At 38.5% G+C, this 122,318-nt stretch overlaps 1 protein-coding gene and 2 pseudogenes across 1 annotated transcript; all 3 read left to right on the plus strand.

Moving 5' to 3' along the window:
* The window catches only part of LOC122754717, a 40,266-nt pseudogene extending 10,120 nt beyond the window's left edge, over positions 1 to 30,146 (plus strand).
* A 26,305-nt stretch (positions 30,147 to 56,451) lies between these two features.
* Positions 56,452 to 103,703, plus strand: LOC122725938 (SLAM family member 9-like). Its single transcript, XM_043963301.1, has 8 exons — positions 56,452 to 56,550; positions 82,131 to 82,466; positions 86,499 to 86,774; positions 87,484 to 87,591; positions 88,101 to 88,139; positions 88,567 to 88,619; positions 93,064 to 93,141; positions 102,826 to 103,703. Exons 1-8 carry the CDS (start codon positions 56,502 to 56,504, stop codon positions 102,874 to 102,876), a joined length of 990 nt encoding a protein of 329 aa, XP_043819236.1. The 5' UTR covers positions 56,452 to 56,501; the 3' UTR covers positions 102,877 to 103,703.
* An 11,688-nt stretch (positions 103,704 to 115,391) lies between these two features.
* Positions 115,392 to 121,510, plus strand: LOC122754718 (annotated as a pseudogene).
* The last annotated feature ends 808 nt before the right edge of the window (positions 121,511 to 122,318 follow it).

Genomic DNA, 122,318 nt, shown 5'->3' on the forward strand with positions numbered 1-122,318 from the left:
TGGATAAAGTGCCAGGCCTGGAGTCAGGTAGACATCTTCCTGAGTTCAAATCTGGCCTCAGACACTTGCTAGCTGTGTGACCCTGAGCAAGTCACTTTACCCTGTTTGCCTCAGTTTCCTCATCTGTAAAATAAGCTGGAGAACAAAATGGTGAGCCTCTCCAGTGTCTGCCAAGAAAATCCCAAATAGGGTCACAAAGAGTTGGATATGACTGAAAATGACTAAACATACACACAATCAAAATTATCCATTTTACATTTGGTTGATATACACTTTTTAAAAACTATAAATAATAAGCTTTCATTTCCATATAAAATTAAAATAAAATGGGTGTCAGGCAAAGAAGTCTCTTCTAGCTCTAAATATCTGAATATAGGAGAGTTGGGCTCTATTTAACTCCATATCAGCTCAGTCTCAATTTGGGTAAGAATTCATAGGTTCATATACCTAGAACTGGAAACAAGCTTAGAGATCACCTACTCCAACTGCTTTCATTTTGCAGCCAAATCTGCCAAAGTGGATAGAGCACTGGGCCTGGAGTCAGGAAGACCTGAGTTCAAATTGCTAGTAACTAGTTGGGTCACCTTGGGCAAACCACTCTGTTCTCATTTTCCTCAACTTAAAAATGAAAATTACATTGGGACCTGCCCCAACAGGGTTGTTGTGAGGATCAAATGAGATGATATTTGTAAAAGTGTTTATTACAGTGCCTAGTACATACTAGGTACTATCTAAGTATTTATTCTTTTCCCTTCCCCTTCCCTTCAGTGACTAGCTCAAGTTCTCCCAGGTGGTTAGTGTCATAGGCAGGATCTGAGCCTCTGTACTTTGTGTGACTCCAAATTTAGCAGTGCAAGGTCAGAACTCTTCCCACCTCAGGAGTGTGAATAAGCCTTGATCTATGACCTCTGGCAAATTGAGTTCCATTTCTGGGGGCCTCGGTTTCCTCTTTGTATCTAGGCCAGGGATTTTTAATATTTTTGTGTGCCATGGACCTCTTTGGCAGTCTTGTGGCATCTATGGACCCCTTCTCAGAATAATGCTTAATGCATAAAATAAAATACAAAGAATTACAAAGGAATACAAATAGATGGATAAAGATGTTAATTTTTTGCCCTCTAAATTCGGACATATTTAAATTTATCCCCGGTCCTCTGGTCTGTGAACTCCATGTTAAGAATTCCTGATCTACATCCCAAAAAAGAAAAAAAGACCTATTTGTAAAAAATATTTATAGCAGCCTTTTTTGTGGTGGTTAAGAATTGGAAATCAAAAGAATGCCCATCAATGGGGTTATGGCTAAACAAGCTAGGGTATATGATGGTGCTGCAATATTATTGTGCTATAAGAAATGATGAGCAATATTGTTCAGTGAAGAATTGTAAATAACTTAACTATTCTCAACAATGCAATGATCCAAGAAATGATATTGATTGAACACAGACTGAATGAAGCATGCTATTCTTCACTTTCATTCTTTCCTTTTTTTCTTTTATTTGACTTACACAAAATTACTAATATGATCATGTTTAACATAATTGCACATGTATAACCAATATCCGATTGCTTACCACCTGGGAGCAGGGGGAGGATGAAGGGAAGGATGGAATTTTGAACTCAAAATTTTAAATAAATGTGTTTATTTTTTTTTAATTTTAAAGAAAGAGGAAAATGTCCTATATGTACAAAAACATTTATAATAACTTTTTGTGATAGCAGAGAACTGGAAACTAAGAGAATGTCTATTATTTAAGGAATGTTACATATGTGGGGGAGATGTGTAATATAGCATGCACTTTCAGACTAAGCCATCATATTATTAATTTTACTCACATGATTTGTTCTCACAAAGTGGAATGTCATCAAGTATTTGTAATATAAAAATAAAACACATCAATAAAACTAAACAAACAAAAAGAATTCCTGATATAGATTCTGAGACTGTTACATAAGCAAGGCCTCCCTCATGGCACTATTTGAATTATCATTTTACCCCTGAGCTTAGAATAAAATAAGGCCATTTAAAGAGAATAAATACAGGTGTAGGTGATTAGATTAGCCCCTTCTCCTGTCCCTGGATCTCTTCCCTTCCACTTGCTCTAGTAAAAGTAGAGCTAGAGAAAAGGGTTGGGGTAAAAGGAAGGGAGAGAGATAGTAAGATATGAGTTGGCAATAGACCATATGAGGTAAGGTTGTCAATTGAGTGGATGAAAAGACAGAGCCCTCATTAATCCTGTATGCTCTGGTGTTTGGGGATTTCTTATAATGGGGTCATAGTATTTAGAACTAAAAAAGACCTTAAGAGGCCATTAAATCTAACACCGTCATTTTACAGAGGAAGAAATTGAGACCTAGTAAGAGATATAATGACATCCTTAAGATGATACAACTGGTCAGTCAGTCAACAAAAATTATTGGTTAAGCTTCTACTATGTTCCAGGCACAGTGTATCCCCAGGCACTGGGGATACAAAGAAAGGAAAAAAAACAAACTGTCTTTTACCTTTCTTTGTATCCTCAGTATTTAGCACAGTTCCTGGTACATAGTAGATACATAATAAATATTTATAGACTGACATATTGACCCATTCCACATATATAATCTGTTGCCAAACCTTGTCATTTATGCCTACATGGCATCACTCACATACATTCCCTTGTGTTCACTCATACAACCACCACCCTGATGGAGGTCCTTATTACCTTGTTAGTCTTCCTGCCTTAAGTGTCTCCCCACTTCAGCCCATCATTGAGTTCCTATGAAAATGATCTTCCTCATGCTAATCTAATCATGCCATGGTTCTATTCAATAAACTCCAGTGGCTTCTTATTACTTCCATGATAAAATATAAAGTTTAGAATTTAAAGCCCCTCATTCCCTCCCAGTCTTCTGACACTTTACTTTCCTCCAGATGCTCTATGTTCCAACACTGGCCCAAGTGATGTTCCTCACATATGATTCTCAGGCATGATTTCTCAGGCTCTGGTCATTTTCACTGGCTCTCCCCCAAACCTGGAATCCACTCTCTCCTCCCCCTCTATCTCTTACTTTCCAGGACATTCATCAAGATAGCTTAAATCCTACCTTCTATGAAAGACCCTTCTTGGTCCCCCCTCAATTGCTAGTGCCTTCTTTCTAAGATTTCTCTCCTTACATTTGGTATGTACAAAGTTGTTGCCGTATTTTCACATTCACATACAAATTAGACTGTGAACTCCTCAAGAGCAGGAACTGTATCTTGCCCTTCTTTGTAACCCAGGGCTTAGCACAGTGCCTGGCACTAGTAAGTATTTAATAATTTCTTTTGACTGACTGACAGAGGGTGGAGGGTGTAAGGACTTCTTCCTCCCTATAAACTTTAAATCTCTCCACCCCTAAAAATGCAGTTCTCAGAGGAAGTGCAAACTAGATGTCACTTTCTGTTCATGTTACAACTTCAAAAAAGCAGCTTGACTGAGAGGTTCAGACTGGGTCTTGGGCTGAGGCTCAGAATCATGACATATCTGCAATGGCTCTTAGTCATCCTCCATTTACAAATAGGTAAGTGTCAATTGGGATATTTTCAGAGACTGAGTTCTCCACTTGGAATAGGAAAGCTCCCCACCAATGGCTTTGTAGAGAGGCACTTGACCTGCCCTGATCACTGGAGTGGTTCAGTGTCAAGGAGCTATGGCCCTTCCTTGGTGTTGTCTCCTCCTCTCTGCCTTGGATATAAGAGAGAATCGCTGAGGTGGAATCAAGTTATGTTTTTTTAATTGTGCCTGTCTTCCAAAGACACTGCAATATGGAGAAGAAGGGGAAGCTGTCATTCTATGAGAAACAGCTGCTTTTGGTGAATGATTCTGCTTGTCTCTGACCAACGTATGCTAGTTAAGCACTGAGATCTAGCTCCAGGAACAAAGTTGTCAGCAAAGACCTCCATAAAGTTCATTGTTAATCGTTCATTGTTCATTGTTCAAAGTTGATTGCAAATGTAGCAGATTTCTTACTTTAGCAGCTTGTGATTTCCTTGGTGTGCCTTTGACTTCAACCAAGATAGAGGAAAACCTCTCCTTTCAGTTTTGTCTTTGTATTCCCAGTGCCTAACACAGTACCTGGCACACAAAAGGCACTTCATGGAAACTTCTTAACTGATAAAACTTAGGAGCTTCTTCAGAAGTTGTGGAGCCCCCAAAATTAATCATTTTGTATCCAACCTAATGCCAAGTTCTTCCAAGCTTCTCTAGGCTGGTTCTTGAAGGACAGAAGCTCATTCTGTCACCAAGCCATTTCAGATCTCTACCTCCAGCCATTAAGGCAATACCAGGAGCTTTGGGAATATAGGATAACTAAATGGCACAGTAGGTAGTGGTCAAAGGACCTAGAGTGAAGACCTGAGTTCAAATTCAGCCTTGGCCACTTACTAGCTATGTAATCCTGGACAAGTCACATAACCCCTGACTTAGTTTCCTCAACTGTAAAATGGGGACAATAATAGCACCTACCTCCCAGTGCTGTTGTGAGAATCAACTGAGATAATATTTGTAAAACACTTTGTGAAATGTAAGGTGCAATATAAATGATAGTTTTGTTTTGTTTTTTAAAAAGGTATGAAAAGGGGTTACCAGGTGACCTGGGATAGCTCCCTCACTTTATTTTTTAGCTAATTATCACCTGTTTGGTTTTTTTATTTTGTCTGGTATACCAAAGTTAAATAAGTGACTGATATTCAGCCACCCACCCACGGCTATTCCTGTCATAAAAAGTTTGGTCTAGTGGCTGATTTTTGTTGTTCAGTTGTTCAGTGATGTCTGACCCTTTGTAACTCCATGGACCATACTGTCCATGGAGTTTTCTTGGCAAAGATACTGGAGTGGTTTGCCATTTCTTCCTCCAGAGGTTAAATGATTTGCTCAGAGTCATGCCACAGTTAGTGTCTGAGTCAGGATTTGAACACAGGTCCTCCTAACTCTAGATGTAGCCCTCTGTCCACTGAACCATCTAGCAGCTTGGATAGCTGCTGTTAATCAATATATAAACATTTATTTTGTTCCTACTGTGTTCCAGGATGTCTGAGAGGCACTGGGGATACAAACACAAAAAAGACAACACTTGCTCTCAGGGAGCTTATTAGAGGAAGACAAGATATCCACCAATAAATAAATACATGGCAGCTAGGTTACACAGTGGATAGACGGCTGAACCTGGAGTCTATATAAATGGAAGCTATTATATCCTCCAAAATACAGGGACTGAACAGAGGAGGGGACATTATCAATTGGGGGAACCAGGAGATATCTCATGGAAGAAAGGGTTGGCACTGGAGCCAAGCTTTGAAAAGAGCTAAGAGTTCCAAGAATCAGGAATAAAATGCCTGAAATGTCCATCAGGGACAGACCACGTGATGTCATAGAAATGGGAGACTGAATGTCTTTTTGGGGGAACAACAAGCAGGCCAATTTAGCTAGAATACAGAATGTGTTCATATCTATGTTTTAGGAATATCAATTTGGAAGCCCTATAGAAGATAGATTGGAAAGGGAACAAGACTGGCTGGAGGAAGACCAGATGAAAGGTTAGGTTATTGCAATAGTCTAGACAAAGGACAATGAGGGCTGTGACTAGGGTGGTGGTGGTGTGAGTAGAAAGAAGGGGAAGAATATAAGATATATTGAGGTGGGGGAACTGACTTGGCACCTGACTGGATATGTGGTGGTGAGGGAGAGTAAAGAAGCCAGGATCAAACAAGCAAGAAGTAATTATTAAGTAATCAATGCTTAAAATTTAAATACTTAACATTAAATTAAGCAGTGGCAGGCACTGAGTAAACAAAAGATAACCTGTACGTTGCAACTTGAGCAACTGGAAGAACAATGGTGTCTTCAACAGAAAAAGGGAAATTATAAAGTGGGAGGAGTGGTCAAAGGAAGGATTGTGAGTTCTGTTAGGGATATCTTGAAGTCTAGACGCACAGGAGACATCAAGCAGGCAGTTGGAGGTCCTCAGCTGGAGCCCAGGAGAGGTATGAAAACTGTAGATGTAGATATGGGAGTCATTTGAACAAAGAAAGTCATTGAGTATGTTGGAGCTACAGATATTGTCAGGAGAAGGAAAACTCCCAGTACAGAACCCTGAGGTTTACCTACTCATAGGGATTGGGATACTAATAGAGAGCATGCAGAGGAGATGGAGAAGAATTGATCACTAACAGAGCAGAAGCGTGAAAACCCAGGTACAAATTGTAGAAGAAAGTAGTGACCAACAGTATCAAATGCCAAAAGGAAATCAAAAAAGTCAAAGACTGAGAAAAGTTCAGTGAATTTAGCAAAAAGGGGTCATTGGAGACCTTAGAGAGAGCATTTCCATTGAGTAATGGGGATTAGAAGATAAAATACAGGGGTTGAGAAGTTGATGGAAGATGAGAAAATGGAGCAACAGAATATATTAGGGATTCTTAGTCTGTGAATTAATTTTTTAAAACATTTTGACAAATGAATTTCAAGATAATTGGTTCTATATATTTTATTTTATGCATTTAAAACATTTTTCTGGAAAGAAATATTACAGGCTCCACCAGGCTTCCTTAGGAGTCCATCACATACAAACACACATACACACACACACACACACACATACACATGGTATAGATAGGGTTTTTTTAGAAGTTTGACTATGAAAGGGGTAAGAATAGCTTAAGGAGATATTTGAGTGGAGTTTAAGGATGAGGAATTCTGAGCATGTTTGAAAGCATTAGGGAAGGAACCAGTGAAGAGAGAGGTTGAAAATTAATGAGCAAGAGGGGAGGATAAAGAGAACAATCTGCTAGAGGAGATGGTAGGTGATAAAATCTAGGGCACAAGTAAAGAGGTTGGCATCAAAAAGAGCTAAGACTGAAACAAAGAAGAGAATAGGATGGGGAATGTTGAGGTGATCTGAAATACATATTTTAAAACAAACATAATCCTACTTTTTTCAGTGAAATTTAAGGTGGTGTCCTCTGCTGAGAGGGGTTAGGGCAGATGGTGATTTAGATGGTTTGAAAAGAGAAGATTTGGAACAACCAATATGGGGACAGTGAATCAGAAAAGAGTAATTAGTAAGAGGGGCTGATCAGAGGAACAAGCTTCCAGAGGAGATTGGGGGTGGGGAGGGGGAAATCAAAGAACCGTTGTATAATTTTCTCAAGCAGAGGAACATGCAGCAACATGTAAGCAAGAATAGTTAAGGTCAGATGTAAAAATAATCTGAGGCTGGGGGAATGAAAAACACGAGTAGCAATAAGACAAATGTTCAAGGGATTCAAGAATTAAAAACAAGGTAAATTTGAACTGCTACACTTCTGCTACAACCTCAGAGAAGAAGTCGTCTACCTCCTCCCATCCAATCATAGAATATACCAGCTGTGGCTGTCTGGGAAACAGAATCAGTGCCAGGCTATTTAGGAGTCACACCAATTTCAACATCGAATGAAGATAACTCTGGGTTTTTTAACAGCTGTGCTAGCTAAGCATAAGCTCTGGATGGTCCTATTAATCTAGAATGACTTCAAGGACAGACTTGGGAGACTATATATTGTAACGATTGGAATGACGCCACCTGCTGGAGACCTACTGTAGAAGAGTTCCACCCATGAAGCGAAGGTTTTTGAGGGCAAAACCAGGAGTCTTTTCTTTGGCGTCAGGAAGTGACCTGGCGAGTGGGAGGAGGAAGGAAGAGACTGGCGCTCGCTCTCAGGCTCTTTCCTTTGGACTCTGGTGGAGAGTGGAGCTAGAAATGTGCTCTCCCTTTAATAGATAGGAATCTAAGCTTTTCTCTCTCTTTACCAAATTCTTATTCTCCTTAATAAATGCTTAAAAGCCTAACTCTTGCTAAAGATTATAATTTATTGGCGACCACTCATTGGATATTTTAGACAGACTAGCTAGAATTTTAGCCCTAAACAGATGGCTGACCACGAAGAGGAAAGCTAAACCTCAGTCTTCTGATCTTCTGGTTGGGTAAGAAATTTCCCCTAACCTCTCCCTTTAACTAAGTACTGGCGTACTGGCTGTGTTTTCCCCTTAAATTTTTTCAAATGGACCTTTTAAACTCCCTAATTACCCTATTTTTTATTTTAGTCTGTTTAACCAGACAAATGGGAGATAAGATCATGTTAATGCTTTGTTTTTGTGGATTTTCTATTTTTCTTTTTATTTTTGTTAAAAGAGCCAGCAACTTACTCACACAAGGAACTATCTCTCCCTCTCCCAACCATGCTTTTTCAGAGAAACCTGAAGAGATTCCTGCAGCTTTTCCCAGTTCTAACACTAATTGTTGCTCTAATTTTGCATGCCTGGAGGCAATGACCCACCCTCTAGAAGCTTTTAATCCCCTAGCGCCTGGAGGCAAAGTAGGGGAAGAGGAATCCAGGCCTGAGTTCAAAATCTAATTGCTCTGGTCCCTCCCCTCCTCTCCAAACCCCACCCTCTACTCCTCCCATGGCCAAGCCCATTGCTTCCCCTGCCTGGGAAGTCCAGAGATCTGATGCGCATGCTCAACTTTCTCTAACTACATTTGCAGCTTCAGGCTCAGCCCTTCCCCAGCCTGGCTGTGCTTCTGAGACATCCTTAGAAAACCCTTTAAATTCCAGATATGCTCGTTTTGTTCATAATTTTGCTAACCTGCTTTTGTCTTTAATTAGTAATCTTATGAAGCATTTGTATGGTGACAAGACTGACAGACAATATAGAGGGGTTAAAGAAGAAAAACTTAAGCCGAATAAGAATGACAATCATCAACATAGTTCAAGGCTCCGCTTCTTTTGCCATGGAAGGGTACATATTTTACAGAAATGCAGAAGTAAGCAGCAAGGTACTGATATGAGTACTGGGGATTTTAGATATCGGAATCAAAAGTGTTCTGAATTCACTCAGAGTAATAGTATCAGTTCAGAGGTTACATAGGATTTCTATGCTATCATAGACTAGCTAGAATTTTAGCCCTCAACAATATCTATTGCCCAAGTACCAACCTAAATTCAAAATCATGATTAAGATGGCCACGGAATAACATTTTTTTTGGCCAAAACAATTCATAAATGGATATGGGGAGCAAGGGTGAGAGAGAGTAAAGAAGTCGGAGTCAATCAGCTGAGAAGTATTTATTAAGTGCTTACTTTGTGGAGGCTCTATGTAAAGAAAGGATGGTTTGTAGGTTGCATCCTATGTCTATAGAGTGTATGTAACAAGAGTACTGGTTTGTCACCAGGAAAACCCTGCCTCAGACACCCAGGTTTGTGCCCATGACAAAGTCACTTAATCTCTCTTTTTTTTTTTAATTAATAAAGTATTTTATTTTTTTCCATTACATGTAAAGATAGTTCTCAACCTTTGTTTATACAAGCTTTACAATTTCAGATTTTTCTCCCTCCCTCCCCTCCCTCCCCCCTCCCTTAGACAGCAGGTAATCTGATATAGGTTATATATATATATATATATATACACATAATAATATTAATCCTATTTCTGCATTAGTCATGTTATAAGAGAAAAAGAATCAGAGCAATGATGGAAAACCTCAAAATAGAAAAAAAAACAACAGCATCAAAGACAAAAGAAATAGTATGGTTCATTTAGCATCTATACTCCACAGTTCTTTTTTTTTTTCTCCTGGATTTGGAGATCCTCTTCCATCACGAGTTCCCTGGAACTCTTCTGTGCCATTGCATTGGTGAGAAGAATATAGTTCATCACAGTAGATCAACACTCAATGTTGATGTTACTGTGTACAATGTTCTTCTAGTTCTGCTTATCTCACTCATCATCAGCCCACGCAAGACCCTCCAGGTTTCTCTGAACTCCTCCTGCTCATCATTTCAAAAAACTCAGTTTCCTCATCTATAGAATAGGGATGATAATGGTACCTACATCCCAGGGCTATTTTAAGGATAAAATGATATAGTTAAAACTTTGCAAACCTTAAAATGCTATGCTATATAAATGTTAGCTATTATTACTAGTAGTCCTAAAACCTTGGGCAAGTCACTTAATCTCTTTGGGATCAGTTTTTTTACTCTATTAAATGAGAGTCATGGTAATAATAGTCTGACTATCTAATTGATAGGGTTACTGTAAAGAAAATGCTTTGTAAACTTTAAAATGCTATATAAATGTGAATATACTCTGAGGTCCCTTTGCACAGTTTGGCATATAGTAAGCACTTCATAAATGCTAGTTTCTTTCCTTTCTTCTTCTAAATCTATGATCCTATTATATCTGTCAAGTTATACCAGGTTCATGATTTGTGTTAGTGGAGATCATGCCCACATTGGGGAAATTACAATAACTCACACATATACAGATTTTGTCCATTATCTCATTTGGTAATCTGAGCACATAAACTTTTGCCATGTCATCAAGAATGTAACCAGTAGCCACCAGCTTTGACCCCTCTCCTTCTGATGAGTCCAAAGGCTTCTTAAAGTTTGTCCAGTCTCAAGGTAATTTGTGTGACCTAGTGCTGAGACTGAGGGGAGGACCACCAGTAATAGATTGGTGAGGGTGCTACTGGATCACACTGAGCAGCTTTGATAGGTGGTACCACAATGTACAAGAGCAAACCCAGACCTCAAGTATCAGGTGGATTGTGTAAGTCTAGATTTGCTTCTCCACATTGTCACTGTGCCTCCCAAAGCTCTTTAGTGTAGTCCAGGAACTCCCCTAGAATGCTGTTGTTGCTACTCTACAAAGTATCTAATTCTGTCTTAGAAGCACTATACACCACATTCAGTTTACTTCCCCCCTCGAAAACCACCCCCACACCCCTCCCCCCAACTACTTCTGCTTACGGTACTATCTCAAGGCACTGTAAACACTCCTTTGGAATGAGGCTGCTGTAGCAACATGCCTGAGGACTAATCAACACATTTATTGTTCTATAATGACTCATGCAGGTTGTGAACAGTTTTTTGCAATTACACATAACGCTGCCATGAAAATCTTTGAACAAAAAGGGGTTATCAATCTCTCCACCAATCTGGAATCACTTTCCACAGGCAGCATGGAACTCGGGGATATTCCTTTCCCACTCAGCTTTGTTGAGAATCAGATTTCAATAACTTTTGCCAATTTGATAGATGTGAGGTCTCCCTAAAAATATTTCTAATTTATATTTCTTTGATCATTAGTGAGATTGAGCCTTTTTTATAAGATTATTAACAATGTGTTTCCTTTTATAAATTGTTTATTTTCTTTGGTCATTTAGCCATTGTATGCTGGGAGTTAGCACTCTGATTTCTTAATAATACTAATATATTTTAGATGTTATTATCTTACATGCTTTCCTACAAATATAGTTTCACAATTTAATTTTTGTCATTTATAATGGGGGTTTTGCACAGAAAATTTTTATTTTAACATAGCCAAGCAAATCTCTCTTTGTTTTGTTTTTTAGTGAAGCAATTGGGGTTAAGTGACTTGCCCAGGGTCACACAGCTAGTAAGTGTTAAGTGTCTGAGGCCGGATTTGAACTCAGGTACTCCTGACTCCAGGGCCGGTGCTCTATCCACTGTGCCACCTAGCTGCCCCACAAATCTCTTTTTTTTTGGTTTTGGTTTTGGTTTTGTTTTTGTTTTGTTTTGTTTTTGCAAGGCAATGAGGGTTAAGTGACTTGCCCAGAGTCACACAGCTAGTAAGTGTCAAGTGTCTGAGGTTGGATTTGAACTCAGGTACTCCTGAATCCAGGGCCGGTGCTTTATCCACTGTGCCACCTAGCCGCCCCCACAAATCTCTCTTGACATTAATAATCTTTCTATTTATTGAATTGAAAAAATCTCTGAGATAAACATTTATTCTACTATCTTCCATCTTTTTTATGATTAAATCTATCATCCCTCCAGAATTACATGAAGTACATTGTGTAAGTATAAGAATGAGTCTAGGGGGGGCAGCTAGGTGGTGCAGTAGATGGAGCAACAGCCCTGGATTCAGGAGGACCTGAGTTCAAATCCGGCCTCAAATATTTGACACTTGCTAGCTCTGTGACCCTGGGCAAGTCACTTAACCCTCATTGCCCTGCAAAAAACAAAACAAAACAACAAGAATGAGTCTAAACGCTTTTCCCACCAAATTGCTAATCAATTTCCCCAAGCAGATTTTTTAAATAATGAATCCTCAATCCAGTTTATTGTTTGTATAAATTTATCTTTTTAAATGATTTTGATTTATTTCAGTAAATATTTCTCAATTACATGAAAAAACCCACTCATTTTAAAAAAAAATTTTCAGTTCCAAACTCTTTCCCTCTCTCCTGTCCCTCCCCTCCCCCCTTCAGAAGGCAAGCAATTTGATATCAATTATACATGGCAAGTTATGCAAAATTTTCCCATATTACTCATATGGCAAAGGAAAACAAACAAAATAAAACAGTAAAAACAAAGAGTGAAAAAAGTATGCTTCACTATGCATTCAGAGTTCATCAGTTCTCTTTCTGGAGCTGGATAGCATTTTTCATCCTGGATCCTTTTGGAATTTTCTTGGATCATATTAACTAAATTTTTCACAGGTGATCATCTTTACAACATTGCTTTTCTGGTTCTACTCACTTCACATTGCATCAGTTTATCTAAGTCTTCCAATGATTTTCTGAAACCATCTTATTCTCATTTCTTACAGCATAATAGTATTCCATCATAATCACATACCACAATTTGTTCAGCCCGATTGATGGGCATTCCCTCAATATCCAATTCTTTGACATGACCAAAAAAAAAAAGCTGCTATAAATAATTTTGTATAAATAGATCCTTTCCTCTTGTCTTTGATTTATTTGGTATACAGATCTAGTAGTGATATTGCTAGGTCAAAAGGTATGCATGGTTTTTATACCTCTTTGTGTGTAGTTTCAAATTGTTCTCCAGAATGGTTAAACTAGTTCACAACTCCACCAGCAGTGAATTAGTGTCTGAATTTTTCCACATCCCCTTCAGCATTTATCATTTTTCTTTCAAGTTAAGTTACCCAATCTGATAGGTGTGGGTGGTATTTCAGTTGCTTTAAATAACATGTCTCTAATCAGTAGTGATTTGAAGCATTTTTTCATATGACTTTTGAATTTCATGCAATCAAAATTATCCCTTTTACTTCCAGTAATTCTCTTTATCCCTTGTTTCTTCATAAACTTTTTACATATCCATAGACCTAACAGGTACATTTTTTCCATGTTTTCCTAATTTATTTATATCACCCTTTATGTCTAAATCATTGATCCATTTTGACCTCATCTTGGTATATAATGTGAATGTTGGTCTAAGCCTAGTTTCTGTCAAACTGCTTTCCAGTTTTCCCAGGAATTTTTATCAAATGTTGAATCTTTACCCCAAAAGCTTGGATCTTTGGATTTGTCAAACAGATTACTGTGGTCATTTACTACTGTGTATTGTATGCCTAATCTATTCCACTGATCCACCACTCTATTTCTTAACCAGTTTGATTGTTTGGAGGATTATCACTATGTAATATAGTTGAATTCAGGGACTACTAGGCCACTTTTCTTTACCTTTATTGATTTACTTGATATTCTTGCCCTTTTCTCCTTCCAGATGTATTTTATTATTATTTTTCTAGCTCTATAAACTAATTCTTTGGTAATTCAATTAGTGTACTGAATAAGAAAATTAACTTAGGTATAAGTGTCATTTTTTTTTTTGCGGGGCAATGGGGGTTAAGTGACTTGCCCAGGGTCACACAGCTAGTAAGTATCAAGTATCTGAGGCCGGATTTGAACTCAGGTACTCCTGAATCCAGGGCCGGTGCTTTATCCACTGCACCACCTAGCCGCCCCCAGTAAGTGTCATTTTTAATATATTGGCTTGATCTACCCCCTGAACAATTAATATTTTTACAATGGTTTAGAACTGTCTTTGTGTGGAAAGTGTTTTGTAATTGTGTTCATATAGTTCTTGGTTTTGTCTTGGCAGGTAGACTCCAAAGTATTTTATATTATCTACAGTTACCTTAAATGGAATGCCTCTTTCTATCTCTTGCTGATGGGTATTCTTAGTAGTATATAGAAATGTTAATGATTTATGTGGATTTATTTTATATCCTGTAACTTTATTGAAGTTGTTAATTTTTTCAACTAATTTTGACATGTTTCTCTAGGGTTTTTTAAGTGTAAGATCATATAATAGTTTTTTCATTGCCCATTTTTTCCCTTAAATTTCTTCTTTTTTATCTTATTGCTATAGCTAACAATTGTAGTACAACAATGAATAATAGTCATGATAATGGGTATCCTTATTTCACTCCTCATCTTATTGGGAAGGCTTCAAATTTATTCCTGTTACAGATAAGGCTTGCTCTTGGACTAAAATAGATATTACTTATCATTTCAAGAAAGGCTCCATTGATTTCTGTTCTCGCATGTATTTTTAATAAGAATGTGTGTTATATTGTGCCAAGATCTTTTTCTGCATCTATTGAGATAATTGTGTGATATTTGTGGGTTTTGTTATTGATATGGTCAGTTGTACTGATAGTTTTTCTTTTTTTTTTTTTTTGTGGGGCAATGGGGGTTAAGTGACTTGCCCAGGATCACACAGCTAGTAAGTATCAAATGTCTAAGGCCGGATTTGAACCCAGGTATTCCTGAATCCAGGGCTGGTGCTCTATCCACTGCACCACCTAGCTGCCCCCCTGATAGTTTTTCTAATAGTGAATCAGCCCTGCATTCCTGATATAAATTCCACCTAGTAATTGTGTCTAATCTTTGTGATATATTTCCATAATCTTCTTGCTAGTATTTTATTTAAAATTTTTGCCTTGATATTAATTAAGGAAATTGGTTTATAGTTTTCTTTCTCTGCTTTTGCTCTCCCTGGCTTAGGTATCAAAACTACATTTGTTTTACAAAAGGAATTTGGTAGGACTCCTTTTTTTGCCTCCCCCTTTTTTTGCAGGGCAATGAGGGTTCATTTACCTATTTCTTTTTTTAAAAAATGATTATAAGGGCAAATGTGGTAAGGTTTTACATAATATACATATTTATGTATAACCTATATCTGATTGCTTGCTGCCTCAGGGAGGAGAGAGGGGAGGAAGGGAAGGAGGGATAAAAAATTGGAACCCAAAACTATAAATAAAAATTTTTATTACATTAAAAGAAATGGCAAGCACAGTGACTTCAGAAAGGTCTGAAAAGATATGTATGAAATCATGTATAGTAAATTGAGCAGAATCAAGAGAACATTGTGTACAGAGACAACAAAATTGTTTGATGAAAAACTGTGAATAACTTGACTATTCTCAATACAATGATCCAAGACAGCCCCAGAGGACTATTGATGAAACAGACTATACACCTCTAAAGAAAGAACTGATGTTGATTGAACACAGACTGAAGCATGCTATTTTTCACTTTCTTTCATTTTTTTCTTTTAATCAAGTTTTCTTGTACAAAATTATAAATTTGGTAATGTTTTACATAATCATACATGTTTAACCCATATCTGATTGCTTGACACCTCAGGGAGGGGAAACAGGAAGGAGGAGAGGAGGGATAAAAATTGGAACCCAAAACTATAAGTAAAAATGTTTATTAGATTTTTTTAAAATAGTTTATATAGTATAGCATTGGGATTAATTGTGTTTTAAATGTTTGATAGAATTTACTTGTAAATCCATCTGGTCCTGGGAATTTTTTTCTTAGGGAACTCTGATGGCTTCAAGTATTACATTTCTTCTTCTGTTAATCTTGGCAATTTATATTTTTGTAAATATCCATCCATTTCACTCAGATTGTCAGTCTTACTAGTATATAATTAACCAAAATAACTTCTAATAATTGCTTTAATTTCATCTTCATTGATACTTTTCATTTCTGATACTAGTAATGTGGGTTTTTTAATCAAATTAACCAATGGGTTCTCTATTTTGGTGTTGTTTTTTATCATTAAAATTGCTTCTAGTTTTATTTATTAGTTCAAGGGTTTTCTTACTTTCAATTTTATGCCCTAATACATTGTTAAACATGAAGGTACCATGTATAGCTGAGAAAAAGATGTACTCCTATTTGTTCCCATTCAGTTTTCTCCAGACATCTCTCATAACTAAATTTTCAACAATTTTATTCATTTCCTTGACTTCTTTCTTATTTATTTTATAGTTAGATTTATTTATCTCTGAAAGGAGAAAATTAAGATCCCTTGGTAATATAAATTTACTGTCTATTTCTTTCTATAATTCATTTAACTTTTCTTTTAAAATTTTGGATTCTATGCCATTTGGTGTACATATGTTTAGCATTGCTATTACTTCAAAGGTGCCTTTTCAGCAAGATGCAGTTTACCTGCTTATTCCTTTTAATTAGGTTCATTTTTGCTTTTGTTTTGTCTGAGATCATGATTGTTACCCCTACCTTTTTTAACCTCAGTTGAAGCATAATAGATTCTGCTCTAGCCCCTTATTTTAACTCTGTATGTGTGTCTCTACTCCAAGTGTGTTTCTTGTAAACTACAGATTGTGGGATTCTGGTTTCTAATCTATTCTGCTATCTGCTTCTGTTTTATGTGTAAGTTCATCTCATTCACATTCATAGTTATGATAACTAATTGTGCATTTCCTTATATCTTATTTTCTTCTGTTTATCCTTCTCTCTTTCTTTTTATCCTGTCCCTCCTCTAAATTCTGTTTTACTTCTGACCACTGCCTTCTGTTATCTACCCTTCTGTCATCACCTTTCTTTCTTACTTCCCTGTTTGGTAAGATAGATTTCTATAACCAGTTTAGTATGTAGATATACTTTACTTTTTTGAACCAATTTAAATTAAGTGCAGTTCCAATGTTTCCTAACACCCCCACACCATTTCCCCCTCCACTGTAAAAGCTCTTCCTTGAATACCTCTTCTATGTGAGATAATTTTCTCCATTCTTCCTTTCCCTTACCCCTTTTCCCAGGGCACATTGTTTTTTTACCTATCCATATTTATTTTTATATCATCCTGACAATTCTCTTCTGTAGTCTCTCTATATATAGAATTACTCTAACTGCCACAATAATGATAAAATTCTTAAAAGATAGATGTATTGGGGAGCAGCTAGGTGGCGCAGTGGATAGAGCACCGGCCCTGGATTCAGGAGGACCCGAGTTCAAATCCAGCCTCAGACACTTGACACTTAACAGCTGTGTGACCCTCAGCAAGTCACTTAATCCCAATTGCCTCACTAAAAAAAAATAATAAATAAATAAAAATTTAAAAAGAACCAAAACTCTGCACCCCAAACCTATTTCTGACCATCACTTCCATAAGCTAAAGTGTTTAGAGAGGAATGGAAAGGGGGATGGGAGAGGGCAAAGGAGACTGCCACTGCAGTTTCTCTACTGTGTCTATCTGCAGGAGAAGCAGTCTCTGTAGAGAACAAAGTGCCATCATCGTTGATAGGGACTGTGGGGAAGTCATGCATTCTCCCCTTGAACATCTCACCAAACAGGAATATTCGAAATATTGTCTGGCTTTCTCGCCACCCTCTTGCCACTATCAATGTAACAGAACAAAAAACCAATGTCATAATAACTGATACCAAGTACTATAATTGACTGGAAGTCCTCAAGCCAGACTACTCCTTGCAAATCAACAATTTGACAATGGAAGATGAATATTTCTACAGAGCACAAATAAACATAAAGAGTTCTTCTGAAACCTTAATTCAAGAATACTTCCTATATGTTTATGGTAAGTCACAAGCTTAACTATGTATGAAAAATGTTTTTGCTGGATTCGTAATTTCATTGGTATAGGGAGGATTAACTTGACCTCAGTAGCTAGGTTCCCAAATGGTCTGCATCCTTGTGGAGGGCAAAAGAAACCTCCCTTTGTGGTGTCCCAAGGTTTCTTTCCTCCCCATTCCATTTCCTCCTCTTAATAGTTTCTGACTCCTCCCCACCCTTTCCAGCTAAAGTCACTTTCCATGCTACTAGCTCTGACCATGGTTTTCAGTGCCACCCCAGATGCCCAGTTTCCTAGTGAAGGCTTTCCCTAGTCTCCAAGTCTAGTCTCTATAGGAGTCTCCACTTTCACTTCAAACTATCCTAGCCTCAACCTTCTCCTTTATCCTTCTACCTTTTTTTTCTATAGTTACTCTAGTCATACCTCTAGGTCCCTCTGCCATACCACTCCTTGGTAAGACATGAATTCCTAAATCTACTTTTATAGTCATTCATAGAGCCTCCACAGGTAGCAACTTTCACCAAAGGAATCAATAAGAATACTTATGCAAGGAAGTCTTTATTCCAAGGAGCTAAGTTATTTGTCCTCAATTTCATGTCTTTTCCCCCACACAGAGGAACTGAGCAAACCCCGAATCACGGTAAACTTGACAGAGTCTGAAAATGGTACCTGTAATTTCATCCTGCAGTGCTCCATAGGAAAGGAAGAAAAAATGTGACTTATGATTGGATATCCCTGAAAGATGAAGAGGAAGTCACCCCCCATCAGGGACCCATCTTGACAGTGTCCTGGAGACCTGGGGAAAGTGAGCCAAAATATATCTGCAGAGTCACAAATCCTGTCAGCAATCAAAGCGCCCAGCCAAACCCTTTTGCAGGGCTCTGTACAGGGCTTCCTGTCTCTCCAGGAGTTTCACAAGAAGCCCTGAACAGCTCCAGGAAACAGACTGACCTCCTTCCCAATTCTGTCCTCCAAAAAAGTGCCTTTCATAGCATTATAGGATCTAGAGACAGAAGGGACCATCCCGTTCAAACTCAAACCCCCTCCTCACACACACACACAGATACTTCTTTCTACAAATGAGCAAACCAAAACCCAGGAAGGTTCAATGATTTGCCTGTGGTCATACATGGAAATGGAAGATTAGGCTTTGAATTCAAGTGTCCTGACTCTAAATCTAATTTCTTTCTCCTGCCCCATACTGCTTACCAGAGCTCCCTGGGCACAGAACCCAACAGAACTTCTTTTAAGAGAGACCAAGAATGTCCCAGGGTCCCGAGCTTCTCCCTTCAGAGCTTTCAAAGCCTATTGCCTTTTCTACCCCAATATCCCTCCATCATCCTCCACAACCCCACATCTTTTCAGCACACAGAACTCAAAGACAAGGATCTCAGGAGAGCCAACTTCTCCCAGCTCTGACCAGGGACCACCAGATTACCCTCCCTAAGATGTGGTTCCTACTCATCCCATTGTATCCTGACCAAGTCATCAGGATGGCCAGATTTAGAGAGGAAATTCCAGAAGCAGCTCAGCAGGGACTCTGGCTCAGTCTCCCCATTACCACTCATGTTATCTTTTCCTTTCCAAATCCTCAAGGACCATCATCTGTAAATTATGTTATGCTGGTCATTGGAATTTTATTTCCAGTTGTGCTGTGTGTAGCCATCATGTTTGGAATTATTTTTTGGATCAAAAATAGACAAGGTGAGATTTCCTTGAAAGATGAGTTTCTGTAACTTGTATTACTAATTGATTTTCCCTACTACTCCAGGATTGTAGTGATATGTATCCTGGCTATACATTCATCTTCTCATTATCCCCAAACCTCTTTGCTTTGGTGAAGCCCATCACTCTGATTTGGGGGCCAATATTGGGACCTCTATCCCCAGCTATCACCTGAGTGGATCACAGAGTCAATCCATAAATTGACTAATCTATTCAAATGGTTTCTGGAACATACAATGACCTTGTGTGGGAGATATCCTATTGAAAATCAAAGGCCTACCACCTGGAACCATTCTTCTTTCTTTCACTTGGAAAGACTCTTCATTACACATGGGACTTGACTGTCCAGCACAATCTGTCCCACCTTTCCACCCTTGAATTCCTTCCTACCCTTTCCAGGAGATATTGGAATGGGGAGGGGAATAGGGCCAAGGGTTAATGACTTCTCTCTTCATCATCTTCTTCAATCTCTGGGTTTATCTTTTCAACTTTCATGCAATTCTCAACAAACCATGTTCAGCAACGGGGTAAGTTTCCATATTCTGAGCTACCAGGATTGGCACTGTTGGGATTGTTACATGGTGGAAAAGGGGAATGAAAGAGACAGAAAGAGGCACTCTGTGGTTAGGGGGACATGAGATCATGGTAGCAAGAGCCCTATTAGACAGTGCTACTGATGGTAGGGAACAGTATTTTGCTGTCAAGAAGAGCTAGTTTTAAGTCCTTCCTCTTTCACTTATTAGTTGTGTTACTATGGGCAAGCAATTTAATTTCTCAGTGTCTTCATACAACTCAGGATATAAAATACAGTCCAGGTGCTGATCTGCATTGGTAGAGAGAGATTCCACCCTCAGAGTTCCATCCAATTCTGGATCTCTCCCCAGAAAAATGGGTCTCTCTTCAATCATACTCCCAAATGGGAGTAGATTTATTCTCTCCACTCTGCTGATGATGAAACTTAAGGCCTTAAGACAAGTTCCTTCCAACTCTGACGTCCTCTGACATCACAGTAGTTTGAATTTGTCCCTGAAATGTCATTAGCTGGCCAATGATCATTGATGGCATAGCCAGCCCATAACAGGGATGCCAGGGATGCTTCTAGAGCCCTGACCCCTCCAATGATTCAACACAGGAGGAAGGTCCAGGATAGCAGTACTCTATGAACAGATTATCCTTGCATTTCTGGAGTAGAAGAGAATGCATAGTACCAATCCTTGGACTGCTATTAGTGACTCCATTCCTACCTCACAAGTAAACTGAAGGACATAGCTCTTCCAGGATCAAAGCATACCACAGAAGGACTCACAATGCATTTCAGAGCCTCAAACAGAGGAAGAAAGCTGTCGAAAATTGGAATGGGCTGCCTCAAGAGGTGATGATTTTGCCATCATTCAAAATCTTCAAGTATAGGCTGAGGACCATTTGTTGGAGATACTAGAGGACTTTTTTATTCGTGTACAAGTAGGACTGAATGATCTATAGTGTAATAGATAGGGAGGGACCTGGATCTGGCATCAGGGAGATCTGGGTACAAATCATACCTCAGACACTTACTAGCTGTTTGACCTTGGGAAAGTCAGCCTCTTTGTGACTTAGTTATCTCATCTGTAAAATGAGGGGGTTGACCTTGATAGCCCCTAAGGTCCCTTCCAGCTCAAAATCTATGATCTTGTGACCTCTATAGTTCCTTCCAACTCTGAGATTCAATGAATACAACAGCTCTTGGAAATACAAGGGGAACAATAAGGGATGGAAATCTACAGGTAATATTCTGCCTCTAATTGGAATATAGTCAATACGCATAGACCCTGCCTCCTAATGCTTAGAACAGAACCAAAAGAGATCTTCCCGGAGCCCATTCACCATGAACCACCACCTATCCAGTTCCCCTCTCCCAGAGGGCAAAGAGTATATCTATCTAACTCTTTGCCCTAAGCCACATATGGAGAGTTACTTGAGGAATGTTTGGAAATAATTTTGACAAAGCTCACAGGCTGATCCTGAGTCAGTTATATAATATTGTGGAAATTATTCTGGGTCATATCAAGAGAAATACATCATACAAGAACCACGAGGCCCTATTTCACTGTATTCAGAACTAGTTATTCTCAGCTCAGGATCCCATGTCTATGTCTTGCCTTCACAATCAAAAAGGAATAAGAACTTAGGAAAAAATATATCTGGATTTCAGCAAGCCTTTTGACATAGTGTCTCACAAAATCCTTCAATATAAATGGAGAAGGGGCATATAGGTGGTACAGTAGACAAAGCATAAGCCCTAGATTCAGAAGGACTTGAGTTCAAATCCAGCCTCAGACACTTGACACTTACTAGCTGTGTGGCCCTATATATATATAAATGGAGAAATATAGACTGGGTGATAGAACACTAATGTGGGTTTGTACCTAATTAAGTGATGGTACCCTAAGATATCAACAGATAGAAATTAAATGAGGGGGGGAAGCTAGGTGGCACAGTGGATAGAGCACCAGCCCTGGATTCAGGAGGATCTGAGTTCAAATCTGGCCTTAGACACTTAACAATTACTAGCTGTGTGACTCTGGGCAAGTCACTTAACCCCAATTGCCTCACTAAAAAAAAAAAGAAAGAAAGAAATTAAATGAGGGAAGGTCCCAGTGGTATGTGTCAAGATTCTGTCCTCGGCCATGTTGCTTTCAATACTTTTATCAATAATTTGGGTGAACTCATAGATGGCACACTTATCAAACTTTTGTCGTTAATGTTTAGTTGTTTTGGTTGTATCTGATTCTTCTTGATCTTATTTGGGGTTTTCTTGGAAAAGACACTGGAGTGATTTGCCATTTCCTTCTCCAACTCATTTTACATATGAGGAAACTAAGGCAAATAGGGTTAAAAGACTTACGGGGTGGAGGGGAGGACTGGAGCCAAGTTGGCGGAGGAAAGGCACTAAATGCATAGGGCTGTTGATACAATCACCCCAAAAACAGTAATAAAAGAATCCCTGGAGCATAAAAACACACAAAAATACAGGCTGAGATTATTCTCCAGTTATAGATAGATTTCAGGGGGCCATGCTGGAAGTCTAACCCCACAATTGCACTAACAGACACACCAGACACACCGCCTGAGGAATTTACCCCAGAGCATCCAAATCAGCATCTTCTGGAACTGAGCATGTGGTTGGGTGAGAGAGCTGAACAGCTGGCAGGGGGGTAAAGTGCAGGGGTACCAGCAGGATGGGGGTGGGGAGGAATTCAGCTGTCCCACCCCAGCAGGGAACCAGGAAGAAATCCTGAGCAGTGGGAGGCCCAGGTCGGGGAGGGGCACAGGATCATCAAAGCTAAGAAACACACCACAGAAAGCTTTGCTGGTTGGTTGTTTAGTAAGTAGGCTTGAGATTATCTCTGGACCAAAGAACAGGCCAAGTGAGAGTAAAACCTGCCCTCCCTCAAACCAAAACACCTGGGACCCTCTGAAGCTGGGAACAGGAGTGGAGCTGAGAAGCAGCACACCCCCCCCCCACCCAGTGGACAGTTTAAAATCAAGTAAAAGATGAGCAAGCAAAGAAAGTTCAGAACAATAGAAAGCTTTTTCAGGAACAAGGAAGATCAAGGTGCAGCCTAAAATGAGGAAACCAACCACAGGGCCCCTGCATCCAAAGCTTTCAAGAAAAATATGAACTGGTCTCAGGCTATGGAAGCTCTCAAAAGGGACTTTGAAGAGAAAGTAGGAGAGATAGAAGGAAGATGTAGAGAGAGGGAGGAAAGAATGGAAAGATAAATGATAGTAATGCAGGAAAGTCATGAGAAAAAAAGTCAACAGTTTGAAAAGTCAAATGGAAAAGATTAAAAAAACTGTCTGATGAAAATAATTGCCTAAGAATTAGGATTGAACAAATGGAAGCTAGCGACCTTATGAGAAACCAAGACACAGTAAAGCAAATCCAATTGAATGAAAAAATAGAGGGCAATGTGAAATATCTCTTTGGAAAAACAGCTGACCTGGAAAATAGATCCAGGCGAGATAATTTGAAAATCATTGGACTACTTGGAAACCATGACCAAAACAAGAGCTTAGATACCATCCCCCAAGAGATAGTGAGGGAAAAGTTCCCTGATATTCTAGAAGCAGAAGCTAAAATAGAAATTGAAAGAATCCACCTATCACTTCCTGAAAGAGATCCCAAAAGGAAAATCTCCAGGAATATTATAGCCAAATTCCAGAGCTCCCAGGTCAAGGAGAAAATATTGCAAGCAGCTAGAAAAAAGGAATTCAAATACTGTGGGGCTCCAATAAGGATAAAGCAAGATCCAGCAGCTTCTACATTAAAGGATCAGAGGGCATGGAATATTATATTGTAGAGGGCAAAGGAACCAGGACTGCAGCCAAAAATCACGTACCCAGCAAAACTGATTATAATCTTTCAGAGGAAAAAAATGGGATTTCAATGAAAAGAAGACTTTCAGGCATTTGTGATGAAAAGACCTGAACTGAATAGAAAATTTGAATATCAAATACAAGACCCTAGAGAATCATAAAAAGGTAAACAGGAAAAAGAAATCACGAGGGACATTAAAAGGTTAAACTGTTTACAGTCATACATGAGAAAATAATAATTCCAACTCATAAGAACTTTTTCAGCAAGGAATACACAGAAGACACAGGTCTGAAATGAATATGAAGGGATGATATTTGTAAAGCATTTATTTTTTTGTGTATCCTTGTTCTTTGTGGAGCAAACAAGGTGGGTTGTCTGGTGCTGGATTTGGGCTCTGGGCCTCCTGGGCCCGGGGCTGGTGCTTTGTCCACTGTGCCACCTAGCTAACCCATGATGAGACATCTTTAAAATAGAGGTGAGGGGTAAGAGGAATAGACTGGGGGAGGGGGGAGGGGAGAGGTGGAATGGGGAGAGGTAGTTCACATGAAGGAAACAATAAAAAAGCCTATGGAGCAGAGGGGAAGAGGGGGAGCAAGTGAACCTCATTATCATCAGAATTGGCTCAAAGAGGGAATAACATACATACTCAAGCAGGTATAGTAATATATTTTTGCCCTGAGGAAAAGTGGGAGGAGAAGGAGATGGGGGTTGGGGAGAAGAGGGGAAGGAGGGAAGAGAAGTTTGGGGGAGGGAGCTGTAAAAAGCAAAACACTTTAGAGGAAGGTGAAGATATTTGGCATAGCATCACATGTATGACATATATTGAATTGCTTGATTTCATAGGGAGAGTTGAGGAGGGAGGGAGGAAGAAAAAAAATTTAGAAAACAGAATTAGCTCAAAGGCCATAATTTCATCAGAGTGGGCTCAAGGAGGGAATAACACACGCACCCAATAGGGAAGAGTAATCTATTTAACCCTACAGGAAAGTAGGAAGGGAAGAGGATAAGGAGGGAAGGGTGAATGAAGGGAGGGTAGAGTGGGGAGGGGGCAGTCAGTAGCAAAACACTTTTGAGGAAGATTAGGGCAAAATAAGATAGACAATAGAATAAATATCATTAGAAGGGAATGGGATGGAGGGAAATAGTGATGATGATTGACTACAATGTCAAAACATATGGTACCTACTCTGCTGGGCTATTGTGAAGAAAATTCTCTATCAAGTTCAAGGTACTATATAAAAATTATGATGAACAGGATGCGATCAGAAAAATCTGGAAAGACCTACATGAACTGAAGCAGAGAGAAAATGTACTGTATACAAAATAACAGCATTAGTGTAAGATGATCTGCTCTGAAGCACATGATTATTTTCAGCAAGGCAATGATCAAATATAACTCTGAAGAACTTAGGAAAATTGCAGTACATCTACAGAGAAAGAACTGATAGCATCTGAAAACAGACTGAAACATTTTTTTTTGACAATACTTAATCTGAAGTTTTGCTTTTATCTGTTTTCTCTCACAACCTAAATAATGTAGAATTGTTTGCCATGACTACTCATGTATAATTTATGATGAATTGTTTGAGTTCTTAGGGTGAGGGGAGGAGGGGAGGGAAAGAAGAGAAGTTGGAACACAAAGTTCTTTTTAAAAAATTGATGTCAACATTTGTTTTTACACGTAATTTGGAAAATAAAAGTAAAAAAAAAAGACTAAGCCACGGTCACACATCTAGTAAGTGTCTAAGACCAGATTTGAACTCAGGAAGATGAGTCTTCCTGACTCCAGGGACGATATTTTATCCACTGCACTACCTAACTGCCCTTTATCAAACTTACAGATGGCATAATTCATGTATATAGTACTTGAAAAGCACTTTCTTCACAATAAATAGATCTTTGAGATAAGTAGTACAAGTATCCTTATCATCTGTTTCACTTATAGAGAAACTGAGGCATAGAGAAATTAAGTGGTTTGCCTAGAATCATACTAAAGTAAATGTCAGAGCCAGGACTTGAATTCAACTTTCTCTTGACTCTAGACCCAGTGTTCTTTGGGCAGGAAGTCTTCAGGGCTGTATAAGACACTTGGTTGGTGGGGTCAGGAAGTCTCTATTTTGCTGATCCTGCCTTTTGTGTCAACAGAGGCTGCCACTGAGGGGACCACAGTATATGAACAAGTCAATCATCCATATAGGGTAAGTTCTTTCAGCCATCCAATTGACACCTCTTGCTATTCAGTCATTTCAGTTGTGTGCAACTCTCTCCAGTAAAGATATAAGGGTGGTTTGCCATTTCCTTCTCCAGTCCATCTTACAGATGAGGAATCTGAAGCAAACAGGGTTAAGTGATTGTCTGGGGTCACAGAGCTAGTAAGTGTCTAAGTCCAAATTTGAACTCAGGTCCTCCTAACTAAAAGGCTGTTGTTCTTTCTACTGATCCACTAAGCTGCCCCACCTATTATAAAAACCATATTACTAATCCAGCCAGGGAAACAAAGTAGGGAGAAAATTATACAAGGGCTCCTATATCATGTGCATTAGACCACAAAGTCACGGGAGACCATTGCAGTCTACCCTGACCCCTCCTCAGACTTCCCATAGAGTTTCAGATTTGTACCACACTGTTTTACACATAATCATATGCTTCTTTCTGGGATTTTCCTGACTGATGCATAAGCACAAGTCTCTCCTCCCAAGTACATCAAGGGCAGAGAAGTCTATACCCTGCCACTTACTAGATATGTTGACTGGGGGCAAGTCATTTAAACTCTTTAGAGAGATGTTGGACTCTGGGGTCCCTCCAGGGCCTCTAGATTGATGATCCTAAGATTCTGTGCTCTCCAGCTTTGAAATTCTATGAATCTATGGTTCTTTTAACTCCCACAATAGCTGGCACAATGATAAGTATATATAACCCATGCTTATTGACTCCATCTATTCAAATCAACATTGTTGTTGATATTTAGCTGTATCCAATTCTCCATGACCCCATTTGGGGTTTTCTGGGCAAAGAAACTGGAGTGGTTTGCCATTTCCTGTTCCAATTCATTTTTTTTTTTTTTTAGTGAGGCAATGGGGGTTAAGTGACTTGCCCAGGGTCACACAGCTAGTAAGTGTTAAGTGTCTGAGGCCGGATTTGAACTCAGGTACTCCTGACTCCAGGGCCAGTGCTCTATCCACTGCACCACCTAGCTGCCCCTTCCAATTCATTTTAGAGATAAGGAAACTGAGGCAATCAGGGTTAAGTGACTTGCCCAGAGTCACACAGCTAGTAACTGGCTGAGGACAGATTTGAACTCAGGTCCTCCTTGTTCCAGGGTCAGCTCTCTATCCATTGCACATATTACACGCCTAGCATGAGACTTCTTTATTATTGGAGGTTTTCAAGTGTATACTTTATGTTCATTTATTGGAAATGCTTGGGGGGGGGTAATCAAGGTTGGATTTTTAAAACCATCAAACACATGCCCAGAAAATGTTCATCCATCCTACTCTTGAGGAATCCAATGATACAAATTTGCCTCTTGAGGCAACTTGGTCTAGGTACTGAACTAGCCTAGGAATACAAAGACAATAAAAACAAGTTCCAAGGAGATTACCATATACTCCAAATAAAATTGAATGGAGTGTGTAAGTTAACAATTCAGAGGCAGTCTGTTCAGTCAGTTCAATCAGTCCAAATGATTGAAAGGTTTTATGTAGGTAAGATAGGGGAACTCAGAACCAATATGAAGAAGAGAAGGAGAAATTATATTCCTGATGCTAACAGCCTACAGCCCCTGATGCAAGCAGATAGCCCTGGCCTTGCATCATGTATGCCCTACCTCCATTTAGTAAGTACCTGCAGGTGACAGTACCCAAATATTTTTGTAACCTTTCAAAGCCAGCTTCCAATAATTTCCTGGAAGAGGTAGGAACTGTCCAAGCTTCTCTTCCTCTACCCCACTTTTTAAAAGTCTGTCATTTTTTCTTTCTATGGAGTCAATGTCTCAACTAGAAATTCTGGGTCTCCAAGTTCCTTTTTTTAAACTGTGAAAAACAGCTTTCCCCTGCTTGTGAAGAGAAAAGAAACCACCAATATGGACTATTTCACATTTTCCCCAAGAAAACAGAAATGCTTGAGGATCATAGAATTACAGGTTGAGGGCTAGAAGGAACTTTGGGGGGCCAACCAGTCTGACTCCTTCAATTTACAGATGAGGAAATTAAGGAATTGATACCCAGCCACACAGACAGTAAATGCCAACCAGAAGGTTTAGAGGGTTTAGTTTAGTAGGGATTATATGTAAATGGAGTATTCTGGGGCCTCAGGACTTTGATTATTTTCTTGTTACCAGCAACATATGTGTACTCTTGTAGACAGACAGTAGCTACAACCCTTTTACTGTGACTTCCAGACACGTATATTTTAGGATATGATCACCCTGCACCAGAAGTTCCTTCCAGAACCTATCAGGGACCAGGTATCTGGAATTCCAAGGACTTTTCTGGAAGTGAAAAGCAGATATTTCTTCCATCTAAAAAGACCTGAGGTCCCCTGTGAAGTGCTTGTAGTATACATTTAATAAATGTCTGATGAATGGATGAATGAATGCAATCTGCCTAAGTAGAATCAACTCCTGGAATCATTTAAAAAATAGACTTGTGCTATTATATTTTTATTTTACATCACCTAGATTGTCCCCTGAATACTTTTCTCCCCTCTAAGAGACATGCCCCATAACAAAGAATTTATTTTAAACAAAAAGAGAAGAAAAATCTTCAGCAAGACCACTCAGTACATCGAAAAAAAAATTGACATGCAATATTCCACACCCATAAATAATCCTCTCTCTCTCTCTCTCTCTCTCTCTCTCTCTCTCTCTCTCTCTCTCTCTCTCTCACACACACACACACACACACACACACACACACACACACACACACACACACACACCCTTCTGCATATAAAGTGAAGGATGGAAGGAAGTGTTTCTCAAGTCTCTTCTTTGGAGCCCCCCCTTGTTCTTTAAAATTTGGCAACATTCATTTTCTATTGTTTTGTGGTTCAACAAGGATTTATTAAGCAATCACTGCCAGGGCAGCTAGATGTCACAGTGGATAGAGTGCTGGGCTTGGAGTCAGGAAGACTCCTCTTCATGAGTTCAAATCTGACTATGTGACCCTGGGCAAGTCACTTAACCATGTTTGCCTCAATTTCCTCATCTGTAAAAATATGCTGGAGAAGAAAATGGCCAAGAAAACCCCAAGTGGGATCCTTAAGAGTCAGACACAACTGAACAACAATATGTGGCAGGGATTGTATCAAGTTCTGGGGATTACAAAGAAAAGCAAAACCATCCCTCAGGGAGCTTATAGTCTAATGAAAGGAACAACATATAAATAAACAGACATATACAAACCACATATAGAGTAGTTGGAAGGTATTCTTAGAGGGGAGAATATGGTGACTTAGGAAGAGCTACCCTTCCATATAGACCCTTTAGGCATTCTATCACTTAGCTGTCATATTTCTTCCCAGCTGAGGAGATTAAATGATGTTCATCAAGGAGATATGATTTCTTCAGTTTTCCATGTTCTACACTCAGTGATTCCTGTGGTACATATTCCATCACTTATTCACCCATTCACAATACACCAATTATTCATTAAGGGTCTACTAGGTACAGAAACTGGAGAAAGTAAAATCCATTCCAAACCAACAATATTAAGGACCTACTATGCCCAAGGAACCAGCATAACAAAGACCAAATGGAAAAATAGCCCTTGCCTTCAGGGACCTTATATATTACAGAGAGAATATACCAAGTAAATAAAGGATTGTTATATACACATCTTCACTTGAGGAGGTGGATGAAAACCCTAACAAGTGGCATCCTGGATCAGAGAAGATGAGGAAGTAGGGGGCTTAAGAAATCTAATGTACTTTCCACTACACCCTTGCTGCCTCTCTTCCTCCCAGAACATGATCCTTGTTCTCTGCTATTCATCCCTTTACTGAGCCATCATGGCCTGTTTATTGGAGACATTTCATTTCCTTCTCCATTCCTGATCCACCAAGGGCTTACAATATTTAAAAGTCAAAAAATTCTGGGTTCCATTAGGTCACATAAACTAGGGTCTGGAACATGACACCTCCCACTGACTCAAACTATCCCTTACTTTCATCATACTACCCACCCTAGAGTCTTTAATCTATATGTAAATACCACTGTCATCTTATCCCTTATGTCCTAAACAAACATATCTTTTGCAGAAAAAGATTGAACGTCCTAATATTCCAGACCAAAAGGAATCTGTCACAATTTACTCTACCATCCAGTCATCTAAAGATGTATACGCTAGATTGTCTCATCAGAGTTCTGCTACTTTCATATAATTTGTATGAGGGTCAGGTAAAGAAACTTTACAAGCCATGACAGGGAGCTAACCATTGGTTAACAGCATTCCTCTATCAGTCAGATGAGTTATGAATACAAATAATGGAGAAAAAGTAGAAGAGACTCAATCCACATTGCAGCTGACCTAGAAGATAGAGTGGGGTTTCTAACCTGTCATTGTCCTTAAGGGAGAACTCATTTTATGCTTTGAGAAACCAAGGAATGGTAATGGAGGTGGGATTGAGATAACTTCTTATTTTGCACTCAAATGGAAACTGTTTTAAAGATGAAGTCATGCTTATCAAGAGAGAGAAGATACAGGGCTCCTCTTAATTTGCATCTATAGTTCCTTGCGACTATTCATCCTTGATTTTTTTTTTGTGAGGCAATTGGGGTTAAGTGACTTGTCCAGGGTCACACAGCTAGTAAGTGTTAAGTGTCTGAGGCTGGATTTGAACTCAGGTACTCCTGAATCCAGGGCAGATGCTCTATCCACTGAGCCACCTAGCTGCCCCTCATCCTTGATTTTTGAAAACAAAGGTCTTTGAAGGAAAGCACTGGGTACATGTGGGGAAGAAAGTCAAGTTGAGCTTTGCAGTTATATACTCCTATTTCCATTTGTCTTCTTATAATTTCATTGGTCCGTGCCTGACCTGGGGTCTCTTGCACAAATTGTATAATCATAAGCAAATTAATTAATCTATCTGAGCCTTAATTTCCTCACATGAAAAAAGATACAATAATACCTACTTCATAAAATAAAGATTAAGCACTATATAAATGTCAGTTGTTCCTGTATAGTTTTAGTATCATTATTGCTCATTATTCTTGTTACTGTTATCATGTATCTCATTCCCAGAAGGCCTTTCTCTATCATAATCCCCAAAAGGGTTTAGGCTTCTAGTAGTATATGCATTTTAGTAGAGGACACTCAGAATACTAATATGTCTAATAATGAAATGTCAGGCCCATGAAAGGTGTTAAAAGAGAGATTTTGGAGCAGAGGTATCCCTCAAATCAGGCCACCATAGGCAGTTACCTACTAATTATATTCAGACCTATCCCTTCTTACAACAATAGTTTACACTTATATAGTACTTTGGAATTACAAAATTACTACTACAAGGCTTCATCAGCGCATGAAGGTGACCCTTGGTTCTTCATGGCTATGCCACTGGAACAGGTTGTACCCAGAGGATCATAGACTGCTCAGGAGACTCATATTTATTTACCATGAATATCTTCTTCAAGAGAGAAGGTGGGCAGAGCCAAGGTGTAGAGGAAAGTCAGTGAGCTCTCGAACTCACTACATGATCGCTCCAAAAATCCTTCAAATAATGCCATAGGACAATTTCTGGAGCAGCAAAATTCACAGAAGAATGTGCTGAGATCATTTTCCAACCAAGGACGACTTGGAAGGTCAGAAGGATGGAGTTGCTGTGCTGATACAGGAGTGGAGCCCAACCCCACAGTCATGCTGACACAGATCCATTCCCAGGAAGGCCTTGCTAGAGAAAGAGACCCCTAGAGCCTCTTAATCAGCTGCCATTCCAGTGTCATCTGGAACTAAGCTCACAGTCTGGTGAGAGCACTGAGTCTTTGGCAGGGGGAAGATTACAGGGGTCTCTGCTGGTGCTGAGGCAGAACTTGGGTTTTTCACCCCTGTGGGGAACCAGGAGGTAGGCTTGAGTAGCAGTGGCCAAGGTGGGGGAAGGGCACATGCTAGTTGGAGCTGACAACCACAGCATGCAAAGCTGGTTGATCAGCAAGTTGACCGGGGGTTATCTATGCTGATTAACTTACTTAAAGTTTATTCAATTGAAACCATACCTGCCTGGCTCTCAGAGACTGTGGACTCTGACTTCAACACAGGACCACCCTCACATCCTATGAACCAATGAACTTGGGTGATGGTAGCCAATTAGCTTGAAGCAGTATTGAAGGACTACCTCTCTTTGGGACACAGAGGAAGCTTCCTCTCTCAGTTCGGGTCTCGAATAGGCTTGGTGGCAGAGGACTTGAGAAAAGAAGCAGGCCAAGCTGAACTCTTATTTCTCCTCTAGGGTAGATAGGTTTCTTAACTTTCTGAACTCCACATGTTCTCTCTTTACTAATATTTGGTATGCTTTAATAAATGCTTAATGCCCCAAAACTGGTGCCAAATCTTCTAATTTATAAGTAAATGCTAGCTAGTTTTCCCTACACTTGGGACAGGAATAAAGTGACCACACATTAAATTTTAAATGTCACACTTGAGAGACTGGGAGATCTTTTTCTGATGCCATTGGCTTGAGTTCCCATTCCAGTTGTGTTCCCCCCAACACTGTTCAGTGACTAGTGTGGGCACTCCCCAGTTCCATTGAATCAAATAACATTAATTATCTTCTATAGAGAATAATTTTCTTCAAGACAGAGGCAAGAACAGAAGTCCAAAAATTCTTCCCAAATACCTCCAGGGAAACACATTCCCCTGTACCACCTTGGTCTCTGAGGTGAGTAGGCTCAGACAGTGCAGTTTTGCATTGTTTTGATGCCACCAAGTACACATTATCATCACTGCTGGCCTGTTGTTGGAGAAAGTTCTCATTGAGCAAGATGGTGTTTGAGATTTTTTCCAACACTAATTCTGTCATGCTAAGAACTAGTTAATTTGGAATCAGAGTACACTCATTTGCAGAAAAATTATGAAAAGAGTGATGGAAGCTTAAAAACAGCATCAATTCATAAAATAATGAAGAGTAGTAATGAAAAAATGAAACACATAGAACTTTTGGCATTGGATCCATTTAGTCAGATCATCCCAAGACAACGTAAAGATAAAACTTCAACTAAAGACAACAAAAATTTGAAAAATGGAATGTATCTGTGAGAATTTCTATGTCAAACTATTCTCATCATCAATAATGGCATATGAATAATATTAGGTCACAGAAAACCACATATCCTCCTTAAATGAGATCCATAAGGAATCAAAAGAGTTTGATCCTTTAATCCACATAGCTAAAAGCAAATGAATGAAGGATGCCTATTGTTCAGGCTATCATATGCAGTTTAATTGACCTGTTTAGTTAGTTTACAAGTGCATATATATATGTATACACATATGTGAACAAACTAAACAGGTCAATTAAACTTCATATATGCATTATATATACATATATATTCTATATGCATGTGTGTGCATATATGTATATATGTCTATGTTGGTATATGTATGTGTGGGGAAAGACACAGAGAGATAGAAAGAAAGAAAGGAAGGAAGGAAGGAAGAGAAATACAGGGCAGCTAGGTGGAGCAGTGGATAAAGCACCAGTCCTGGAGTCAGGAGGACCTGAGTTCAAATCTGGCTTATACACTTGACACTTACTAGCTGTGTGTCCCTGGGCAAGTCACTTAACCCCAATTGCCTCACAAAAAAACAAAAAAGAGAGAGTGAGAGAGAAATACCCAGAATTGAATAGGAGAAAGAAAGCAAGAGGAATTGAATTTGGGAAATTGGGCAAAGTTTTGAACAAGTTGTTTTCTGATGAAAAAACCTATCTTTGTAAGATCAGTATTCTTATGGTGATGTTGGATGACTATTAATCAAGTGTAAGGGAGTTGTCTTTGAAACCCACTAACCTAATCATAAAAAAGGGACCAATCACAAGTTTTAAATTAACTGTAAAATCAAGAGAGAGAGAGAGAGCTATTTGTACAAAAATATCTATAGCAGCTCTTTTTGTGGTGGCTAAGAAATGGAAATGAAAGGAATGCCCATCAATTGGTGAATAACTAAAGAAATTATGATATAGGATTGTATTGGGATATTATTGTTGTAGGCATTAAAATTAGCTTTAGGTTCCCCATGCGGAGCTGCCCCTCCCCCTCTGTTTCAGCTGGGGGATGGGGGAGGGGGACCTTCTGAGCTGGGCTAAGCTGCACAGACAAAAAACCCCAGGCCCTGGGTGTGGCATGACTTGGGCTGTGCACACAGCAGGGAGGGGCACGGGAGGCATGAGGGACACCAGAGTTTGCTCCGCCTAGCCCCCAGCTCCCAGTGAGCACTGCATGGGGCTTGGCAGAGGCCCTGGGAGAGAGGAACTTAATAAAAAGAGACACAGGAAGACAAAAAGGGGGTTGACAAAGTGAAGGGGGCTTTTGAGTTAGAAGAGGGAGGACGCTAGAAGAAGGTCAGTCGGTACAGAGATGCTAGGAGGACTAATGAGAGGATGCCAGAGAGACGGTATGGAAAGAGAAAGGGGCTTTTAGTTAGAAGGAAGAGGACTAAGGAAACGGTACAGAGAGAGCAAGGACGTGACAGAGACGCTAAGGGGGCTTTTCAGTTAGAAAGAGGGAGACGTTATGGAGAAAGAAGATGCAGAAAGAGCCAGACTGGGGAAGGAGACATGGCTCAGGATGTAAGCACAGACAGCAGACGGGCTGCCACACCCACAGACAAGAAAGCGCAAGGGGCAGGAGATAAAGTTAAAAGAGAAAGTGGAGAGTTCATTGGCTGAGGTTTCAGGTTGTATATCTTGCTTTCCTGTATTCTTATTTCTGAATTGTTTCATATAAATAAACCCTGCTTTGATTATTTAATTAAAAGAGGCATTTGCTTATCAATTTGAGAGAAGCAGTGTGGGAATTTTTAAACAGCCCATATTATATTAAAAGCAGTCAGATAGCCAGCCAAAAGTCCACAGATTGGGCCCAGTTAGTTAAAATTATTTTTACATTTGAATGGCGACCACGAAGGGACTTTTGAGCCAGATATAATTTTTTCAGCTAGCTATAATTTTTCATATAGCTGCTGGTTATAATTTTTCAGATTAGCAGGATATAGTTATAAATATTTTTTAACTTCATTGTGCTATAAGAAATGACTAGCAGGATGATCTCAGAAAGGCCTGGAAAGACTTATATGAACTGACATACAGTGAAGTGAGCAAATCTGGGAGAATGTTGTGCACAGTGACAGCAATATTGTTCAATGAAGAATTGTAAATAACTTAACTATCCTCAACAATGCAATGATCTAAGACAATCCCAAAGGATTAATGATAAAGAATACTATGCACCTCTAAAGGAAGAACTGATATTGATTGAACACAGACTGAATGAAGCATGTTATTCTTCACTTTCTTTCATCTTTTTTCTTTTATTTGACTTATACACAATTACTAATATAATAATGTTTAACATAATTGCACATGTATAATCTATATCTGATTGCTTACCATCTGGGGGAGGAGGAGGATGCAGGGAAGGATAGAATATGGAGCTCAAAACTTTAAATAAACATGTTTATTTTTTTTTAATTTTTAAAAAGAGGAAAATGTCCTATATGTACAAAACCTTTTTGTGATGGCAGAGAACTAGAAACTAGGAGAATGTCTATTAATTAAGGAATGTTACATATATGGGGGAGATGTGTAATATAGCATGCACTTTCAGACTAAGCCATCATATTAATTTTATTCACATGATTTGTTCTCACAAAGTGGAATGTCATCAAGTATTTGTAATATAAAAATAAAACACATCAATAAAACTAAACAAACAAAAAGAATTCCTGATATAGATCCTGAGACTATTATATAAGCAAGGCCTCCCTCATGGCACTATTTGAATTATCATTTTACCCCTGAGCTTAGAATAAAATAAGGCCATTTAAAGAGAATAAATACAGGTGTAGGTGATTAGATTAGCCCCTACTCCTGTCCCTGGGTCTCTTCCCTTCCACTTGCTCTAGTAAAAGTAGAGCTAGAAAAAAGGGTTGGGGTAAGAGGAAGGGAGAGAAATAGTAAGATATGAGTTGGCAATAGACCATATGAGGTAAGGTTGTCAACAGAGTGGATGAAAAGACAGAGCCATGATTGATCCTGTATGTTCTGGTGTTTGGGGATTTCCTATAATGGGATCAGAGTATTTAGAACTAAAAAAGACTTTAAGAAGTCATTAAATCTAACACCCTCATTTTACAGAGAAAAAACGGATACCTAGTAAGAGATATAATGACATGCTTAAGATGATGCAACTGGTCAGTCAGTCAACAAAAATCATCTGTTAACCTTCTAGAGCACAGTGCTAAGCACTAGGGTTACAAAGAAAGGCAAAAAATCTCAACTAAACAAACAAACCTAAGTCCTCTCATGGAGCTCACTGTCTAATGGGAGAGACAAAATGGAAACAAGTATGTACAAACAAGATACATGTAGAATAAATGGAGTAGTCTCAGAGGAGATGCACTAAGATGAAGGAAAACTGGGAAAGGCTTCTTAAAGAATGCAGGACTTTGTTGTTGCTGTTGCTTGTCCTTCCTTTTTGAATAGGACCGATGACATCACAAGAATAATGTCTTAACTTGCTCATGAATTGGATTTAAGTGAGGCAGAATAGCACAAAGTCATCAGCCTCACTCTCTTCTCCAGTGTCCTCAAAGTCCAAAGACAAGACAAAAGTCAGGATGACTGGAAATAGACTGGAATGCAGTAGTTGACCTTGGCATCTTCAATGTCTGAGCAAGGACCAAGCTCCAAATGCTCCACAACTCCTACTTCTGCTTCCCTCATAGCCTTTGGAATGAATCATTTTCATTTTCATCCTCTCATTGGATGGGGGCAGGGGGCGGGGGGGGGGGGAGGAGTCTTCACATGCTTAACTTACCAGCTGGTTTGAGGCCTGTATGTTACCCTCAACCTGATCTGGCCCATCTGCCAGATGGTTTTACCATGGTGTGACCACTATGCACACTACAGCTGCAGGTGTGGCTTTAACTGAAACTCGAAAGAAGCCAAGGGAGCCAAGAAACAGGTTTGAGAAGAGATAGTGTTCCAAGCATGGGGGACAACCAGGGAAAGTCCTCAGTCTGGAGATGGAGTCTCATGTTCAAGGAAAAGCAAGGAGGTTAGTGTCGGGGACTGCAAAGTACATAGAGGGAAGAAAAGTATATTAGGAATGGAAAGGTAGGAAGGGGTCAGGTTATAGAGCTTTTTTTTTTCTTGATTTTCTTTTGGGGGGGGTGAGGCAATTGGGGTTAAGTGACTTGCCCAGGGTCACACAGCTAGTAAGTGTTAAGTGTCTGAGTCTGGATTTGAACTCAGGTCCTCCTGACTCCAGGACCAGTGCTCTATCCACTGCGCCACCTAGCTGCCCCTGGTTATAGAGCTTTAAAAGCCACACAGAGGATTTTATATTTGATTTGGGGGCAATCAGGAGCAATTGGAGTTTATCAAATGAAGGGTGGGAGGTGGGAATTGATGGAGTAAGCCCTGCACTTTGGGGAAATCAATTTGACAGCCAAGTGGAGGATAAATTGCAGTTAGAAGATACTTGAAGTAGGTATATAAAACAGCAGGCTGTTGAGAGATATGAAGTAATAAGCCTACACCAGGATGGTGACAGCAAGCATTTGTTAAGTGCTTACTATGTAAGGCACAGGCACTGTGTTAAGTACTTAGAATATGAATACAAACAAAAGGAAAAACAGTCCCTGTCCCCAGTGATCTTGCATTCCGATGGGGAAGACAACACATAAAAGGAAGCAGAAAGGTGGGAGGGGAAGGTATATTGAAGAAACCCAGAATGCAGCCTGATGAGAAATGAAGAAGAAATGATAGGCCTGGGTGCTTTCTTTAAATGGAATCCACTCCAAGGGAGAAGCTACAAGGGCTTCTGGGTTATGGATTCCAGGGCTGAAGTGATCTTCCAAGATAAAGAGGTTTCTGGGGCATGATAGAGAAGTTCAGAGTGCATTCCAGTAAGAAATGGAGAGAAGACAGAGGGAGGTACATATGGGAGATACTGTGCAGGTACAAATGATAGGATTTGATAATTGACTAGATATGGGGGGGGAGCGAGGGAGGTTTCTTCAAGCTCTCTACTTATGATCCAGAGTTACTAAGATTGGTAATTATAATAAATTCCATTCATCCTGTGATCTCAGAATTTTCTCTTATTCATCTTTTAGTCCAAGTCTGAGATAGAAAATGGAATTCCCTCTCTATCTTCCCCAATTTCCTTCTTTAGTGCCAGGTTTTGAGACAGGGAGTACATACCCCTACTACTCATTTGTTTCTCCCAAGCTTCAGATATAATTAGTCAGGATTTTTCTCTTCCCTGACAGAGCTGGTAAGAAGTCAGGAGATCTGAAAGATGTTTGGTAGTGATTATCTCTATATAGACAGTGTCTGGTGTTGTTTCTCTTTCACTTTATTGAATGTACAATAAATAGTGTAATCACAGCATGCTGTTACTGAACCAATGGACACAGTAGGAAAGTGAACTGAAGGAATAGAACAACTATGGGACAAAAGCTCTGAACTAGATACAGAAATCAGATTGGTCACTGGATAAACATTTATTAAGGACCTATTACGGGCTAGGTACTGTGCTAAACTCTGGGGATACAAAGAAAGGCAAAAGACAGTCTCTATTCTCCAGGAGCTCACACTCTAATCTAATATTTTAATACTTTGGGTGATATTTCATTTCATCCCCTGGATTAAACTGGACTCAGACTTCAAGGGAAGAGTTTATCAAAGCTGCTTTAACATTGTTATCACCAAGTGAACTTGGCAGGAGAGTGTAACTTAGGTATTTTCAGGCAGAGCACCTTCTGATAGCCAACAGGGATATTCTACACTCTTAGGAAAGGGCTCTTCACAGGTCCATGGGTACCAAACTAACTTACAAAGCTTGCCAAGATAGCCCAGTGGCTCTAGTAGAATACCATCTGGTAAAATGACATTGATCCCTGGAAGATTTCTAGAATAGGTGACTAAAGAGATGGTTGGCAAACTTTTAAAAGGGGAAGCGGTGATTACGAAGAACTAATGTGGCTTTTTCAAGAACAAGTTATGCTAATCTCATTTCCTTTTCTTACAGTTACAAACTAGTAGATCTGGAGGCTGAGGCTGGTATAGACATAGTCTATCTACATCTAGAGTTTACCTACAAAAACATTTGGTAAAGTATTTTATACTCTTTATATGAAAAGGATGGAAAGACAGGGACTAGATGAAATTATAACTAGAGGATTCAGAAATGATTGAATGGCCAGACCTAAAGCATGGTCATTAAAGCTTGTCAATGTCAACTAAGCAAGAATTCTTCAGTGAGTTACTCCAAGGATATGACCTTGGATCCTACACTGTTTAACATTTTTTAAATTGACTTGGATAAAGATATAGATAGTAGGCTCATCAAATTTGCAGATAGTGCAAGTTTGGAAGGGATGGCTAAATACATTGAAAAAAAGCATAAAGATCCAAAGGGATCTTGACAGATCTTTAAGATCTTTGGTCTGAATATTCATAAGATTAAATTCAATGGGGATAAATGTAAAATCCTTGATTTGAGTACAAAATATCAACTTTACAAATTCGAAATGAGGTAGGCATGATGAGAAAGCAGTTCATCTGAAAAAGATCTGTGGGACTTAAAGGTCTGCAAGATCAAAATGAATTGTATTACCAACAAAGTCCAACAGCAACAGATAGAAAGAGAAATTCTATTTAAAATAACTATGAATAATATAAGATACTTGAAAGTGTACCTGCCAAGACACATCCAGGAACTATATGACCAGAACTATAAAACACTTTTCACACAAATAAAGTAGATATAAACAACTGGAAAAATGTTAATAGCTGATGGGTAGGCCAAGTCAACATAATAAAAAATTACAATCTTACCTAAATTAATTTATTTATTTAGTACTATATCAATCAAACTATCAAAAAAATTTTATAGAGCTAGAAAAAATAATAACAAAATTCATCTGGAAGAACAAAAGCTCAAGGATATCAAGGGATTCAATGGAAAAACTATGAAAGAAGATGGTCTAGCAGTACCAGATCTCAAACTGTATAATAAAGCAGTAATAATCAAAAAAATCTTGTACAGGCTAAGAAATAGGTGGATATGGGGAATAGAATAGGTACAAATTATACTATAGTAAATGACTATAGTAATCTAGTATATGATAAACCCAAAGATCAAAGCTTTTGGAACAAAAACTCATTATTTGACAAAAACTGCTGGAGAAACTGGAAAACAGCATGGTAGAAACTATGTATAGACCAACATCTCACACTGTATACTAAAATAAAGTCAAAGTGGGTACATAATTTATACATAATGGGTAATATCATAAGCAAATTAAGAGATTCCTGGACAGAGGAAGAATTTAGGACCAAAGAAGATATAGAAAGCAATACAAAATGTAAAATAGATAATTTTGATTATATAAAATTAAAATATAAATTAAAATTTAAAAAGTTTTGTAGCAACAAAACTAAGGTAACCAAGGTTATGACGGAATTTTTTGGAACAAGTATCTCTGATAAAGGCTTCATTTTTCAAATATATAGAGAATTAAGTCAAATTTATTTTAAAAAATACAATTCATTCACCAACTGATAAATGGTCAAAGGATATGAACAGTCAGTTTTCAGACAAAGAAATCAAAGCTATCTATAATCATATGAAAAAATACTCTAGAGCACTACTGATCAGAGAAATGCAAATTAAAACAACTCTGAGCTATCATCTCACACATATCAGAGTGGCAAATATAACAAAAAAAGGAAAATATTGGATTTTATGGGGAAGTAGGACAACTGGAATGCTAATCCACTGTTGGTGGAGTTGTGAACTGATCCAACCATTCTGCAGAGTAATTTAGAACTATACCCAAAGGGCTATCAAACTGTGCATACCCTTTGACCCAGCAATACCACTGCTAAGTTTATATCCCAAAGACATTCCCAAAAAGAGAAAACTACCTATTTGTACAAAATATTTATAGCAGCAGCTCTTTTTGTACTGGCTAAGAATTGGAAATCAAAGGGACGCCCATCAATAGGGGAATGGCTAAACAAACTCTGACATATGATAGTGATGAAATATCATTGTGCTATAAGAAATGACAAGCAAAAAAGAAAGAAAGAAAGAAATGACAAGCAGGATGATTTCAGAAAGGCCTGGAAAGACTTGTGTGATGTATAGTGAAGTGAATAGAACCGAGAGAACATTGTACAAAGAGACAGCAATATTGTTTGATAAAGAACAGTGAATGACTTAACTATTCTCAGCAATACAATGATCCAAAGCAATCCCAAAGAACTAATAAGCATACTATCCACCTCCAAAGAAAGAACTTATATTGATAGAACATAAATTGAAGCATGCTATTTTTCACTTTCATTTTTTTCTTTTATTCAAATTTTGTTATATAAAATGACTAATATGATAATGTTTTACATAATTACACATGTATAACCTATATCTGATTGCTTCCTAACTCAGGAAGGGGAGAGGGAAGGGAGAGAAGTAGGGATAAAATTTGGAGCTCATGATCCAACCATTCTGGAGAGCAATTTGGAATTATGCCCAAAGGGCGATAAAGCTGTGCATACCCTTTGACCCAGCAATCCCACTTTTAGGTCTTTTGCCCAAAGAAATCATGGAAGGGGGAAAGGGACCCACATGTACAAAAATATTTATAGCTGCTCTTACGTGGTAGCAAGGAATTGGAAGTTGAGGGGGTGCCCATCAATTGGGGAATGGCTGGACAAGTTGTGGTATATGAATACAATGGAATACTATTGTGCTGTAAGAAATGATGAGCAGGAAGAGTTCAGAGAAACCTGGAGGGTCTTACGTGAGCTGATGATGAGTGAGATGAGCAGAACCAGAAGAACATTGTACACAGTATCATCAACATTGAGTGTTGACCTACTGTGATGGACTATATTCTTCTCACCAATGCAATGGTACAGAAGAGTTCCAAGTAACTCATGATAGAAGAGGATCTCCAAATCCAAGAAAAAAAAAGAAAGAAAGAACTGTGGAGTATAGATGCTGATTGAACCATATTATTTCTTTTGTTTTGGGTGCTGTTGGTTTTTTTTCTTTCTATTTTGAGGTTTTGCATCACTGCTCTGATTCTTTCTCTTGTAACAGGATTAATGCAGAAATAGGATTAATGTTATTATGTGTATATATATATATATATATATGTGTGTGTATATATATATCTATATGTATATGTATAGAGATATATAGATATAACCTATATCAGATTACCTGCTGTCTAGGGGAGGGGGGAGGGAGGGGTGGGAGGGAGAAAAATCTGAAATTGTAAAGCATGTATAAACAAAAGTTGAGAACTATCTTTACATGTAATGGAAAAAATAAAATACCTCATACATTAAAAAAAAAATTTGGAGCTCAAAACTTTAAATTAAAATGTTTATTCTTTTTTTAAAAAAGATCAGTATGCAGGGGCAGCTAGGTGGCGCAGTAGATAGAGCACCGGCCCTGGAGTCAGGAGTACCTGAGTTCAAATCCGGCCTCAGACACTTAACACTTACTAGCTGTGTGACCCTGGGCAAGTCACTTAACCCCAAGTGCCTCACTAAAAAAAAAAAAAGATCAGTATGAATCAGTAAGGTAATGTAGCAGCCCAAAAAGTTAATGCAATTATGGATTGTGTCAAGAAGCAGATTATGCAAGGATAGGGAGGTGACAGTGCAATTGAACTTTGTCTTTGATAGACACAATATAGAATATTGTATTCATTTCTGGGCACCATGATTTAAGGACATTGATAAACTGGAGAGTGTTGCAAGGAGGGCAACCAAGATGGATAAAATATATTGAATTCTTGTCATATAAGGATCGGTTGAATGGACTGGGTATGTTTAGACTGGAAAAGAAAATACTCAAGGGGAACATGGAAGGGGTAGACATATATTTAAAAGGTTGTCACATGAACTTGCTCTGTTTGGTCCCAGAGAATGGAATCGGGGGAATGGGTTGCTAGGAAGAAAATTTAGATTTAATGATGGGAAAAAACTATGAACAATGAAAGATGTCCAAATGTGAACTAGACTGCCTTAATTAACAATAACAACAACTAGCTTTTATATAGCACCTACAATGTGCCTGGTATTGTGCTAAGTGCTTTACAACTATTATCTCATTTGATCCTCACAATAACCTTTAGAGATAGGTGCTATTATTATTCCTTTTTACAGTTGAGGAAACTGGGGCAAACAGGGGTTAAGTGACTTGTTCAGGGTTGCACTGTTGGTAAGTTTCAGAAGTAGGATTTGAACCCATCTCTTCCGGATTCCAGGCTTAGTATTCTATTCACTATGCCACCTAGCTGCTTCTTTGGGTCTCCTTTTCCTTGTCTGCAAAAGGAAGATAAGGATACTTATATTGTGTACTTTACAGGATTATTGTATTTGTGTTACTATTTTATTATCCTCACTTGCTGAAGGAAAGGTGTTGTTATTGTGTTTAAAATTATTGGTGTGAGGCAGGGCAACTAGGTGGCATAGTGGATACAACACAGGCCCTGGACTCAGGAGAACCTGAGTTCAAATCTAGCCTCAGACATTTGACACTTACTAGCTGTGTGACCCTGGGCAAGTCACCTAACCTTTATTGCTTCCAAAAGAAAGGTAAGGTGAGACTGCACATGTATAACATATTTAATTGCTTGAATTCTTAAGGGTGGGGTGTGGAGGGAGGGAGGAAGAGAATTTGGAACACAAAGTTTTAAAAATCAATGTGAGAGAGGCAGCTAGGTGGTGCAGTGGATAGAGTACTGGCCCTGGAGTCAAGAGTACCTGAGTTCAAATCCAGCCTCAGACACTTAACACTTACTAGCTGTGTGATCCTGGGCAAGTCACTTAACCCCAATTGCCTCACTTTTTTTTTTTAATCGATGTGAGAATTTCTTTATACATGTAACTTGGGGAAAATTCTAAATTAATTAATTTTTTGTGTGTGAGGCAATTGGGGTTAAATGACTTGCCCAGGGTCACACAGCTAGTAATTGTCAAGTGTCTGAGGCCAGATTTGAACTCAGGTCCTCCTGAATCCAGGACTGGTGCTTTATCCACTGTGCCACCTAGCTGCCCCTAATTGATTAATTATTAAAAGAAAGATAAGATGAAACAACTGATCCTAAAATCTACATTAAAACAACAGCATATTTATTTACTAACACTTACATTACCAATTTGAGGTCAGGTACAATGTGGTTTCAGCTTAGAATAAAGAATAGTAGATTTTGTTTGTTATGAATCTTCTCTTAAGACTGTTCTTAACCAGACTAGATTTTTCTCACCCCTTTGCTCATGTTGTCCCTCTACTCCTACTTCACAGCATTGTTGTAAGGATCAAATAAGATATTACTTGTGAATTGCTTAGCCCAGTACTTTGCACATAGCAGGCACTTAATTCCAGTGCCTTCCTTCTGATAATTATCTCCTATTTATCCTGTGTATAGCTTTACTTGTTTGCGTATCGTCTCCCCCATTCGATTGTAAGCTCCTTGAGGGCAGGTATGGTCTTTTGCCTCTTTTTGTATCCCTAGCACTTAGCACAGGGCCTGGCACATAGTAGGTGCTTAATAAAAGTTCACTGGCTGAATGATTGGTATATATAAAATGGATACAAGATGATTTATAGAGGAAGGCCCCAGCAACTGGAGCAATCAGGAAAGGCCTCAAGTAGGAGGTAGCATTTGAAGTGAGCAAAAAATAGAGATTCTGGGAGACAAAGGTAAGAATGAAGTACATTCCAGGCATGGTGGATAGTCAGGAAAAAAATTCAGAGAAAAAGGATGCAGGATCCTGTATGAGGAAAAGTAAAAAAGGTTAATTTGACTGGACCACAATGTGTGGCGAGGGGAAGAGAAATAAAGCTAGAAAGGAAGGTTGTGGCCAGTTTGTAAAGGGATTTTTTGGTTTGGTTTGGTATGGTTTTCTTCCGGGGCAGTGAGGGTTAAGTGACTTGTCCAGGGTCACACAGCTAGTAAGTGTCAAGTGTCTGAGGCCAGATTTGAATTCAGGTACTCCTGAATCCAGGGCTGGTACTTTATCCATAGCGCCACCTAGCTGCCCCCCTGTAAAGGGTTTTAAATACGAAACAGAGCGGCTCATATTTGATCTTGGAGATAACAGTCACTGGAGTTTATAGGGTAGGGGAGTGAAAGTGAAATGTATGTTTCTGACTCCAAAGCCAGTGTTGCTTTCCACAACACTGCCAAGATATTTTGGGTGTCAAACTTCTCTAAATTAACCCCACCATAGAAATCAAAACCACCTACAAGTACAGCAGCAATTCAAGACAAACAAAATACCAGCCAGAATTCAAGTCAAATGAAAACATTCATGTCAAACACAGCATAAAACCCCTTTGAAGCTAGACTCCTTCACCCATCCTTAAAATAATCCTTTAGCTTTTATTTAAAAATGCCTTTTGTGAAGCTGTCTCTGGGTTATACAAGAAGACGGTAAAACACCAGGTAATTCCATTTGCCTCAATAATCTGCGCTGTGGGTATTGAACTCTTGGACTATAATGTTGTAACGTTTCTGAGCCTGCACACCGGATCAGGAAGCCTTGTATGATTGGACCAGGGTGTAGTGGAAAGAACCACCACCCACCACCCTCCACTGGAGTTAGCAAATATGAGTATTGTAGGGGAACAGGGCTTTCCTAGGTTGCCTAGATCACCTAATGCGAAGGCTTCCTTAGTACCCTACCAAACTACATGGGTCGGGGTAACCGCCTTTGTTTGATTGTAAAATGGGAACAGGCTGAATCTTTAAAACTGTACAGATTGGGGAAGCTAGGTGGTGCAGTGGATAAAGCATAGGCCCTGGATTCAGGAGGGCCTGAGTTCAAATCTGTCCTCAGATACCTGACGCTAGCTTTGTGACCCTGGGTAAGTCATTTAACCCTCATTGCCCCACAAAAACAAAACAACAACAACAAAAAAAAAAACTGTACAGACTGAAAGTCTCTTTCCTGCTGCTGCATCCAGAGGATGAAGATCACAGTTTGCCTACAGCACAGATGCCATGAACTAAACCAGTGAAAGTGTAAGGTCTTCCTTCTCTTCTTTAACCCTAGCTCAGAGAAATAGTCATGGGGCCTGGGAGAAGAGAGTGATTGCTTTATTCTATGGTTTGGGGGTGGTTGGGGAGGTCTTGTCCTCAGTTTTATGCTCTGTACTCTACCATCTTGTCTCTGCCTCCCAAAGAAGACATAAACAGAAGAAAATTAGATGGAGGGAAATACACAGTGTGAGATTTAAAATTGGATACAAGAGCATAAAACTCCCCTTTAACCTTTCCCTTATTTATCTCCCATACTAGTAAGTGGAAGAAGCCTCTGATCTCTAGTTAGAGCTTTATTGTTTGGAAATTACAAGGTGATGTTGATTAGAGAGATAGGAAAGTAAAAATACAAACAAATAGTCTTAAATCTAAGCTTAGTCTATATTCCGTATAGAACTCACCAAAAACCTGTATATAACTCACCAAAAACCCGTATAAAACTCACCAAAAACCCAAGGCCACCTCTGAGTCTGAGAGCCGCATCAAGCACGTGCTGTTATGGAGAACCGGGCCAAGTCGAACCTCAGTCAGCGTCTGTGTGTGCAGTGCAACCATCAGAGGAGGAGAGTGGAAAAAAGACCTCATTTCTGTTCTCTCCTTGCCTTTTAAGCTCGCACCCCAGAAGTGGAGTGCCTAACAGAAGGACCTGGCAGTTCCTCACGGTCTCCTCCCCAAAAGGGTGGTCCTTTCAGTTATTGCTAACCGACAGTTAAAAACTTTCACTTTTTTACCACAACAGTTAGTAATTATAACTATGAATGTGAATGGGATGAGCTGACCCATAAAACAGAAGGGATAGCAGAATGGATGAGAAACTAGAATCTGACAATATGTTGTATCCAAGACACACACTTGAAACAGAAAAACACACACAGAGTTAAAATAAAGGCCTGGAGGAGAATCTAATATGCTTCAGCTAAACTAAAAAAAGGCAAGGATAGCAATTACTAATTCAGAAAAAGCAAAAGCAAAAATAGACCTAATTAAAAGAGTTAATCAAAGAAACTACATTTTGCTAAAAATGTACCATAGATAATGAAGTGATATAAAAACTTACAGCAAGTTTCTCTGATAAAGGCTTCATTTTTCAAATATATAGGGAACGGTATCAAATTTATAAAAATAAGATCCATTCCCCAGTTGATAATTGGTCAAAGGATATAAACGGGCAGTTTTCAGAAGAAATCAAAGCTATCCATAGTCAATGAAAAGATGCTTTAAATCACTATTGATTAGAAAAATGAAAATTGAAATATCTCTGAGATACCACCTCATATGTATATGAAATGACAAATGCTAGAGGGGATGAGGGAAAAGTAGTCCATTAATGAACTATAGGTGGAGTAATAAACTGGTTCAACCATTCTAGAGAGGAATCTAGAATTAAACCTAAAGGGCTATGAAGAAGCCCTAGACTAAATATCATTACCTGAAATGGTGAGTTCTGAACCACAAACAGTTCACATAAAGAATGAGAGAGTAGGGCAGCTAGGTGGTGCAGTGGATAGAGCATTGGCCCTGGATTCAGGAGGACCTGAGTTCAAATCCGGCCTCAGACACTTAACACTTACTAGCTGTGTGACCCTGGGCAAGTCACTTAACCCCAACTGCCTCACAAAAAAAAAAAAAAAAAACCAACACCAAGAATGAGAGAGCACTCAGGGAGATAGCAAAGAACCCAACATTTGAAACTGGACTGAGTATCTACATCTTTAATATTATAATCTCTTTAAAATTCATTCTCTTAAAATCAAGGATGTGACTATTCCCTACTTCCCCTTTTTCATTTGTCATAAACTCAATATGGAATAGTTACTTCCTCTCAAAATTTCCATCATTTCTGCTTTAGCTACATTATTTATTAGAATCAGGGGCAGATTAGCATGTCACTTCCTCCATACTTTGAGGAATTATATTATTTTTTTTCTTTTAGCAACAAAACTTTATTTTATTTTTTCCAGTTACATGTAAGGGTAGTTTTCAACATTCATTTTCATAAGATTTAGAGTTCCAAATTTTTCTCCCTCTCTCCCTCCCTCCCTTTCCTCCCCCTCCACAACATTACAACCAGGTTATATATGTACAATCCACAAGTGTTCTTTTTATCAGTTCTTTCTGTGGGGGTGCATAGTAAGCTTCCTCATTAGTTCCTTGGGATTGTCTTGGATCATTGCATTGCTGAGAGTAGTTAAGTCATTCACAATTGCTCATTGAACAATACTGCTGTCACTATGCTGTGATGAAATAATGAGATTTAGCAGATACTCAAAGACCCACCTGGAGATTAATCTAGACTGATTGAAACAAGTGAGAGTGATTAACTGCTGATTAGCCTACTTCAAGTTAATTGGATTGTAATCACACCTGGCTATCCCTTAAGAAAGTATTGTTCTCAGAAGCTAGACTGTGAACTCAACTTGAGAACACCTTCAAAACCAATGGATTTGGATGACGCCAACCAATCAGCTTGAAGCAGTGTGTAAGGACTGCCTCTGTTTCAGACCTATAAAAAGCTTCCACAATCAGCTTGGGAGAGAGTTCCTGATTAAAGCAGGCTCCTGGAGCAGGACTTCAGGAAGAACCCAACCACGCTGGAACTCTAGGCTAGGTAGGACTTTTTTTTTTTCTTCTGAACTCCTTATGAATACCTCTATGCTTTAATAAATATTTAATGCCCAAAGACTGGTGCTGAAGCTTCTAATTTAAGGCAACCACAATTTAGATTTTAAACATCACAATGCACAATGTCCTCCCAACTCTACTCACTTCACTATACATCAATGTTCATTAGTCTTTCCAGGTTTTTCTGGGATCATCCTGTTTGTCATTTCCTATAGCACAAGACCATTCCACCACAATCATATAGCACGGTTTCTTCCATCATTCTTCAATTTATGGACATTCCCTTGATTCTCAATTCTTAGCCTCCAAAAAGAGTTGCTATAAATATTTTTTGTACAATTTCCCCCCTTTTCTCTTTTTCATGATTATTATTAACTGTTTCCCTTCCATCCTATTCCCTTCCCCATGATATTTATTCTATTATCCATCTTCTTTCATCCTATCACTCTTCAAAAGGGATTTGCTTCTGTCTATCCCCTCCCCCGCTCTGCCCTTCCTTCTTTTGCCCTTCTCTCTTTATCCCCTTCCCCTCCTATTTTCCTGCAGGGTTAGAGAGATTACTCCACCCAATTGAGTGTGTACATTGAGGAATTGTATTATTTTTTAAACCGGTAATAATTTTTTTCAACTGTCTTGGTTTTTATAAATAATGAGTTCCTATAGATTATAATAATAACTAAAGTATCCCATCACAATCATATCATGCTCATTTGGAACTATACCGAAAGGGTTATGGGAATGTGCATACCCTTTGACCCAGTAACACCACTACTAGGTCTGTATCCCAAAGAGATCATAAAAAAGGGAAAAGGACCCACATGTACAAAAGTATTTATAGATCCTCTCTTTGTGGCAGCAAAGAATTGGAAATCAAGGGAATGCCCATCAATTGGGAAATGACTGAACGAGTTATGGGTATATGAATGTAATGGAATGCTATTGTGCTGTAAGAAATGATGAGCAGGCAGATTTCAGAAAAACCTGGAAAGACTTAAGCAGACTGATGCTGAGTGAAGTGAGCAGAACCAGGAGAATATTGTACACAGTAACAGAAACATTTTGTGATGAACTTCTCAGCAATAGAGTGATCCAAGACAACTCCAAAGGACTCATGATGGAAAATGTTCTCCATATCCAGAAAAAAAGAACTGTGGATTCTCAATGCAGATTAAACCATACTGTTTCTTCTTTTGTTTTGTTTTGTTTTTGAGGTTTTTCCTTTTTGTTCTAATTCTTCTTTCACAACATGTCTAATGCAGAAATATGTTTAATGTGATTGTATATATAAAACCTATATCAGGTTGCTTTCTGTCTTTGAGGGGGGGAGGGAAAGGAGGGAGGGAGAAAAATTTGGAACTAAAAATCTTACAAAAACAAAAATACAAACAAAACACAATTATATCATGCTCCAGTGCCAAGTTTGTGATTTGTTTCCTAAATCCAATACCCATTTACTCATTCTTTCCAGGGTAAAACTGCATAGTATTACCACAACATACATTTTATTTTTTCTTCTTAGCTTTTAAAGCTAAAGAGCTCCTACAGATATCCAGATCCTCCTGAAAGGGCTGGTGTTTTATCCACTGTGCCACCTAGCTGCTCCCCCATGTCTTTCCATTTTTTTACAAGTCAACCAGCTCATCATTTCCTACATCACAGCATATTCCAACCCAATTACATGCTATCTGAGTGATTATCCATGAAAGAGTTTTCCTGATTTTCTGTATTCCTTCTATTCTTGGCTACATAGGTTATGTTTATATGAGAATATTTTAATTTAAAATAATCAAAATTGTCTATTTACACTTCAACAATGCTCTCACTTTATAATATAGTTTAAGGTCTGATACTGCTGAATCTACTTCCTTTACATCTTTTTTTTCCCATTTTTTGAAGTTTCTGACCTTTTCTTCTTCCAGATGAACTATTTTTTTTTTTTGCGAGGCAATGAGGGTTAAGTGACTTGCCCAGAGTCACACAGCTAGTAAGTGTCAAGTGTCTGGGGCCAGATTTGAACTCAGGTCCTCCTGAATCCAGGGCCAAGGCTCTATCCACTGCACCAACTAGCTGCCCCCCAGATGAACTATTACTATTTTTTCTAACTCAGTAAAATAATTTTTAGTAATTTAATTGAGATGATATTGAATCAGTAGATTTTTTAAGTGAAATTGTCATTTTAAAAATTATATGGGCTTTACCTACCCATAGACAATCAATATTATTTCAATTATTTGGATCTGAGTTTATTTTATAAAAAGTGTTTTATGTTTATGTTCAAATAGTTCCTTTGTTTTAGCAAGTATATGCTCTGGTACTTTATACTATCTAGTTATTTTAAATGGTCTAAAACAATATTGAATAGTATTGCTGACACAATATAGTTTCTCTATTTTTCTCTTTTAACTAAATCTATTTTAACTTTAACTTGATTACTGTCCCTGCTTTTTTACATAATAAATTCTACTCCTATCCTTTATTTTATCTTTATGTGTATCTCTCATTTTTATAATGTTTTCTTAAGACAACAAATTTTTAAATTCAAATTTTTAATCTGTCCATTTCTGGTTTATGGGTAAATTCATCTCATTCAGATTCTGAGCAATAATTACTTGTTATGTATCTTCCTCCTTTCTATTTTTCCTTACTAACCTCCTTACCCTATCTACCTTATCCCTCCTCACTCCTCTGCTTTACTTCTACCCAATTCCTTGCCCTCCTGTTCCTTACTGCACCCCTCTAAGAGTCCCTCCCTTACCCTCTCCCCTTCTAACCCATTCCCAATGAGACTAAGTTTCCATCACTACCTGCCCCCCACTAGCTTCTTCTGCTTCAATTTTATGCCTCATGTCTATGAAATAATAGCTCCTTTTTATTCCTTTCTACAGTTTTTTAGAATCACCCAAACATATTCAACTCAGCCCAAGCTTTTCTTTCAAACTACCCAAATAATATTTGCAGTCATAAGAGTATTGCTAATATTTTCACATATAAGAAGTAAATACTTTGTCCTTATTGAGTCTCTTATAATTTGTCTTTAATATTTACCTTATATTTCTCCTGGATGTTATATTTTTAATTTCCCCTTAAGTTCAGGAGCAGGGGGGGGGGGGAGGGTGTCGCAAAAACCTGAAAGTTTTTCAATTCACTAAATGTCTATTTTTGTTTGTTTAAGATTATACCTAACTTTGTTCAGTAAGTTACCCTTGGTTGTAACCCCAGTTCTTTTGTTCAACACAGTATAGTATCCCAAGACCTACGGTCTTTCAATGTAATAGCTACTAGGTCTTGTGTAATCCTTATTGTAACCCAATGATATTTAAATTGTTGGGTTTTTTTCTTGTTGCTTCCTTAAGTTCTTTGTTCTCTATTTCAAGTTGGTTGACTTTCCTTTCATAATTTTCTTGATTTTCTTGGATTGCTCTTATTTTTTTCTAATTTTTCCTTGATCTCTCTTTTTGTGCTTGGGACCATTTGACATTTCTCATTGAAAAAGGAGTTGCCTTGTTATCTCCATTATCTTCCTCTGAATATGAACCCAGATTTTCTCTATCTGGATGCTACTTTTCAAATGAGTAAACTAGATCACCTGATTCCAGGACAAGTTAACTTTCATGGCAATTCCTAAAATTTCCTTCTGACAGATTTTGAATCCCTCTCATTTTGACTCCTTTTGTAAAATTTACACACTAAAACAAGTTATCTCAAAGGAGAGCATTGGTGTAACCAGTATAAGTAGAACTGGAATTAACAGGATGTTGATTCTATTTTTTAAAATTTAAATTTTTGTTGTCTTTGTCCTGAAGTAAAAGAAATCCAAATGCTAGAAGACAAGTTGTAACAAGTTTGAATCCCTCTGTATCCCTGAAATCACATCATTGCTAGCAGCCTGCTCTCAGAAACCATTCCACTTGGGGGAAGCTAGGTGGCACAGTGGATAAAGCACCGGCCCTGGATTCAGGAGTACCTGAGTTCAAATCTGTCCTCAGACACTTGACACTTGCTAGCTGTGGGACCCTGGGCAAGTCACTTAACCCCCATTGCCTCGCAAAAAAAAAAAAAAAAAGAAAGAAAGACAAGAAAAAGAAACCATTCCACTTGCTTTTTTCTATCATTCCAAGCAAGTCCTTCAGTTCCCAGGTAAAGGACTGCCTTGCATCCAAAGCAGTGAGCCATAGGAAATATTTGTAGTAGAAGAAGCATTGTGCTTGGCTTCAGAAAAGATCTAGATTTGAACCCTGCCTCTGACACTTACTATGTAAAGATCATGTCATGGCAAGTCACTCAACCTCAGGGAGCCTTATTCTATTCACTTGTAAAAATGGAAATAGTAGCATCTACATCATAAAGTTGTTGTAAGAATCAAATAAGATAATTATGTTATGTTCTTTGTAAGCTTTAAAGCACTATCTAAAGGTCAACTAACTTTAGCTCCCCACCCTGCCTAGAGTTAGTCTCTCAAGTAGAGATTCTTCTCTATCTACAATTGTTCCAGTGTTACCCTTCCGTGCTAAACTTTCTTTCTTTCTTTTAGGCAGTTAGGGTTAAGTGACTTGTCAAGGGTCACACAACTAGCAAATGCTTGAATCTGGATTTGAACTCATATCCTCCCAACTCCAAAGCTTGCATTCTATCTACTGCACCACCTAGCTGCCCCTAAGCTAAACTTCTTGAGAAATATGTCTACACTGACTTCTACCATTTCTCCTCTCACTAAATTTTAAAGCCTCTGGAATCTGGTTGCTGTCCTCATCACTTAACTGACACAGCTCCCTCCAAGGTTAGCAATAATCTCTTAAACGTGAAATTTAATAGTATTTTCTCAATACTTGTCCTTCTTGACATTTCTGCAGCTTTTAGTCCTGTTGATCATCTTCTTCTCCTAGATACTCTCTCCTTTATAGGTTTTTGTGACATTGTTCTTTCCTATTTTTCCTCCTCCCTCTCTGACCACTCATTCTCTGTCTCCTTTCCTTCCCTGAGATCAGCCCCCTAATTTGTAAGTGTTCCCCCAAGGCTCTTTCCTGGATCTTCTTTTCTTCTATATTAATCTCACTTGTTGATCTTATCAGTTTCTAGGGCTTCAATAATCATCTGAATGGAAATTATTCCCAGATCTATGTATCTAGCCCTAACCTCTCTTTTGACCTCCAGTCTTGCTTCACCAACTGTTTTTTGACCTTCTTCTATACTATCTTACTTGGTAATCTCATGAAGTAGTATGGGATGAATTATTATCTCTCTGCAGATGATTCTCAAAATTACTTATCTAGTGCTGACCTCAAGTTTCATATCTCCAACTGCCATTAAACATGTTAAAAAGGATGTCCCACAGACATCTTAAAATCAACATGTCTAAAGCTAAACCAGACTTTCTCTCCAAAATCTTCCTTCTTCCTAACTTCTCTATTACTGTTGAGGGCCCCACTATCTTCCCAGTTAGCAAAGCTCAAAATCTAGGTATCATCCTCAACTCCTTATTCTTATCTCCATATCCAATGTTATCAAGTCTGTTAATTTAACCTTCATAGCATCTCTTGAATATGTCCCCTTCTCTCCTCTGACACTACCACCACCCTGGTGTAGGCCTCCATTACCTCATGCTTGGATTATTTTTATGTAAGCAGTATTTTATTTTTTCCAATTATATGTAAAGATAGTTTTCAATATTCATTCTTATAAGATTTTTGAGTTCCAGATTTTTCTCCCCTCCTCTCCCCACCTCTCCAAGATGACAAGCAATCTGATAAAGGTCATACATGTGCAATTGTTAAACATATTTCCACATTAGTCATGTTTTCTGGTTTATGTTTTTCAAAAGGAAAAAAAACATTAAAAAACCAAAGTGAAAATAGTATGCTTAGACATGCATTCAGCCTCCATCAGTTCATTCTCTGGATATGAATAATATTTTCCATCTTGAGTTTTCTGGAATTGTCTTGGATTCACACTTGTACTATAGCATGCGGGTTTCTCTGTATGGCACAAGTTTCTTCTCCCCAGTCCAATCCATCCTCCACTAAGTGTCAAAGTAATCTTCCTGAAGAGTAGATCTGACTCTCTCTCTCTCTCTCTCTCTCTCTCTCTCTCTCTCTCTCTCTCTCTCTCTCTCTCTCTCTCTCTCTCTCTCTCACACACACACACATACACACACACACACACACATTCTCTCTCCATGTGTCTTTCTCTCTGTCTCTGTCTGTCTGTCTGTCTCTGTCTGTCTGTCTCTGTCTCTCTCCATCTCTGTCTCTGTCTCTCTGTCTCTCTCTGTCTCTGTCTATCTCGCTCTGTCTCTGTCTCTCTCTGTCTCTCTTCATCTCTGTCTCTCTGTCTCTCTGTCTCTGTCTCTCTCTGTCTCTCTGTCTCTGTCTCTCTCCCTCCCTCCTTCCCTCTTTCCCTCCCTTCTTCCTTCTCCCTAGTGGTTCCCTATCACCTCTAGGATCAAATAAAAAGTGCTCTGTTTGACATTCAAAGTCCTCCATCACCTGTCTCCCCACACCCCTATCTTCCCAGTGTTCTCCTTTACACTCCCCCCACTCCAATCCAATGGTTCTTCAAACAAGATACCCTGTGTCTTGTTTCCCGGCATTTTACCTGGAAGTCCCCTCTACCTGGAAAGCTCTCCATCCTCATCTATGCCTCATGGCTTTCCTGGATTCCTTTAAGTCCCAGCTAAAGTACTACCTTCTACAAGAAGCCTTTCACGAACCCTTTCAATTTTAGTACTTTCCCTCTATTGATTATCTCCTATTTATCCTGACAATAACTTGTTTGTAACTTAGTTGTTATCTCCATAATACCATCTATATATAGTACCCCCCATTAGACTGAGAGCTCCTTGGGAGCAAATGCTGTCTTTTAACTTTCTTTGCCTCCTCAGTATTTAGCACAGATCCTGGTACATAGTGGATATATAATAAATGTTTATAGACTGACATACTGAGCCATTCCACATATCTAATCTGTTGCCAAGCCTTGTCATTTACACCTACATGACATCACTCACATACATCCCCTTGTGTTCACTCATACAACCATCACCCTGATGGAGGTCCTTATTACCTAATGCCTAGACTATGGAAATAGGTTTCTGGTTGGTCTTCCTGCCTCGAATCTCTCCCCACTTCAGCCCATCATTGAGTTCCTATGAAAGTGATCTTCCTCATGCTAATCTAATCATGCCATGGTTCTATTCGATAAACTCCAGTGGCTTCCTATTACTTCCATGATAAAATATAAAGTTTAGTATTTAAAGCCCCTCATTCCCTCCCAGTCTTCTGACACTTTACTTTCCTCCAGATGACCTATGTTCCAACACTGGCCCAATTGATGTTCCTTACACATGATTCTCAGGCATGATTTCTCAGGCTCTGGTCATTATCACTGGCTGTCCCACAAACCTGGAATCCACTCTCCCCTTAACTCCATCTCTTATTTTCCAGGACTTCCTTCAAGATGGCTTAAATCCTACCTTCTATAAAAGACACTTCCAGGTCCTCTCCTTATTTTTGGTATGTACAAAGTTGTTTGCATATTTTCACACACACACATTAGACTGTGAACTCAAGAGCAGGGACTGTATTTTGCCCTTCTTTGTATTCCAGTGCCTCGTACTAGTAAGCATTTAATAATTGCTTCTTGACTGACTGACAGAGGGTGGAGAGTGTAAGGACCTCTTCCTCCCTATAAACTTTAAATCTCTCCACCCCTACAAAGGCAGTTCTCAGAGGAAATGCAAACGAGATGTCACTTTCTATTCATGGTACAACTTCAAAAAAGCAACTTGACTGAGAGGTTCAGACTGGGTCTTGGGCTGAGGCTCAGGATCATGACACATCTACTGCAATGGCTCTTAATCATCCTCCATTTACAAATAGGTAAGTGTCAATTGGGATATATTCAGAGACTGCGCTCTCCATTTGGAATGGGAACGTTCTCCATCAATAGCTTTTTTAGAGAGGCACCTGACCTGCCCTGATCACTGGAGTGGTTCAGTGTCAAGGAGCTATGGCCCTTCCTTGGTGTTGTCTCCTCCTCTAGGCCTTGGCTATAAGAGAAGATCGCTGAGATGGAATCAAGTTATGTTTTTTTAATTGTGCCTGACTTCCAAAGACACTGCAATATGGAGAAGGGGAAGCTGTCATTCTATGAGAAACAGCTGCTTTCCGTGAATAAGTCTGCCTGTCTCTGACCAACATATACTAGTGTAAAGTTGCTATCTGTAAGGGGCTAAAATTCTAGCTAGAGAAGAAGGGGAAGCTGTAGTTGTCCTATGATAAACAGCTGCTTTCCGAGAATGAGTCTGCTTATCTCTGACCAACATATGCTAGTTAAGCACTGGGACCTAGAAATTCTAGCTCCAGGAGCAAAGTTGTCAGAAAAGACCTCCATAAAGTTCATTGTTAATTATTCATTACTCATACTTCAGAGTTTTTTGTTTGTTTGTTTGTTTGTTGTTGGTGTCTTGCAGGACAATGAGGGTTAAGTGACTTGCCCAGGGTCACACAGCTAGCAAGTGTCAAGTGTCTGAGGCCGCATTTGAACTCAGGTCCTCCTGAATTCAGAGCAAATGCTTCATCCACTGCACCACCTAGCTGACCCCCATTGTTCAAAGTTAATTACAAATGTAGCAGATTTCTTACTTCAGCAGCTTGTGATTTCCTTGGTGTGCCTTTGACTTCAACCAAGATAGAGGAAAACCTCTCCTTTCAGTTTTGTCTTTGTATTCCCAGTGCCTAACACAGTACCTGGCACACAAAAGGCACTTCATGGAAACTTGTTAACTGATAAAACTTAGGAGCTTCTTCAGAAGTTGTGGAACCCCCAAAATTAATCATCTTGTATCCAACCTAATGCCAAGTTTTTCCAAGCTTCTCTAGGCTGGTCCTTGAAGGACAGAAGCTCATTCTGTCACCAAGCCATTTCAGATCTCCACCTCCACCCATTAAGGCAATACCAGGAGCTTTGAAAATATAGGATAACTAAATGGCACAGTGGGTAGTGGTCACTGGACCTAGAGTGAAAACCTGAGTTCAAATTCAGCCTTGGCCACTTACTAGCTATGTAATCCTGGACAAGTCACATAACCCCTGACTTAGTTTCCTTAACTGTAAAATGGGGACAATAATAGCACCTACCTCCCAATGCTGTTGTGAGAATCAACTGAGATAATATTTGTAAAGCACTTAGTGAACCTTAAGGTGCTATATAAATGATAGTTTTTTAAAAAAAGGTAGGAAAAGAGGTTACCAGGTGACCTGGGATAGCTCCATCACTTTAGTTTTTAGCTAATTATCTCCTGCTTTTTTCCTTTCATTTTATCTGGTAGACCAAAGTTACATAGGTGACTGATATTCAGCGACCCACCCACTGCTATTTCTGTCATAAATAGTTTGGTCTCCTGGGACCTCTTCTGACTGTAAAAGTTGTAGCGGTTGATTTTTGTTGTTCAGTGATGTCTGACCCTTTGTAACTCCATGGACCATACTGTCCATGGAGTTTTCTTGGCAAAGATACTGGAGTGGTTTGCCATTTCTTCCTCCAGAGGTTAAATGATTTACCCAGAGTCATGCCACAGCTAGTGTCTGAGGCAGGATTTGAACGCAGATCCTCCTAACTCTAGATGCAGCCCTCTGTCCACTGAACCATCTAGCTGCTTGGATAGCTGCTGTTAATCAATAAATAAACATTTATTTTGTTCCTACTGTGTTCCAGGATGTCTGAGAGGCACTAGGGATACAAACATAAAAAAAAGACAATTACTTTCTCTCAGGGAGCTTATTAGAGGAAGACAGGATGGCCACCAACAAATAAATATATGGCAGGTAGGTTACACAATGGATAGAGGGCTGACCCTGTAGTCTATATAAATGGAAGCTATTATATCCTCCAAAATACAGGGACTGAACAGAGGAGGGGACACTATCAATTGGGGGAACCAGGAGATATCTCATGGAAGAAAGGGTTGGCACTGGAGCCGAGCTTTGAAAAGAGCTAAGGGTTCCAAGAATCAGGAATAAAATGCCTGAAATGTCCATCAGGGACAGACCACGTGATGTCATAGAAATGGGAGACTGAATGTCTTTTTGGGGGAACAACAAGCAGGCCAATTTAGCTAGAATACAGAATGTGTTCATATCTATGTTTTAGGAATATCAATTTGGAAGCCCTATAGAAGATAGATTGGAAAGGGAACAAGACTGGCTGGAGGAAGACCAGATGAAAGGTTAGGTTATTGCAATAGTCTAGACAAAGGACAATGAGGGCTGTGACTAGGGTGGTGGTGGTGTGAGTAGAAAGAAGGGGAAGAATATAAGATATATTGAGGTGGGGGAACTGACTTGGCACCTGACTGGATATGTGGTGGTGAGGGAGAGTAAAGAAGCCAGGATCAAACAAGCAAGAAGTAATTATTAAGTAATCAATGCTTAAAATTTAAATACTTAACATTTAAATTAAGCCTAATACTTAAAACTCAGTGGCAGGCACTGAGTGAACAAAAGATAACTTGCAGGTTGCAACTTGAGCAACTGGAAGAACAATGGTGTCTTCAACAGAAAAAGGGAAATTATAAAGTGGGAGGAGTGGTCAAAGGAAGGATCATGAGTTCTGTTGGGGATATGTTGAAGTCTAAACACACATGAGACATCAAGCAGGCAGTTGGAGGTCCTCAGTTGGAACCCAGGATAGGCATGAAAACTGTAGATGTAGATATGGGAGTCATTTGAACAAAGAAAGTCATTGAGTGTGTTAGAGCTAAAGATATTGTCAGGAGAAGGAAAACTCCCAGTACAGAACCCTGAGGTTTACCTACTCATAGGGATTGGGATACTAATAGTGAGCATGCAGAGGAGATAGAGAAGAATTGATCACTAACAGAGCAGAAGCATGAAAACCCAGGTACAAATTGTAGAAGAAAGTGGTGACCAACAGTATCAAATGCCAAAAAGAAATCAAAGAAGTCAAAGACTGAGAAAAGTTCACTGAATTTAGCAAAAAGGGGTCATTGGAGACCTTACAGAGAGCATTTCAGTGGAGATAGAAGATAAAATACAGGGGTTGAGAAGCTGAGAAAATGGAGCAACCAAATATATTAGGGGTTCTTGGCCTATGAACTACTTTGAAAAAAAATTTAACAAATGTATTTCAACATAATTGGTTCTATATATTTTATTTTATGCATTTAAAACATTTTTCTGGAAAGGAATATTACAGGCTCCACCAGACTGCTTTATGAGTCCATCACACCCAAACACACACACACACACACACACACACACACAGATAGATAGATAGATAGAAAGAAAGAAAGAAAGATAGATAGATAGATAGATAGATAGATAGATAGATGATAGATAGATAGATGATAGATAGATAGATAGATAGATAGATAGATAGATAGATAGATAGATAGATAGATAGATAGATAGATAGATAGATAGTTTTTTTTCTAGGAGTTTGCCTGTGAAAGGGGTAAGAATAGCTTAAGGAGATATTTGAGTGGAGTTTAAGGATGAGGAATTCTGAGCATGTTTGAAAGCATTAGGGAAGGAACCAGTGAAGAGAGAGGTTGAAAATTAATGAGCAAGAGGGGAGGATAAAGAGAACAATCTGCTAGAGGAGATGGTAGGTGATAAAATCTAGGGCACAAGTAAAGAGGTTGGCATCAAAAAGAACTAAGACTGAAACAAAGAAGAGAATGGGGCGGGGAATGATGAGGTGATCTGAAATACATATTTTAAAACAAACATAGTCCTACTTTTTCAGTGAAATTTAAGGTGGTGTCTTCTGCTGAGAGGGATTAAGGCAGATAGTGATTTAGATGGTTTGAAAAGAGAAGATTTGGAACAACCAATGTGGGGACAGTGAATCAGAAAAGATTAGTAAGAGGGGCTGATCAGAGGAACAAGCTTCCAGAGGAGATTGGGGGTGGGGAGGGGGAAATCAAAGAACCGTTGTATAATTTTCTCAAGCAGAGGAACATGCAGCAACATGTAAGCAAGAATAGTTAAGGTCAGTTGTAAAAATAATTTGAGGCTGGGGGAACGAAAACACCAGTAGCAAAAGGACAAATGTGCAAGAGATTCAAGAATTAAAAACAGGGTAAATATGAACTGCTACACTTCTGCTACCACCTCAGAGAAGGAGGAGTCTACCTCCTTCCATCCAATCAAAGAATACAACTGCTGTGGCTGTCTGGGGAACAGAATCAGTGCCAGGCTCTTTAGGAATCACACCGATTTCAACATTGAATGAGGATAACCCTGGGTTTTTAAAAGCTCTGCTAGCTAAGCATAAGCTCTGGATGGTCCTATTAATCCAGAAAGGCTTCAAGGAAAGACTTTGGAGACTATATGTCTATTGCCCAAGTACCGACCTAAATTCAAAATCATGATTAAGATGGCCACAGAATGACAAAAAATTGGGGGGTCAAAATAATTCATAAATGGATATGGGGAGCAAGGGTGAGAGAGAGTAAAGAAGTCGGAATCAATCAGCTGAGAAGTATTTATTAAGTACTTACTTTGTAGAGGCTCTATGTAAAGAAAGGATGGTTTGTAGGTTTCACCCTATGACTATAGAGTATATGTACAAGAGTACTGACTTGTCATCAGGAAAATCCTGTGTCAGACACCCAGGTGTGTGCCCATGGCAAAGTCATTTAATCTCTTTTTTTAAAAACTCCGTTTCCTCATCTATAGAATGGGGATAGTAATGGTACCTACATCCCAGGGCTATTTTAAGGATAAAATGATATAGTTAAAACTTTGCAAACCTTAAAATGCTATGCTATATAAATGTTAGCTATTATTACTAGTAGTCCTAAAACCTTGGGCAAGTCACTTAATCTCTTTGGGATCAGTTTTTTTACTCTATTAAATGAGAGTCATGGTAATAATAGTCTGACTATCTAATTGATAGGGTTACTGTAAAGAAAATGCTTTGTAAACTTTAAAATGCTATATAAATGTGAATATACTCTGAGGTCCCTTTGCACAGTTTGGCATATAGTAAGCACTTCATAAATGCTAGTTTCTTTCCTTTCTTCTTCTAAATCTATGATCCTATTATATCTGTCAAGTTACACCAGGTTCATGATTTGTGTTAGTGGAGATCATGCCCACATTGGGGAAATTACAATAACTCACACATATACAGATTTTGTCCATTATCTCATTTGGTAATCTGAGCACATAAACTTTTGCCATGTCATCAAGAATGTAACCAGTAGCCACCAGCTTTGACCCCTCTCCTTCTGATGAGTCCAAAGGCTTCTTAAAGTTTGTCCAGTCTCAAGGTAATTTGTGTGACCTAGTGCTGAGACTGAGGGGAGGACCACCAGTAATAGATTGGTGAGGGTGCTACTGGATCACACTGAGCAGCTTTGATAGGTGGTACCACAATGTACAAGAGCAAACCCAGACCTCAAGTATCAGGTGGATTGTGTAAGTCTAGATTTGCTTCTCCACATTGTCACTGTGCCTCCCAAAGCTCTTTAGTGTAGTCCAGGAACTCCCCTAGAATGCTGTTGTTGCTACTCTACAAAGTATCTAATTCTGTCTTAGAAGCACCATACACCACACTCAGTTTACTTCCTTCCTCCCCCTCCCCCCACTACTTCTGCTTATGATGCTATCTCAAGGCAATGTAACCACTCCTTTGGAATGAGGCTGCTGTAGCAACATGCCTGGGGACTAATCAACACATTTATCATCCTATAATGAATCATGCAGGTTAACAGTTTTTTACAATTATTGATAATGCTGCCATGAAAATCTTTGAACAAAAAGGGGTCATCAATCTCTCTACTAATCTGGAATCACTTTCCATAGGCAGCATGGAACTCATGGATACTCCTTTCCCCCTCAGTATTGTTGAGAATCAGATTTCAATTACTTTTGCCAATTTGATAGGTGTGAGGTATACCTAAAAATTTTTTTAATTTATATTTCTTTGATCATTAGTGAGGTTGAGCCTTTTTTCATAAGATTATTAACAATATGTTTCCTTTTATACATTGTTCATTTTCTTTGATCATTTAGCCATTGTATGTTGGGAGTTATCTCTCTGATTTCTTAATAATAATAATATATTTTAGATATTATTATCTTATGTGATTTCCTAAAAATTTTCTCACAATTTAATTTTTGTTATTTATAATGTTTTTTGCACAGAAAAGTTTTATTTTAATATAGTCAAGCAAATCTCCCTTGACAATAATCTTTCTATTTATTGAATTGAAAAAAATCTTTGTGAGATAAACATTTATTCTATTTTCTTCCATCTTTTTTATGGTTAAATGCATCATCCCTCTAGAATTACATGAAGTACATTGTGTAAGTATAAGAATGAGTCTAAATGCTTTTCCCACCAAATTGCTAGTCAATTTTCCCAAGCAGATTTTTTAAATAATGAATCCACAACCCAGTTTATAGTTTGTATAAATTTATCTTTTTAAATGATTTTGATTTATTTCATTAAATATTAGTAAATTACATGAAAAAAATGCACTCATTTTTTTTTTGAGTTCCAAATTCTTTCCCTCCCTTCTGTCCCTCCCCTCCCTCTTTCAGAAAGCAAGCAATTTGATATCAATTACACATGGTAAGTCATGCAAAAATTTCCATATTACTCATATGGCAAAGGAAAACAAACAAAAAAAAAGGTGAAAAAAAAGTATGTTTCACTCTGCATTCAGAGTTCATCAGTTCTCTTTCTGGAGATGGATAGCATTTTTCATCCTGGGTCCTTTTGAAATTATCTTGGATCATTGTCTTGATCAGATTAACTAAATTTTTTGCAGGTGATCATCTTTACATCATTGTTCTTCTGGTTCTGCTGATTTCACTTTGTATCAGTTCATCTAAGTCTTCCAAGGATTTTCTGAAACTATCTCGCTCTCATTTCTTTTTTTATATAAATATTTTATTATTTTCCAGTTACATTTAGAGATAGTTTTCAACATTTGTTTTTATAAGATTTCTAGTTTCAAATTTTTCTCCCTCCCTCCCCTCTGTCCCCCCTCCCCAAGACAGCAAGTAATCTGATAGAGGTTATAGATGTACAATCATAGTGAACATATTTCTGCATTAGTAATGTTATGAGAGAAGAATCAGAGTAAAAAAAGAAAAACCTCAAAAAAGAAAAACAACAACAAAAAACAATAGAAATAGTATGGTTCGATCTGCATCTAGATTCTACGGTTCTTTTTTTTGTTCTTTTCTGGATTTGGAGAACATTTTCCATCATGTGTCCTTTGGAACTATCCTGGACCATTGCATTGCTGAGAAGAATCAAGTCCATCACAGTTGATCCACACATAATGTTGTTGATACTGTGTACAATGTTCTCCTGGTTCTGCTCATCTCACTCATAATCAGATGATACAAGTACTTTCAGGTTTCTCTGAAATCCGCCTGCTTCCCACAGCACAATAGAATTCCATTACATTCATATACTACAACTTGTTCAGCCATTCCCCAATTGATAGGCAACCCCTCAATCTCCAATTCCTTGTCACCACAAAAAGAGCAGCCATAAATATCTTTGTACATGTGGGTCCTTTTCCCTTTTTTATGATCTCTTTGGAAAAAAGACCTAATAGTGGTATTGCTGGGTCAAAGGGTATGCACAGCTTTATAGCCCATTGGGCATAGTTCCAAACTGCTCTCCAGAATGGTTGGATCAGTTCACAGCTCCACCAACAATGCACCAGTGTTCCAGTTTTTCCATAACTTCTCCAACATTTATTACCTTTCCCCTTTGTCACATTAGCCAATCTGACAGGTGTCAGGTAGTACCTCAGAGTTGCTCTAATTCGCAGTTCTCTAATCAATAGTGATTTAGAGCATTTTTTTTATATGTCAATATATAACTTTTATTTCTTCATAAGAAAACTGCCTATTCATATCCTTTGACCACTTCTCAACTGGGGAATGACTTGGATTCTTATAAATTTGATTTAGTTCCCGATATATTTTAGAAATGTGGCCTTCAAAAACTATGGAATATGGATGCTGATTGAACCATAATATTTCTTTTGGTTTTGGTGCTGTTGTTTTTCTATTTTAAGGTTTTTCTTTATTGCTCTGACTCTTCTCTTATAGCATGACTGATGCAGAAATGTGTTTAATGTTGTTATGTATGTGTATATGTGTATGTACATATATATGTATATAGATATGTGTGTGTGTGTGTGTGTGTGTGTGTGTATAAAACCTATATCAGATTGCCTGCTGTCTGGGGGAGGGGGGGGAGGGAGAAAAAATTTGAAATTGGAAATTTTATGTAAACAAATGCTGAAAGCTATATCTACATGTAACTGGAAAATAATAAAATAAAACTTTTTAAAAAAAAATTTAAAAAGAAAAGAAAAGAAATGTGGCCTTCATCAGAAGTACTGGCTATAAAAATTGTTTCCCAGCTCTCTGTCTCCCTTCCAATTCTGGATGCATTACTTCTGTTTGTGCAAAACCTTTTTAATTTAATGTAGTCAAAATCATCCATTTTGCATTTCACAATATTCTCCATCCCCTGTTTGGTCATAAACTGTTCTCCTTTCCAAAGATCTGAGAGGTAAATTATTCCTTCCTCTCCTACTTTACCTATGGTATCACCTTTTATGTCTAAATCACGTACCCATTTTGACCTTATTTTAGTATAAGGTGTAAGATATTGGCCTATGCTTAGTTTCTGCCATAATATCTTCCAGTTTTTCCAGCAGTTTTTGTCAAATACTGAGTTCCTATCCCAGAAGCTGGGGTCTCTGGATTTATCAAACAGTACATTACTAAAGTCATTTACTACTGTGTCACCTGTGTCTAACCTGTTCCATTGATCCTCCACTCTATTTCTTAGCCAGTACCAAATAGTTTTAATGATTGTTGCTTTATAGTAGCGCTTCAGATTTGGTACAGCTAGCTCACTTTGCTGTGCATTTTTTTTTCATTAGTTCCCTTGATATTCTTGACCTTTTGTTTTTCCAGATGAATTTTGTTATTATTTTTTCTAGCTCTATAAAATAATTTTAGGTAGTCTGATTAGTATGTCACTGAATAGGTAAATTTCTCATTTCTTATAGCACAATAGTATTCCATCACAATCACATACCACAATTTGTCCAGCCCAATTGATGGACATTCCCTCAATTTCCAATTCTTTGACATGACAATTTAAAAGGCTGCTATAATTTTGTATGAATAGATACTTTTCTCTTTTCTTTGATTTATCTGGTATACAGATCAAAAGGTATGCATGGTTTTTATACCTCTTTGTGTGTAGTTTCAAATTGTTCTCCAGAATGGTTAAACTAGTTCACAACTCCACCAGTAGTGAATTAGTGTCTGAATTTTTCTACATCCCCTCCAGCATTTATCATTTTTCTTTCAGGTTATTTACCCAATCTGATAGGTGTTGGTGGTATTTCAGTTGCTTTAATTCACATTTCTCTAATCAGTAGTGATTTGGAGCATTTTTTCAAATGACTATTGTTACCTTTGGTTTATTCTTCTGAAAACTGCCTCATGATATTTTTTGACCATTTATCAACAGGGGAATGGCTCTTATTTTTATAAATTTGGCTCAGTTCCCTACATATTTGGCAAATGAAGCCTTTATCAGAGAAATGCTATAAAAAATTTACCCAATTTCCTATTTTCTTTCTAATTTTGACTCCATTAGTTTTGCATGTGCAAGAGCTTTTGAATTTCATGCAATCAAAATTATCCCTTTTACTTCTATCCCTTGTTTCTTCATAAACTTTTTACATATCCATAGACCTAACAGGTACATTTTTCCATGTTTTCCTAATTTATTTATATCACCCTTTATGTCTAAATCATTGATCCATTTTGACCTTATCTTGGTATATAATGTGAATGTTGGTCTAAGCCTAGTTTCTGTCAAACTGCTTTCCAGTTTTCCCAGGAATTTTTATCAAATGTTGAATCTTTACCCCAAAAGCTTGGATCTTTGGATTTGTCAAACAGATTACTGTGGTCATTTACTACTGTGTATTGTATGCCTAATCTATTCCACTGATCCACCACTCTATTTCTTAACCAGTTTGATTGTTTGGAGGATTATCACTATGTAATATAGTTGAATTCAGGGACTACTAGGCCACTTTTCTTTACCTTTATTGATTTACTTGATATTCTTGCCCTTTTCTCCTTCCAGATGTATTTTATTATTATTTTTTTCTAGCTCTATAAAATAATTCTTTGGTAGTTCAATTGATGTATTGAATAAGTAAATTAACTTAGGTATTAGTGTAATTTTTATTATATTGGTTTGATCTACCCCCTGAACAATTAATATTTTTTCCAATGGTTTAGATCTGTCTTTGTGTGGAAAGTGTTTTGTAATTGTGTTCATATAGTTCTTGGTTTTGTCTTGGCAGGTAGACTTCCAAGTATTTTATATTATCTACAGTTATTTTAAATGAAATGCCTCTTTCTATCTCTTGCTGATGGGTTTTCTTAGCAGTATATAGAAATGTTGATCATTTATGTGGATTTATTTTATATCCCATAATTTTGTTGAAGTTGTTAATTGTTTCAACTAGTTTTTAGATAATTCTCTAGGGTTTTTTAAGTGTAACATCATATCACAGGCAAAAAGTGATAGTTTTTTCATTGCCTATTTTTATTCCTTCAATTTCTTCTTTTTTGTCTTATTGCTATAGCTAACAATTCTAGTACAACAGTGAATAATAGTCATGATAATGGGTATCTTTATTTCACTCCTCATCTTATTGGGAAGGCTTCAAGTTTATTCCTGTTACAGATAAGGTTTGCTCTTGGATTAAAATAGATATTACTTATCATTTTAAGAAAGTCTCCATTGATTTCTATGCTCTCTAGTATTTTTTAATAGGAATGTGTGTTATTTTGTGCCAAGATCTTTTTCTGTATCTATTTTGATAATCATGTGATATTTGTGAGTTTTGTTATTGATATGGTCAGTTGTGCTGATAGTTTTTCTAAAATTGAATCAGCCCTATCAGATTGGGTAACTTAACATGAAAGAAAAATGATAAATGCTGAAGGGGATTTGGGAAAAAAATTTTTAATTAAACTTGCTTCTAGTTTTATTTGTTAGTTCAAGGGTTTTCTTACTTTCAATTTTATGCCCTAATACAGAAATGGCATAGCATCCAAAATTTTATCTGTTTCATGTTTACCCTTTTATTTGCATTTTTAATAATAATAAACACTTTTATTTTGTTTTGAGTTCCCAATTCCATTCCTCATTCCCTCCTTCCCCTTCCCGCTCCCTGATGTGGTAAGCAGTCAGATATAAGTTATATGTGTACAATTATGTGAAACATTACTATATTAGTCATTTGGTATAAGAAAACTTGAATAAAAGAAAAAATGAAAGTGAAAAATAGCATGTTTCAGTCTGTGCTCAATCAACATCAGTTCTTTCTTTGGAGGTGGATAGTATTCTTTTTTTTGGCGAGGCAATTGGGGTTAAGTGACTTGCTCAGGGTCACACAGCTAGTAAGTGATAAGTGTCTGAGGCCGGATTTGAACTCAGGTCCTCCTGATTCCAGGGCTGGTGCTCTATCCACAGCACCACCTAGGTGCCCTGGATAGTATTCTTGATCATTAGTCCTTTGGGATTGTCTTGGATCATTGTATTGCTGAAAATACTTGTCATTCACAGTTCTTCATCAAATAATATTGCTGTCATTGTGCACAACATTTTCTTGGTTCTGCTCACTTCACTATACATCAGTTCATATAAGTCTTTCCAGCCCTTTCTGAAATCATTCTTTGTCATTTCTTATAGCACAATAATATTCTATCACAATTATATACCACAATTTGTTTAGCCATTCCCCAATTGATGGGCATTCCTTTAATTTCCAATTCTTAGCCACCACAAAAAGAGTTGCTATAAATATTTTTGTACAAATAGGTCTTTTTCACTTTTTGGGGGGATGTCTTTGCGATATAACATATTTACCTTTTTATGCTTCTCTTGAGTCTTTTATTTGAAAGTCATATTTTCTACTCAGCTCTGGTCTTTTTATCAGGAATGCTTAAAAGTCCTCTATTTCACTAAATATTCTTACTCAGTTTTGCTGGTCAGATTATTCTTGGTTGTAATCCCAACTTTTTTTGCCTTCTGGAATATCATATTATAAATCCTCTACTCCTTTAAAATTATAGCTGCTAAATTTTGTGTGATGCTGGCTGTGGCTCCATAGTATTTGGATGGGTTTTTTTCTAGCTGCTTGATATATTTTCTCTTTGACATGGAAGCTCTGGAATTTTGGAGTTTTCATTTTGGGATCTCTTTTGGGTGGTCATCAGTGGATTCTTTCAGTTTCTATTTTACCCTCTGGTTCTAGGATATTTTTCTTGATAATTTCTTGAAATATGATGTCTAGGCTCTTTCTTTGATCATGGTTTCCAGGTAATCTAATAATTCTTAAATCATCTCTCCTGGATCTATTTTCTAGGTCAGTTTTTTCCAATGAGATTCTTTGACTTTTTTCATTCTTTTGAATTTCTATGAAGTAATTTCTTTCATTGTTTCTTGATGTCTATAGAGTTATTAGCTTTTACTTGCCCAATTATAATTTTTAAGGAGTTATTTTCTAAAGTGAGCCTTTGTACCTCTTTTTCCATTTAGCCCATTCTGTTTTTAAGGGTTTTTTTTTAGTATTTTTGTACCGATTTTAACAAGATGTTAATTTTTTTCATAATTTTCTTCCTTGCTTTCATTGATTTACCTATTTTTTCATCTACCACTCTTGGTTGATTTTGAAAATCACTTTTTTTGTTTTTCCAGGAATTCTTGTTGAGATTCTTCCAATTCACAGTTTTCATTGAGGCGTTTCCTGTAGCTGTTTTTTTCCCACTTAATAGTATTTTATTTTTTCCAATTACATGTAGTTTTCAACATTCATTTTTAATAAGATTTTGAGTTTCAATTTTTTCTCTCCCACCCTCCCTTTCCTCATCCCCAAGACAGCAAGCAATCTGATATAGGTTATATAGTACAATCATGTTATATATGTTTCCATGTTAGTCATGCTGTAAAAGAAAAATCAGAATAAATAGGAAAGACCATGAGAATGAAAAAACAAAAAACAACAACAAAAGTGAAAATAGTATGCCTCCATCTGCTTTCAAGCTCCATAGGTTTTTCTCTGGTTGTAGATAGCATTTTCTACCATAAATCTTTTGGGATTATCTTGGCTCATTCTATTGATAAGAAGAGCTAAGTGTATCACACTTGATCATTGCACAATGTTGCTATTACTGTGTATAATGTTCTTCTGGTTCTGGGCCTGTAGCTATTTTAAATTCAATGTAACCTTCTGAGTTTGTGTCTTGATCTTCCCTGTCACTATATCAGCTTTTTTATGGTAAGGTTCTTTTTTATTGTTTGTTCATTTTTCCACCCTATTTCTTGATTTGGAACTTTATGTTAACGTTGAGCTCTATTCCCAACATGGGGGGTGGGGGTGGGAGTAGAGGCTTGTCTCAACCTCAGGCTTTTTTGCACTGCTATTTTAAGAGCTAGTTCTGGGAGTTTGGAATTTTTGGTGCCTCAAAGGTGCTGGGATTTGGAAAGAGATGTAGTCAATGCTTTCCTGTTCTGCACTCTGGTTCTTGCCCTGGAAGGGTCCCTGATCTCTTGGAATTGTGATCAATACTGTCCCTCAGGGTTTCCAAACAGCATTTGGTCCTGAGTCCAGTACTAACACAGGGGTATCCTATAATCTCTTTCTAGCCAGTTGCCAGGTATCCTTACTATCTCTGCCTAAAGAGCTTTTGAAGCTACTGCTGCTTCTGTCACTACCACTCAGTTCCACCACCCATATTTCATCCATTTGGGCCCTGGGCCAATCTTCTCCCCCATGTCACAGATCTCTTTTTCCAACCTCCTATGTTGTCTTAGGCTGGAAAAATGTCTCACTCTGACCTTTTGTTGGCTCTGCCACTTCAGAATTCAATTTTAGGTGTTATTTTAAAGTTGTTTAGAAGGGGATGTTGGGAGAGTTTGGTTGAGTGCTTCTCTACTCCACCATCTTCATATATATATATATATATATATATATATATATAAAATGTGTGTGTGATATATATAACATTAATGTTATATATGATGTTATATATAATGTTTTATATATATATATACATATATATATATATATATATATATATATATAACACATTAATCTTTTGCATACATTTGCTTGGATATTTAGTGCCTAAAACAGAAATGGTGCTTAATAAATGCTTGTTCCTTTCCCTTTCTCATCTATTCCACTGATCTATTTATCTAGTCTTTGTATAGTACTAGGTAGTTGTCTTTTTCCTAGTACCATCATGATAAACATTTTGTAATATGCTCTCAAGTCCAGAAGTGCAAGACTACTTTCATCAGCTTTTCTCATGAGGGTGTCCCTTGATATTCTGCCTGCTTATTTTTTCCATATATTTTTAGTTCTGATTTTGTCTGGTTGTCCAATGCTTTTTCCAACATATTATACAGCCTATCATTTTTACAATGGGGTAAATATTCTGTGGGCATACTGAATTTGAGATTTCTGTGGGCATATAGTTTGAGATGTGCAAAAATTAGATGGTGATGTAAGATCATAGGTTAGGAAAGAGGTTAGGGCTGGATATGTAGAAATGAGAATCATTTGCGTAAAGTGGCAATTGAACCGATTATAGTTGATAAGATCACCAAACAAGATAGTATAGAAGGGAAAGAGGGCTCAGGACAGAGTCCAAGAGGAACACCCATGGGGTGAGCCTGACCTTGATGAAGATACAAGAAAGGACACTGAGAATAAGTAGTCAGACAGGTTGGGGGAGAATCTGAAGACAGCATTGTCACAAAAACCTAGAAGGCAGAGAGTATCCAGGAGAGAAGAGTGATCAACAGTGCCAAAGGTTACAGAAAGGTCAAAAAGGATGAAGTTGGGAAAAGGCTATTAGATATGGCAGAGGTCACTAATATCTTTGGAGAGATATTGGTAATGAGATCAGAAGCCAGATAACAAAGGCTTTAGAAGTAACATAGAGGAAAATGAGAGGCACAGATTGTAGAAAGTAAATGTTTAAGAGAGGCTATGTCTCTTGAGCCAGACCCTACCTAGGGAGCAAAGTTCCTCCACAATCCACTACCTCCTTGTACAACTGTCCATACAAATATTTTTACTGATCAACCCCCAGAATGCTTGTAGAAATCAAGGATGCTTATAAAGGTCAGATGTCAGCAGACTGAGTCCCAATCTCATCTGTGTTTTGTTGCCATGAGCTTAGACACCTCCCTAATTTATGTTATTTTCTTGGACCTTCTGAAGCAACTTCCCCTTCATATGGAATTGTCGTTGTTTAACACCACATGAGATACATTTTTTGGGGGGTAATAAACATTTTTATTTATAGTTTGGGGTTCCCATTTTTATCCTTCTTTCCCTCCCTCCCCTCCCCTCTCCCTGAGGAGGTAAAAAATCAGATATGGGTTATACATGTATGATTATGTAAAACATGGAGTCTACCTTCCAAGACAAACACAGCAACTATATGACCATAACTACAAAATATTTTTCACATAAAGTCAGATCTAAACAATTGGAAAAATATTAATTGCTCAAGAGTAGGCAGAGCCAATATAATAAAAATGACAATTCTGCCTAAATTAATTTATTTACTTAGTGCTATACCCATCAGACTATCAAAAATATTTTACAGAACTAGAAAAAATAATAAAAAAAATTCAACTGGAAAAACAAAAGTTCAAGGATATCAGAGGAATCAATGAAAAAATATGAAAGAAGGTGGTCTAGCAGTACCAGATCTCAAACTGTATTATAAAGCAGTAATTATCAAAACAATCTGGTACAGGCTAAGAAATAAAGAGGTAGATCAGTGGAATAGAATAGATAGAAATTACACTATAGTAAATGACTATAGTAATCTAGTATATGATAATACCAAAGATCCAACCTTTTGGAACAAAAACTCATTGTTTGACAAAAAATACTGGGAAAACTGGAAAACAGTATGGCAGAAACTAGGTATAGACCAACATCTCACACTGTATACTAAAATAAGGTCAAAATGGATATATGATTTACCCATAAAGGATGCTACCATAAGCAAATTAAGAGAACATGGAATCTTTTTTTGTCAGATTTATGGGCAGAGGAAAAATTTAGGACCGAAGAAGATGCAGAGAATAAAATCAAATGTAATCTGATCATTTTGATTATACAAAATTAAAAACCTTTTGCACAAACAAAATTAATGTAACCAAGATTACAAGGGAAGTAGAAAACTGAGGAAGAATTTTGGAAACAAGTATCTCTGATAGAGGCCTCATTTCTCAAATATATAGAGAACTGAATCAAATTTATGAAAATACAAGTCATTCCCCAATTGAGAAATGGTCAAAGGATATGAGCAGGCAGCTTTCAGACAAAGAAATTAAAGCTATCTATATTCATATGAAAAAATGCTCTAGATCACCACTGATCAGAGAAATGCAAATTAAAACAATTCTGAGGTATCACCTCACACCCATCAGAGTGGCAAATATAACAAAAATGGAAAACATTGTATGTTGGAGAGGATGAGGGAAAGATGGGAAGCTAATCCACTCTTGGTGGAGTTGTGAAAAGATCTAACCATTATGGAGAGCAATTTGGAACTATGCCCAAAGGGCTATAAAATTTTGATCCAGCAATACCACTGCTGGGTTTATCTCCCAAAGACATCCTCAAAAAGAGAAAAAGACCTATTTGTACAAAAATATTTTAGTAGCTCTTTTTGTGATAGCTAAGAATTGAAAACCAAAGGAATGTCCATCAATTGGGGAATGGCTAAACAAACTATGGTATATGATGGTGATGGAATATTATTGTGCTATAAGAAATGACAAGCAGGATGACTTCAGAAAGGCCTGGAAAGACATGTATGAAATGATATATAATGAAGTGAGCAGAACCAAGAGAACATTGTGCACAGAGACAGCAATATTGTTTGATGAAGAATTGTGAATGACTTAACTATTCTCAACAATACAACGATCCAAGACAATCCCAAAGGACTATTGATAAAAACATACTATCCAGCTCCAAAGAAAGAACTGATATTGATGGAACACAGACTGAATCATGCTATTTTTCATTTTCTTTCATTTTTTTCTTTTATTCAAGTTTTCATGTAGAATTTTAAGGCCTGCTGAAACCCTGTATGCAACAGGTTGTTCTATCTTCACCAAGTCACATCCCACAAGCTTTAGAAACCAATTTTTCTAGCATCTCACCCTATGATTTGAAGAGTTGTCCCCTAGAAAAGGGACTGGGCTTATTTGGCCTGACAACAGAGGGCAGAAGTAGGAGGAACCTGTGGAAGTTGCAATGAGGAAAAGTGAGGTTTGAGATAAGGAATAATTTCCTAACAATTAGACCTATCTACAAGGGGCTGGCTCTGAAGGGAGTGGCCTCCTGCTCTCTAAGGATCTTTGTTCAAAGGCTGAAAGACAACTTTGTCAGCTACGTTGTGGAGGAGCTCTGATCAGGTTGGGGTTGAATTATGTGACTCCTGAGTTCTCTCCCAACCTTGAGATTGATGGATTCTGGGATGTCCCATCTGCTCTCTGGAAACAAGAGCTTGGCTCTGACAGGCTTAAACCAGAAGCTCAGCTGTTCAGCTGACTTCTAAGCATAGCCCTGAGGCTTTGTGATTTCAAACTGACAACTTGAGGTTTTCCCCTCACCCAGCCCTGGCTGAGGCAACCTAGTCCATCAGGGGCTTTCTTCTTGCCATTTTAATTCATTCAATTCTGGGTTTTGTTTGTTTTTGTTGTTGTTTTTTAAATAAGAGGAACCCACCAGAGGGATCAGGAAGGGATACAGAAAAAATATATAAAACAATAAATAAACAAAGGAATGAATGAATGAATAAATAAATAAATAAATAAACAAACAAATAAATGAATAGATAGATAAATAAAAAGGTAGGGATACAGAGCTTAAGAGGAACTTCATAGCAAATGTGTTGGGAGTTAAGGTGCTTTTTGTTTGGCAAATTAGGTACTTAGACTTTCTCTGATTCTGCCCAATTGAATGGGGTCCCTCTCCCCTCAAACTTTCTTAGAACATTTTTTTCTGGATCTTTCCTCTGTTTATACATGTACTCCCCTATTTTTTTTTCATTTTATCAGACCTTTATTTTTTTTCAAATTATATGTAAGGATAATTTTCAACATTCACTTTTGTAAGATTTTTGAGTTCCAAATTTTTGTCCCCCCCCCCTCCCTTCAAACCCCCCCATGTCAGCTAGCAGTCTGATATAAGTTACACATAACAATGATGTTAAACATGTTGTAAGATATTAAGTCATGTTGTAAGAGAAGAGTCAGAACAAAAGGGGAAAAAAACACAATAAAGAAGAAACAACAAAAGTGAAAATAGTATGCTTCAATCCGCATTCAGACTCCATAGTTCTTTTTTCTGTATGTGGAGAGCATTTTCTTTCATGAATCTTTTGGTATTGTCTTGGATCATTATATTGCTGAGAAGAGGTAAGACTATCACAGATGATCATCATACAATGTTGTTGATACTGTGTACAATGTTCTCTTGGTTCTGCTCATTTCACTCAGCATCAATTCATGTTGTCTTTCCAGGTTTTTCTGAAATCCACCTGTTTATTGTTTCTTACAGCACAAGAATGTTCCATTACACTTATATACCACTTGTTTAGTCATTCCCCAATTAATGGGCATCCCCTTAATTTCCAATTCTTTGCCACCACAAAAAGAGCAGCTATAAACATTTTTGTACATGTAGATCCTTTTCCCTTTTTTATTATCTCCTTGGGATATAGACCTAGTAATGAATGGTATTGCTAGGTCAAAGGGTATGCATAGTTTTATAGCCTTTTGTGTACTCCCCTAGTAAACTGTAAGCTCTATAAGCTAAGTACTGTCATTTTTCATCCTTTTATTCTTAGCACCCTGAACACAAAAGGCATTTAATAAATGTGTTGTATAAAATAAGAATAGTCATCTTGGGGCAGCTAGGTGGCGCAGTGGATAGAGCATCAGCCCTGGAGTCAGGAGTACCCTGAGTTCAAATCCGACCTCAGACACTTAACACTTGCTAGCTGTTTGACCCTGGGCATGTCACTTAACTCCAATTGACTCACTAAAAAAAAAAAAAAAGAATAGTCATCTCTTAGGGTAATAAGTTACTGGTTAGCTCCTGAACAAAGCAGCCCTGGTCTACCACAGTAGATTTTAGCTTCCTTCAGTTCCTGTCTATGCCTGTGTCATATATGGGGATACAGAGATCCCAAAAGCACATGACTGGTCAACCAAGGTTGCATCCAAAAGTTTCAGGGAGATTATCAATGGATCTCTGGTTTGGAGATAGAGCAGTCTGTAGTGTTGCTGTGATGAAAACATATAAATTGTAACACAAATCTTCTCATTTCATCATACTCTTGTGGTGGTCCCCTCCCAGTCCTTCTGACCTGCACTTCATTTTTTCATTTTTCTTTTTTTTTTTCAGAACCTGTCATCCTTACTCTTTCAATCTATAACATCTAGTTCTGGTTTCTCTTATTTCCCCATACAAGTTGTAGCCTGTGGTTGACTATTTCAAAGACAATGTTACTGTGAACTCCTTCTGACATTATGCTGTTTCACCTGCTGATATTCAGCCCTGGACCACAAACCACTATCTATAGGCTTTTGCTTCTAATCTCAGAGCATTGCTAAAGAAAATCACAATGCTGGACTAATTCTCACCATTATAGATTTATGCTGCATAGCTTCAGCTGAGCTTTTACTGTTTCTCAACAAACCTTTTATCTATCAGCTCTATTTCCTAGTCCCTACAATGCCATATCCAAAACTGCACCTCTCCAAAAATATCCTACCTAATTCCCACTCCCATACTCTCAGAAGATGCTATATGAGAATTGGTTGACAGAAATGAAGATTTTTTTAACCTGTGGAAGAGAAGATATTCTAGATTGATTTAGTCCTTATTTAAAGATTGTTACTTGGTAGAGGGATTAGCATATTGATTGACCTGAGACCAGATCTGGAAGCAATGGGCAGAAGTTTCAAAGAGACCAATTTGAGCTTGATTATAAGTGATAACAATTAGAGTGGGCTGCCTCAAGAAATAAAAGGTTCCCCCTCATTGGAAATCTTCAAGCCAAAGCTAGATGATTACTTCTTGGTATTATGAGTTTGAAGAATTTACTTTCAGAAACAAGAGAAGTAAAGAGTCTGCCCTGTCTAGATCTTAGCATATAGTAGCAAATGCATTTTCAATGTGACATCTGTCAGTACATCAGAGAATTGGAAAGGACAACCAATCCATAAAACCTATATATCTGGAATCAAATTTATTGAAGAATATTTGAAATTACTAATGACCCAGACATGGATTGTGGAGCTAAGAACACAGTTGCTGGTTTCCTCAGAACTTCCTTGTGTGAAAGATATTCTTATTCAGTCTGTGGCGTTCCCAACTCCAGTATCAACCAAACTCTAGTGAAGCACAACATGTTCAGGGGAAAAAATGTCTTCTTAGCTTTCATTTTGTAGACAAAAATGCCTTCTTAGCCTTTACTTTATAGATTAAAGGTTCTCTCTCTGACATGTTATCAAGTTTCACCATGTCATGATTTTGCTTGGATTTCCCAGCATTTCATTTGGTGGAGGACACAAGGTGCTGTCTACTGAATCCGTTCCCAAATCTATACTTTGGAATCTTGGAGCACTACTGTTGTGTGAGGACAGAAACCAAAAAAAGGGAAGGGGGAAGGATCTGGTTTGACCCATGACTACCCCATGACAATTTACTTTATATCAAAGTCAGCTCGTCCTTACTCAGTTGTTCTCCTTTTAGATCAATCAGCCATATTTGATGAGGTATATCACATACTCCTAGATTTTTTCTAATCTCTTGACTTCCCAGTTCTGTTCCCACCTCTCTATCCTACACCCTTGGTGATCTCACCCACCCCTATATATCAATATCACCTCTATGGTGAAGTTTTCTTAGTCTCTCTAAGTCTGATCCTTCACCTGAACTGCCCTAAATTCCAAACTGCCTGCTAGACATGTCCACACCCGTATGTTTCATTGGTACCTCAAGTTCAACAAGTTTGAAAATGAACCTATTAAGGGGCAGCTAGGTGGCGTAGTGGATAGAGCACTGGCCCTGGAGTCAGAAGTACCTGAGTTCAAATCTGGCCTCAGACACTTAACACTTTACTAGCTGTGTGACCCTGGGCAAGTCACTTAACCCCAATTGCCTCACTAAAAAAAACAAACAAAAAAAAAAAAGAAAATGAACCTATTATCTATCCCTCTAAACCTTCCACTTTTCCTGAGTTCCTTATCTCTGTCAACAGCCTCATTATTCTCCCAGTCACCAATGTTTGCAATCTCAAAATATCTCTGATTCTCTGTCCTGGGAGATATGCCAATCAGATATGCTAAGAGATATGCTAAGTTCTATGTATTCTATTGTTGATCATTCACACAGCTATCAAAATAATATTTATTTATTTTTTTTTTGGCGAGGCAATTGGGGTTAAGTGACTTGCCCAGGGTCACACAGCTTGTATGTGTTAAGTGTCTGAGGCCGGATTTGAACTCAGGTCCTCCTGACTCCAGGGACGGTGCTCTATCCACTGCGCCACCTAGCTGCCCCTCCAAAATAATATTTCTAAGACTGGTCTGACTACATTGTAGCTTTGACTAAATATCTTCACTAACTTCCTATTTCCTCTAGAATAAAATGTAAATTTCTTAGCCATGTATTAAAGGTCTTGCACAATCTGGCATCAACCTACCTGTCCAAACTTATTTCGCATTACTCCCTTCCAAAAAATTTATATTCTAGTCAAACTGAACTATTGGGTCTTCCCTACACATTCCTTTTTCAGCTTCCATGAACTCTCCAAAGTGTTTCCCATGCCTGGAATGAACTCCCTCCTCATTTTGATCTCTTTATCTTCCTCCAAAGATTAGCTCAGGTACCACCACCTCTGAAGTCTTCTCTTATTTCCTCAGTTATAGGACTTCCTTCTCCTCAAATTATACATCATATGCTATCTTTTCTCTTTACTTTTGCTCACACTGTTCCCCATGACTGGAAGTCCCAATTCTACTTGTCCTTCAAAACCCAACTCAAATGTCATCTCTTCTGTCTGATTCCCCTAGCTTGATGTGACTACTCCCTCAGCTGCTCTTATAGCACTTTGTCCTCCTCTTATGATCTTGTATGCTGTTTGTATTATATGTATCTGTGTCTATATGTTATACCTTGATTGTGAGCTCCTCAATGGCAGAAGCATTATCGTTCTGTTTGTATCTGTCTCAGTGCTTTATATATAGTAGAGAAATCAATGAATCAATAAATCAATTAATGGATGGATGGATGGATAGAATCAGGATAAGGACTGGACTTTTTATTTCTATGATATAGGGAACTATTAGACAAGGAAACACCCTATACTAAGGCAGGTAGGCATTTTCTCTTTAATTTATGGTTTTTAGAGTTGTCTAGAGCATCTTGAGTTTGAATGACTTGTCCAGAGTAACACAGCTAATATGTGTCAGAAGAATGGCAAATTCAGTTCTTCCTAGTTCCAAGGCTGGCTCACTGTATATGCCAGGCTGCTTCTCAGTGCATGAACAAAAAAAATGGGTCAATGGATGAATGGATGACCTCAGATAATGGATATGGAAGTGTGAGAACTGGAATGACACCCCCTCCTGGGAGGGACATTGTGAGCTCTGGCCTGAAAAGAAACCATGTGACTTTGGCATCCGGAAGTGATGTCTGCCGCCCGTGGGTCCTGTCAATCAGTGTTACCAGCCAATTAGCTTGGAGCTGTGTGTGTGTACGGCCCTGTTTCCAGTTTCACAGGAGGCTTCTGGGAGAAGCTGCAGAGGAACGGGCTTTTTTGTTTCCAGACTTGAGCTTGGCAGCAGAGATGGCAGAGACAGGCAGAATAGGAATACTTTATCCATGTGTTTCTCTTTACTAACCCCTAATACACTATAATAAATACTTAATGCCCAAAGATTGGTGCTATACGTTTTCTAATTTAAGGTGACCACTCATTAGATTTTAGATATCACAGCTAGAAACTTTAGGCCCTTACAAAGGTCTTGTCACCAAAAGCACTGTCTAAGTTGCAGTTGCTTGGTTGCTAGAGTCTTCTGTTCATTTTTACCCTCTCCTCTCCTGAGATACAGCTTTCCCCATATGAAACAAAGGCCCCTTGTCTTGGAGAAGCTTTCTTGCTTTGGAGGGTTCTGGGAGTTTTGTGTTGCTGGGGCAGGCAAGGAGGTAAGCTTCTATACTGGAAGTCTGGGGCACAAGACTGGAAGATACAGAAGACTCACAGTCCCCTCTGCCTGCTTTTCAAAGCATACCAACCTCAGGATGAAAATCAATGCCCCTAGGAGGCTGAGCTAAGAATAGGCCACTCTTTGGAAGTCCCTGCATCCCAAATAAAACTCTAGGTTTTATTTGTGTATTGGGTTGAGTCAAGCCTAGAGGCCTTGTCAGCACAACATAGATTGTTGCATATGGTATCCGAAGACCTGTGATTAAATCCTGATCCTGTTTCTTATTGCTACTTATATGACACTAAGCAGGTCACTTAACTCTGGCTTTCTTGCTACTCCTCAGATAAGATACTTCATCTCCTGACTCCAGGGATCTTCATAGGCTGACTCCCTATTCATCTCTACCTCCTGGCTTCCCTGGTTTCCTTCAAATCCTCAGCCAAAATCCCCCCTCTTAGAAGCCTTTTAAAATCCCCCTTAATCAATTATTTCCATTGTGTCTTGTCTATAGCTTGTTTGTACATGATATCTTCCCCCATTTGCATGATATCTTCTCCCATTAGACTATGAACTCCTTAAGAATAGAGATTCTCTTTTACCCCAGTGCTTAACATACTTCCTGGTACATAGCAGGTACTTAATAGTTATTGGCTGACTTTCTAACCTATCTTGGTATCCATTTCTTCTTTTATAAAATGAGAGGGTTCACTCATTAAGGACCTTTCCAATGTCTAATCTACAACCCTCTCATTCAATTATCTTGGTGTCTACCCAAATTCTTCTGGTAACAAGTCCCTCAAGCTTCTACCAGCCAGAGGATATGGGTAAGTAGATAAAAGAGATAGGGATAAAGGAAAAACATCTAATTATTGGGAATTCCAAAATCCTGGGGAATGGATGAATGAAATAATGGCTACTGAGAATTTTGTGGGGAAAAAAATCCTTCCAAACTATCCTCTACAATCCTACCATAGCTTAGCCCTCAGGTTTCACCTCTGGACTTTCCAAGATCTCAGTAACATCCAGGACAGAGTGCCTGTCTTACCGCACTTCAATGAAAAAGCCCTAGTTATTACACTAAAAAAAATACTGAGTGGTTGGAGGAATAGAGAATCATGGTGAATTTCCTCCTCTTTCCTCTTAGCCAGCACCAATACTTCATTTTCCTTTAGGCCAGTTCAAGATTTATCCCCACCATGAAGTCTTTTGTGACTAATTACAATCCACCTTAAACTTTGCTTTACTTTCAATTCCATCAACATTTATGTTTCTATTATATTATAATATACTGAGTAAGACATTGACTTGGAATTGCTTTCTATTTGTTTCATGCTTGTTATTCTTCTAGCCTCAGCTTGAGGCCTAAGGACCCTGACTTCTCTACTCCCCACAGCCTCTAGCATAATGGGAACATAATAAATACTCAATAAATTGTTATTAAATTGAGTTGAAGCAGCAATTATCTCTGTTCCATGAGGCTGCTGCCAAGTGGGTAATGTGGTTCTTGTCCCAGTGAGGTTCTTACCCCATTCCTAGAGAACCAAAAAGGGGATGGACAAGATGCAATAAGCCTATGGTATCTAGGTGGCCTGCACTTGTCTCAGAAGATCTGGGTTTGAATCCTGCATCAGACACTTAACTAGCTGGATCATTCTAAGCAAGCCACTTACCTTCTCTCTCCTTCAGTTTCCTCATTGATAAAATGGAGATAATCATAACATCTACCTCCCTAGCTTAAGAGATCAAATGACATAACATGTAAAGTGCTTTTCAAATCTTAAAGTGTTACATAAATTCTAGTTATGCTTCTTAAAAATTAAACTACAGGGGTTGGTTGTAGATCAAGGGAGAAGAAATTGAAATAAAAAACAAGCCAAGTAAAGATCTGGGCCAGGGGCCTCTATTTATTTAAAGTGAACATGGGGGTTTCTGCAACTGTTAGCATCAAAACAAAACCAAAACTCTGCACCCCAAACCTATTTCTGACCATCACTTCCATAAGCTATAGTGTTTAGAGGGGAATGGAAAGGGGGATGGGAGAGGGCAAAGGAGACTGCCACTGCAGTTTCTCTACTGTGTCTGTCTGCAGGAGAAGCAGTCTCCACAGGGAACAAAGTGCCATCATCATTGATAGGGACTGTGGGGAAGTCATGCATTCTCCCCTTGAACATCTCATCAAACAAGAATATTCGAAATATCGTCTGGCTTTCTCGCAATTCTCTTGCCACTATCGATGTAACAGAACAAAAAACCAATGTCATAATAACTGATACCAAGTACGATAATCGACTGGAAGTCCTCAAGCCAGACTACTCCTTGCAAATCAACAATTTGACGATGGAAGATGAATATTTCTACAGAGCACAGATAAACATAAAGAGTTCTTCTGAAACCTTAATTCAAGAATACTTCCTACATGTTTATGGTAAGTCACAAGCTTAACTATGTATGAAAAATGTTTTGCTAGATTCCTAATTTCATTGGTGTAGGGAAATCCTTGTGAGGAAACTGTACTAGTGTAGATTGGCACTTATTACACAATGTATGGTCTTAGAGTGGTATAGAGGGCACTGAGAGGTTAGGTGTTTTGCCTAGGGTCAAAGAACCAGTATGTGTTGGGGGAAATCAACCCAGACCTCCCTGTGCATGAACTTTAAAACTAAAGAGTAGATTAGTCTCTTACTATTACTTTGAAATCTATGCATTCCACTCTTCCTCCCCTTCTTTGCAGAGGTAGGGGACTATGGGTATAGAACATTGCATATACTCTCATATAATTAACGCTTTGGTTAGTTTTGCTGAGCTGTCTTTTTTTTTCTCTTTCTTTTTTTATTTGTTATAACAGTATTGTCTAGGGAGTGAGAGGAATATATTTGGAAATGAAGGTGATATAAAACCAAGATATCAATGTTTTAAAAGGGGGGAGTAAAAATAAAGAGAAGGTTCAGCATGACTTCCAAGGAAGTTTATTTATTTTCTAAGGAGGAATGATGAGTTCCTAGATATACAGTGCAGCATATCTGGGGAGCTAGGTGTGGTGGAGGAGTCACCTTGCATGTGAGGTATGGAAAGCTTTACCACAGGATTTTTCAGGAAATAAAATTAATTCAGATCAATAAATACAGACATTAAATTCAGAGCCCAGCTTTGCTAGATTGGGAAAAAATCATATAATTTCAGAGTTGGAAGAAACCATACAGGACATCTAGTACAATCTGAACAAGCCTAGGAATAGGCTTATATGAACAGCTGGGTGGTGCAGTGGATAGATCACTGGACCTGGAGTCAAGAAGACTTGAGTCCAAAAATGGCTTTAGACATTTACTGGTTGTGTGACCCTTGGAAAGTCATTTACCTTTTGTCTGCCTCCATTTCCTCATTTGTAAAATGGAAATAATAATAATAGTATCAACCTCCTGGGGTCAACATTAGGATAAAATAAGGTAATATTCACAAAGTGTTTATCAAACCTTAAAGCACTACAGAAATGCTGGATATTATGAAGATGGTAATGATAATATTGATGATGATGAACAAAAATCCCTTCTAAAAATACACAAGTGGTCATACCAGACTCACTAGAAAACTTCCATTGAGGGGAGATCCACCACCATCGGAGGCAATCCATTACACTTTCAGGCCTCTCTAATTGTTAGGAAGTCTTTCAGGACCTTTAATCTGTTTCTCTTCAACTTCCACCCATTTTTTTTCTTGTGATAACTATTTCCCTTTTTACATGTTCACTAACCATTCCTCTTATTAACACATTCCAGAATTTTTTTAGAAACAGAAGTCAAGTTTTCTGACCCATAGCTTGTTGGCTGCACTCTGGTCCCTTTTTTTGAAGATCAAGGCAATATTTTCCCATCTGTAGTACGGTGACACTTCCTCCACCTTCTACCATCAAATACTCTTTTTTTTTTTTTTGTGAGGCAACTGGGGCTAAGTGATTTGCCCAGGGTGACACAGCCAGTAAGTGTTAAGTGTCTGAGGCCGGATTTGAACCCAGGTACTCCTGACTCCAGGGCCGGTGCTCTATCCACTGCACCACCTAGCTGCCCTCATCAAATACTCTTAACATTGGCTTTGATAACATAACTTTCTTTTATTTCAGGATGCTAGGATGTAGTTCCCCTGGGCCTAATGAAATTGAACATATCAAGAGCAGCTTGATATTTAACTACTAATGGGGGCGGCTAAGTGGTGCAGTGGGTAAAAGTGCTGACTCTGGATTCAGGAGGACCTGAGTTCAAATTCAGCCTTAGACACTTGACATTTACTAGCTGTGTAACCCTGGGCAAGTCACTTAGCCCTCATTGACCCACACACACACAAATCGTCATTTAACTACTGATCTTGAGTTTCAGATCTCCAATAGCCATCATTTCTGTTCTTTCCAATGCAAAGATCATTGTGATAGGCATGGAAAGTATTACTAAAATAAGACTTGGATAGCTGAACCTTCTCTCTTTTTCATCTGTTATCATCATCTCATAGGCTCTAATCAAAGATTCTTTCCTTTCTTTTACTCTTTTTAAAATTAATATAGCTTTTTTTTTTTTAGTGAGGCAATTGAGGTTAAGTGACTTGCCCAGGGTCACACAGCTAGTAAGTGTTAAGTGTCTGAGGCCAGATTTGAACTCAGGTACTCCTGACTCCAGGGCCGGTGCTCTATCCACTGCGCCACCTAGCTGCCCCCTAATATAGCTTTTTAAAATCCCTTTTTCTTAGCTTTGACAGATTCATCAAAGAGAAGTCATACCTAGACATTTCCTGACTAAGTTCACAATAGCTCTATTTACAATGTTCATTTCAAATCATGTTCTGGCTAATATTTAATGAGAACCATATAGCGTGAGTGTTGTATTTCATATATATCTTTGTATATTTAGCACCTGGAAAGTCAAGTCAGCCATCAAGCACTTAAATATCAGGCACTGTGCTAAGTGCTGGGATACAAGGAAAGGCAAAAAGCAGTCCTTGCTCTCAATGAGTTCACAGTCTAATATGGGAGAGACAACGTGCAAACAACTAGTACAAACAAGTTCTATATAAAATAAAGATATCTATATAAAATAAAGATAATCTCAGTGGGAAGGCACTAAGATTAAGCAGGACTGGAAGAGACTTCCAGAAGGTGAGACTTTAGCTAAAGAAGTCTTAAAGGAATTCACAAGGTAAAGATGAGGAGAGAGAGAATTCCAGGCATTAGGGATAGTCAATGAAAATGATAGTCAAAAAATGATAGTCAATGAGAAAATCAGAAGATGGAGTGCTCTATTCAAGAAACATCAAAAAGACCAGGGTCACTAGATCATAGAGCAGATGGAAGGGAGGAAGGTATAAAAAGACCAGAAAGGTAGGAAGGGTTCAGGTTATAAAAGGTTTCTTGAATGTCAACTGATAAGAAGCTAAGTTTGAATAAAAATAACAATATACACAAGTGCAATAATGGTAACAACAGAGAACTCTAAAGGGACAGGGTGAGGACAAACTTTTTTTTTTTTTTAGTGAGGCAATTGGGGTTAAGTGACTTGCCCAGGGTCACACAGCTAGTAAGTGTTAAGTGTCTGAGGCCAGATTTGAACTCAGGTACTCCTGACTCCAGGACCGGTGCTCTATCCACTGCACCACCTAGCTGCCCCCAAACTTTTTAATTGTAAAAAACAATATCCAAAAAACGGAAAATAAACTCTAACTCCTCCTTTCTCTCAGCCTACAGTAAGAGAAGTATGAGAATGGAGTGTTGCAAAATGATTGGAGGTGGCCACTTTATCAGTTACTTTTGTTTAACTATCTTTCTACGAAGAGTTGAGTTGGGGAGAGGGGTTTAGCTCTACTAAAATATGACTGGGATAAAAAACAAGTTTTGGGGGGAGGATTAACTTGACCTTAGCAGCTAGGTTACCAAATGGTTTGATTTCTTGCGGAGGGCAAAAGAAGCCTCCCTTTGTGGTGTCCCAGGGTTTCTTTCCTCCCCACTCCATTTCCTCCTCTTAATAGTTTCTGACTCCTCCCCACACCCACCCTTTCCAGCTGAGGTCACTTTCCATGCTACTAGCTCTGACTTTGTTTTTTTGTGCCACCCCAAATGCCCAGTTTCCTAGTGAAGGCCTTCCCTAGTCTCCAAGCCTAGTCTCTATAGAAGTCTCCACTTTCACTTCAAACTATCCTAGCCTCAACCTTCCTCTTTATCCTTCTTCTGCCTTTTTTCCTCAAGTTACTCTAGTCATACCTCTAAGTCTCTCTGCCATACCACTCCTTGGTAAGACATTGGTAAAGTCCTGTGATCATGAATTCCTAAATCTATTTTACTTTTATAGTCATTCATAGAGCCTCCACAGGTAGCAACTTACACCAAAAGAATCAGTAAGAATGCGTATGCAATGCAATGAAGTCTTTATTCCAAGGAGCTAAGTTATTTGTCCTCAATTTCATGTCTTTTCTCCCCACACAGAGGAACTGAGCAAACCCCGAATCACAGTAAACTTGACAAAGTCTGAGAATGGTACCTGTAATTTCATCCTGCAGTGCTCCATAGGAAAGGAAGAAAAAGATGTGACTTATGATTGGATATCCCTGAAAGATGAAGAGGAAGTCACCCCCCATCAGGGACCCATCTTGACAGTGTCCTGGAGACCTGGGGAAAGTGAGCCAAAATATATCTGCAGAGTCACAAATCCTGTCAGCAATCAAAGCGCCCAGCCAAACCCTTTTGCAGGGCTCTGTACAGGTAACCCTTCCTGTCTCTCCAGGAGTTTCACAAGAAGCCCTGAACAGTTCCAGGAAACAGATTGACCTCCTTCCCAATTCTGTCCTCCAAAAAAGTGCCTTTCATAGCATTATAAGACCTAGAGACAGAAGGGACCATCCCGTTCAAACTCAAACCCCCTCCTTATACACAGAGAGATACTTCTTTCTACAAATGAGCAAACCAAAACCCAAGAAGGTTCAATGATTTGCCTGTGGTCATACATGGAAATGGAAGATTAGGCTTTGAATTCAAGTGTCCTGACTCTAAATCTAATTTCTTTCTCCTGCCCCATACTGCTTACCAGAGCTCCCTGGGCACAGAACCCAACAGAACTACTTTTAAGAGAGACCAGAAATGTCCCAGGGTCCCGAGCTTCTCCCTTCAGAGCTTTCAAAGCCTATTGCCTTTTCTACCCCAATATCCCTCCATCATCCTCCACAACCCCACATCTTTTCAGCACACAGAACTCAAAGACAAGTATCTCAGGAAAGCCAACTTCTCCCAGCTCTAACCAGGGACCACCAGATTACCCTCCCTGAGATGTGGTTCCTACTCATCCCATTGCATCCTCACCAAATAATCAGGATGGCCAGATTTAGAGAGGAAATTCCAGAAGCAGCTCAGCAGGGACTCTGGCTCAGTCTCCCCATTACCACTCATGTTATCTTTTCCTTTCCAAATCCTCAAGGACCATCATCTGTGAATTATGTTATGCTGGTCATTGGAATTTTATTTCCAGTTGTGCTGTGTGTAGCCATCATGTTTGGAATTATTTTTTGGAACAAAAAAGGACAAGGTGAGATTTCCTCGAAAAATGAGTTTCTGTAACCTGTGTTACTAATTGATTTTCCCTACTACTCCAGGATTTTAGTGGCATGTATCCTGGCTATACATTCATCTTCTCATTATCCCCAAACCTCTTTGCTTTGGTGAAGCCCATCACTCTGATTTGGGGGCCAATATTGGGACCTCTATCCCCAGCTATCACCTGAGTGAGTCACAGAGTAAATCCATAAATTGACTACTCTCTTCAGATGGTTTCTGGAACATACAATGACCTTGTGTGAGGGGTAGCCTATTGAAAATCGAAGGCCTACCACCTGGAACCATTCTCCTTTCTTTCCCTTGAACAGACACTTCATTACACGTGGGACTTGACTGTCCAGCACAATCTATCCCACCTTTCCACCCTTGAATTACTCCCTACCTTTCCCAGGAGATATTGGAATGGGGAAGGGAGCAAAGCCAAGGGGTAATGACTTCTCTCTTTATCATTTTATTCAATTTCTGGGCTTATCTTTTCAGGTTTCATCCAATTCTCAACAAACCGTGTTCAGCAACAGGGTAAGTTTCCAGATTCTGAGCTACCTGGATTGACACTTAGGATTGTTACACAGTGGAGAAAGGGAATGAAAGAGGTGGAAGGAGGAACTCTGTGGGTAGGGGAACATGAGATCATGGCACCAAGGGCCCTATTAGACAGTGCTACTGATGGTAGGGAACAGAGTTTTGCTGTCAAGAAGAGCTAGTTGGGGGCAGCTAAGTGGTGCAGTGGATACAGCACTGGCCCTGGATTCAGGAGGACCTGAGTTCAAATGCGGCCTCAGACACTTGACGTGTACTAGCTGTGTGACCCTGGGCAAGTCACTTAACCCCAATTGCCTCACCAAAAAAAAAAAAAAAAGAAGAAGAAGAAGAAGAGCTAGTTGTACACTTGGTTGGTGGGGTCAGGAAGTCTCTATTTTGCTGATTCTGCCTTTTGTGTCAACAGAGGCTTCCACTGAAGGGACCACAGTATATGCACAAGTCAGTCATCCATACAGGGTAAGTTCTTTCAGCCATCCAATTGACACCTCTTGCTGTTCAGTCATTTCAGTTGTGTTCAACTCTCTCTGGCAAAGATATGAGGGTGGTTTGTCATTTCCTTCTCCAGCCCATCTTACAGATGAGGAATCTGAAGCAAACAGAGTTAAGTGATTGTCTGGGGTCACAGAGCTAGTAAGTGCCTAAGGCCAAATTTGAACTCAGGTCCTCCTAACTAAAAAGCTGTTGCTCTTTCCACTTAACCATTTAGCTGCCCCACCTATTATCAAAACCATATTACTAATCCATCCAGGGAAACAAAGTAGGGAGTAAATTATCCAAGAGCTCCTATATCATGTGCATTAGACCACAAAGTCACGTGAGACCATTGCAGTCTACCCTGACCCCTCCTCAGACTTCCCATAGAGTTTCAGATTTGTACCACACTGTTTTACATGTAATCATGAGATTTTCCTGACTGATGCATAAGCACTAATCTCTCCTCCCAAGTACATTGAGGGCAGAGAAGTCTATACCCTGACACTTACTAGCTATGTTGACTGGGGGCAAGTCATTTAATCTCTTTAGAGAGAAGTTGGCCTCTGGCGTCCCTCCAGGGTCTCTAGATTGATGATCCTAAGATTCTGTGCTCTCCAGCTTTGAAATTCTATGAATCTATGGTTCTTTGGTCTCCCACAATAGCTGGCACAATGATAAGTATATATAACCCATGCTTATTGACTCCATCTATTCAAATCAACATTGTTGTTGATATTTAGCTGTATCCAACTCTCCATGACCCCATTTGGGGTTTTCTTGGCAAAGATACTGGAGTGGTTTGCCATTTCCTGTTCCAATTCATTTTACAGATGAGGAAACTGAGGCAATCAGGGTTAAGCAACTTGCCCAGAGTCACACAGCTAGTAACTGTCTAAGGACGGATTTGAACTCAGGTCCTCCTTACTCCAGGGTCAGCTCTATATCCACTGCACATATTACATGCCTAGCATGAGACTTCTTTATTATTGGAGGTCTTCAAGTGTATACTTTTTGTTCATTTATTGGAGATGCTTAGGGTTAGGGGTAATCAAGGTTGGATTTTTAAAACCATCAAACACATGCCCAGCAAATGTTCATCCAGCCTACTCTTGAGGAATCCAATGATACAATTTGCCTCTTGAGGCAACTTGGTCTAGGTACTGAACTAGCCTAGGAATACAAAGACAATAAAAACAAGTTCCAAGGAGATTACAATCTACTCCAAATGAAATAGAATGGAGTGTGAAAGTTAACAAAAGAGCCAGGGGTTTATGATCAGTTCAGAGGCAGTCTGTTCAGTCAGTTCAATCAGTCCAACTGATTGAAAGGTTTTATGCAGGTAAGATAAGGGAACTCAGAGCCAATATGAAGAAGAGAAGGAGAAATTATATTCCTAATGCTAACAGCCTACAGCCCCTAATGCAAGCAGATAACTTTGGCCTTTCATCATGTATGCCCTACCCCCATTTAGTAAGTACCTTGTTAAGGGCTAAAATTCTAGCTAGTCTGTCTAAAATATCTAATGAGTGGTCGCCAATAAATTATAAGCTTTAGCAAGAGTTAGACTTTTAAGCATTTATTAAGGAGAATAAGAATTTGGTAAAGAGAGAGAAAAAGGCCTCAATTCCTATCTATTAAAGGGAGAGCACATTTCTAGCTCCCTTCTCCGCCAGCGTCCTCAGGAAAGAGCCTGAGACCGAGCGCCAGTCTCTTCCTTCCTCCTCCCACTCGCCCGCGTCACTTCCTGATGCCTGGTCTTGCCCTCAAAGACCTTCGCTTCATGGGCAGAACTCTTCTACAGTAAGTATCCAGCAGGTGGCGTTATTCCAATCGTTACAACCTGCAGGTGACAGTCCCAAAATATCTTTGTAACCCTTAGAGGCCAGCTTCCATTCATTTCCTGGAAGATGTAGGAACTGTCCAAGTTTCTCCTCCTCTACCCCACTTTTTAAAAGACTGCCATTTTTCTTTCTATGGAGTCAGTGTCTCAACTAGAAATTCTGCATCTCTAAGTTCCTTTTTTTAAACTGTGAAAAACAGCTTTCCCCTGCTTGTGAAGAGAAAAGAAACCACCAATATGGACTATTTCACATTTTCCCCAAGAAAATAGAAATGCTTGAGGATCATAGAATTACAGGTTGAGGGCTAGAAGGAACTTTAGGGGCCAACCAGTCTGACTCCTTCAATTTACAGATGAGGAAATTAAGGAATTGATACCCAGCCACACAAACAGTAAATGCCAACCAGAAGGTTTAGAGGGTTTAGTTTAGTAGGGATTATATGTAAATGGAGTATTCTGGGGCCTCAGGACTTTGATTATTTTCTTGTTACCAGCAACATATGTGTACTCTTGTAGACAGACAGTAGCTACAACCCTTTTACTGTGACTTCCAGACACGTATATTTTAGGATATGATCACCCTGCACCAGAAGTTCCTTCCAGAACCTATCAGGAACCAGGTATCTGGAATTCCAAGGACTTTTCTGGAAGTGAAAAGCAGATATTTCTTCCATCTAAAAAGACCTTAGGTCCCCTGTGAAGTGCTTGTAGTATACATTTAATAAATGTCTGATGAATGGATGAATGAATGCAATCTGCCTAAATAGAATCAGCTCCTAGAATCATTTAAAAAACAGATTTGTACTGTTATATTTTCATTTTACATCTCCTAGATTGTCCCCTGCATACTTTTCTTCCCTCTAAGAGACATGCCCAATAACAAAAAATTTATTTTATTTTTTGTTTTGTTTTGTTGTTGTTGTTGAGGCAATTGGGGTTAAGTGACTTGCCCAGGGTCACACAGCTAGCAAGTGCCAAGTGTCTGAGGTTGGATTTGAACTCAGGTCCTCCTGACTCCAGAGCTGGTGCTCTATCCACTGTGCCACCTAGCTGCCCCAAAAGAATTTATTTTAAACAAAAAGAGAAGAAAAATCTTCAGCAAGACCACTCAGTACATTGAAAAAAATTTGACATGCAATATTCCACATCCATAAGTAAACCTCCCCCTCTCTCTCTCTCTCTCTCTCTCTCTCACACACACACACACACACACACACACACACACACACACACACACACACCTACATATAAAGTGAGGGATGGAAGGAAGTGTTTCTCAAGTCTCTTCTTTGGAGCCCCCCTTGTTCTTTATAATTTGGCAACATTCATTTTCTATTGTTTTGTGGTTCAACAAGGATTTATTAAGCAATCACTGCCAGGGCAGCTAGATGTCACAGTGGATAGAGTGCTGGGCTTGGAGTCAGGAAGACTCCTCTTCATGAGTTCAAATCTGACTATGTGACCCTGGGCAAGTAACTTAATCATATTTGTCTCAATTTCCTCATCTGTATAAAATTAGCTGGAGAAGAAAATGGCAAACCACTCCACTATCTTTGCCAAGAAAACCCCAAGTGGGGTCATGAAGAGTCAGACGCAACTGAACAATATATGGCAGGGATTGTATCAAGTTCTGGGGATTACAAAGAAAAGCAAAACCATCCCTCAGGGATGGTTTTAGACTATAAAGTCTAATGAAGGGAACAACATAAAAATAAACAGGCATATACAAACCACATACAGAGTAGTTGAAATGTATTCTTAGAGGGGAGAATATGGGGGCTTAGGAAGAGCTACCCTTCCATATAGACCCTTTAGGCATTCTATCACTTAGCTGTCATATTTCTTCCCAACTGAGGAGATTAAATGAGGTTCATCAAGGAGATATGATTTCTTCAGTTCTCCATGTTCTACACTCAGTGACTCCTGTGGTACATATTCAATCACTTATTCACCCATTCACAATACACCAATTATTCATTAAGGGCCTACTAGGTACAGAAACTGGAGAAAGTAAAATCCATTCCAAACCAACAATATTAAGGACCTACTATGCCCAAGGAACCAGCATAACAAAGACCAAATGGAAAAATAGCCCTTGCCTTCAGGGACCTTATATATTACAGAGAGAATATGCCAAGTAAACAAAGGATTGTTATATACACATCTTCATTTGAGGAGGTGGATGAAAACCCTAACAAGTAGCATCCTGGATCAGAGAAGATGAGGAAGTAGGGGGCTTAAGAAATCTAATGTACTTTCCACTACACCCTTGCTGCCTCTCTTCCTCCCAGAACATGATCCTTGTTCTCTGCTATTCATCCCTTTACTGAGCCATCATGGCCTGTTTATTGGAGACATTTCATTTCCTTCTCCATTCCTGATCCACCAAGGGCTTACAATATTTAAAAGTCAAAAAATTCTGGGTTCCATTAGGTCACATAAACTAGGGTCTGGAACATGACACCTCCCACTGACTCAAACTATCCCTTACTTTCATCATACTACCCACCCTAGAGTCTTTAATCTATATGTAAATACCACTGTCATCTTATTCCTTATGACCTAAAATGACATTTTTTTTTACAGAAAAAGACTGAAAGTCCTAGTATTCCAGACCAGAAGGATTCTGTCACAATTTACTCTACCATCCAGTCACCTAAAGAGGTATACACTAAAGTGTGTCATTCTCTGAGTTCTGCTACTTTCATATAATTTGTATGAGGGTTAGGTAAAGAAACTTTACAAGCCATGACAGGGAGCTAACCATTAATTAACAGCATTCCTCTATCAGCCAGATGAGTTATGAATACAAATAATGGAGAAAAAGTAGAAGAGATTTAATTTACATTGCAGCTGACCTAGAAGATAGAGTGGGGTTTCTAACCTGTCATTGTCCTTAAGGGAGAAGAACTCATTTTATGCTTTGAGAAACCAAGGAATGGTAATGGAGGTGGGATTGAGATAACTTCTTATTTTTCACTCAAAAGGAAACTGTTTTAAAGATGAAGTCATGCTTATCAAGAGAGAGAAGATACAGGGCTCCTCTTAATTTGCATCTATAGTTCCTTGCGACTATTCATCCTTGAGTTTTGAAAACAAAGGTCTTTGAAGGAAAGCACTGGGTACATGCGGGGAAGAAGTCAAGTTGAGCTTTGCAGTTATATACTCCTATTTCCATTTGTCTTCTTATAATTTCATTGGTCCATGCCTGACCTGGGGTCTCTTGCACAAATTGTATAATCATAAACAAATTACTTAATCTATCTGAGCCTTACTTTCCTCACATGAAAAAAGATACAATAATACCTACTTCATAAGATAAAGATTAAGCACTATATAAATGTCAGTTGTTCCTGTATAGTTTTAGTATCATTATTGCTCATTATTATTGTTACTGCTATCATGTATCTCATTCCCAGAAGGCCTTTCTCTATCATAATCCCCCAAAGGGTTTAGGCTTCTAGTAGTATATGCATTTTAGTAGAGGACACTCAGAATACTAATATGTCTAATAATGAAATGTCAGGCCCATGAAAGGTGTTAAAAGAAAGACTTTGGAGCAGAGGCATTCCTCAAATCAGGCCACCATAGGCAGTTACCTACTAATTATATTCAGACCTATCCCTTCTTACAACAATAGTTTACACTTACATACTACTTTATAATTGCAAAATTACCACTATAAGGCTTCATCAGGACATGAAGGTGACCCTTAGTTCTTCATGGCTATGCCACTGGAGCAGGTTGTACCCAAAGGATTATAGACTGCTCCAGAGACTCACATTTATTTACCATGAATATCTTCTTCAAGAGAGAAGGTGGAAGGAGTCAGACATGTGTAATGATTGGAATGATGCCACCTACTGGAGACTTGCTGTGGGAAAGCTCCACCATGAGGAAAGTGCCTCAGAGGCATTGTGGCTTTTCCTTGGCGTCAGGAAATGACGGTTGCTCATGGGTGCTGTCTATCAAGGCTACCAGCCAATCAACTTGAGGAGCCTCCTATTTTCTGGGAGGAGACAGGAAGGAGGGGAGGGAGCCTGCCCGGGAGAGCTCTTGCGCTTTTGGGTTCCTGACTTGGTGGTGGTGGCGGCAGAGGACTTCACAGGAAATTTGAGGAAAGATAGGAATGCCAGGCTGTTGGAATTCTGTTCTCAATCTTTTTCTTTCTATTTTCCAATAAACCCTTAAAAACCTAAACTTGTTTTATCAGTGATTTTAGTCAGTTTCCCCCAAAACTGGGGGAACAGATTAGAATTCACATTTAGAATCTTAAATTACACACATGGCAAACACAAAACATTATTTAAAAAAATGAAATCAACCATATCTTGAAAGACAAGAAGTGTCTTCCACCAACGTGGAAGTTATTGCTGAATCAGCTGTCTGCCTGCAGTCAGACCATCAACTTGTTAATGCAAGTGTCAGAATCACTACTTTCTTTTTTTTTTTTTGAGGCAATTGGGGTTAAGTGACTTGCCCAGGGTCACACAGCTAGTGTTAAGTGTCTGAGTCTGAATCTGAACTCAGGTCCTCCTGAATCCAGGGCCGGTGCTCTATCCACTGTGCCACCTAACTGCCCCAGAATCACTACTAAAGAAAAAGAAAGGATAGAGATGAAAAGCTCATATGAAGAGCAATTAGAACAGGTCCAAGCTACTGTGCCACAAAATAGGAAATGGATAAAGAAACAAATGTAAACAAATATTACCATCATTTCCCACATATATATTTAGAGTGAGAAGAGACCTTAGAGGCCATAAACATTTTCAAACCTTCATTTTACAAATGTGGAGACTGAAGTGCAGAAAGATTAAGTGAGTTATCCAAGAGCACCCAGGTAATAAGTGACACAGACAGGATTTAAACCCAGGTCTTCTTATTTCAAAACAAATGTTTTTTCCACTGTACTTTCCTGCCTCTCAAAGCCTTATTGAGCCAGCTATGTACTAGATATGACTTCTCCCACTTGCTAAAAAGAAAACTACATCCGTATGTGCTATGATTTTATTTAATGACAGAGTTCTTCTGTAATATACACTGCCTTGTGCCCTTCAGTAATTGAGTCCTCCTACAACCAGCACACACACACACAAATACATTACATAGGCATGTGTGTATACTGAATTCCTTCTGACCACTTCTTAAAGTAATGCTGACTATATGACCTCCCCAGCAGAATTCTAGGGGTGCCCTGGAAAGGTTGGGAGATCTTTCTCTGATGCCATTGGCTTGAGTTCCCATTCCAGTTGTGTTCCCCACAACACTGTTCAGTGACTAGTGTGGGCACTCCCCAGTTCCATTGAACCAAATAACATTAATTAGCTTTTATAGAGAATAATTTTCTTCAAGACAGAGGCAAGAACAGAAGTCTAAAAATTCTTCCCAAATACCTCCAGGGAAACACATTCCCCTATACCACCTTGGTCTCTGAGGAGAGTAGGCTCAGACAGTGCAGTTTTGCATTGTTTTGGTGCCACAAAGTTCACATTATCATCACTGCTGGCCTGTTGTTAGAGAAGATTCTCATTGAGCAAGATGGTGTCTGAGATTTCTTCCAACACTAAAGAATTTGTAATTCTGTCATGCTGAGAACTAGATGATTTAGAATCAGAGTACACTTATTTGCAGAAAAATTATGAAAAGGGTGATGGAAGCTTAAAAACAGCATCATTTCATAAAATAATAAAGAGTAGTGATGAAAAAATCAAACATATAGAACTTTTGGCATTGGATCCATTTAGTCAGATCATCCCAAGACAACGTAAAGATAAAACTTCAACTAAAAACAACAAAAATTTGAAAAATGAAATGTATCTGTCAGGATTTCTATGACAAACTATTGTCATCATCAATAATTACATATGAATAATATTAGGTCACAGAAAACTACATAGCCTCCTTAAATGAGATCCACAAGGAGTCAAAAGAGTTTGATCTTTTAATCCACATAGCTAAAAGCAAATGAATGAAGGATGCCTATTGTTCAGGCTATCATATGCAGTTTAATTGACCTGTTTAGTTAGTTTACAAGTGCATATATATGTATACACATATGTAAACAAACTAAACAGATCAATTAACTGCATATATTCATTACATATATACATATGTTCTATATGCATGTGTGTGTGTGTATATATATATATATGACTGTGTGGGTATATGTATGTGTGGGAAAAGACACAGATGGACAGAGAAATACCCAAAATTGAATAGGATGAAGAAAGCAAGAGGAATTTGGGAAATTGGGCAAAGTTTTGAACAAGTTCTTTCCTGATTCAAAAACCTATCTTTAGGGGCAGCTAGGTGGCGCAGTGGATAAAGCACTGGCCCTGGATTCAGGAGGGCCTGAGTTCAAATCCGGCCGCAGACACTTGACACTTGCTAGCTGTGTGACCCTGGGCAAGTTACTTAACCCTCATTGCCCACAAAAAAAAAAAAATGGGGGGAATGGCTAAAGAAACTATGATATATGATTGTATTGGAATATCATTGTACTATAAGAAATGGCAAGCAGGATGATTTCAGAAAGGCCTGGAAAGACTTACATGAAGTGATATATAGTGAAGTGCAGAGCCAGGAGAATATTCTACATAGTAACAGCAATATTGTTCAATGAAGAATTGTGAATGGCAACTATTCTCAGCAATACAATAATCTAAAACAATCCCAAATTACTGATGAATAAGCATGCTCTTCACCTCCAGAGAAAGAACTGATAATTGATTGGGGGGAAAAAAAGAATAGAAAAAAATAACTGTAAAAATATAGCCAGATACCAAGTAATCCCCTTATGAGATGTTAATTGGTCCCTTGAATGAATCAAAAAGAAAGTAATACAATAGAATTAAAAAAAAATAGGCCCTCAGAAAACCAAGGGAGCATCTACAAACTAGGGGATGATGGAACAACATATGGCATACACATGTAATACAATATTACCCAGCAATAAGAAATGATGAAAGTAATAGTTTCAGGAAAAACCTTAGAAAGCTTGTTATGAAATGACAAAGGGTGAAGGAAGCAGAACCAGGAGAACAATTTATACAGTAACAAAATTGTAAAGAAAAACAATTTTGAAAGACATGAATTCTGACCAATGCAATGACTAACCACAATTAAAAAGAACTGAAGATTAAGCAAGCCCACAGTATAGAATCAGACGTACATTTTGTTGTGGCAAATGTGTGCCTTTTTTGGGTGACTATATGCTTCTTTGTTACAAGGATTGTGTTTTTCCCTTTATATTTGGTGGGGAGACTTGGGAGGGGGGAGGGAGCTGGTCATAGTGTTGACATACAAAAAAAAGAAAAAGGGAAAGAAATAAAAGCATCAATGAAACATTTTTAGAAACAGAAAGGAATAGAGGTTCAGAGAGAAACAAAGATAGACAGGACATCTTTAAATTTATTATAATTTTTTATTCTATATAGAACTTAAAAGTTTGCAAAGCAGTTTATTCATATTATCTCAATTTATCTTCACAACAGCTGAGAGTTAGTTGCTATTTTTATTCCCAGTTTATGTATGAGGAAACTGAGGCTGAGGGAACCTAAATAACTAACCTAAAGGCCATATAGCTAGTGTATAAGGTTGGATTTGAACTAAGGTCTTTCTAATTCCAAGTCCAGCATCCTATCCACTATTCCACTTAGCATCTGCAGGAGAATGCCAAAAATAATGAATGCAAGAAGTTGTATAAAAGGTATCATGCCGGGAACATATGGTCAGTTTTAAAAGTAAGTCTACTGGTCATATAGCAAAAGCAGGAACTATCATAAAGATATGCTGAGTACTGCACTAATAGACATGGAATGTTGCAAGACCCAGGGAAGATCTCCAGCACATTGAATATATCCTGTACAGAAGATTTATGGGAGGATATGAAACAGAATGTGATATGTATAACTTTTATTTTGCAACTTTGGAGAAAGGATCTACAATGATGAGATTGTGGTGACATTGAAGTATTATTTTTTTATTTATTTTATTTCCAATTCATAGAACAAAACAAGCATTTCCATAACACAGTACAATAAAAGAGATGACTGCACGTGAAATTGCAAATCTACATTGTGAAATTTGCTATTCCCTCCAAATATACAAGTTATCATGTTAATTTTATTTTCCTTTTTGTTTCTTTCCTCCCCCCACCCTAGAGATGATTACCATTAGACACAAATAGGTGTGTGTGTATATATATATATATGTATATGTATGTGTATATATGTGTGTGTTTACACACATATATATACATGTACATATACACACATATATATGCAAAATTTTATATATGCAGATTTATTCTACATATACGTCTCTTTATTGGTTTTTTCTATTGATGCAGATGTCTTTCTTCATGTCTTCCTTTATTTTTAATTTGTGTATTCATAATAGTCAAAATGACTTAGTCACTAAAGTTATTTTTAAAACTGTTGCTGTTACTGTATACAGTTCTCTTGGTTCTGCTTACTTCACTTTTCATCATTTTGTACAAGTCTTTCCACACCTTCCTAAGATCATTGATCACAATCATACACCATAACTTGTTCAGTCATTCCCCAATTGCTGGGAATCCCCGTGATTTCCCATTCTTTGCCACCAAAAAGAGCTGCTATAAACATGCCATTCATATTCAAAGTTTTAATTACTATTTGCAAATTTCCCTCCATCTTATTTTTACTATTTTTCTCTCACAGCCTCTATTTTTACCCTATCCCTATTACCTTATCTTCTCTCTCCATCCTCCTACCCCCTCCAAGATTCCTCTCCCCCTACATCCCCAAACTCAATCCACACTCCTTCAAAAGTCCCCCATCCTCTACCCCCACTCTCCTAAATCCTAATCCACATACTTCTCTAAAAGTCCCTCCTACCCTATCCCCCAGTTTTCTCACCCCTCTATATGTTCAGAAGACTTCTACACCCTTCTGGATATATACATTGTTTCCTCTTCAACCTAGATGACAGTAAGGTTCCAACATTACCAACCTTTCACCCTGACCTGCTTCCTCTGTATTAGTTCTTCCTTTCACACCCCATTTTTATAATATAGTTGCTCCCTTTTACCCTTTCCTATACAATTTTGTTTTTTAGAATCACATCTAACATACACAACTTAGCCCCAATCTTTCTTTCAAACTACCTTAGCAATGATGACAGTTTTAAGAATACCGATAATAATTCCACATATATAATAAGTGAACGATTTGACTTTAATGAGTGCCTTATAATTAGTCTTTAATGTTTTCCTCATATTTCTTCTGGATCTTTTATATCAAATTTTCCATTGAGCTCTGATCTTTTTGTTACAAATACTTGAAAGTCTTTCAGTTCATCAAATGTCCTTTTTTCATTCAGGATTATACTCAGCTTTGCTGGATAAGTTATTCTTGGATGCAAACTCAGCTCTTTTGCTCTTTGAAATGTAATGTTCCAAGACCTATAATCTTTTAGAGTAAAAGTTACTAAGTCGGGGCAGCTAGGTGGCACAGTGGATAGAGTGCTGGCCCTGGATTCAGGAGGACCTGAGTTTGGGTCCGGCCTCAGACACTTGACACTTACTGGTTGTGTGGCCCTGGGCAAGTCACTTAACCCCAATTGCCTCACCAAAAAAAAAAAATGTAAAAAATAGTTACTAAGTCTTGTGGAATCCTGACGGTATTTTTGCAATATTTAAATTGGATTTTTTTTTCTTGTGGCTTGAAATATTTTCTCCTTAACCTGAGAGTTTTGAAACTTGCCTCTGACATTCCTGTAAATTTTCCTTCTGCAATCTCTCTCAGGTGGTGAATAGTAGTTTTTTTTCTTTTTCTACTTACCTTCTTGTTCTAGAACTTCAGGGCAATTTTCCTTGACAATTTCTTATAATATTGTATCTAGATTATGTTTTATCATAACTTTCAGGTAGTCAGACAATTTTTATATTATCTCTCTGTTCTCCAGGTCAGTTGTTTTTCTAATGAGATATTTCAAATTCTATTCTGTCTTTTCTAGTTTTATTATTTCTTGGTGTCTTGTAATGGCATTTGATTCCTCTTGCCCAATTCTGGTTTTCAAGGAGTTATTTTCTTCCTTAAGATTTTGGGAGGGGGGGTGAGGCAATTGGGGTTAAGTGACTTACCCAGGGTCACACAGCTAGTAAGTGTCAAGTGTCTGAGACCGGATTTGAACTTGGGTCCTCCCAACTCCAGGGCCTGTGCTTTATCCATTGCGCCACCTAGCTGCCCCTCTTCCTTAAAATTTTGATCATCTTTTTCTAATTGGTTAACTTTCTTTTCATAATTTTCTCTCATTGCTTTTATTTTTTTCTCAACTTTTTCCTCAATCTCTTTTTTGATTTTTTTATTCCTTTTTAAATTCTTCCAAGAACTCTTTTTGGGCTTGTGACCATTTGATGCTACTCTTTGGGGTAGGGGTTGCTTTTTTTAACTCACTATCTTCCTCTGACTATGAACCCAGATCTTCTTTTATACAGAAGTAGCTATCTATGGTTGGGTTCTTTTGCTTTTGCTTACTCATTTTTGTTTTTATCTTGCATTTTATTTTAGCAGATAATTCTTTTATTCTAGGTTTAATCCCAAGTTATGGGTAATGTTCTCTAGGCCTCAGGTCCTCCTTCCTATTATTTACTGAATTCAGTTTCCAGTGCTTAACTGCACTCACTAGACATGTGCCCACTCCTCCCTGCCTACAGTGAGAGCCAGGGATCACTTTTGGTCAACACCAATAGGTTTGGGTTCCAGAAATAGCAGGGGTTTTTTAATCCTCCCCCACTCGACTATCTGCTGTTCCTTAGATGAAAGTTTTTGAGGTAAAAGTTTGTGAGGTGACAGGTGAAATTTCTTGAAGCCTAGTCTTCTTCCTGACAGGTGCCCAAAAGCCTTCTGTTTGTTGATTCAGTGTGGGCCTGTAGGTATCTATGCTTCACTCAAGCTAAACCTCACCCCTGGAGGTCCTGTCTTTTCTAAAGTCCTCTCAAGTTGTCTTAGGAAGACAACTATTTTATCCCTTTATTTTTGCTGCTCTACATTCATTTCATGGAGATTTTATGTCTGTTTGTGGAGGAAATCTTGAGAGCCTGGATATTTCTGACCTATTTTGTCATCTTCCCAGAATCCTATTGTGAAAGTATCATCTATTAATGATTATAAAATATTCCTAATCCATTACCCCATTTCACCTTCATAACACTCCTGTGAAGACAGTAATACAAAAATTATTGTCTCCATCTTATGGATGAGAAAACTGACACTCAGGGCAAATGATTTGCCTGAAGTCATACAGATAATTAGTTACTGAGTCAAAATTAGAATCCAAGTCTTCTGCTTAAAATTTCAGTGCTTTTCCAATATACTAGCTGCCTTATCTATAATGCCTATTGTGAAGTATAGCATTTGCCTATAGGTTTCCTCCTTGTAGGTTAAATAAAATGTATCCTGAATATACTACATAGAACCTATGTTTATATCATGTTGTGGTAAGGGCTTCTGAATTATATTATATTCTGATTATATTATATTCTGAATATTCTGAATCTGTTCTATGTGAGCTTATGGAAACTCCGTCTACCCCAGGTCAATACATGGGTCAGTGTGGGAAAAGGAGGTTGAGAAATGGTACATGCTGCAAATTTACCAATCATATCACAGGGAGGGAACGTTTTATAAAAATCCCCTAATCAAAAGCAAAGCAAAAAGAAACCTTTTCTTCTCCAATCTCAGTGTTATCTAGAGAATTTGGTAGAGAAAAAAAAAACTCTTCAGTCAACTTCCATTTTATCATATGACCTTGGATAAATCATCTCCCCTCTCTAGGCTTAGTTTCTTCATCGATAAAAAGGGGTCAATGACAGTTTGTGACATTGAAGGAGAGTGTGTTTGTTGATGTACTGAGGTATTAAGCAGCCCCAGATTTCCCAGCCTTAGATTCATCTTCTTGGAATTTATTCATAGAAGAACTGAAAAAGCAAGTTGGTCAGTAACTAAAATGGTCTTCAACTAATTTGAATTGAATGTTCAGAAATGAAGATATTTACTTCACCAGAATACACCTGGGGAGGTCAATGAAATAACTTAAATCAACAGAAGGGCCCCGAGTTTCCACTCTACTTTCCATCCAATTTCTATTTGACCTCTCCTGTTTTGACTATATGCCCAAGCTAATTTCATTTTCCAATCATATATTTCCTGTTTGATATCTTTTACTTCTTCAACTATACATTTCACTTGTCTTTGCCACCTATCCTTGTTCTATATTTCTCTTTCTATGAAGGGCCAAGTGGGGTCAGACTTAAATTGCTCCTCCTCTCTGTTAATATTCCATGTGTCTTCCTCTTCCTTCCAGCAGAAAGCAGCCACACTTCCTGAAACATCTGCTTATGACAAACTCTTCTAAGGAACCAAGCAAGAGTATCACTTCATTTCACAAGACCTCAGTTTCCTCGTCTATAAAACAAGGGGGTGGACTGGATGATCTGAGGTTCCTTCCGGTGCTTAATCCTATTACCATGTGATAGCAGCTTCTCTCTGCCTTTCTACTGCAGCAACAAAGGGATGGCAGACTTTCCCATGGGAAAGGTTACCCTCCATATGACAGGAAACCTAGCAACTTTTCTTGCCAAGTAAAAGCAAACTGTAGACATCTGACATTAACAGAAATAAACCATGACATCTAGGTTCTACTGCTGAAGGAATGTCTTCATACCCAGAAACTAAGCCAAGTAGCATCTCCTCAATGCCAGGTCAAGATATATTTGAGAAATATGTCTTGTGAAATGACTTTTTCTTTGTTAAATTAGCTGATGAAGGACAAGAGATGGAGACTTGAGAAGAAATGGAAGCTGTTCCCCCATTGAGAAGACTGTGGAAGTAGTGGCCCTGGAAACCATCATTCTTCCATAGAGACTTCAGGTTACTGGGGATTTGAGTATCCCACTTCCTTTATACTCACCATGCTCTCTCACGTAGATACCTTGCCTTCTATAATTCCTACCCATTCGGTAGGAAAAGTGGAAGGACTGATCTCCTCACTGAGCCGTGTCAGTTCTGAGTCACCAATGGACTTCCTTCCTTCTTCTCATTTTTTGAAATCACCTAATTTCTTCCAACTGCTTCTGTTGACTAGGGTTCCTAGAACCCATTCCCACCTTACTTAGTGACTGCAGAACCTGACATGCATTTTTCCCTTCATACTAAAGCAACCCTGGGGCAGCTAGGTGGCGCAGTGGATATAGCATTGGCCCTGGATTCAGGACGACCTGAGTTCAAATCCAGCCTCAGACACTTGACATTTACTAGCTGTGTGACCCTGGGCAAGTCACTTAACCCTCATTGCCCCACAAAAAGAAAAGAAAAGAAACACATACTAAGGCAACCCCACCACATCTCATCAGTGAGCCTTTGCATACACTGGCCTTGTGTTTCTTTGGCCTTCATAAATGTAAAGACCTCCTCCTCTTCACATCAAGCAATGTTCCTCACCTCTGTGTTGTTAGACTCCATCAAGGCAGCACTGGAAAGGTATCTTAACCTAGAATTCAGAAAAGACTTGAATTCAGCACCTACCTCTGACACTGCCTCTGCAATCATGGGCAAGTCTCTTCACACCTCTGTTTCCCTTGCTGTAAAATGGGGAATAAGAATAGACATAGTATCTATTTCATAGGATTGTGGGAGGATAAAATGAGGTCATTTATGTGTAATGTAATAAACACTGGGAAGCCCCTGATCTGCTGGACTGGAGCAACTCTCACCGAGCTGGGTAGTATGCTCTCAACCCTGGCTAAAGAACATACATAACCAGAAGTTCCAGGATAGTTCTTGTGTCCCCATGACTGTGGGCTATCCCAAGAGGATTGGCTACTGAGCCAAGAAGAGCCACCTTCTCTATGGACTATAAGGAATGAGGAAAGACTGCTTTTGCTAGAGATGTTGTAAGGTTCAAAAATGATAATATTTGTAAAATATTATGTGTAAATATGTATATTGTAAATATGTGTATGTGTAAATATGTGTAAAACATTATATATTTAGCACAGTGCCTGGTGCATAGTAAAGGCTTATTGCCTTTCTCTTCCTTTCTGGCCCCTTTTAAGGTAACTTCTTTGTTAGGAAATAACCGACACTAGCTCTCCCTTGGGATCCCTGCAAAGGGAGGGGATTTCTTTCCCTCTCTCTCCCAACCCTAACAACAATAGCAACTGGATTCATGAAGCAGCAAGAACCTACATGCATGCCCAGCTCCATGGGAACTCCATAGTGGGAATTCATCGGATCAAGGAATTCTCCTGATCACCCCTGCTTACAAATGGAAAACATTTTACAAACTGTAAAGTGCTATATAAATCAAATATTTTATCTCAAGCTTGAGGTTCCCCCTTTTTTTTAATCATAACCTCCTTATCTTTTCTCCCATCCCCTCCATGCACTAAAACAGCTTTAAATCCTAATGAGAACTTCTTGATTCACACCAGCTGTCAGCCCCATTCTGGCTACAATTGCCATCTCTACCCAGCTTCATTCATTCGACAAGTATTTATTAAGCACATACTATGTGCCGGGCTGTTAGGTGTGGGAAATACAAAGTCAAAAATGACAGCCCTTTTTGACATTTTCTCGGATTTGGACTCTATAGTCAATAGTTTCAATAAAATTCTTACCAATTCCTTGAACTACCTCTCCCCCTTAAGTTTTCACCCTGATTGTAGAACACCACTTCCCATCCTCTTAGTTCTGTGGAAAGTGCAGATTGTGTAAAACATAGAGTAAACTGATCAAAACCAATTAGTCAAACAATAAAAATTTAGTCTATAGCCTATGAGAGATTCTGAGAAAACACAGACCCTGTCCTCACAGCACTCTCAGTCTAGTGGAAGAAGACAGGGTATGGCTGTAAAAGGTTAAATAATTCTCAGGTAGTAAAGACAGTCATTCCATTGGGACATTGGAAAAGAGGAAGGTCAGTGTGGGTTGAAAAGGTCAGGGAAGACCACAGAGGAAGTAGGACTTTCAAACTGACCTTGAAATAGGAGTAGGCCTGAAATAAACCAAAAGGATTTAAGAGGCATGGGGAACTGGAGCCAGGGTAAGCATGCTGTGTTAGGAACAATAACATGATAGTCTGACTGAAGCAGGAGGTTCACAGAGGGAAACAGTGAGGAAGGCAGTAGAAAAAGAAGGCCTAGACTAATTTATAAAAGGACTTCATGTATAAGCTAAGGAGTTTGGGCTTTATTTTTTCTATTTTTTTTTTTTAGTGAGGCAATTGGGGTTAAGTGACTTGCCCAGGGTCACACAGCTAGTAAGTGTTAAGTGTCTGAGGCCAGATTTGAACTCAGGTACTCCTGACTCCAGGACCGGTGCTCTATCCACTGCGCCACCTAGCCGCCCCTATTTTTTCTATTTTTTAGGCAAGCCAGCCTAGCTGAAGTATCAGGGGATAACAAGGGAGAGATGGGAGGCAGTATGTGCCAGGAAAATCAAACCACCACCACCATCACCATCTCATCTCAAACCCAATGGAGACAACTCAGGACCTTGAACCCAAGAGCCTTGGAAACAGTAGTGCCCCCAAACCACTGGACTAGCTTCCAGACCAGCTCCTGTGACCAATTCCCACCAATGGGAAGATAGATTCAGGAATCCTGGGAGTGGAGATACTACCCCAAGCTACCAGTCCTGCTTCCAGCCCAGACCTCAAAGTCACCCTCTGGGGAAGCAACTGCTATGGAGAAGAGTCCAGACATCCCCCTGACCTGCCACACATAGGGCAGGTGACCTAGCCTAACTGAGGCAGCAGGGTACCCTGGGAGAGATATAGGAGGCAATATGTACCAGGAAAGTCAAAGCACTACCAGTATCTTGACCACCATCTCCCTTCAGACTCCAGTGGAAACAACCCACAAGCCCAAGAGTCTTGGTAATAGCAATGCTTCCAGCCCAGTGCCCTCATCCTAAAAAGCAGCCCCACTGGAGATGCAGCCTGGAAACTGCTCCTTGCAAGTGCCATAGCCCCAGCTTCTAAAGACCCAGAAAAGAAAATTCTGGGTACCAAAGTCCTTGGTATTGTCAATGGGCTCAACATTAGAAATAGATATTATTTTATTATCTGCTTTGCCACTGCCCCCTAAGGACCATAGAACCTTTCCATCTGACACAAGTAAAACTTTCCATAGGTACATTTCCTCCATTAAAATGTGAGCTCATGAAACTGATGAATTCTGAATGTGGATTGAAATATACTTTTTAAATTTCCTTTATGTTTATTGTTTTATTTTGTTTGTGTTTTCTTTTACATCATGCGTAATATGAATATATGTTTCATATGACTTGACATGTATAATCTATCTCAAATTGCTTGCCTTCTCAAGAAAGGGTTTGGGGAGGGAGGGAGAGAATTTAGAACTCAAAAATTTTTTAAATGATCATTTTAAAAATTTTACATGTATTTGGGAAATATTTAATGAAATAAATAATATATATATATTTTTTTAATAGAATGTGAGTTCCTTGAGAGCAGTGCTTTGCACATTGTAAGGGCTTAATGAGTTTTTTTATTCATTCAGTCAGTCAGTCATTATCCAATAGACACTTACCATTATATAAATGACTAACAGATCTCCCATCTGACCCTTCTTCTGAGCTCTAACTGTACCTCCAACTGGCAAGAAAGCCTGGATGTTCCATCAGCACCTCAAATTCTGCCCAAAATGAAATTTATTAACCTTTCCCCAAAAGCCACTCTTCTCTCTTATTTCACTATTTCTGTCAATGATGTCACACACCTTATCGCCCATGTTTGAAACGTGGTGTTGTTTTTGATGCTTACCTCTCTCTCCTAGACTGCTCACGTCCAAATTGTCACTAGTTTATGTTGATTCTACCTCTACAACAACTCTCACAATCACCCCTTTCTCTCTGATCATTATTCAGGTTCTTATTACTTACTGCCTTCCTAGATTTTTGTGATAGCATACTAAAAGATCTTCCCATAGCCATTCTCTCTTCCTTCTCAACCTTTTTTTTGTCATGGACCCCTTTAGAGGTCTAGTGAAGCCTATGAAACCATTCTCAGAGTAATATTCTTGAATGTGTAAAATAAAATATATAGGATTGTAATGAAAACCAATTTTGTTGAAATGGAGTTATCATAATATTTTTAAAATAAGTTCACAGACATAGTCACATTGTTCCTCTGCTCAGAAATTGTCCCTGGCTCCCTATTACACACCCAATGGAGTTCAAAATCCTTTGCCTAACATTCTAGACCCTCTACAATCTGAGACCATTCTATCTTTCCAAACTTATTCCATATTACTCCCCTCCAAGTACTCTATACTCCAACCAAATTGGACTTTTTTCTATCCCTTGCCTTCTCTCTCTGCCTTCCCCCTGCCATGCACTGTTTTTTTCACTTTTACACCTTCGATCATACCATTTTCTGTATCTGGAATGCTCTCCCTCTTCTCTGCCCTTTGTCTGCTCAATTCTTTTCTTTCCTGATAATATACATTTTTATTTATAGTTTTGAGTTCCAAATTTTATCCTCCTTCCCCTCTCCCCTCCCTGAGGTGGTAAGCAATCAGACATGGGTTATACATGTGCAATTATGTAAAACATTACCATACTTGTCATTTTGTACAAGAAAACTTAAATAAAAGAAAAAATGAAAGTGTTCAGTTCTTTCTTTGGAGGTGGAGAGTATGTTTCATCATTAGTCCTTTGGGATTGTCTTGGATCACTGTATTCCTGAGAATAGTTAAGTCATTCACAGTTCTTCATCAAACAATATCGCTATCTCTGTGCACAGCATTCTCTTGGTTTTGCTCACTTCAGTATACATCAATTCATACAAGTCTTTCCAGGTCTTTCTGAAATCATACTGCTTGTCATTTCTTATAGCACAATAATATTCCATCACCATCATATGCCATATCTTGTTTAGCCATTTTCCAACTGATGGGCATTTCTTTGGTTTTCAATTCTTAGCCACCACAAAAAGAGCGGCTAGAAATATTTTTGTACAAATAGGTTGTTTCTCTTTTTTGAGATGCCTTTGGGATATAAACCTAGCAATGGTATTGCTGGATCAAAGAGTATGCACAGTTCTATAGCCCTTTGGGCATAGTTCCAAATTGCTCTCCAGAATGATTGGAGCTTTTCACAACTCCACCAACAATGGATTATACCTGCTCAATTCTTAACTATCTCTCATGATCTAACTCAAATACCACTCCTTCCAGGAAGCTTTCACTGATCCTGCTGATCCATAATGATCTTCCCTTTCATACTTCATATAGAACTGTTCCATACCTTTCTAATGCACTGGTCATGTAATATATTAAAATTCTTAGCATGTGTGTCTTGCCACCCTCCCCCATGAGATCATGCTGTTGTTTGTCCACTTTGGAAGAGGACCAATGACATCACAGGATGATGCCTTGACTTGTGTGTTAATTGGGTTTAAGTAAGGCAGAGTTGCACAAAGTCATTAATGTTACTCTCTTTTCCATAGACACCAAAGTCCAGTGGCAAGACAAAACTCAAAACAGCTAGTGATAGCCCAGGATACAGTGGATGACCTTGGCATCTTTGATGTCTGACCAAGCTCCAAGCACCTGCTTCAGTCGCCTTCATGACCCTTAAAACAGATTGTTCTCATCTTCCCATTCCACTGAAGGAAGTCTTCACATGCTTGGGGTAGACATCCCCCTAACTCACTGATGGTTTGAGGCCTGTCGATGAAACTGTAAACTCCATGAAAATAAGGACTTGTCTTATCTAAATTTTGTATCTTTATAACCCAGCTCAGGATTTCATTCTGTATACAAGGTGTTTGATGTATCTCTGTTGAACTGAATTGAATGATCAAAGAAATGTTTTAGGAAGGTTAATTTGAGATTGAAGTACATAATGGATTGGGAAAATGGAAAATTTAGAGTCTGGAGTGCTCTAGGAGGCCAGTTAGAATTATTAATCCAGGCATGAGATGATAATGATACTACACATTTAAATGGAAAAAGAGACTTTAAGAAAATCATGGGCCTTAGTGACTTGGGGCCTTGGGATGAGGGGAATCATTTAGTTTCAAGCTTAAGTGATTAGGAGAATGATGATTCTATTAGTAGAAATAGGAAAATGGTTGAGAGAAGGAGGAGTTGATTTGGGCAACAAAGATGATAAGTTCAATTTCAGATGTGTTGAGCCTAAAGTCATAGCAGAGTCAAATGGAAATGTCCATCAGCGCAGGGAACCAACTTTAGAATGGAAGCCACTGCTTCCTTTATCCAAAGTGCAAAATAATCTCAGTAACTCCTCATTTAGGGGACAAGGGGAATGGAAAGGGAAATGAGCCTTCTAAGAATTTTCAAGATAACTGGAACTTACCCTTTCAAAGGTAAACTTTTTCTAAATGTTTTTTCATTAAAATCTTTTATAAGATTGTAGAAATTAGAATTGGAAGAGACCTTAGAGATAATTTTCTATATCCATTCCTTCCTCCAGGGACTTTTTATCATACCTACCTATTGGGCTATCACTGGTCAAAACACCTGTTTGGGGGCTTGCATTCTGCCTTTCTTCTGATTGGCTCCTAATAATCTGCTATGATTTGATAAATCAGAAAACTAAGGTTGTCAGAATCTTATGTAAATTAGAATTAAAATGCTGAATGTTAGCCTGAGGAGTAAATGTAAGACTTAGTAGAAGGGTTTTGTGACTACCCTTTCTTTAGCTCAACTATTTTTTACTTGCTTCCTGATTCTTTGTTGGTTGAGACTGATATATACATCTGACTTTTGGATGTCTGGGCGTGCACCAAGTTCCCCTCAAGTACTGGAAATTCCCTCAGAATGGACCTCTGAGAAGGGAAAGATAACTGGTCAGAGTAAAGAAGACAAGGTTAGGAAAGAAGTTCTCCCCCTTCCCCCAGTGTAGTGTGGCTGAAGGAAAAAATAAGCTCTTCTCACAAAAGGGAGACTATGACTTGTTGGAAAGGAGAAATTGAATTGTAAGGAAGAACAGGGTGGAAAGTATCACCTTAGAAAGAGCGGGAAAGGGGAGCACTCCCTGCTGCCTTTTGTGAGTCACTGTTTTTCTGCCTCCCTCTGTTTTTTCCCTCCATTCTCAGTCATGTATTTAGTTTTTAGTTTATGAGAAAGGAACAACTTAGCCCACCACCACCACCACCAAGTCACAATCTCCACTGCACGGAATGTTCAGTGGTTTCACTGGGGACTCTCATATGCCTTGAGATGGTGAGGTAGAGGTGGAAGTGTCCATATATGGTGCACATTTTCACTTCCCAGCAATGGCTCATCTGCTCGTGCATTATTTATCTCCAACCTGTACTTAAGGCACAAGTCAAAGGTGCCGAATTCTAGCCCTGGTTGAAAATCTCTTTTTCATTTGTTTACCCTCCTGTGAAGTTTAGATATAACCAGTTTAAATTATCTTGCTGGGGAAAGGGCAGGAAGAAAGGAAGAAGGAAAGTTCGGGTCTTGAGTGTTTGCCTGAAAGCCAACTCCAACAGAGGTATGAGCACCAGCGGGCCCCAGATCAGAAGGCAGAGTCCTGTGAGCTTGTGTTTTCAGAAATCAACAAAACGTGCCATTCCCTGGAAAGGGAATTTAAAGAAAAAAAAACCAGTAACAATAACAAACATTTACTAAGTACTGTGCCAGGTGCCAGGGGTTCAAAGTATAGTTTGGGTTTGTTTTTAATGTCACAGTTACAGGGTTTACAATCCATGAGACCAAAAAAAAAATAGACCAGAAAATTATTTAGCCTTGTTTACCTCATTCCAGAAACTGAAAGCCAAATAACACTGTAAGACTTGTTACTGATAATCATACCTTCCTTTTATGTGGTCTCTTTCTTTTGAAGAGCTCAAACTGCCTTCTTCCTCCCTCTAGTATCTCATCATCTTCGCAGTTCTGTGAAGATGGTAGTAGAGAAAAAATAGGACATTCTCGTTATACCACCCCCCCAGTTTATAAAAGGGAAAACTGAGGCACAGAGAAATTTTAAAAGATCACCCAGAATAACAACTGTGAGTCAGTCATCTCCAAAACTGAAACAGGGCTCTCCTATTCCCCATCGTAATAAACCATCGTTATAATTTATAGAGAATTTCCCTCAAAACAAGCCTGTGAGGTAGGTACTAGTACAAATATTTTTATCCCCATCTTACAAATTCAAGGAGGCCCATAGAGGGTCACAGAATCATGGAATTTGAGAGTTGAAAGGGTCAGTAACATCTATCTAGTCCAACTTCACATACAAAAGACATTCCCACTATAATATACCCTGCAAGTGGGTCACCCTTGTCCCTGATGGAGAAACTATCAGTTCTGAAGCAGCCTGTTCCATTTTTAGACATCCCTAATTATTAGGAAGTTGTTATTTTTTCCTGATAACAAGACTTAATTAGCCCTATTTGAAAATTCTGCCCATTGTTCCATGTTCTACCCCAGTAACAAAATGTCTAAACAGTCTTCAACATGATATCCCCTGCAAATACTTGAAAACAGATATCACCTCCTCTCTCTTCAGGCTAAACCTTCAATTTTCCTTCAGCTGATCCTCACATAGCACAGACTTAAGGCCATTTTCTTCACCCTCCTAGGTGTCCTCCCCTCTATGCTTCTCCAGATTATCTGTGTCCTTAAACTGTGACTCCCAGAATTGAACAAAATATTCCAGATGAGGTCTGACAAGAGTAGAGTAGAGTGGAACATGCTAAAAGTCATACCTCTTTTTAATGTCACGTAATATATTATATCCATTATAATCCAAGATGGATGGAGAATTAAGAGGTACTTTGGGGATCATGTTAAACATCCTCATTTTGCAGAAGAAGAAATCTAGGTCCCAAGAGTTTAAGTAATTTAGGATCATAATAAATCAGTCAATAAACATTTATTAAGAGCCTACTGTGTATCAGGCACTTGTACTAAGAACAGGGGGGTACAACTGGATCATAGATTTAGAGCTGGGGAATTCCCCTAGAGTCCTTTGTCCAGTTCCCTCGATTTTTATAAATAAGGAAACAAGGGGGAAACTAGGTGGTGCAGTGGATAAAGCATCAGCCTGGGTTTGGGGAGGACCTGAGTTCAAAATCTGGCTTCAGACACTTGACACTTACTAGCTGTGTGACCCTGGGCAAGTCACTTAACCCTCATTGCCCTGAAAATAAATAAATAAATGAATGAATAAATAAATAAATAAGGAAACAAGTCTAGAGAGATTAAGTGACTTGTCCAAACCACATAAATAGCAAGTAGCTGAACTGGTATTTAATTCAGGGCTTTTTTTTTCCAAAAGGAGATTCTTCTTTGTTTTACTAGTACTATTCCAACCTTCATTGATTTGCAATCTGTCTTTTTTTTTTTTCAACATTTCTAAACAATTATCCTGCATGACTTCCAGGAAATGCAATAGTCAGAATCTTTTTTTTTTCTCCACAGGTTTTGGAGAAACCAAATAATCCCTAAATTTTCTTTCCTTGCCCTGTCTTCCAGGTCCATCATTTCTATCTGTCTCTGTCTTTGTCTCTCCAAATATATATACATGTGTGTGCATGTATGTATATGTATATATTGTGTAAATGTGTATATGTGTTTGTGTGTATGTATATACATACATACTATACATATCGCATACATATTTATTTATTTATTTTCCCATGATTTTTTTTCTGATTGTTTAATTTCCAGGCTTATTTTTCTCCTTTTTTCTTGTTGCCTTCTCTCATGTTGTCCTCCAATGAAATTCATTTATTGTGAAACTATTTTAATAGTTTCTATGGATATTGCAAACTATTGAGTTTCATAATCATAGTGTCCCTGAAATGTTTAGTTGCACTCAACTCCCTCTTTACTTAATTTTGAGATATTTTTGCCATTTTCATTTCTGCCTTCAGTTCCTTGAGTGTGCTTATTATCCATCATATTTTGTCCTGGGGGATTTTATTGTTGGTGTTGCTTGAATATATTTCTCTAATAGAGTTTCTAGATTCTCTTAATACTCTGGGACTTTTTAAAAAAAAATGTATACCCAAGTGTTCTTCATTCACTCATTTCTTTCAATGTTTCTAAAAATTATTTTCTTTGAAGGTTATGGTAGTTTTGCTCCTTTGAGGATATTTCAGTTGCTATTATGCTATTATTGAGAATATCTATTCTGAGATCTCTCACTCCTCCATCTTCCTCGAAGCCATCCAGGCCATCTCACTCCAAAGTCAATGCTGTTTCCAATACTCATGTTATCTCTCAGGAGGAAAAAGAAAGAGTCCCATATAGGTAAACTTTGGAATACAACTAAAACAATAGACACAAATCTCTATGATTTCCCCTAATTAGCAGCTGTCAACATATCTAGAATTTTTCAAAATTATTCTAAACATTATATTCCAGGAATCAACTTCAATTGGTCTAGTGAAAATGTAAGTGACTGGAAAACAAGAAAAGTATATCCTAATCCTTGTTCTGATACTAAAGAGTTATTTGTCACCAATCATGCACCTTACCTCTCTTAGCTCTATTTAACAAATATTTCTTAAGCACTTAATATGTATGAGGGACTGTGATAAGAACAGGAATGTAAGAATGAAAAAAGCACACCAAATTAAAGGATAACATGTCCCTACCTCCCAAAGGGGTACCAAAACTATCTTAAGGACCTGGAAAGACTTAAGTGGAGTGCTGCTGAGTGAAGTGAGAGAACCAGGAGAACATGTAACACAGTAACAGCAACATTGTGTGTGATCAGCTGTGATAGACGTAGCTCTTCTCAGCAATACAATGATCCAAGACAATTCCAAAGAACTCATGATGGAAAGAAAATGTTCTCCACATCCAAAAAAAAAAAAAACTGTGGATCTGAATGCATATCGAATCATACTGTTTCAACTTTGTTTGTGTTTGTGTTTTTTCTTTTTTGAGTTTTTTTCCCTTTTGTTCTGATTCTTCTTTCAACAACATGGACTAATGCAGAAATATGTTTAATGTGATTATACATATATAATCCATATCAGATTGGCTTTCTCTCTTGGGGAGGGGAGAGGGAAGGGAGGGAGGGAGAAAAATTTAGAACTGAAAATCTTATGAAAATAAAACAAAAAAAACTATTAAACAAGGAATAGGGTATATACAAATATATAACTATAGTCAGGTGATGCAATGGATAGAGTGCACAACTTGGAATTAGGAAGACCTGATTTCAAATCCTGATTCAGACACTAACTGTGCCACTCTAGGCAAGCCACTTAGACTCTCTCTGTCTTAGTTTCCTCATCTGTGAAATGGGAAAATAACAGCACTTGCTTCCCAGGATCATTGTGATTATACAATGAGATCATATTTGTAAAGCATTTGGCAAACCTTGCCACACTATAGAAATGCTTGTTGTTGTCGTTGTTCTTATACTGTGCTTAAAGCTAGAAAATTACCAAGTACAAAAAAGTCAATGAGAGAGTATTGAAAGAACTGAGTACTGGGAATCAGAGAAGCTCTCGTAGAAGAAATAGTCCTTGGAAAAGGGGAAGGATATCAGTAGATGAACTTGGAAGGGTCCATTCCAGGAATGTAAGATGTCATGTGCTTGTGACAGAATGAGACTGGGAAACAATGAGTAGTTTGGCTGAAGTGGAGAAAATTGAAAGGAAGTGGTTTAGCTGAGTGTATAAAGGTAAGAACCCTGAAAGTAGGTTGGAGAAATGGGCTGGAGCCAAATTTTGAATTGCTTGGAATGCCAGGGTATGGATAAATATTCACAGATGATGGGAAACTATTGAGCAGAAGGAGTAAAGTGGTCAGACTTATGATTGAAGATTACTTTCACAGTAAATGGCAAAGGGATAGATTGGAAACAGGGAAACCAATTAGAAGGATACTATAGTGAGTCAGGCAAAAGATGTGGGAGATTCAGAGTGGTGGTGGTGGAAGTGGAAGGAAGGGAATGGAAGAAAAAGATACTACAGAGGCAGAAGTGACAGGAGTGGATGCTAGGAAGTAAGGAAGAGGGATCTCATGGTTCCAAGCCTGACTGACTTGCGGAATGCTGGTGACATGAGTAGAAATAGAAAAGTTGGAAGGAAGTGCCAGATCTAAAGAGAAAAATAATGGTTCAATTTTGGACATATTGAATTTGAGGTTCTGGCATAGCAGCCAAGTGGAGATGCCCAGGAGATAACTGGAAATGCAGATAAAGGTTGGGACTACATGGATAAATCTTGACATCAGTGGGTTCAAAACCTGGCTCTACCACTTGCTCATTGAGTGATTTTAGACAAATTGTTAAATATCTCTGTCTTTTAATTTCCTCATTTCCAAAATGGGCAAAATCAATACTTAACCTACCTACCTCCACAAGGTTGTTATGATGCTCAAATAAAGTACTGTGTAATTTTTCTTTGTAATTCAATTCAATTAAACTAGCATTTATTGTGTTTCCTATGAGCCAGGAAATGTACAAACCATAGAACTGATGTGGCTTGCATGTTTTTCTGGTAATCATTGTACCAGTCACTGTACCAAGATTCATCATCATCACTGGTCAGGGGACAGAGGGCAAAGGAAACTAAGATCCAAAAAGATGGTGGCAAAATCAACATTTTAAATCAGAAACCCATTCAGAAAAGGTAAGTCAGGACAGATAATAAATCTATCCTACAAAGAAGAGCCTATCTAACAATGACTCAGTCCTTGCCTAGGAGATGTCTATACTTGAAGGACCCTTTGTCTGTGTGAAAGAAGGGAGAGGTAACACCAACAGATGAGCTGAAATTATGCATGCTAGGGGCAGCTAGGTGGCACAGTGGATAGAGCACTGGCCCTGGATTCAGGAGGACCTGAGTTCAAATCCAAACCTCAGACACTTGACACTTAAGTGACCCTGGGCAAGTCACTTAACCCCAACTGCCTCTCCCCCCACAAAAAAAAATAAATAAATAAATAAAGCATGCTACCTGTAGTACCACTTCAGGGCTTAAGGGATCTTTAGAATAGAAAGGCAAGGCTTCCCCAATTTAGTCATCAACCATTAGCAAATCTTAAAAGGTTGACATCCCAGTAGAGTGCCACATACATGACATTTTCTCTAAGGCTCATGGGGATTCCCCCAGATCACTCTAAATCCCTTAGTAACTTTCTGGTCATTCCCCACCCTTAGTGAACATAATAGTTTGGGGAAAATCAAAAACATTAATTCTTAGAAAGAGGATGGAACTCTGAACCAGACGATGAAAAGAAGCCAGGAATAAGCAGTGGCAAGTAAAGCAAGGCCCTAGAGAGAACAAAGAAATGGAAACCCTAAAGCAGAGGAGAGAAGGAGAAAGAAGGGACTGTCCAAGTCTAGAAAGGTAATAGACCCATTCTACTCAAATGATTAATAAGTATTTATTAAGTATTTGCTATATGCTGGGCTCTATGTTAGGTGCTGGGATACCAAAAAAAAAAAATGGAGCAGTCTTTTCTCTCAAGTTATCTTCAGTCTACTGGGGAAAACAACATGAACATATACAAATATAATCAGAAAAAAATGCAAAATAAATATAAAGTAAACTAGGGAGGGTCAGGATCAAGAAAAGTTGTGAGGATCAGGAAAAGTTTCAAGTAGAAGGTAGTCCTTGAGTCTTGGGGGAAATGAGGGATTCTGCAAAGAGAAGATAAGGGAGTTAATTCCAGGCATGGGGAACAGTCAGTACAAAGACACTAAGACAGGAAATGGAATGTTCCATGTGAGGAACAACAGCAAGGTTAGTTTGGTTAGACCACAGAACTCCCACAGAATTTGGAAAGAGAAATCATATATAATGAGAATGAAAAGGTAAGATGAGGTCAAGCTAAAAATTTTAAAAGTCAATGAGGGGGCAGCTAGATGGTGCAGCCCTGGATTCAGGAGGACCTAAGTTCAAATCTGGCCTCAGACACTTGACACTTACTAGCTGTGTGACCCTGGGCAAGTCACTTAACCCTCATTGCCCCACAAAAAAAAAGTCAATGAGAGTAGTTTAAAGTTTATACTAGAGGCAATAGGGAGCCATGGGAATTTATTGGGTAGAGGAGTGAAATGGTCAGACCAGTGCTTAAGGAAAAATCACTTTGGTGGCACTGTAGAAGAATCAGAGTGAGGAGAGATTAGAATGGAGAGACTGATTAGGAATACAATGCATTAGTCTAAGCGAGAGATGATGAGGGCCTGAACTAAATCAGTAGCATGTGATTAGAGAAAAAGCAATAGATATGAGAGAAGTTGCAGAGGCAAGATTTGGCAACTCATTAAATATAAAGGGTAAGAGAGAGTGAAAAGTCACAAGGATGATACCAAGTTTGTGGATGTCAGTAACTGGAAAGGATAGTAGTACCCCTGATAGAAATAGGGAATTTTAAGAAGAGGGATGGATTTAAATGGAAAGAATGTATATTCTGTTTTGGACAAGTTGTGTTTTAAATGCCTTTGGGATGTACAGTTTAAATGTACAATAGACAGTGATGTAAAGCTAGAGCTCAGGAGAAAAACTAGGACTGAATATATAGATCTGGGAGTCATCTTCATAGAGGTGATCATTAAACCCAAGAAAGTTGATAAGGTTGCCAAAAGAGAGAATAGAGAAAGAAAAAAGAAGACCCAGAACAGTTTTGGGGTACAACCACCATCAGGAAAATGTGATATGGATAATGAGTCAGCAAAGGAGACCAAGAAGTTGAACACACAGGAGGAGAAACAATAGAGGGTACATACACGAAAACCCAGAGAAGAGAACATCCATCCAGAAAAAGGAAGTGGCCAATGGTGTCAAATGCTTGGGAAAGGTCAAGAAGGGTGAGGAATGAGAAAAGACCATCAAATTTGGATTTCAAAAGATCCCTGGTAACCTCGTAGAAAACAATGTCAGTTGAGTGGTGAGATGGGAAGCTTACAAAAGTGCCTGTCTTGGGGGCAGCTGGGTGGCTCAGTGGATAAAGCACTGGCCCTGGATTCAGGAGGACCTGAGTTCAAATCTGGTCCTCAGACAGTTGACACTTACTAGCTGTGTGACCCTGGGCAAGTCATTTAACCTTCATTGCCCTGAAAAAAAAAAGTCTGTCTCCCCAAACCTTAAAAAAATCACTTCACTACTATCCTCTCAAGCTATCATCCTATATTGCTCCTCTTTTTCTCAGCTAAATTCTTTTTAAAAGTTGCTTACACTTGTTGCCTCTACTTCTCTTTTTACTTACTTCTCACCTCTTTGCATTTTTGTAGGCAGTGGGAAAGGAACTAGCAGATAGAACCAAAGAAAATGAAGATTAAAGGGAGAAAAGACCACATTAGAATGGGACAATAAACTGGAGAAGACAGTAAGAATAAGGGCATTCGGAGAGGCTTTGGCAAGAAGAACCATCTCAATAGAAATGGAAATAAAAGAAGAGAGACTGTTCAACAATGTCAAGGGTATTTGAAATGAAGAGAAGTTCTCTATTTTGTCAGTAAAATATGAGGCAAGATATTCAGCTGAGAGGGTGGTAGGATAAGATGATATGAGAAGCCTGGGGAGCAAAGTTCCCTCTATGCTGCCTATGTGTAGCCAATGAGAAGCTGAATTGTTGCTGTGCAGCTGAAATGTTCTTTTAAAAACATTACTGTGGACAGCTAGGTGGTTCTAATCAGAACACCCGTCCTATAGTCAGATATGAGCTCAGATATTTAACACTTACTAGCTGTGTGACCTTGGGCAAGTCACTTAACCCCACCTGGTGCCTCATGTACCAAAAAACAAACAACAACAAAAATTACTGGTTCTAAGTCACTATTTGCACATTTGTTTTTGTTTTCCTTTCCCAAAGGAAGGGAAATACATATCCTAATTAATTTATGAACAGTCATTGGGTACAATTAGGTCATGTGATCTTATCTGACCAGTGGGCATCAAATAGGCAGCCTTTCTATTTTCAAATTAATGGGAAAGCCATGGCTGGTTGGAACAATTGTTTAACTAGAGTCATCTAGAGGCAGAAATCTGAAGTTATATAAGATAGATTCAAAACCCTATAAGAAGGTGCCATGACTGACTATCAGAAAAGAAAAGGAAAAATAACCTTGTGAATAGTAACTAATGATGCGAACATTCTAATAAAATTGTACTAAATTTTGCTGTACCATTCAATTAATAAATAAAATCAAAAGTATATACATGTTTGATTTTCATTGAATATATTTGAACTGTGTATATTATCCCTCCCCCCAAAAAAACTTTAAAGTGCTGCACATTGATCATGTAAAATTTTTCTGCTCAGAACAATAGCAGGTCTGGTAGCTGGAAACAGACAGACAGACAAACAAACAGGAGAGAGAAGGGAGAGAAGAGAGAAGAAAGGAGACAGAGAGAGAAACATAGAGAGAGAAGACAGAGAGAGAAGAGACAGAGAGAGACAGAGAGAAACATTGAAACATTGTTGAGATGTTTGTAATAGTGGGAGAGTGGGAGAATAACTTATAAAGGAGTAGAAGAATTATTTGTCTCAAAATCACAAGTACCCAGTTCAAATTAGATTACACCAATACATAGTGGACTCAATTGGCTTAGAAGGATGATTTTTTTCTGACTCTTAGTTAGCAAGAGAGAGCTGCGTGACCCTGAGCAAGCCACTTCACCCTGTTTGCCTCAGTTCCTCATCTGTAAAATGAGCTGGAGAAGGAAATGGCAAACCACTCCGAGATCTTGGACAAGAAACCTCAAATGCCGATGCAAAGAGTCGGACAGGACTGAAATGCCTGAACAATTACAACAACAAAGGAATAATGGAACCAGATGTTGGGAGTAATCAAAGTTAGCTTGATAACTCAAATTCACATCTGAGTGTGAATGGTCTGAGGGTGATAGAATGAAGGTATTCAAAAGGGGGACAGCATGTTCTTTTCCCCCTTTCCCACCCTACATCTTCCCCCCTCCACCCCAAAAAAACCCTCTTTTCCTCAAGAGGACAACAGTGGAGGAAACAACCCCCACAGACCAGCAGAATAAAACAAAAAGCAAAAGCCCAGTATGTGCAGGCTAAGAGGGCCTTGCACTGTAGTGGAGTCCTAGATAGCTAGAGCCCAGGCTGCAAGGCATCTTCATCACCTGCAATGTGAAGGAGCGCAATTGCAAGTATGAAGATGACCTGTATGGGATAAAGAAATTTGTAAACAGGAATACGCATCCATCTGGAAATAGGAGGGAAGAGGAAGATTAACACAGAAGCCTCTTTGAAGGAAGAAGTCAGTGAGATTCAGGCATCCATATAACTGAGATGAAGACAATTCCACTCAGTGGAAAGTGGAGGACATAATGTGCTCTTCATTAGAATGCTCAGCATAGAACCTGAGAAACTGTTATATCTCTTCCTAAAGGATACATGTACACTACTAAGAAGAAAGTTCGGATTGCTCTGCTCATGTTGCCATTATTTGACATATGCAAAGCTTCCTTGCAGGATATAAAAAAATATACTGAAGCCTTCCTGAAACCTTGGTTTTGAAGACTCAAGTAAAGGGGCATTCCAGATTATTTACAAAGTATGGGGGGGGGAAAATCATATGCACAAAGAAAATGTCAATAAAGAACTGGCAGGAATAGTGGGCTGCCTGAATCCTGAAAATGCAGCAGTAATCCCCAGTGCATTATTGTGATAGAAATCATTGACGCTATCTGTTGCCTGAGAGCTGTGCACGAATACATGTTCAGAAAATACAACCTTCAGGAAAGTGGTTATAAGAGAAGTCTCAGGAAAACCCTGCCCAGGCTTCACAAGTAAGAAATGGGAAAGAAACAAAACTGGAGTTTGGAAATACAGATAAGGAGAATCTCAAGTCAATGTGACACAGCAGCAGAAGAAAAGGTAATCCAAGGAGGGAGTATAGTATAGTAAAGAAAAGGAGCTGAAGAGCCCTCTTTCTGAGATGCAGGTGGAAAATTAAAAAGAAAAAAAAATCCATGTGAAATTGGAAGCCAAGTTACAGAAGGATCTAAATCAAATGAAGAAGGTGACCTGGTCTTAGAGAAAAATTAAGCAGGTGAGGCAGGAAGAGATTAAAGGAAAGGCCTAAGTCAAAGATGGGCACAAACTAACCTGTCCAATTTGAGAATGTTATTGGGTAATGAAACTGGCTTTGAAGATAAATTTAATCTGGTTTTTCAAAGTTATGGAAATATTAGAAATATAAAGCCATATTTTGTAAGCACTATTTGCTGAATCAATGGTGAACAAAATATTGTGTTCATGCTCCCACAGGAAATGATTAATTGGTTAAATTAGATTCTCCCAAGGTAGTTTTCATCATCTAAACTGGAAATAGTTTGTTGGCAACATCCTAAAATTTTTTTTAAATGTTTGCATGCTATTAGCAGAATCATTTTGGGAAATAGGGGGAAATTCCAGCCAATGACCTACTTCAAGAAAGAAGGTCCTCTTATGGTTTAAATGCAAGGAATTCAAAATCCCTCTGAACTTTGTTAAAATATCTCAGAGCACATTCACCTAGAAAGTACCTTATCTGTTAAACAGTGCCATAAAGTTAGGTCCCCTTTATACACTAATTTTGAAAGCTTTAGACAGAGAGACTTGCTTTATTTTTAAAGTTTTTTAGATCTCCTTTCAGATTTATTTCTATATTTTGCTAATACCTGAATGTGATATATATTACATGAGTACATCTTCCTCAATTTAGTTATTGATGTTGCAACAGTTTTTGTGCTAGAATCTGGATTAGTTCATTCAAAGGTTTGTTTTCAGTTTTATAAACTTACTACAGTTTTATAAACTTACTACAGTAACATTTCAATTTTTTTTTTTAAGTGAGGCAATTGGAGTTAAGTGA

Source organism: Dromiciops gliroides, chromosome 4, assembly GCF_019393635.1.
Source record: "Dromiciops gliroides isolate mDroGli1 chromosome 4, mDroGli1.pri, whole genome shotgun sequence".
In the NCBI taxonomy this organism is placed as follows: domain Eukaryota; kingdom Metazoa; phylum Chordata; class Mammalia; order Microbiotheria; family Microbiotheriidae; genus Dromiciops; species Dromiciops gliroides.

Coding starts and splice junctions, on each gene's coding strand:
- LOC122725938 (XM_043963301.1), top strand. CDS start 56,502: ATGACACATCTACTGCAATGGCTCTTAATCATCCTCCATTTACAAATA. Junction 56,551..82,130: donor CATCCTCCATTTACAAATAG/GTAAGTGTCAAT, acceptor GTCTGTCTGCAG/GAGAAGCAGTCTCCACAGGG. Junction 93,142..102,825: donor CCATCCAGTCACCTAAAGAG/GTATACACTAAA, acceptor TCTTCCTTCCAG/CAGAAAGCAGCCACACTTCC.